Here is a 127112-nt window from a genome sequence, read left to right on the forward strand (position 1 = left end):
GCATGATATAGCTCTATAATAATTTTTCTTATACAGTTTTGCTGTAGATTCTGCATGTTCATAAGACAATTAGTTTTGTGGTCTTTCTATAAACATATAAAAGAAATAATTCAGTCTTTACAAGATTAACTTTTGTGTGAATAGTTTAAACATTTTTCTTTAAGTTGTAAAGTTTGACAACATGTTAATTTTTAAGACCACTGTCAAATTTGGGACAACCCCTAAGTTTTTTCCATATGTAAGATGTGAGTCTTCAGGGACCATGACGAGTTGTAAGTACTCTTTGAGTTGGCAGCACTTTGACCACTTTGTCAGTTCCTCCCAAAATGATTAAATCTTCATCCATGTTAGTATTTCATGTCAAATAAGTGAGAAATTTAAATATTTTCCCAATGTATTTATATAGTATACTCTTTTTAAGTAATTAGATGAGGAATTTTCAACTGTTGTGCTGCAGCAGACACACTGGTATACCACAAGAATTTTTAAAACCTGCAATATCTAACAATTCAGTCACCGACTGAAAAGAGGGCACCGACCTCTTTTCCTTCAGATTGTCAAATTAAAAAATGACAACAGCTGACACAACAATAGCCATCCAGTGTGAATAGATCCAAGCTATACTGATTTTTTGTAAGATCAGCAAAATACATATTTTCTGGTGTGCCGCAGAATTTTACTAATTAGTTTATGTGTGCCATATGATGAAAAAGGTAGAAAGTCATTGAATTAGATTATCCGACAATCCAAGTCCATTCATAACTTTGATTTGAAAGTTATGAGTATGATCTGGAGATCATTGCATCTGTGAGCACCAGACATCACTAGGGCAGAAATGACAAGAAACAATGACCCAACAGAATGAGATCACAAAACAGTAACTTCCCACTCGCTGTTTATAGTATGGTCACATATTTGCCACACGGCCTACAAACACAGGACTCTGATTTCTCTAGTTTGTGCAATTCCTACTACAAAGGAAGAAAAAAGCGTGCAGGGCACACTTAATTGTATATGCTGTTCTGCCAAATGTATTTCTGATAGGAGGGGACTTCTGCTTTAATAAGATTTACGGAGAAACACATTCTCTGCATATTGTTTAAGATGTTTGATGACTGGGAGAATTTTCCGTAGACTAGCTTCTGGCTCTGCATATTTTAAATCTTGTTTCCGACCCACTATGTACATACTCTTGATGTGAGGCACTAACACAGAGTATGGCCCTGCACCTTCATGTCACAGTGCAGGGTGAGATGGTGCTGTGGGCAGTAATTCCTACACTGAGAGGGACAGCAATGACATTACTACAGATGAAAGTGACTGTGAACCATATAAATGGATCCCTCTTGTCTTCGTCTTTCAGGCTGCTATAGCAAACTACCATAGACTGGGTGGTTTGAACAACTAACGTTTCTTTCTCACAGCTCTGAGGCAGGGAATCCAAGGTCAAGGTGCTGGCAAATTCAGTGTCTGGTGAGGACCTGCTTTCTGGTTCACAGATGGCTCCTTCCTGCTGTGTCCTTACAGGATAGGAGTGGCAAGGGAGCTCTCAAGGGTCTCTTTCATAAGGGCACTGATCCCAGTCACGAGGGCTCCACTCTGATGACCTAATCACTCGCAAAGGCCACCTTCTGATTCCATCACATGGGGGCGGGTAGGATTTCAACCTATGAGTTTTTAGGGGGGAACACATTCAGTCCAAAACACCTCTGAACCTAAATGAAATGTATACCTATATACCTAACTCAGCTCTGCCTTGCCTGTATCCTTAGGTCTTCTCTTGCCACCACCAGCATAGCCTGATAGAGGGAGAGTTGGAATGGGAAGGGATATTGATCTTAAAGGATTACAGTTAAATATCTTGCTTCTGCCACATTTACAAAAACATATGCCCAAGTGAACACAGACTATGTTTCCTCCAGGGCCTTGGAGGGGCTGATGCAAGCAAGGGCCCTGAAACTGAAGGTTCATTGTTGTCGAGGGAAATCCACCCATTTGAAATGAAGCTAGAAGAGTAAGTATGGGGTGGGCCATACGTAGTGTTAGAAGGGAGTTTGAGTTTATTCTCAGAGCAACAGGAAAACTACAAGGACTTTAAAGGGGGATGTCAGGGGGTAATGTGATTTGATTTATGCTTTCCAAACACCCCTCTGGCTTCAGTGTGGACAATGGGCTTAAGGGAGGCAAGTGACATGAAAGGAGACTGCTGAGGGAGCTGTTGGAGCTTTTTCGGGAGAGCAGTGGCTTAGGTCAGAGTTGAGTGAGTAGATAGCAAGAAGTGAATAAAGTCATATTTGAAGGTGGAGTGATGGGCTTGCTGATGGATTCATGTTAAGCTAGAGGCAAGGGTGGCATCAAGGCTGTCTCTCAAATACCTGCTTGAGTGGTTGCTGGGACACTGTTCCCTGAGGTGGGGAAGTGGGAAATGGGAGCCAACCCTGAGTCTGAGTCCTGTGTCTACCATTCCCAGCTAAGTAACCCTACTCAGGTTGCTTCTCCTCTCTGGGCCATGTCCTCATTGCAAAAGTGGCACTATCTTGTGAGGGTGTTTGAAGAATGAATGAGACAACCTATCAGCAAGGAGCCTGAGACCTTATCAATAACCTACACATTAGATGCCATTGCTGTTCCAAGATTTATTAGTATTTACCATGAAGCTCAAGGGAGGAAGCCAACCTAGATCCTTATGTTCTAGTATGATTTTTCTTACGTTTTAGCAATTGCCTTTGGCTTTTGAAAACGGTGATATTCCAAGCAGAAATATATTTTCTCTACCCAGAGGGTGTATCAACGTGAATAATCTTTTTAATAACAACAGTAATAACAGCTAATATTTATTAAGCATTTATTATTGCTAGGCTCTTTACATGCTTCATCTCATGCATCTTTTACAATACATAGGGCACAGATACTTTTATTATCATCATTTCTAGTTTTCAGATGACAAACACAGAGGCACTAACTGAGGCACTAAAAACAGGTTCAAGGGATTAACTAACTTATCCAGACCCCTTAGCTAGTAAGTGGAAGAGAGGCGACTCCATCCTAAGGATGTTCAGAGACCAGGAAGAGGGGTCAGACCTTCCCACCTTTCTCAACTGTTCTGTAGGGTCCGGGCCCCACCCCTGTCATACCCGTGCACCAGTGAGGTCTAAGGTCAGAGGGCCTAGTCCCCGCAGTCTCGTTTGCCCACTGCCCCGCCCTTAGCCTCACCTAACCCCTGAGGACCCGCCCCATCCCCTGAAGCCCCGCCTCTAGCTCTGCGCTGCTCTTGCCCCGCCCCCAACCCCGCCTTAGCCCCGCCCATCCCCGACCACTCCGCCCACTTGTCCCGCCCTGTTCCTTGCCCGCCCCGCCCCACACTAGCTGATGCCCCGCCCCTGTGGGAGCGGAGCGCTTCAGAGCCGACGCGCTGACAAGCCAGGGCTCCTCGCTTCCCTGGCACTGACTCACTTCTCCTCAGATCCTGCGCTAAATGTAGGGCTCAGCCGGAGAGGCCGGGCGGGAGCTGGAGGCTGAAAGCCGGCTGAGTGATAGAGCCCGCAGCACCCCGCACCCCGGCACGCGCCCTGCCTGTCTCCTCACTGGCTCGAGCCCGGAAGCCCCCGCCTGAGGGAGAAACTCCCCGGGCTGCAGGCGCGGCCGGGTTCTCCCCTCTACACGAAAGTGGGGTGGCGCGGGGTGGACAGGCGCTAGCGGTCGCCGCTTTGGGAGCACCGGGTCTTGAACTCCGGGAGGCGTCTGAGGGAGGGGCTCTTGGCGTCTCTGCGCGGGGCGCTCGCCGTCTTCTCCCAGCCCTGGACGCCCGCGCCCGGGACCTTCCTTTTCCTCGCCCCTCGCCCCAGCCCCCCGCGTGCCCCCGGCCCCCCGCGTGCCCCCGCCCCGCCCCGAGGGAGCTCCCCCTCCTTGGCTCTTCCGCGAGCGTCCCGGCTCCCCTCGCGCACCGCGCTCCCCCGCTTCCCTGGGGTTCGGCTGGAGCTAACCCATTCCCTGGCTCCTAGCTCCACGCGATGGCATCCAGCTTTACTTGGCACCGAGCAAATTCATCTCGACGTCCCCTTCGGGACGTTTGGGGGTTTGTGGGGGGGGTTTGTTGTGCAGAAGGGAGGTGCTCAAGAAAAATCGATGTCTCAGAAATATTAAATCACAAGGTTTTTTTTTTCCTTTTTCTTAAAATACATTAATAAGCGTACAACTGGGAGCAATTGTGAAAGGCGAACTAGAATTTATTCCAAGATACCAAGCACACAGGCTAGGAAGAAGGAAAGGGGAGCCAAGGCAGACACAGGCCATAAACATTAAAGTCCGTAGCTGCCCCGCTGGGGAATGTGGTTTGGTGGATTGCGTGACCTTTCTTTGGGGCCCAGTGATTTGATTTTTGGTGTGGAAATGGGCATTGATCAAAGCTCAGCTAAATTTTTAATTCTGTGACTGATACTGTTTTTGTGTTCATTTTGGCTCAATTTGCTCTCTTCCCAGAACTTAAGAAACAAAAAGAAGCTTTTATAGTGGCTGCTTGAAATCACATCTGTGAGAAATAAATTAGTTTGATTCTCCTCTAGAAGTCAGCCAAAGTATTATAACATCCCTTAATAATGGGACCTTATGTTATTGACAATAGTACAATTTGTAGAAATATGCATAAATTCTTTGTTTTAAGTGGTTTACTTTTACCACTCATGTCAAAACATTTTAATTTGACTCTTGTTTCCTTTCTTGCCTTCTTGTTCTTTTCTTATGGTTTCTTGTTTTAACTTCAAAAAGTAATATATTATTGAATAAAACAGAGCATCTTTAAGAGAACAAAGAAATTCAACTCCTGGATATAAACCAGTGATCCAACACTTCTCAAATTCTTAAGTTTTAGAAAAAAAGGAGACCTGGGTTCTCTTAGTTTGGTCTACCTTTTCCAATTCATTGGGGCTTTCCCCCCGTTTCCATCTCCTATTTTTTCCAGGCTTTCTCCTCTATTTAGTTGACCATATTAATAAGAGAACTCACACTCCTTATTGGATAAAATAAGTAAAATGTAAAAAGTGACCAGTGATCAGGATACATTCAAATCAGGTGTGAGTCACAATCTACTAGAGCTCTGTAACTGGTTAATTATTTTGTATTTTAACTAATGGTTCCTTCTTTACAAGAAATAATTTGAATTGAATCACACATCGAACTAGAAGATAATCTGAGTGTTATTTTATGGAATTAATGAACAGTAGTTTTGCTTGCTGAAAATTAGCACTAAAAGGTTTTTGTAATCAAATTTTAAATATCTTTTAATGTTCTCTCTAGTTCATGAAATACAACTGAGGAATACAGGCAATATGTTCTACACACATGTGCTTATGAGTAAGAGAGGGCCGTTGGCCAAAATCTGGCTTGCAGCTCACTGGGAGAAGAAACTCACGAAGGCCCATGTATCTGAATGTAATCTAGAGATAACTATTGAAAAAATTATTTCACCTAAGGTATGCTATTAATTAAGTTGTGGTATGTATTTACTGTGACCTATGGAAAGGAAAGGAATTAAAATACATTGTATCATGAAATACATTTCCAAGGATGTTTTACTTCTCAAATGGTCTTCACTCTTTTAGCTTCTATAGGATTTACTATCTGAATATATACATATATTGGTTTCTGTTAATAATTAACTGTTTTAGGTTCATCATAAATAGAGTGGACCCTAAAGGATAAAGACCCTATTTTATACATATTTTGTAATCCTTTGTTGTTCCCTATTAAATTACAATACATAGTAGTACCAAATAAGTATTTATTAGAAAAATACTGAGTGAATAAATAGGGAGAATAGGAAAAAAGGAGGATTGTGTATAACTGAAAATATATATGAAAACACTTCATAAACAACATTATTATGTTCATTATAAAAATATACGTTAGAAGGTCAATTCAAACTATTAGAATTGACCTTAACATGTTCTTTTAATATTTTATAGGTTAAGTATTTTTCTGCTTGGGAGAAGGATGAATTATAATTGAAAACCAACCATGTGTAAGGCACTGGACTAGACTTAATGTTCATTAGTCTTTTTAATCTGCACAGCAATCCTGTGTGATGGGCTTCTTTTGCCTCCGTGAAATGTGGTAGTTAAGAGTATGAACTTTTGACTTTGTCAAATTTAAATTGAATTCTGTTCCATCACCTAATAGTTGTATTAGTTCGGGCATACTACTTAACATATCTGAAGCTTGGTGTTTTCTTCTGTAAATAGATATTGTTGTCAAAATTAAATAAATTAACAAATCAAAAGCCCTTAGGACAATGCCTGTCACAGAATAAGTAAATAATACATTATAGCTATTATTAATAAGTCAAAGTTCAGGAACGTTAAATGACCCAGCCTCAGCAACTGAGCCAAGGCTTGAACCCAAATCTGCTTGACTTGGGACTTTTATTTTTCCCATAAAGCCAATAATAGCACACGTCATTTAAATGTCAAATCAATTATCTTCATTGAAGAAAATAACTATTGGGTTGGCCAAAAAGTCCATTTAGTTTTTTCTGTAAAATAAAAGACACATTTTTCATTTTCACCAATAACTTTATTGATTTGGATATTTTGAGTATGTTGGCTTATCTCCCACTATTTGCTTCTAGTGGGTAGAGGCCAGGGGTGCTGCTAAACATCTTCCAATTCATAAGACAGCCCCACAGCAAAGAATTATTTGGTCAAAATGTCAATAGTACCAAGAAACCTCACAAACCAGTTTTGACACTTTCGATCAGTCACAGCACCTTCTCCACACACTGCACAGATCTTTTTTTGTGTTTCAGTTGTGTTTTTACCATTCTTGAAATAATAAAGCATAATACACCAAAAATGTTGTATACTTTCTTCCATTTTCAATATTAAAATGGCTGCACAAAAATTCACTAATTTTGATACATTTTTAAAAAATGCATACTAATATGACAACTGTCACAATGCAATCTAACAAAATTGTTTTGAATAAAATTCAAGACAAGGAAACACTACTACAGCCATCATATGGAAAAAGTAAATGAACTTCTTGGCCAACCCAGTATTTTACAAAGTGAGGTAAAAGTTAAGTGATTGATTCATTTTAAATAAGAATACAAAATATCTGCTTTTTAAAGAGAAGAAATTCTTATGATTTTGTAATTTTCAAAGAACAGGGGTTATGAATCTAATTTGTAATATTCTAATACTTTAAAAATTATTGAAAGGTGAAAATTGCACTTCGAACTTCAGGACACCTTCTTTTGGGAGTTGTTCGAATCTATAATAGGAAGGCAAAATATCTTTTGGCAGATTGCAGTGAAGCATTGCTTAAAATGAAGATGACGTTCCGCCCAGGTATATGTGCATATTGATTTGTCTCACTTGTCTTGGTTCCCTTTTGCGTTTTTATTTTGGGTGGGCTTTTTAAATTGACCACCTTCTATAATTCCGGGGTGAGTAGAGTGAAAGTAATCTTTCTTTTGACTGAGTCCAAGTTAAATTCTTTCCTTCTCTTTTTCCTATGTTTACAGGGAAAGATTATGCCTTCAAAAACTTGAAATGTTTCTGCATGTTTACCTATAAAATATACTTAAAGCTACCACACTTGTGCAGCAAACTCTAATATTCAGTTTTAATATGTTGTTGTTTGCAATATCTGTTTTTGCATTTTGAGATAAACTGGAACTAATATGACCGACAAAACCTAGATGTCAGTAATTGTCATTGTTTTCAGAAATCTCAAGACTCCTTAAGTAGCATGCTAATAATAAAATATTAAAAAATTCTAGACATCCCAAAGTGCTAGAGATTTACTTATAATATAAGTATAATGTCTTTAAATTTAAATTTAAATTTAAGATATTCATCATTTTCCATCTTGTATTATGGTTATTTAGGAATAGGCTTGCCTCTCACACTAGTCTATAAGCTCCTTGGAGGCAATATGTTGGCATTTATTTTCTGAATTTCTTATAGTACTTTTCTCAGTGCATTGCACATACTATTCCCCCAATTAACATTTGTTGAATCAGGATTGACAGGGTTTTTTCTTTATTTAAAATATTTGTATAATCTCTATGTAAAGTTTTAATAATATCAAATATGGTTCATTTGTTCATTATTTCATTGATCTATTTCACAAATGTTTGTTGACCTCATACTTTATGTGAAACATTATGCTAGGCTCTGGGATACAAGGACAAACAAGATAAATAAGGTCCTTTGTGGTCAGGTGAGCAAATCGGATAAGGAAGAAGGTTTTTTTTTAAGCATTAAAGTAATTATAGATTGTGATTATGCTGTGAAGAAATATAAAAAGAATGCTACAACAGAAAATAACACCAAACTTTATTTTAGTTAGTCTAGCTGGGGGGGCGGAGCAGGGAGAAACCTTTTTGAGAGGATAGAATTTAGTTCAAACTTAAAGAATGAGAAATATCCTGAGGGAATAGCATTCTGGGCAGAGGGAACTGCAAGAGCAAAGGTCTTGAAGTAAAAAAGTGCTTAACTTGTTCAGGGAACAAAAAGACCAGTATGGTTGGAGTATAGTGCGTGAGGAAAAGAGTGTCCATAGATGATGCTGATAGGTTTGTAGGGCTGCGGAGGCCCTGATTAGAAGTTGGGATTCTATTTAAATGCACTGGGGAAGTCACTGAATCATTTTAAGCGTGGGAGTGATCTGATCTGATTTCATATTTAAAATATCACTCTGGCTGCTGTGTAGAGAATGGACTGAAGGGGCAGGAGTGGATACAGGGAAACCAGTCAGGAGACTAAGCAGTAGTCCAGTGAGAGAGAGTCTCACTTAAATAAAAGAGATTTATTTGGGAATTTCTTATTTTATATAGCATCGTTGCTTATTGAATGTGGTATTTTTTATACTTTTCAGGATTAGTTGACCTTCCAAAAGAGAATTTTGAAGCAACTTACACTGCTATCACACTGCCAGAAGAATTTCATGATTTTGAAATCCAGAATGTGAAGTAAATTTTTTTTCTTTTCCTTCAATTTCTTTCTTGATACTGTATCATTTTCATCTTCAGATTTCATGAATGCAAGTGCAGTGTAGTTAACAACTGAAGTAAACATGCCATTGACAGAGACTTCAATTTAGTGTGAAATTTCAAAGTACTCCAAAATTTATCATTATATTTGGTCAATGCAGTCAATATTTGTTGATGCCTTCCATATGCCAGGCACTGTTCTAGGTGTTGAAGAGACAGCAGTGAGTAAAACAAAGCTCCTGGCGGCATGACTCCAACATTTAGTTGGAGTAGACAGACAATAAACAAGTAATTAACCATACTTTATGACAGAAGATGATCATCATTATGAAGAGAAATAGAATATAAAATAAAATAAATAATAGAATGGTCAAGCAAGGCCTTTCTGATAAGGTCAGAACAGAAACCTGAAGGAGGTAGAGGAACAAACCTTTCATTAACATGAGGAAGAAGGATTCCTGTAGAGCAAGTGCAAGGAGCTCAGGCAGAGTACACTGGACATTTTCAAGGATCGGCAAGGAGGCAAGGACACTGCAGTGGAGTGAATGAGGGTCTGAGTGGTAAGAAATGAGGTCAGAGAGGCAGCCGGGAATGCAGATGTAGGGTGTTGTAGGCTACAGTGAGGACTTTATTTACTGGGGAGCACAGCAGGGTTTTGACTGGAGACTGACACGATGAATTTGACTCGCTGTCAGTGTGCTCCTTTGGCCACTTACTGTACTATACCGGGAAAGGAGGGGAAGCAGGGAGCCTGTGAGAAGATTACTCAGTGAGAAGTCCAGGTAAGACATGCCAGTATATGCCATCGGTTCTCAGTCTTCATTTTATTAAATTGGTAACAGTCAAATTATGAATCTGTTTTGAAGTCAGAGCCAACAGAATTTGCTGACTGGATATGGCTTTAAGAGGAAGAGAGCAGGGAAGGATGACTAGAGGATTTTGGCATAAGAATGGAGTCACCACTTAATGATATAAGGGTAACTACAGAATGGCACGTTTAAGAGGGGCAGGGTGAAGGAATTAAATTAGGTTTTGGACATAAGTTCTGTGGTGATGGTTATACATCTGAGAGGAGTGTGTAGGTAGTTGAATACCTGGGTATGAGGCCCAGGAAAGAGGTGTGGATGGGACATATACACATTTGGGAGTTGTGAGACACAGATGGAACTTCAACCGTGAATCATAGGAGATCCCCAAGGGAGTAAGTGTAGATCGAAAAGGGAGAGAGGGAGTGAGGGAGAGCATGAAATTGAGACCCAAGGACTGAGTGGTATTGGGTCATTCTGATAGTTAATAGTCTGGGAGATGAGAAAGGACTAATAACGGAGGTGGAAAAGGAGCAGCCAATGAGGGAGAAAGAAAACCAAGACAGAGTGGTACTCCAGAGGCCAAACGTAGGAAGTATTCCATAAGGAAGGAAGTTACCATCTGCTTCAGATGCTGCAGGTTAGGGTGAATGAGAGGGCCAAGAGCTGACTGTTGGATTTGGCAACCTGGGGATCATATGCATGGACAAGAAACTAGTATTTATAAATAATACTGTTGAGAAAATAAAAATCTCCTTCATTTCTATAATAAAACATGTTTTTTTTTGTTTTAGGAGTTTTTGTTGTTGTTTTGCAGTATACTACAAAATATGTTGTGTTCACATGTTTTCCTCAATCTTATATTTCTCCGTAGTGCTATTAATGTTTTAGAAAAATTTGCTCAGAACCAAAGCAGACCAGAAGAAATCACGCTTAAAGACTATTATCACAATGATCTACTTTTCCAAGCTGTGAGCTTTGGTGAGAATATTTGGGAAATCAAAATTATATCACAACCAGTTATATTTGCATTTTTATATTGAAATAATGCCAATAGAAATAGCTATTTCTATGCCAGTAGAAATATCTTTAGAATGAATCTTTTGATGTATAAAGGTAACCTTCCAACAATTTTAGCATTGCCTTTTTCTAGTATATGTGGGAAGAACATGTTCTTTGTAGACTGACAGACCTGGGTTTGAATCTGGGCTTTCTGTTTACTTGCTGTGTGATCCTGGGTTAATTACCTAACTTCTCTGAGCCTTACTGCCCTATACCTTACTGCTTTACTCCCCTATGTTGGGATACTACTAGCAACATCACAGCACTATTTTCATTATACCCTCCTTTAATCTTTTTTACCAGTAAGTGATTTTTCTCTTCAAAAACTAAATCAAACCTGATGTCCTTCAAGAACTGTTTAATATGAACCCATCCTATTGTGGATATCAATATAAAATTGAAGGCAATGATTATTTCATTAATTGTTTTGTATAATCTCAGGTTCTTGTGATGCTCGGTGCTAAGAATATAGTGTCTCTTCATAAATGTTATCTTATTGACAAGACTTTTTCTTTTGGTAGCTATCAAGCTGCACCTGGAATAAGTAGACACAATTTTAGTTTTTGGTTTGTTTTTTTTTTTTGAAAAGCCAGTCTTTTCTTTTGAGCAAATGTTTAGTCCAGGCCTGTGAAGGCTGCCTTTTTAAACTCTCACTTTCTAGAAGATGTGTGCCTATAGAAGAACTTTCAATACGAGTGATACTTCATTATTTTCTTTACTGAATTGCATTTATGTGGGCTGTTAGAGGGTGGGCAGGAAAGACCAAACTCTGACCCTCTGCGATTTCAGACTCCTGGGCCTAGAGAGTCAAACCCAAGGAAGGGAAAGAATATGTGCTCTTAGCTAATCTTGAAGCAGGCCAGTTTGAAGTAGGGAGTTTATTTTATCTGCTGCTGTAACTATCTTAGGAGTTCTCTGTCATAAATCTCCATTTGACAAACTATTTTACCAGTTAACCATTCTAACACTGATGTCTCTGCTGGGTTCGGATCCTGGCTTTGCCATTTATTAGAGTTTGACTGTGTGCACATTACAAAACTTTTCTGTGATTGTGTTTCTTTGTCTGTACAAGGAAGATTTAATAGTATTTCTATTGCATAATATAATGCACAGAGTAAGCACTCAATGTTAGTTGACTAGTATTTGTCTTTTTAATGGCTGTATCTCCAGTCCCTTGCATATTGCCTAATACCCAGTCATTCAATGAATATTTATTGAACTAATGTTGTAAGCCCATTCTTTAATATTTTACCCATGTTTCCTTTCCTAAGAAGGCAGATACGTTCCTTATTTTCCAAAGCCCCATTATGGATAAACAACACAAGCAGTTATCCTTGAAATAATATGAAATAATACTTGTTCAAGCAGAACATGACCTACCTAAAGTAGAAGAATTATTCCACTGCCAGTAATAACTTTGGAAATCATGAAACTGTACCATAACTAGAAACTCTATCCTGATGTCTTGGCTTTTTTTTCTTACCGTATTGGAAAAAGTGTTAGACTAGAAGTCTAGTATCCACTGATTAACTGAGTGACTTTAGTTTAATAATTCAAATCAGTTTTTTAGCTCTCATTTTGCTTATCTATAAAACAAGGGGGGGGTGCTATATAAGATGATATCTGAATTTCCTTCTAACCCTAAAATTCTGTGTTTTTCTGACTAACTCAGTATTAATGATATATATTTATTTAGGGGAGGAACCTGAAATTCTCAGAAGCCATAGCTTCTTTGATGACAACGTACTGCTGAATTCCAGTGGTGCTGTAATTGAATATAGTTCTGGAAGCCTCAACGGAGAAAAATCTCTGCTCTATGACAGTGGGGATGGATTTGGTGACGAAGGGGCTACAGGAGAAATGATTGGTATGCTGTCTGGTTCTATAGAAATTGGGTATTTATTCCTATGAAATTACTGTGGTGTATTAGTAGATATGTTAGATCAAACTAAAACAATCAGGTATGCGTCTACCATAAATCAACATATTGCTTACACAAGTTTTCAAAGTGTGTAGTATATTTAAACATTTAAGCTAGGTCTAAGTAAATAGCCATCTGTTTAAACGTATTTTTATAAAGATTGTGAAATACTGATTGTTTTTCTTTTAAAAAATTTCTAAAACTTAGAAGAGAGATAGGTTAGTATAGTCCTCACAAAATATACTAGATTATATATCAAAAAATTGTTTTCTTTAACAGAAATTATAGGAGAGCTATTATAAAGGATCTGTCAAACATTTTATATTTTTCATTTTATTTTTATATTCTATTAATCAGAGTAGTATAGGCAAAAGCTAGGAAATCCAAATGCACATGTTTTAAAGATATTGACTGCTACACATCACATCTTTTTAAAATTTTCTAGTTTACATTAAAAGGCTGGTTGCCCTGGTTAGGTAGTTCAGTTGGTTAGAGCATTGTCCTGATACACCAAGGTTGTGGGTTCTATCCCCGGTCAGGGCACATGCAAGAATCAACCAATGAATGAGTAAATAAGTGGAACAACAAAATCAATGTGTCTTTCTCCCCACTGCCTTCCTCTCTCTCTCAGACCAGTCAATTATTTTTAAAAAGCTGGTTACCGCAAACATCTGGAATTTTGGAAATATGAAAGCACAGTGGCTCTACCTTAGATCTCTACCAAAGGAGTGTGGACACTTTCACTTCTTGATGTGAAACTAAGCATGGCTTTGTAACAAGGCTGCTATCTTGGTATTAGTATAGAGTAAACGTTTTCTGAAATTAAACATCTAAAAATAGATTTTAATAAAGGAAAGGAAATTAAGTATATAAAATTATGTCATTCTGCATGAAATGTGATAGTCTATCCAACCAAATCTCATTAAGTAGGGCTCATTCATTTCTGTGTCCTTTCACAATTTCTTACATATGATAATATCAATCAGAGTTTAGGGAACAAATGATAAATTCAGTTCTGTATGACAAAAGTATTTGTTGTGTTTTTCAAGACAATCTGTTGCAAGATGATAAGAATGCCCTGTTAGAAGACATGCATTTGAACAGAGAAAGTCCTCTGCCTCCTGAGCCTCCCAATAATACAGTGGGTATGTTGAAATTTTCCTCTGTGTAGAAAGTGAACAGTTGGTAATGTTCAAATTGAGCCTCAGGTATTTTGAGTCTATGTAGCATATAATATATCAAAAGATAATAAAAAATGTCCCTCCAACTCTTAGCCTGACTTGAGACTATGTAGAATAAGAAACTGGGTTCTGAGAAAGGTACAATAATGGTTATTTAACCATTGAGTGTGGCATTATTTAACCAGTACTGGGTTTATTTCATATGAGAGCACATTTAAATACTCTGCCAAAATATTGTGCTTTTGAATAATTAAAATAACATGTTACGTGGTAAAAACATGATTAACATCTGATATAAAATAGTTATTAATTATATTAATGCTATATAAATGTGGTTTAATATCCACAATTTGGAGAGATACAATTAGAGAGAAATTATAAATGGGGGGCATATTTTCTACTTGAAATTTATGTAAGGTACCTCAAATGATTTGAGTTCTTTTAGTCTGATTGTTTTAAGAATTAAATGTATGATTAGCCTCATTTTGATGTTACATTCGCTCTCTCACATAATAGTGAAAATTTAAAATGTGAAAAGAGATAGGCAATTAAAATTTAGTTACAGTTTTTTATGGGTCAACTAATAATTAAGTGATTTAATGAAATATAAAATTTTTAGCAGACATACAATCAAATTTAAGCCAGTCATTTATCATGTTTGGTACCATGTTTTCACTTTGTGACTGTAGTCACAGTCATATCTGAGTCCAACCTTAGATGTCACATGTGCAAAAGAGGGTAATGATACCTGACTCACCTAGGCACTGTGGGCCTCAGACCATGTAATAGCTGATCCTCCCGAACTCTGTTAAATACATCATTCTAAGAATTCATATGTGGCTCTACTTAGCAATATAAATCTTCAGTTAGTTTATCCTTCACTTAAATGATCATAGAGTCCTCTGGTTATTATTTTTATAATTTTTATGGTGATGTTGATTAGTAGAACTAGATCATCCAGAATGTATACATCTACTGCAAAATGAAAAAATGTATGAAACCACATTATCAAATGAAGAGGAAGGATTTACCCTTGATCCAATTGATGCTTCAGGTAAGAATCATTCATGTTTTTATTTTTATTTTTGATACCTACTATCTTACTTACTGTTAGATATTTGAATAATCTATGAAATACTACAAAAGGTAGTCAACCTAGTAATAGCATTTGTAATACAATAGGGGAAGAGTGTTAAGGAAGTTTGAGGTGGTCTTTTCATTCTATTCAGTTCTGGTCAAAACATATTTCCAGTTTGGGAAACTGAAAAATTTTAAACTGAGTTCAGTAGTTATTGAGCCATTACTCTGTACTGAGCACAAATGAAGAAGACATAGTTCCTGCTTTTAAGAAACTTAATATATATAATATACAGGGTCTGGCAGAAGTAATGCCATTGAGTGTGGTTGGTAGGCTACATGAAGATCTCACATGAGATGGACAGCAATTTGAACATTTCACCTAAAATGTCATATGGTGTGCTCAAGTGTGATATTGTTAGGTTACAGAATTATACCTTTGTGATTTTGTAATAAAAGATTTTATGTAATAAAAGGGGCATTATTTGTGCTGGACCCTACATATTAATATATACTAATATATGTATGTATATACATATACAGACAAGAGCGGTGATAGCCAGAGGGAAAGGGGGCAGGAAGGTGGATGAGGGCAAAGTGGGGTTAAATGGGGACAGAAACAGACTTTACTTGGGCCAATGGGTGCATGATGCCGTGTGCAGATGATGTTTTGTTGAGTGGTACCCTTGAAACCTGTCTGGTTTGTTAACCAATGTTACCGCCATAAAGTCAATTAAAAAAACCCACAGTCTGATCAAGAAATAAATAGACATGTAAATGAATATAAAATAAGGCAGAATAAAAGAATCAGAAGAGAGACACTATCTCTTCTAACATTTAACTTCCAGCATGTTTTTAGGAAAAAACAATAAATATGAATCTAATATATAACTAGACTTTTAAAGAATGCAGTAGTTTTAAGTAATGTAATTGATAGGGATTTTAGTTTATAAACTCAGGCATGCAAGGAATAAAGCATTCATTTTTTTTTTCTTTACCAAATTCAAACTTGAGCCTCCATCCCACTGGGCTGGCAAGAATTTCAGCCTGCATAGCTCCATTATCCTGCCCTAAACCATGTAGTGTCAAACCTTGGGGGAAGTTTGTGGCAAGTGGAAGGGAACCTCTGCTCATCAGCCATACCAGTGTGTAGTGCCCACTGTCCCAGCCTGCAGAACCTCTGGAGTCATCACGCAGCCAGCCCCTCTGGGATCTTACATTCCCAGGATGTTACTGAGGCACATCAGCAAGCTGGTGCCTGTTCCTTCTGGCTCCATCTGATCTCAGATCTTCACCTATTCTTGGAAATTTAACCCTCCCTCCCCTTTTGCATCTTTACTAAGGAAAAAAAAAATGACTTCTGTTTTCTACCTAGTAAAATTACCTATAGGCGCAAAATCCCATGGGCTACCCTCTTGGACTTTGTGTATGAATTTCAGTGAGGGAGAGAGAAATACACTGGACAAATACAAATTATTGTTTCACAAAGTTATTCTGATATGTAGATATTTTAAGGAACCTCAGAACTGAGTGAGTTTCCTATCAATGTACCCTCTGTTCCCCATTTCCTTGGTTGTCCACTGTGTAGGTCAACAGAGTTCCTCCTCAGAAACTTCAAGCAACACCTTACAAAATGTGTGAAGTCTTGGCTTCTCAGACACTCTCGTTGTGCAAAAACTTTGTAAACTGTAGTTTTCAGTAGAGTCAAAGGGATTTTCTTCTCTGTGCAACTCTGTAGGTCGAATGGTAGTCAATGTCTCTTCGATATGCATTGCCTAGAATACCATTTTACAAAGTTGTACAACCAATCACATTTGTGCCTATTTCTTATATTTAGCTTGGAAGAGGAAAAGCAAAAAGAGGAAATTGCTCATAGATCCAGTCAAGGAGATCAGTAGCAAAGTCATGCATAAACAACTTACTTCCTTTGCTGACACTCTTATGGTTTTGGAACTTGCACCACCTACCCAGAGACTGATGATGTGGAAAAAGAAGGGAGGAGTGGATACACTTCTGTCAACTGCAACCCAGGATCTGATTCATAATGAACTGAAAATGGTAATAGTTTCCATGCTTTTACATGTGTGCAGTGTTTAGCTATAAATAAATACATGCATATGTATACTCACATATTCAAGAATTTAAACTGGTGAAAAAATACCCCCTTATTTTGAATTAATTTCCTGGATATGTGAGCATGAATTATAATTTTGACTTGTTAGCATATGAGCTTATATTTTATTGAATTATTTTATTTGTACAAAAACTAGAAACAAAAATGTGTACTTTTGCAGTTGTTTACAAAGTGCTTTCTATCCTCTGGCTTTAAACTTGGAAGAAAATTGATGCGGAAGGAATCAATAAGTGAAGAAATGAGAGGTGGAAACATAGTAGGTAAGACATCCTAATTTTGTTGATTTTGAGGAATGTAGAAACAAAAAATTTTCATTTTGCATTACAAAATGAGGATGGAATCCATTTTCATATTCCTAACTGTAAATGCCATCTCTAGAAGAGTACTTGAATTTAAAAGAAATGTTATAGCATCATTGTATTTTTCTGCTTTGCAGATTAATTTTTGTCCACAAAGCTACATAAAGAAGATAGTTTATATACAATGTGTACCATACTTACTCTCATGCTTTCCTACTTCCCACACCCCCAAAGGCAGTATTCGTAAACCTTCAACAAAGAAAATTTTTGTATCTAGTAAGATAATATTTCACTTTAAAACAACTAACATGAAAAGTCACCTAGCGAATAAGAATAGCATTTAAACAAGACAGTTAACCTGATACAGATATTTCCATATACCCAGACGATACATGGGGTATTAATAATTGCTGATTATTATTGTGACTATTATAAAGAAATGATAAAACCAGCCTATGTGGTGAGTGAGCCTCTGCTTCCTGATCACCCTTCCTGAAATCATTAAAATCTGCTGAATGATACGCCTAGGTGGGCTTGAACTGCCCATGCTGTCTTGTCAGTAAATGTATGGGTGTGAGTGCTGAGGAGAGAGGTGGTAGAGGATGGGAAGTGGAGGTGACAGAGGCACACGTGGGAAATGGGAAGATAAATACATGAGATTTGGGAGCTGTAGAGAGTGTATATGCCCTTTGCTTAAATGGATTCCAGTGTCAGAAGTTTTCTTTTGTAACAATCATATTCCAATTTAAGTTGAAAAGATATTTTGGTGAAATCTTCTTTACTTCCTTAATAATTCAGAGACCTCTATGATGAAAGATCCAAATTCCCAGCAAGAGTTAAACCAACCCAAAACTTGGAAGGATGTGACTAATGGTTCAAATTGTAGCTCTCATGAGGATACCAATAAAAATGCTAGTTCTGAGGTAAGTTAACTGAAAAGAATGATCAAAATATTAGTATTTTTTCTGACACAGATATAGTGAAGGAACATTGAGACTCTGATTAGTATTGTCTTACATAATATTTACATAATAAAAAGACATATTGTCATTTTATAATTTATCTCATCATCCTATACTTTCTTTAGTAGGTAGCAATACTACAGGATAAAACATTATTTTCATCTGCAGAGCAGTATTTTCTGGAACTTTAGGATAGTAACGCACAAGATAAGTAGTTTCATACTGAAATAGTATTTTGCATAGTGCATTAAATAAGTGACTGTACCTGAATCTGATTATACGTTGAGGATACTCCTAGGCCCCACATCAATATGTTGTGGAGTCTTAGGACTCTAGACAGTACACCTATGTTTTTATTTTGATCATAAATTCACCCTTCCCAGCTTTAAGAGTAATATGTTTTAGTGTTGGGAAGCACCCTGCCTGGTTTCAGAAGCTGTAACCCCCCATGGCTAAGGCTGAATAAAAAGATCTTGGGACCATAAGCCACTAAGGAGACGAAACTTATCTTCCTGGCTGCAGCACTGCCTCTGCCCCACTTTACTTCACCCTGCTTGGCCCTGGGCAGATGACTGGTTAGCCAATGATGGGTAAGATTCCTCAAGGGAGGGAGGACCTAACACAGGCATGGTCATGATGGGGCCACCAGGGAAGGACTTGGAGGGCTATAGAGAAAGGGGGTGATGGGGCCCTCGCTCCTCAGCTTTGACATAGCCTGAGTCCTCTTTCTGTCTGTGAGAAGTCTCCTAATGTCTTGGCTGCCTTACTTCCCCCACCTGACCTAAGCCTGAAACAGTGCTGGAGGGTGGTGCAGCCCTGGGCAGGAACGGACAGTTCCCCAGGGTGATCAGGCCTAAGAAAGAATGCATAAAATCCCATGAAACCTGCTTTGCTAAGAATGCCCTCAATTTTCTGATAAGGGTCCAAGCATAAAGTGAGTTTGTTTCCCAAAGTTTTGTGGCCCTTTAGCTAACTGACTCTGACTCAGAATAAGCCCTAGTAGTTCTTCGAATGCTATCTATTGTTTGATCATTGCTGCCTGACAATGATTGATGAGCTTTACCTGTATTCCTGTGCAAGTTGAACCCAATAAAAGCCCATTGAGGAACAGGCTCAAGGTCCTTCTCCTTTGAGAGATGGGCCACCTTTCCTCCCCAAGCAAATCATGTCTTGGTAGACTTATTCCCATCTGTGGAGGGTGGGGTCACTCTGTGGGTGGAGCCCCCTCCCCACATTTTAGACCTACCAGTTACCTCAGTGTTGAATCTAAAAGGCTATATCTAAAGATCCATGACCAGAATTAAATATTTTAAATAATTTTTATTTGAAGACATAACTTTTATTTGAAAAACATAGTTACTTGAAAACATACTTGAAAAAATTTACTTTATATTATTTTCTCAATTGTCACTTCATTGATTGTACAAGTGTAAATATTATAGCCATACCAGATAAAAATAAACCAGTGCTTTTCTAGTCTGTTCCATCATCACTGTACTTTGATAACCACTCAGGGAATTCAAAGTCAGTCCACGTTGAAACCAAATGCCCTTGGAAGGAAAGACAACTTCATAATGCATTAAAAGAGAATGTGTTTTACTAAATATTTCATAACATGCTAGATATTGAGATACTGGGTTGCCAGTACAACTCTCTTCTTTATTTGGGCCCAGGCATTTCTTAGAGTACAACCACGGAAAATTCTGATTAAGCAAGCTTGTTTAGTTTATGACTCTTTAACATATTAACAAAATTGGGTTTTCCCAGGTGCTTGAAGTAAAAGAAAGAGATTGATGCACTTGCTCTTTCAAACCTTTTGCTCCTTTATACTATGCTTATGCTTTAACCTTCAGTTCCATTCTTATTCTGCTTCCAAAAATGAACAGATGTGAAATATAGTCAGTAATGGGAGCACAGTTTAGAGGGGCAGGAAATACTGATTCTGATTTATCATTTTCATGTCTTCATGAAAGAGAATTTTTATGTAAAGTAACTATAAAATTGAGAGTGTCTAAAATTTAGAATATTCATAGAAATTAAAAGAGAAAAACATGATTTTTCACAAATATGTATATTAAAGAATAAAATGCAACTCCTTATATTCACTAAAATTTTAAAAAGCTGAAGTGAAAAATCAAGTAAACTATTGTAGGAAGCTTCTAACTTAATCAAGATCAGAGATGGCAGCTGGGGAAGGAAGCTGGGAGACAGGGTGAGGATGCAAAGGGGGCTGACAGCTTCCGCAGCAGTGAAAAAGGGAGAGGACGGGGAATGGAGAATTCCTGGCTTTCTTTTCTTCCTTCTCCCTTTATGTCTTTGCTCCACTTCCAGACACAGTTTTTCTTCCCTTTTACCAGTGACAGCTCCAGCACTGGCAGCAAGAAACCTGTCATGGCCGTAGGTAGGGATATTAATATCCCTTCCTTTGTACCACTCCCTCTGTTTGCAGGTCTCCTTCTGCGGCCACCTGGTACTGGCATGAGAATAGAGGCAGGGAACTGGGGCTAGATAAAACGCTTCAAAGGAAAGCGGCCTCGGCCACATAGCAGCAGAGACTTTTGATATGAGACCTGCAGAGGCAAGAGAAATAGGAGTGACAAGGATAGGAAGCAATGGGGGAAGGGGCATGCGAGTTCTTCATTTGTAGGAGGCTTATGGAAAAGAGGAATATTTAAGTCAGAGGCTGCCTGCCTGGGATATAGTACTTTAAATTAGTTTTATAAATGAGCATGCATGTGATTAAAGCATTTATCAGAATGAGATTATTCCTGTGATGACTACTACTACTGGGATAACTTACCTATTTTTTTCCTAATTTGCTTTAGCAGGATATTGTTTCTTTGGCTGCTGAGGAATCCTCTTTAGTGAATGCCATCTCGGCACAAGAAATTGAAAATTGTCCAGTTGAATTGACAAGTGTATGTATAGCCTTGGAAATGTTCTTAAAAACTTTGTTCCTAAATGTTTAATCTTTACCTAAACATTAGTTTTTAGAGCTGTTACTTTTTTAAGTTATAATTTATATTAGTGATCTCAACAAAGACGTGTATGGATGGTTTGATAATACATATTCAGAATTACTTTGACTTTTTATTTTGAAATTTCAAATAATTGTAAAGGAAGGGAAGTGATTTTTATGCTTATTAAAAGTAGCCACAAATTTAAAATGTTGAGAACCACTGTTTTAAGTTACACTTATAACATCTCTAGAGAAACAGCTGTATCAGGGGTATGGCCTAGGGCACTTGAAAGTTTACTTTAGAGGGCTGCCAGTCAAGATGGCAGCATAGTACTCCCACAACCACATCAAAATTACAACTACACTAGAGAAGAACCATTGTTAAGCACTGCCTGAAATCTGGCTAAATGGAAGTCCTACAACTAGGGAATTAAAAAAGATACATCAAGACTGGTAGGAGGGGTAGAGATACAAAATGGGCTGGTCCCACACTTGTGTGGTAGATAAAAATCAGGAAGGAAATCTTGGCTGTAGAGGTCCCCCATGAGGAGTGAGGGGTCCCAGCTCCACACCAGGCCCCCCACCCAGGGCTCCAGTGCTGGGAAGAGAAGTCCCCATAACTTCTGGCTGTAAAAACCAGTGGAGAGTGAGGCTGAGTGAAACAGAGGCTTCCAGAGTCCCAGACAGTTCTGGTTTGAGGACCTGTGCACAGATTTACTCATACTCACTCATCTGAGTTCTGGCACTGGGGCAGCAGCTTAAAAGGCACCAAAGACATGTGGGAAGGAACTGAATGTCCAGTATCAAGGTAAGAGCTGGAGGGGCAGCTTTCTCCCAGACAGAAGTGCTGGCAGAGACCATTGTTCCTTTGATGAGCCTTCCCATGACAGAGCTGGCAGGCAGGAATCATCTCTGAGACTCCATCAACCTGGTTCACACTGTTTGCCTCACCCTGTTGATTCCCTGAGGCACTGCCCCACCCACTTCAGGCCCACCCTACCTGTTTCCAGTGACTTTTTCATATGAATGACCTGTCTTGGCTTGTATTTCAGGTTTTGTTAAAATCTCTCAAATAAACAGCATCTTGCATGGTCAAAGTGAGCCTGTTCTAAGATAAATGAGCTCATGCCATTACTAATGTTGATTTTTGTTTTTGAATACACAAAATGCTATTTTTGAAATATAAAAAGCAATTGTCCAACTCTTTGTTAAAGATTCATGAGACTGAAGCTTCTCCCATATTGCACAACTGAACTAACCAGGAAAAGGCTCAGGAGAAATAGTGCATGTGCACTTCACTGAAGCCTGCCCAGTTGATCTATCTGGACACCCTACAGCTGAATCCATTGTGTGAAAGCCCAGTGGATTATTAAAACAGCTGAACTTGTGCTGTGTTGTGCTTTGCTTGACCCTGTATGAAAATAACCTGTGTCTATAGAGGCAAAGAGAAAGGCAACAATTAATCAGCCCACTTCTGGCTCAGCTGTTTAAAAGTTAAGGTATTTATTCTGTCCTAGCTTATCCAGAGAATTCAATCTTTTTTCAACATATGAAAAAACAATCTAATAGTTTTGGAGCTCATCATAATGATAATTTATTTAAAAGGAAAATTAATATCAGGCATTACATGTTTTGATATTATTTACTAAAAAAACTTCTAAAATTCATTACAATCTTAAAATGCCTTTATGCTCTTGAACAAAAACTACAGACATAAAACAATAATATATATGGAGTTAGGTGGGTCCAATGTTACTTCTAGCTTTGCTATTGACATGTGGCCCTTTGAGCAGAAGTCATATATATAGATATAGGCCTTGAGCCATACAATGTTTTAGAAAAAATACATTTTATTCAGACTCATCAGCACCTTTCTTATACCCAGTTCTGTTCTCAACTCATAATGTTTTAGTTGGTAAGGGCTTGGAGTGAATTCTTGTAAAGGGATTTCAACTTTACAATTTTTCAATACTGAAGTGATTTCTGAAGATTTAAAGACTGAAAAGAATGAATCTATTCAGACAATGTAACAGGCAATTGGTTGATCTTCACCCTCAAAATCTAAAAGTTTTCTACCCCAATTGTTTACAAACAACTAAATATCAGTTGTTGTTAGAGCTTCTGTATTGCTAAGTAAGTTCAGATAAAGACCTTTACAAGGCAGTTTTTTAATAGTTTTATGTTTACTCCTGTTAACTGAGTTTAGATTGAACAGAGCTGGGATAACTTCTAGCCACAAATGGTGGTTTTTGCTGCCTGCTTTTTAAAGTAAGGGCCTGATGCCCTGGGATGCATTACCAGTAAAGACTGAAGACCCTCCTACTCTGGAGACCCTTATCAGAAGATAGCCTGGCAGATGATGTGATATTGTATGTAGAGAACCCTAAAGATTTCAGCAAACAACTGTTAGAACTGACCAATGAATTCAGTAAAGTAGCAGTATACAAAATAAATATACAGAAATCAGTTGCATTTATATACACCAACAATGAATTATCAGAAAGGGAAACTAAGCAAACCATCCCACTTACAAGTGCATCAATAAAAGAAAAATAAAATAATAAAATAAAAAATACCTAGGAATAAATTTAACCAAGGATTTAAAAGACCTGTACTCAGAAAATTATAAGACACTGAAGAAAGAAATTAAAGAAGATAAGTGGAAGCATATACTGTGTTCATGGATAGGAATAATTACCATCATTAAAATGTATATACTACCCAAAGCAACCTATAAATTCAATGCAATTCCTATTAAGATACCAATGGTATATTTCACAGAACTAGAATATTCCAAAAATGTATAAAGAACCCAAAGACCCCAAATAGCCACAACAATTTTGAGAAAGAAGAATAAAGTTGGAGGAATCAAGCTATAACAAAGCCATAGTAATCAAAGGAGCATGGTACTGGCATAAAAACAGACATGCAGATCAATGGAACAGAATAGAGAGCCCAGAAATAAACTTACGCTTTTATGGCTAATTAACATTTGATAAAGGAGACAAGAACATACAATTGGGTAAAGATAGTCTATTCAATAAATGGTGTTAGGAAAATTGGGTTAAGTCCAAAAAAAATGAAACTAAGCCACCTTCTTACACTATACATAGGAATAAACTCAAAATGGACTAAAGTTTTAAAAGTTATACTCAGAACCATAAAAACCCTGGAAGAAAACATAGGCAGTAAAATCTCAGACATTGCTCATAGAAATATTTTTTTCTGATATATCTCCTAGGGCAAGGGAAACAAAAGAAAAAATAAATAGGACTACATCAGACTGAAAAGTTTTTGCACAGCAAAAGAAGCCATCAACAAAATGAAAAGACAATCTACTAAATGAGAGACCATAATTGACAATGATACATCTGATGAGTTAATATCCAAAATTTGTGAAGGACTTATAAAATTCAACACCAAAAAAGCAAACAGCCCAATTAAAAAATGGGCAAAGGACCTGAATAGACACTTCTCCAAGGAGGACATACAGATGGCCAATAGACACCTGAAAAGATGCTCAATGTCACCATCAGAGAAATGCAATTTAAAGCCACAATGAGTTATCACCTCACACCTCTCCGAATGGCTATTGTCAGTTAATCAACAAACAACAAGTGTTGATGAGAATGCAAAGAAAAGGGAACCCTTGTGCACTGTTGGTTGGGATGCAGATTTGTGCAGCTACTGTGGAAAGCAGTATGGAGCTATCTTAAAAAATTAAAAATGGAACTTCCTTATGACCCAGTGATTCCACTTCTGGGAATATATCTGAAGACACCTGAAACATTAATTTGAAAGAATATATGCACCCCTATATTCATTGCAGTGTTGTTTCTGATTAGTAATGTTCAGCATCTTTTCATATGCCATTGGCCATATGTAGCCCAAGTGACCATCAGTAAATGGGTGGATGAAAAAGCTGTGGTACATTTATACAATGGAATAATATTGATACTTGGCTGTAAAAAAGAAGGAAATATTAACCATTTGTGACAGCATGGATGGACCTGAAGAGTATCATGCTCAGTAAAATAAGCCAGTCAGAGAAAGATAAGTGCCATATGATTTCATTTATATGTGGAATCTAATGAATAAAATAAACTAACAAACAAAATAGAAATAGACTTATAGATACAGAGAACAGACTGACAACTGTCAGAGGAGAATGGGTTGGGGAGCTGGGTGAAAAGGGTTTTTTTTAAAGCAAGATGTTAATACAAATTAAACCCTTTTTATTATGTTTTTGTTGAGGCCAAATTCTATTAGACATGATTATGAGCAGTATGCATAAAACTAAATATGGCAGTTTGGTTTTGGTGTCTAATTAGAAATTAGTTTTAATTAGAAATTCTTGTTTTAGAATATTTTTTTCTTTTTTAAGCAAAAAAAAAACCCCTATAGACATGGATAACAGTATGGTCATCACCAGAGTAAAGGGGGTTAGGGTGAGGTAGAAGAGGGTGGAGGCGGGGTAAGTGGTGATGGAAGGAGACTTGGGGTAGTTAACATACAATACAATATACAGATGATGTATTATAGAATTGTACACCTGAAACCTATATAATTCATTAACTAACGTCACCCCAGTGAGTTCAATGAAATTTTTTCTTAAAAGAAGATTACCTAGGGAGTATACATGTAATCCCTCAAAGGTTGATGTACACCTGTATGCTAATTTTATTCTCTCTGTTATCAAATATAAGCTCTTTATTTGGCAGGACCCACTTTACAATTGTGTTTCTTGCAGCAGCGAACTATGCCTGACAAATAGTAAACATTCACTGAGTTTGCTTGAGTGAAATATTTTCTCAATCATTCAAACAGGAGTCACTGGGAAGTGAACAAAGTGTTGAGGGGGAGAGATGGAATCAAAGAATACGCCAGATATTAAACGCTTTGCAGGTAAGATGATAGGGTTTGTTAATCCTATTTTTATTTTTAAAAATAAGTAAACTGTTGACTTCAATTTTCTAGATATTAATAAAAATTAAAATATTTTTATTATGTTTTTGTTGAGGCCAAATTCTAGACATGATTATGAGCAGTATGTGTAAAACTAAATACTGGAGTTTGGTTTTGGTGTCTACATCAAAACAGTTTTAATTAGAAATTCTTTTTTTAATACATTTTATTGATTATGCTGTTACAGTTGTCCCATTTATTTTCTACCCTTTATTTCCCTCCACCCTGCATCCCCCCTCCCACCAGCATTCCCTCTACCCCTTAATTCATGTCCATGTGTCGTACATACATATAAGTTCTTTGGCTTCTCCATTTCCCATACTATTCTTAACCTCCCCCTGTCTATTTTGTACCTACCATTTACACTACTTATTCTCTGTACCTTTTCCCCCATTCTACCCCCTTCCCCTCCCCACTGATAACCCTCCATGTGATCTCCATTTCTGTGATTCTGTTCCTGTTCTAGTTATATACTTAGTTTTATTGTTTGTTTGTTTGTTTTGTTTTTTAGGTCAGTTGATAGTTGTGAGTTTGTTGTCATTTTACTGTTCATAGTTTTGATCATCTTCTTTTTCATAGATAAGTCCCTTTAACATTTCATATAATAAGGGTATGGTGATGATGAACTCCTTTAACTTGACGTTATCTGGGAAGTACTTTATCTGCCCTTCCATTCTAAATGAAAGCTTTGCTGGATAGAGTAATTTTGGATGTAGGTCCTTGCCTTTCATGACTTTGAACACTTCTTTCCAGCCCCTTCTTGCCTGCAAGGTTTTTTTAAAGAAATCAGCTGATAGGCTTATGGGACCTCCTCTGTAGGAAACTGACTCCTTTTATCTTGCTGCTTTTAAGACTTTCTCCTCATCTTTAATCTCAGGTAATGTAATTATGATGTGCCTTGGTGTGTGCTTCCTTGGGTCCAACTTCTTCGGGACTTTCTGAGCTTGCTGGGCTTCCTAGAAGTCTATTTCCTTTGCCAGGTTGGGGAAGTTCTCCTTCATTATTTTTTCACAGAAGTTTTCAATTTCTTGCTCTTCCTCCTCTCCTTCTGGCACCCCTATGATTAAGATGTTGGAACATTTAAAGTTGTCATGGAGGTTCCTTAGCCTTTCCTCACTGTTTTTGAATTCTTGTTTCTTCATTCTGTTCTGGTTAAATGTTTATTTCTTCCTTTTGGTCCAAACCATTGATTTTGAGTCCTGGTTTCCTTCCTGTCACTGTTATTTCCCTGTACATTTTCCTTTATTTCACTTTTCATAGCCTTCACTTCTTCCTCTATTTTGCAACCATACCCAACCATTTCTCTAAGCTTCCTGGTTATCAGTGTTTTGGACTGTGCATCTGAGAGGTTGGCTATCTCTTCATCACCTTGTTCTATTTTTGAAGCTTTGATTTGTTCTTTCATTTGGGCCATATTTTTTTTGTCTCCACACACTTGTTACATAGTAAGGGGAGGAGCCTTAGGTATTCACCAGAGTGGGGCAACCCACTTTGCTGCATTGTGGCACTTTATGTGGGGGAGGGGTCCAAGGGTGAACAATGTCACTTGCTTGGCTCTGGGCTGGCTTCCAGTTACTTCTGCCGATACCCACAAGCAAATTGGACCCTTCTAGTGCTGATTCCCAGATGGGTGGGTTGTGTAAGTTCTAGGATCCTGTGGGTCTTTCCAATGAACTCTTCTGTGAGGCTGGGAGTTTCTCCTGCTGCCACAACCCCCACAATTCTTTACAGGTTTTGAGTCTTTCTTTTCCCTCCCTGGAACCCTGGGTTGCATGGTCTGTCTCACTCCCCACTTGTTCCTCCCAGTTTATCTGTATGCAAATATGGGACTGCCCAGCCTGCCAGCCACCACCTTGCTGTGAGTCCTCTCCACCCTAGCTGCTGGTCTCTACCACTCTTACTGGTCTGGATGAATGTTTCTTCTTTAACTCCTTGGCTGTTGGGCTTCCATACAGTTCGATTTTGTTGCAGTTCTGGTTAGTTTTTGGTTTTAAATTTTTGTTGTCCTTTTGGTTACACAAGGAGGCTAAGTGTATCTACCTACACCCCCATCTTGGCCAGAAGTCCTTAATTAGAAACTCTAATCAATGTCTTATGCATACTCATGTCCCTAGACATCTGTTTTATGTTTCATCCTCATTTTTAGCAGACTATTAATAAATATTCAATGTGGAACTTGGTTTATAACAGTTTAAAAGTGAAATATAATTTTTAAATTTAACTGATATTTTCATCAAAATAATACATGTATATAATTTTAAAAGTTTAATAGTACTATGCTGAAAAGGAAGCACAGAAGTCCTTTGCCCTACCCCTTCTTATCGCTAAGTGCTGCTCACCAAAAGCAGTATATTAAGAAGTTTCTTTTAGTGTTTATACTTCTGATGACTTGTTTTACTGTTCTTGCTTGATAGTTTAGATTTAAAATTTATTTGTTACTTCTTTCAACATAAAAAAAAAATTTAGCTTAATTACATCTCTCTCCTCCTCAGTATATTTTAGCATACTATTCAGTGCCTACAATGTCATAATTGTAATAGTTATGGAGCAGGTTTAATTGTGACAGAAAGTGAAAATATCAGTGGCTTAAAAAGATAGTACATTTCTCCCTCCGGTAAAAGTACAATCTGGGGTGGCCGCTATGCTCACGAAGTCCTCAGAGACCCTCTCTCCCTTCATCCCATTCTCACTATTCTCAGGATCCAACGCGGCTGACTACCCACCACGCCTGCATTCCAAGCAGCAGCAAGGTTCTCTGGAGGGCACAATCTAGTTATTGTGTATACCATTTTTTCTCATTTCACCGGCCAGCACTTAGTCTCACCTGGCCGTGTCTCGCTGGGAAATGCAGTCCTTCTCTCACAGCCTGCGGCCCCAGTCACACTCCTGTTGCTGTGGAATAGGAGGAAAGTGAGCAACAAGCAGTTGCTGCCACAAAGGCTATGTCAAAATTGGTTCACATTGAAACTTCACAGTGAATTGCATTTCTCTTCTTGTCAACCTTATGGCATTGGGGGCAGGGGGAGAGTGAGTCATTACTTCAGTTTTTTCATTAGCCTAGTGTCTATATACCCATCTTAACTCTCTCCAGACTCTCGGGCACCACAATAAACCCCTTTTAGTACGGGCAAATATATCAATTAGTTTATCGGTTCTACTCTCTTTTTCTTGAAGGGATCCCTCCTGGAGCTCATCATCCTCTTGTTTTAATCTGAATTAGTTGCTCCCTAGTCTGCTCCACAGTTTTTGTCTTGGGTCATTTCTTTACCATAACATGGAATTTCTTTGTATTTTTCCTCTATTAGTGCCTCTGTTTCCTAATACTTTGATCTTCCTTGGTTAACATCCTCTCCTAATTTCCTTAGGTAAAGAGTGCACAGGAGCCCTGACTGGGTGGGGGGCTCAGTTGGTTGGAGCATCCTCCCACAAGAAAAAAAGGATGCTGATTCAATCCCCAGTCAGGGCAAGTAGGGTGGCAACCAATAAATGTTTGTCTTTCGCGTAGATGACTCTGTCTCCCTTCCTCTCTCTCTAAAATCAGTGAGTGTATCTTCAGGTGAGGATTTTTTAAAAAGGTGTGTATAAGACACCTTACATACAAGTCTGAAAATATTTTTATTTTACCTTGAACTTGTTCGGTATGTCTCTGAACATGGTTTGAAAATATTATGTGTCAAATGTTGAAGGTTTTGTAACATTTCTAGGCTTCTTGGTTGTTACTGAAAAGTCAGATGCTGCTTGGTTGGTGATCCTTTGTAAGTTACCTTTATTTTCACACTGGAAGCTTTTAGATATTTTCTTTATCTCTATTGTTCTGAAATTTCATGATGATGTGCTTTGGTATTTTGTTTTATTGTGCTGAGCATATAGCAGGTTCTTTATTCTGGAAATTCATATCCTTGACTTCTAGAGAATTTTTATATTTCTTGCATTTCTTCCTTGTTCTTAGTCTATTCTCTCTCTCTGGACTGCCAGATGGGACCAGTTGGGTCATCAGGTCTTGGATCTCCTAAATTGCACCTTTAATTTTTTTAAAAAGTCTTGTATTTCCTATATTAATTCCCTTTGATTTTTTTTCTACTGTTGAGAAGATTTCTTCAACTTTATCTTCCAGTCTATTGAGTTTTATTTCAGCTTTTCCTTTTTATGTTTTCCAAGAGTTTTTTCCTAGGTTTTAGTTATTCTTTTGTTTTATAGTATCCCAATCTTTTTATTTAAGTTAGTTTTAACAGCTTTATTGAGGTGTAATTAATATACAATAACCCATACCTATTTGAAGTATACAGTTAGATAAGTTTTGACATGTGTATATCCTGTGAAACCATCACCACAATCAAGATAGTGCACATGTGTCCGATCCCAATTAGTTTCCTTGTGCCTCTTGTAGCGCCTCGTCCCGCCTCTCCCACCCCCAGGCGAACCACTGCTCTGCTGCCTCTCAGTCTCATCCTAATCATTTTTCACAGATATAATGTCTCTTCTTAACCTTTAGATGTTATAGCTTTCTTGGGCTCCCTGCACTATCTGTATTTCCTTACCAATTCTTTTGATTCATTGTTTTTTGCTCTTGGATATTAGAAATTTTACTCAAGTGTCTGGCAGACTTTGGTTATGTTTTTAAGAGTGATTACCCAAAACTCTGATTGGAAGACATAAACACATGCGTGCAGCTTGTAGATCTGTGGTCTTCATTGCGAGGTAGCTAGGTAGCCCTCCCTCCCCAGCCCTGCAACAGATGCTTTTATCTGCAGGTGTTTTTTCCTCACAATGGACAGTTTTCCCAGCTTAATCTTCACATCTGCTGCCTAGGAGATATAAGCATGGTGTCCATGGTCTGGGAACCAGAAGTGGGTCAGGGAGAGGCTGGCTCTCTCATTGTTTAGGGTGTAGAATTTCGCTTAACCCCCTCATTTCTGGTGTGACACTTCTCTACCATCCGCAGTGCCTGGCGTCCCAAGGCTCGAGTCTCAGTGGTTCTTATCTCTAGAAAAACACCTTCCTGCCTCTTTCATTGTAGAGGGTTTTCTGAAGGAAACAGAATAAACACGTGTGTTCAGTCTTGCACATTTGTCCCTTTGGGGTATTTTTCAAAAGGAGTCTTGAAATTGGAAAGACTGACCCTGCTCTCTCCCAGGGAAATAGTCTGCCAGCGTATGGGAGTCGCCGTGTCTTGGTTCGGTAAAGTGGTGCAGGGCTCCTGAGGGCCTCACTGTTTGCAAGACGACTTTCAAGAAATTCTCCTGTTTTCTGCTTCACCCCGTATCTCCAGCTTATCATATACAGTTACCTCTCATTCCTGAGCTTTCCAAAGGTTCTGTAGCCCAAATTGGCTTGCTTTTCGTTGGCTGTCCTCCCTGTTGGCGCTAGTTCCAGCTTTGTCCACTCTGCTAAGTCAGTTCGTCTTGCCCTTTCTTTGTCTTTATCTCCTCTGTCACCTTTTATTTCTTTTCTTTCATTTTACAGGTGTTTTTGGAGGGAACGGGATAAGCACATGTGTTCAGTCTTGCATAGTTGTCCGTTTGGGGTATTTTTGAAGGGATTCTTGAAATTGAAGGGCTGTCCCTGCTCCCTTCCAGGAGAAAAAGCCACCCAGCCCACATCTGCTGGGCAGGCACCATATTTCTCAAGAGTGGGAGTACGTGACAGCTTGGCCATCGCTGAATGGCTGCCAAGATTGGGCCACTCCTTTGGTTGAGATAAAGTGTGATGAAGTATTTAACTTATTAATTTGTTAAATGTTAAAACTGGCAGGAAAGAAACTTGTATATCACATTTCTAAAAGTGCTTCGCAACTTTCCAAGGAGTACAGTACTCACAGGGATACTGACCAGTGTTCATCACAGTGTTGAAACTAAAAAACGGCCCTTCTGATTCAAAGTTACTCGCATGAAAGGAGTTATCTTCACCCATAATTGAACACTTCATTGGACCTCAACTTTTTGCAGTAGGTTCACAGGTTCCCTATGGTGAATCCAACATCTTTTACCCTGTGCAAAGAAACCAAGAGATGTTTATAAAGTCATGCTGCCCTGCCACTGAGATGTACAAATATAATTCTCCATTTAACACTAGAGTTTTACAGTCTCCCCGTCCCCCCGCTCAGTGCCTTGGAGGACAAGGAGCCCAATAGGCTCATAGTCTTCATTGCACGTGAGCCTCCCAAGTGCGGTGGGTTTTTTCTCCCTATAGGTCTAAACTAATTGGAGCCATTTATGTTAACCATTCTTAAAATTTTTTGTTTATTTGTTAAAATACATTGTTACTAGAATAGTTTTAGATTTACAGAAACATTGTGAAGACAGTGGAGCAAACTCACACACCCCCCATAGCCAACTTCCCGCGTTGGTCACGTCTTGCGTGCGTGCGGTGCACTCGTCACAGTTCATGAACCAATACTGAAACATGGTCGTTAACTGAAGTCCATACTTCGGTCAGATTTCTTCATTTTTTTTCTATCACAGGATCCCATCAAGGATACCACATCACATTTAGTTTAACATCAGTTTTTTTAACGAGCTGACATTTGTATAACACATTACAATTTTTCATAGCACTTTAGAGTTCCTTGGCATGCATTTTCTCAATGGACTACACTTGTGATCTGTGTGTGGCCTGGATGGCTTTTAAGCTTACTAATTAGTCATTTGGATTTCCCCATTTAAGGATTTCACAGTCACTTATCAAAAATGTCAATGTTCTGTTGTTCATTATCCATCCACCTGCTCTGCTTTTAATGCTCTTGTCTCCCTTTCCTTTCCTCTTTTCCAATTATTTTCCCAGGAATCCAGCAAGACAGGAATGAAGCGCTTTAGTCTGATGACTCTCTGCAGAAACAGTGACCGGAAACAAGCCGCTGCCAGGTTTTATAGCTTCCTCGTTCTGAAGAAACACCGGGCTATTGAGCTGAGCCAGAGTGCCCCCTATGCAGACATTATAGCTACAGTGGGGCCGATGTTCCATAAAATATAAAGGGAATCCCAAACTTGCAGGTTTGTGTCATCACTGAAATTTCTTACAGATTGTGTGGTTTAATGCAGCCGCTGTCTGGAAGCAGCCGAAGGTCTGATCCATTTCATAAGCAGGTTAACCTCCCATTTCTTCTTTGTAAGTTCTGAATAATCATAGCCAGAACTGGAAAGTTATATGCTACAGGAATACTAAATTATAGCTAAGTAATATTTTTTATCCTCACCCAAGGACATACTTCATGATTTTAGAGAGAGCAGGGAGAAGGGAGAGAGGGAGAGAAACAACAATTGATTGCCTTTCACACGTGCCCCGACTGGGACTGAACCCCAAACCTAGGCATGTGCCCTGACTGGGAATTGAACCCAAGACCTTTCAGTTTATGGGAGAACACTCCAACCAACTGAGCCACACTGGCCAGGGCTAGCTAAGTAGTATTTTAATTTAGCTGACTTGAATGTATAGCATTTATTACTTCCCTGACTTGAATGCTGCATTACAAATATATTTTTAAATACTATATGTCTTCAAGAAACATTCAAGGATGTTATTAAAAGGCTATTTTACATTGGATTATTTGCTTAAAAGTTATGGGATTAATTAATAATTAACACTTTCTTATTTCTCCACAGGCAATAATTTATTTAGTTCAAATTCATATCATCCTTAATTTGACATAGTGCCATGATTTTTAATCTAATATCTTAATTGAAGAGTTATAAAATTCATCTTTGTTTTAAGTTATCTGAGTGGCTTTCAGTCTATTTATAGATCATTTAACCTTTTAATTCACTATTTAATGATTATTATAACCACCATTCATGTGTCAGCAAAACTAAGTATGTTTCTTATGTTAACAAATTAGCCTAGTGTCTACGGCTGGGATTCAAGTCACTAAAATAAATGTTCTTTTACTTGGTGCTTACTGAACACTTTTTACATTAACACTATTGTTTTTCTTTTTTCTTACTTGAAGTTTGTTGGGCAATTCTCACAGAACACGCTGTGAGCTCCCTAGTGCACTGTCAAATGAAGCCTGTGGTCCTGTCTACAGTCCTGGCGTGCTACAGACGGAGTTTCTAAATAACCTCTTTGAATGCACCAACTATAAGATTTAGATGTCCAATTGGTCATTTAAAAAATTATTATTTTTTAAATTCATATACAGAAAAATTGACTTTTTCATTTTGGTGCACAGTGCTGTCAGTTTTAACACACACGTGGATTCCCGTGACCACCGGCACAAGCGGGATACCAAGAGAACTGTCGCCCAAACACTGCCTTGCGCCTGCCCTTCGGAGTCATGCACCTCCCCCATTCCAACTCCTGGCGGCCACTCTTCCACATGAATATAGTTTTATATTTTATTTTTCTCTTGTCACATAATTGGAATCATATAGTATGTAACCTTCTGGAGTCTGGCTTATTTCACTCAGTGTAATGTCTCTGAGATTAGTCCAAATTGTTACATGTATTTATTGCTGAGTATTATTCTTTTGTCTGGATATACCATAGTTTATGTATCTATTTATCCCCTGAAAGACATTTGTTTCTAGCTTTTGACAATTATAAACACAGTTGCTACATACACCTGTCTCCATTATTGCGTGAATCTAAGTTTTCATTTCTCTAGGGTTAAGTATCTATGAGTGAGATTGCTGGGTCATATGGTAGGTGCATTTTCAACTTTATAAGAAATTACAAACTTATTTTCCAGAGTGATTGTACCTTTTTGCGCTCACACTAGCAATGAATGTGAGTTTTCACTTGACTTTTAGTTTGCTCTTTATTATCAGAATATTGTAGGCCCACAGGAAGTTGTAAAAAATAACACAGCAAAATCCTGTGTGCCCTTCACCCTGTTTTCCCCAAAGGTAACATCCTGTGAAATTATAATACAGTGTCACTGGAAATTCACATTGATACAATCCATGCGCTTTATTCACATTTCACCAGTTTCAAATGCACTTATTTGTTTGTTATTGAGGCCGTGCAATTTTACCACATACGTAGCTTCATGTGAGCAGAATGAGAGTCCCATCGCCAGGATCGCTGGTGCCTCCCTTTCGTGTTCACCGCCACCTCCTTCCGTTCCCCTCCCTCGCCCGACAGCCACTAATCTGTTCCCCATTTCTGTAGTTTTGCCATTAATGCAATTGACCTTTGCAGATTAATTTTGTATCCTGAGACCTTGCTAAACTCACAAATTTAAACTAGGAGTTTGTTTTTCCCTGGATTCCTTGGGATTTTCTACCCAATGCTGTTGTCCACAAATAGAGATCGTTTCATCTTTCTTTACCACCCGTCCCCAATGCGAGGAGGGAAGTGTTCACTCTTCGACCACGAAGTGTAGCTGCTTGTGTGTGTGTGTTGGGGGGGGCCGGGGGGGTGTAGGTGATTTTTATCAGGTTGGGGATATTCCTTTCTATTTCTGGTTTGCTGAGAGGTTTGTGGATTTTTTAAAATCATGAAAGTATGTTGAATTTTAATTACTTTTCATGAATTGATTGATTGATTGGATCATGAGGTTTTTCTTCTTTAGACTGTTAATATGATGGATTTTTTAATTTTTAACCAGTTTTGCACTTCCAGGATAAGCTTTACTTTGTCATGGTATTATTATTTTTATATATCACTGGCTTCAGTTTGCTAATATACTTTAACAGCTTTATTGAGATATAATTCACAGAGCATAAAATTCACCCTTTTTAAAGAGTTCAGTTCATGGCTTTCGGTGTACTTACAGTATTATGCAATCATGACCATTATCTAATTTTAGAACATTTTCATTATCCAGAAAGAAACCTCATGCCCACTGGCAATCACTCCCCATTCCTTCGCTCCCTACACCTCCTGGTGACCACTAGTTTTCTTTCTGTCTCTGGCCTTTTGAACCTGCCTTCTCTCACTTAGCATAATGTTGCTAAGGGTTACCCATGTCCTAGGGTGTATTGTGCTTCATTTCTTTTAATGGCCAAATTAATATTACATTACGTGGATATACATTTTGTTTATCGATTCATCAGTTGGTAGACATGTGGATTGTTTTCCACTTTCTGACAATTACTAATAATACTGTTATGAATATCAGTGTATATGTTTTTGTATGTATATGTTTTCACCTTTCTGGGATATATATCTAGGAGTGCAACTGCTGATTTATCATATGATACCATATCTCTATCACAGAGCTATCATATGATAACTCTGTGTTTAATTTTTGAGGAAAAGTAGCTGCATCATTTTGCATTTCCACCAGTAACATAGGAGAGTTCCAATTTCTCTGTACCCTTGCCAACGCTTTTGTTATTGACGCTGTTTTTGATTATAGCAATCCTGGTGCTTGCAAAGTGGTATCTCATGGTTTTGATTTGCAATTTCCTAATAACTAATGATGTTAAGCATCTTTGCTAATATTTTGTTTAGGATTTTTGCATCTGTGTTCATGAGGAATACCGGTCTGTATTAGTCTTTTCTTGTACTGTCTTTTTCTGGTTTTGGGATCAGGGTAAAATATAAATAACTTGGAAAGTGTTCCTACCACTTTATTTTTTTGGAAGAGACTGTAGAATTGGTGTTATTTCTTCTTGAAAAGTTTGGTAGAATTCACACATGAAACCACCTGGATCCAGAGATTTATATTTTGGAAGATTTTAAACTATGAATTCAATTTTTAAATAGTTGTTGAGCTATTCAGTTACCTATTTCACTTACTGTGAGTTTTGGTGATTGTTGTTTGCAAGGAATTATTCTACTTCATCTAAATTAATGATTCTGTGTGTGGAGTTGTTTGGAGTATTCTCTTATTCTCTTTCCATTGCCTAAGTCCATAGTGATAATCCTTCTTTCATTCCAGATACTATTAATTTATGTCTTCTAGTTCTCTCTCTTTTCAGTAGTATTAGAGGCTTACTAATTTCATTGGCCTCTGCGAAGAACCAGCTTTCAGTTTCATTGATTTTTCTCTTTTTTTCCATTTTGCTGATTTCTGCTCTCATAGTTATTTCCTTCCTTTGGCTTGCTTTGGACTTATTTTTCTAGTTTTTAAAAAAGATTTTATTTATTTATTTATTTATTTTCAGAGAGAGGGGAAGGGAAGGGGAAAGAGAGTGAGAGAAACATCAATGTGTGGTTGCCTCTCACGCACCTCCTACTGAGAACCTAGCCTGCAACCCAGGCATGTGCCCTGACTGGGAATTGAACTGGTTCAATTGACTGGTTCACAGGCCAGTGCTGAATCCACTGAGGCACACCAGTTAGGGCTATTTTTCTAGTTTTATTAAGATGGAAGCTTAATTGATATGAGACCTTCCTTCTTTTCTAATATAAATGCTTAATGGTGTATAGTTTCCTCCAAAAACCGCTTTAGCTGCATTGCACAAATTTTGATATGTTGTATTTTCACTTCTGTTCACTCCAAAATATTTTCTAATTTTCCTTGAGACTTCCTTCTTGACCTTTGGAGGGATTATTTAGAAGTATGTTGTTTAATCTCCAGCAGAGATTTTCCTATTCTTTTTCGGTAATTCATTTCTAGTTTTTGTCATTAAAGAACATACTTTAAATGATTTTGATTCTTTTTGATTTACTTAAGGTTTGTTTTATGACCTGGTGTAGAATCTGACCTGGTAGGTGGAGTGTTCTCCAAATGTCAGTTGGACCTGTTGGCTGGTGGTGCTGCTCAGCTCTTCTGTATCTTTGGTTATTTTCTGTCCACTAGTTCTATTTGTTACTGAGAAAGGAGTGTCTGTGTCTGCAGCTATAATTGTGAATCGACTTCTCCTTTCAGATCTGACGGTTTTTGATCCATGAACAGGGTCCAGCAAAAGTAAGGCCTGCCTGAGCATGGTTGGTAGGTCAATAATATGGGTGTAGTAATTTATAGTTTTAATGCGAACATTTCACCTAAAACATCAGATGGTGTGTTGGAGTGTGATATCGTTATGTTACAGAATGACATGCTGATGATTTTGTAATAAAAACCGGCATTATTTGTGCCTGACCCTGTATTCTGAAGCGCTTTTACTAGGTCACATTTACAATTATTATGCCTTCCTGGTGAAGTGACCCTTTTATCACTATATAATGGTTCTCTTTATCCCTAGTAATTTTTTTTGCTCTGGAGTCTTCTTTTTCTTTTTCTTTTCCTTTTTTTAAATTGAAATATAATTGGCATACAATATCCTATTAGTTTCAGGTGTGTGTCATCACCATTTGATATTTATGTACATCACAAAATGACCACCACAGTAAGTTACCATCCATCACCAAAGTTATTACAATATTACAATATTCCCCATGCTGCACATTACATCCCTATAACACATCTATTTTATAACTGGGGTTCCTACCTCTTATATCTATTTCACTCACTGCCCAACCCCTCCCAACTCTGGTAACCACCAACTTGTTTCCCATGTCTACGAGTCTGTTTCTGTGTTGGTTTGCTTTGTTTTCTGGATTACACATATAAGTGAAATCACACAGTATTTGTCTTTCTCTGTGAAGTCTTTTTCTAATATTAAGCCATCAAGCTTTCCTTTGATTAGCATTTGTATGGTATATCTTTTCCATCTTTACTTTTAGCCTGCCTATATCATTAGATTTAAACTGAGTTTCTTGTAGTTATCCAATTCAGTCATTCTTTATCCGTCCTAATAATCTCTGTTGTAATTGATGTGTTTAAACCATTTACATTAAATGTAAATGTTGATATGCTTGGATTTAGATCTACCATTTTATTTTTTGTTTACTGTTTGTTTCCTCCATTTTTAATTCTTTTTTCTAATACTTTATTTACTTAGAGGGAAAGGGAAGGAGAGAGGAAGAGAAACATCAAAGTGTGGTTGCCTCTCATGCAACCTGCTACTGGGGACCCCATACTGGGGACCTCTATTTTTAATTCTTGTATTTTCCCCTTGTCTGCCTTATTTTGGAATAGTTGAATATTTTTTTCAATTCCATTTTAATTTATCTGTTGATTTTTATTACATCTTTTGTTATATTTTCACATGGGTGCTCTAAGAAATACAAAGCACATACTTAACTTTTCACATTCTACTTAGAATCAGCATTTTACCACTTCAGGTGGAGCGTAGACAGCTCGCACCACATACGTCCCTTTGCACCCCTCCTTTATACTGCAGTTGTCCTATGTTTTACGTTTACGTGCATTGAAAGCCCATCAGACAATGTTGCGATTTTTTCTTTCAACTGTCAAACATATCTTAAAGAATTCAAGAAAAGAAGAAAAGGCTATTAAGTGGACTCAGATATTTACCATTTTGATTGTTCTTTCTTTCCTTCTGGATGTTCCAAGTTTCCTTTTAATATAGTTTCCCTTCTGACTAAAAAATTCTCTTTAGCAGTTTGTTTAGGGCTCGCAATGAATTCTCTTAGTTTTTCCTTATCTGGGAATGTCTCTATATCATTTCTATTTCTCAGGGATATTTTTGCTGGGTGTACAGTTCTGCTTGAATATGCTCTTCTCTCATCAGTTTAGATTTCTTCCCACACTGTCCTGCTGCCCTGCATGGTTTCAGTGAGAAGTCCGGTTATTCAGATCACTGCTCCTGTATGGTTAACACATCATTTTTCTCTGATTGCTTTCAATATTCTTTCTTTGTTTTTAGTTTTCAATAGTAACCAGAAGTTATTATTTTTTCTGTTGCATCATTACTACTATTTGGTTTATACTCTTTGAGATTCACCAGAAAGCTGGAGCTTGGAGCTTTACCTCTCTGCCCTGTTCTGCCGCCTTCTTCCCGCACTTGACCCTGCACCTGGAGCCAAATGGTGGGGGCAGAAAGAGACAAGAACAGCAGAGGCTCACCCTCTCCCAGCGCCACAGCTACTCCAATGGAGAAGCTTCTCCTCCCTCAGAGCTCGAGGCCCCTGTGGGTCCCTGTCGTCACAGCCACCACCGCAGCATTGCCTGGAGGCTGGGTCATGAGACAATGGAGAAAAGACTGAAAAAGAAAAGGAAAACTATTTCCCCCTCTCCCCCTGAGCATTAGGAGTCAGCTTTCCTGATCCTCCTGTCCAAACTAGGGAGACTGTTTGAGAACTCTCTGTGTTGATTATTTAATTCCAGATTTTGGCTGCCTTGACCAGATCAGGGGATATCAGAGAAAACAAAAACGGTAAACTCACTAATGCAGTGGTAGGTCAAATTCTGGCCCTCCCCAATTTGCCTGATATTTTTTTCTCTTCCGAGTACTAACAAGTGCTACGTGCATTTGTTCAGGTTTTACTGCAGCATTCACTGGGAGGGGTGTGCTTAGCCCAAACCAGAATCAAAACTGCCTTGAAACTAAACAAATTTAAGTATTTTCCAATTAGTACAAAACAAAACTGATTTTTTTAGAATAATTTTGTTTTATGCTTAAAATGCTCATTTGTTGTGATTTACACTGTGACTAAACACTGGTTCTCTCAACCACATGCTTTATGATGCTGAGGAGAGAGCTCTTCACTAGCCAACACCATTCCGGATGGGAGAATTGTGGGCCCTGGTGCCTCTAACTTAGGGAAGTTCCTTGTGGAGGTTGCTGGGAAATGTAGTCTTCTGGGTATCTAGCAAAAACAAACAAACATGGGGGACAGACAAAAAAGTATATTTTTAATGAGAATCTCAGTAATTATCTCCTGATAAACAAACAGTAATTACACAGCTTCCTTTGGTTTTACTTGAAGTGTAAAAAATGTCACATATAATTTAGGCAGGCCTTAGGGCAGATAAAACATTTCATCAATTAACTTGGACAATACAACACTGGGTTTTTTTTGTTTTTGTTTTTAGACAGCGGGCCTTATTTCACACAGCTTTTTCTACTACAGTTTCCTATTCCTGCTGCAACTGCTCTCCATGTTTTCCGACGAAGCATAATGTACTGATGGTCATTGGTCCTCCGATTAGAACATTCGACTTAATTGAACAGAGGGAGAAATATAACCAATGATGTATAGGCCTTTGTTGCAAGAGCATAGGCATTATATTGTTATAGAGAAATTTACCACAAATCAGAGCTACAGAAAAAGGTTTAATTGAAAAGTCACAATTAATTGAATATTTATTTCATTTAATTATTAACTCTTTTTCACATACATTAGAAATAGTAACCAGGCCAGTGTTGCAGAGTCGCCTTACGAAACCAGTGAAGTCACTTTACAGCCCTTCTGGAAAAGTCTGCCTGGGGCGGAGACGAGCAGAGGCCAAGGAGACAGAGACTCCAGGACCCAGCGTTCTTATCCGAGACTAAGGCCCGGGCGCGGTGTGTGCTTGCTCGCTCCTTCACTTCGTCAATATTCATCAAACACCTAATATGTGTTGGGCACTATTCTAGGCTCTAAGGACACAGAAATAGGGGACAAAACAAAGTCCCTTTTCTCAGAGTGTACATTCTGGTGGGGGTGGCCGTGACAGACTAGCACATAGTTAGCACACAACACATGGGCTGGTGGAGAGATGCGGGGAAACAGGGCAGAGGGAGTGGGGAAGAAGGGTGGTCGAGAAGGCCTCCCGGAGGCAGCGACGCGGGACCGGGATCTGGGAGCGGTGAGGGGTGGTCTGAGCAGCGGGATGACTGATGCGACGGCCAGGGCTGGTTCGGAAGGGGCAGCCCCTTCCCACGGCTCCCCACTCCCCGCAGGGGCGCCACCTAAGCAACCAGGCCCGGAGAGCGACTGCCCCGCCAGGAGTGGGAGGGCGAGGCTGGGACTCCGGTTCCCTGGGCTCCCCCCCACCCCCGTTTCCTCCAGGTTTCTCCCGTGATAGTGACAGTGATGGGAGACAGAGGGAAAGGCGTTTCACCAACGTTTACTTTAGATTGTGATTGTGTACGTTTCCGTCTTTCCAATGATTCACCATCCCGACTTCAAAGAAAAGCATTTTGGTTTTCAGATATTTAAGATTCTTGCTGTCATTCTCCTTAGTGGTCCAAGTGCAGTTTTCTTTAAATCACCCTGGACCCGGAGGCACTCGGTCTGGGGGCGGAAAACGTTCCTAAAGAAAATCGGATCAAATCGCTACTTCACGTCAGCCGACTGCGTGCGGGGAAGCCAGGCCGGTCTCCCCGTCCCGCGCTACAGGCCGGAAAGCCGCGGCCCAGAGAGGTCGAGGGGCTCGCCCGGGGTCGCACAGCCCGTCCGCGATCGGCACGCGTCCGGCGGCGCCCGCGGCCCGGCTGTGAGCACAGGCCGGTGTGTCCTGCGAGAGGACGCCGCTCGGCGTGCTCGCGCCCCCGTTCCCACGCCCTCCGGAGCCAGGTGCCAACTATCTCTTTAAGAAGGAAAGTGAAGACCAGCCGCTTACGCAGCCGCCGGCGAGCCGCGGACTGGCTCGTCCTTTCCATCCGCCTCCCCCTCCGCTGCCCGCCCCTCCCGCCCGCAGCCCCAGCCCCGGCGCGCGCCCAGTTAGCGCTTCCAGCAGGGGCTCCGGAGAGCAGTCCGGCGGCCCTGGCGGGGCAGCCGAAGCCATGGGAGCCTCCGCAGGTGATGACGGGACCCCGGGGACCTCCGCGGCCACCCCCCAGCTACGCCCTACGCAGCCCAGGGTGCCAAGTGCGGGGTGGGGGAGGGGAGACGCGGACCGCACCGGGGAGCGGAGCGAGGCAGCCTGCCCTCCCAGCTCCGCGGCTGCGGCGGCCCAGCTGTCAGCGGCCCAGGGCTCAGCTACCCGGGAGTCCCCGCCCGCGTTCATCCGCACCTGTCTGCCCTTGTCCCCCACCGCCGCAGGTTGCTGATCAGGGCCAGGCAGCTGCAGCAGCGACTGCAGAGGCGCTGCGCCAAGCCGGGCCGAAGTGGTGCGAGCCGGCCGAGCTGCGGAGGGCGAGTGGACACAGGTGAGGAGGCCGCTGCGAGCGGAGCCGGGAGGGACCCCTGCTCTGCACCGCGGAGGGTGGTGGGGCGGGGCGGGGCGGGGGCCGCTCGCTGCGGTAGAATCCTCAGAGGGCACCGGCCGAGGAGGGGTTAACTGTGACTCATTCTCACTCTCCTTCGTTCCCCTACATCCTTCTAATCGCACCCCCCTACCACCACCACCACCCTGAAATTCACAACTAGAGGATGCTGACTGCAACAGGGAAGATGCCCAAGGTGGGCGATTAGGAGGGTTTCAGGGTCTACCCTATTGCTATTTGTTTTCCTCTCCCAGCATTTGGCAAACATTTACGCCTCTTTCCTCTTGGAAGAGGAGAGGGGTGCCTGGAGGTGGGAGGAGGATGGAACCCCCCACCCAACCCAAGGTCAAGGGCCAGTGACTGCTTCCTTCCCATAATCCCACCCCCCACCCCCCAAGCATCAGGGCCCTGCAGTAGATCTGGAAAAAATGCCCCTGACCTCTAGGATGGGAGATAGGGGCCTCAGTCTCCCCGGAGCCTCCATGGGATGTGGAGCCGGGCTGTTTGGAACAACCTACTGGCCTGGGAAGCCCCACGTGTAACCCCATCCTCAGCCCCGCAGATGAGGCGAGGCTACACACTGCCGGCTTCCCCTGCCTGCTCTGCGGGTCTGGAGGTGTGGGATGGGCCGGAGTTGCTCCCTGAGAAAAGGCGATCTCCGCAGGCAGGGTGGTGTGGGCAAAGTGCCGCAGCCCAGGGTTCGGGTCCCCTTGCTTGCTACTAGGCCACTAGTAGCCATTTTAAAATTCTTCAGGCGTGGGTGTCTTTCTGCTCCTCTGTTCAATGCAGGCGTTGGATTAGATGGTCCGTACAATCGTGATGTGCCACTCAAGCAGCTCCAACACGTCAGGGGGACCTCTGTCTTAAAGCAACCCAGGGTTTAAACTTGAGTGTATGAAATAAGTATGGTTTTGTCAGTTGATCTCTTTCAACTCTGGACTTCTCAGGTGAAACATTGACCTTGTGGGTCTCGTGGAACTGAAAGCGCAAGGCAGTCCTGGGCGGATGCTCCTGTGCCCTCACCAGGGTAACCTTGGTCACGTTGCTTCCCTTCCCACGCTTCGGTTTCCTCATCTGTAAATCTGGAAGGAGGGTACATGTCTCACGGGGTTGATGCTAGGGTTCAAGGAGACACTTAAAATTGCACCTGTGCCCAGCACGGAGTAGATTCTCACAGACACAGGACCTGGGAGACAGACTGGGTGAAGAGGAGTAGCTTCTTGTAGTCCTCTCCCCCCTCCACCCCTGCCCATCTCTTCTCCACCTGGCGGATGGTGTCCCTGACCGGGGACAGTGACTGCCGGGGTGTGCTGGCCTGCTGGGCTGAGGGCCTAGGAAGCAACCAGGAGGCACAAATGTTTCCACTGCAACGGCTGTGACATCATTTTAGCAAATGATGGTCCCAAGGAGGCACATAAAGCCCAGCACTGGCTTTGGAAAATCTTGGCATCCGAGAGCAGAGTCTCTAAGAGAACAGCAGCCTCAGACTCTCGTGTGCCTGTGGAGGGGCAGGGACCAAGGCTTCCTGATTTCAGAGAGACCCACCGTTGCTCCCTAACCCTCCCCAGAGTCTCGCACTAGAGTCTCCCTGGGATGAGGCAGCTAAGTTTTTGGTGTCCTTATTTTCTATTCTTTATCTTCACTCCTGCTGTCATTTTCAGCCTCGCATTCACCCTTTCTTGCCCTGGCTTATTCCACAGACAGGGGTCTGCCTCTTGACAGCACGGTAAAGAAGGCTCCCCGTGGGGAGGGGCAGGTCATGTTGCTGCTGTATCGTTTGGGCCAAAAGAAGTGGCGATGTCTCCACCTGCTCTATATCCTCCCAGCAGAGGGCCCCTTGCCTCTCTGTGTCTCCAGCCCCTAGTCCATGGCTAGGAGCAAAGTAGGTCTTCAGTAAGTTTGAGGAAATTCCATCCCTAAGCCAGCTAGGTTAGGGAGCAGTTGCCAAATGTGTTGCTGGAGGTGTGGGTGAGAGCACTTTGGAGCATAGGGCGTTGCACAGTTGTCGGTTGTCGTTTCTGTTACTAATACTGTTGTCATCGCTATTGGCAGCGGCCACCAGTGGTTTTACCCTCTCCTCAAGTCAGGTTCAGGGGGGCTAGATGTGCCTGGGAGAGTGGCGTTGTCGGTAAGCAGATGGTGCTAAGATGACCGTCAAGGGAAGGCGGTTGGGAAGAGTGATTCCGGCCACTTGCTGTGTTCGGGGCGGGGGGTGGCAGAGAAGAAGAATCAATTGGCCAAAATGGATGCACAGTAGAAAATCAGGAGACCCAGGTCCCAAGTCTCATTGTGCCATCTCATTGCGTGACCTCGGGCCAATCGCACCTCCACTCTAGGCCTCTGGGCCTCCGGCTTGGACCTGGGAGGACTGGACCACCTGGTCCCTTAGGTCCCTTCTGGTTCTGACATTTTTTTCAAGTGGATTTTGTTGAATAAAATTGAGACCAGTATTACTCTCAGTATCGTTGATGGAGCACCGGGCCATGAGTATCGCAGGGAATCCTCATAACGAAGTATACCTGATTGACAGGTGATGAGACTGAGGCTTGGAGAGACGGACTGGCCCAGGATCGCACAGCCGGAAGTGGCAGCACTCCTGTCTGACAGCAGGTCTGTCGGACTCGAAGGAGCGCACTCTCGCAGAAGTCTCGCTGCCTCCCCGTCAGACCTCGCTGCCACCCCTGTGAGCTGTGTGTGCGCTGCACGTGTGTGCGCAGGGGGTGTGAGAAGGGAAAGGCGTTTCCCCAAAGTGATTCCCGCAGAGGACTGGCTGGGCCGAAGTGTGTGTAAGTCAGAGCTGAAAAGCCCCCCTTCCACTGCGAGCCCTGCTGTGCAGGTCGGGGGTAGTCGCCCCTTTACCTCGGAAGAAGGCTAAAAGTGAATGACAGTCACGACAGACACACGTTCTGAGCGCGTCCTGTGTGTGGTGCTCTTCTACAGGGGTTCACTGTTTTACTGCTCGGATGATCCCATTATGTGGGCACTGGGATCTCACCCATTTTACAATGAGAAAGCCGGGGCAGAGAGGCCAAGGGTCTCACCCAGAGTCACACAGCTGATCTGTTGTGAAACCGGAGAAGGTTTTGCGAGAAGTGCGCTGTCTACTGGGAGTCAGGGAGAGCCTTTCAGCCTGGGCCGTCTCATTGACTGGGTAGCTTTGCGGACGCCAGTTCCCTCTGAATGTCGGTGCTGCCGTCCCCCAAATGGGCCGGATGCATCTACTGGCTCTAAAAGACCTAAATGCCACCTTGGCCCAGAATAGGAGTGGAGGGGATTCCTTGTCTAGCTAAACATTAATCAGCGTTTGTTTACTTGTTAGTCACGCCCTGGATAAGTGCACAGGATGATACAGGAACGAGTAACAGTTCACGTTCAGTTTAAGAAGCTCGCAGCTGACGAGAGGGGACAAATATTTAAACGGTCTAGGGACTGTGGTAACACGGATGTGGGGCAGAGTGGGGCGGGGAGAAGGGTCGTCTTTCCCACTCAGGGGTCAGGAAAGCTTTAGAGAGATGACACCATTGTCATCTCCTTATTTTTGGCATTGCGTTCGTGTGTGATGATAATGAGGATGATAAATGTTCTACCCACCTTTGGGTATTACCAAACAGTTTTAGAGACTTGTTGGCTTCTGACCCCAAAACGTGGCCGCAGAAGTCTGAGGGATTACTCAAGCCCACTCCGTGGCACAGTCCAGTGGAACGTCCGTTGGTCCCGGGTGGGCCCAGACCTTCCCTGCCCTTTCGTGCATACAGAGACGGGGCTCTGGCGTTCCTCTGGGAGAGCCTGGCAGGTGCCCGCAACCATGCAGTAGGCCTGGGGACTCCTTCCTCACATCCATTCTGAGCCTGCCTCCTGTCTGAAGCACCAGCACCCGGAGAGGTGAAGGCATTACCCAGGATTACTCAGCAAGGCTGGGAGCACAGCTCTGGCCTGATGGGAACGGCACTTCTCAGCTGCGTGCAGTCATTCTGCATCCAGGTCAGCAGAGGCCTGAGGGGCTGTTTCTGCACTGGATGGGCAGCTCACACTGGGTGAAGGTTTGACGCAGGTGCTGCGAAGCTCGAGCTGAGGGCCCTGGACAGGGAGAGGCCTGTGTTCCCTCGGCTGCTTTGCACCTCTTAATAAACAGATGTTTATAAAGTGTGCATCACATGCTCTGCACCATCCTCCAAATCGAGGTGCTGAGTCAATCAAGAGGGACTGTCTGGGGACCAGCCTGGTGCAGTGGGAAGAGCCAGCGCTGGGGAGTTGAGGGACTCACCTCAGCTCTGCAGGCTCTGCTGCAGGCTGCCTGGGTGGCCTGGGGCACAGCCCTTGCATTTCCACACCTGCAAAATGAGAGTCAAAGGTGATCTCTAAGGGCTTTTCAAGCTCTGACTGGCTCACAATTCAGCAGCTCTTCCTTCTGTTCTGTAGCCACTTTAGGGGGTGTGGGAGTGGAGAGGACACCGATAACTGGATAACTGTAACTCGAGGAAGAAGGAGATAACCACAACAAGAGGCGTGAACAAATGCTCTGTGGGTTTGCTGCAGGGAGAGGGCTTGGGAAAGGCCTAGTTCAAAAGCTGCCTCTTCAGCGTTAGGATGAGATGCAGATACAGGCGGTCTGAACCAGGAGGAACAGCAGAGGCATGCTGGCATTCTGGGACAGGAAGGCTTTGTAGCAGAGCGGTGACCCCCAGACTTCGATTTCAAATATCTGTACATTGGAGGGTCTCTCCTAGGTTAGCCAACGTTTTATTTTGCCATTTAAGGACATTCAAATGGCATTTGTGAGCACCACACTCTAACCAACTGAGCTAATGATGGCTAGTGGCCATCCTCGAATGATGTTTCGAGTCCTGTTTATTATCACTATCATATAGTGAAAGAGCATTTTAACATCTCTGTCCCCAGAGAAAGAAGGCGATATAATACCAGGGAAGGAAGAGGTACTCCTTCAAATTGAATGCATTTTGCTTTATGAAACACTCACTGCACTGCCCGTATTTTGCTCATTTTACCGCAGACGAGTGTCCTTGTGTTTGACTTTGGATTCAGGCTGCTTGGGTTTGGATCCTGGCCGAGCTACTTTTTCTCTCAGAACCTCTGTTTCCTCATCTGAAAAGTGGGGAAATGATGCTGTCTACCTCATAAGGCCATCAGGAAGTCAGTATGCCATAATTCTGCATGTAAAGCGAGGGATCTCAAACCCGGCTGTCGACACAGGCAAAACGGGTTGGGCTGTTTGGGGGTTACAGCAAACTGAAAAGTGCTTGCCTGAAGGAGGCCGCTGCTAGCCGGCTCCTGGGCCCAATACCGTCAGATGTTCTGATTTATACAGAAATCTGGCTGTTTGTCTGTGACATCTCTTAATGTTTAACATGTGGCCAACTGGGCAGCATTTTAAATGCACCTATTAAACTGTGTCTGCGGCAGGTCATCCGTCTGTGTCCTGTGGTGTAAAGTTCCAGATGCTGGACACGTCGTGCCTGGCGGACGTCAGCTGAGCGTGTGGGCGGAGAAGGGAGACGAGGCTGCGGAGGGGGCCTAGGCAGGGCCTGCCTTGTCTGTGAGGCTGGGCACCACGTCGTCGTTCCTTTGGCGGCTGGTGATCGTCTGCTTCTCGGCCCGCTGCTTCAAAGGCCCTGTTTGTGTCCCTTTTGGCGACCCTGTCGGGATTGAGTCTCTAGGGACCGAGGCCTCCAGACACCTCTATGCCCCCTTGAAGTTGGCACTGGCCGGGCTTCCCTAGCCCAGGGTCTTTGGAAACTCGGTCGGCAGCCTCAGAAGTGGGAACTTGGCTGGTGGCCCGTGCAGCCTGGCACAGAAGCCACCTTGAGAGACGGGCGTGGAGAGAGGCTCTGGCAGCTCCTCGGTGGGAGGGAGGGGTGGCTCCTGGCCTTTGGAAGCCACGCTGGCCTTGCTGCCCAGGTCCTGCCACCCTCTGCTTGGGTTGTGTGAGGTCCGGGCCGTGAACAGTTTCCGTATGCACAGCTCTGCCACACGGACACCCCCGAGAAGTGGGGACCTGGTTGTGGAGGAAGCCTAGAGCGTCCTCAGAGAAAGCCCTTGCGGAGTTCCAGATTAGTGGGAGGAGCCGCACTGACTCAGTCTCCGGGCATCCTGGGATTCAGATTGGAGCCTCTAATGACAGTTTATACTGTGCGGCTCCAGTTAATCAAATATTCATCAGGCGCCTACCGTGGCAAGGCTTTATCCCGGCCACTGTGGGGAAACGCAGAGAAGTATTTACATCCATCCGTTCTACCAATATGCGCGGAGTGTCCAGGCACCACAACGCGGTGCCTACCCTCAGGGGGCTTTTTGGCCTGGTAAAGATACACAGAGGGTGCACGGGGCCTGACTCATCCGAATATTAATAGCAGCTGCCATTGGGTGTGTCGCTGAATATTGGGCTCCAGCCGTGCAGTACCCGTTTCAGAGGGTGGATGTGGGGATTGAATGCAGGGCACACAACACGCCGCCCTCCACACACGCATGCTCGGGGAGAGGGCAGCTGCATTCGCGTTAACCTGGGCACTGCGCAGCCCCAGAAGAAAGGTCAGGACGCACACGGGTCAGAGAGAACAGGGAGCAGCTGACAGTTCAGGCCCACCGAGCACGTGGTGCCGTCACTTTACAGGCAAGGACGCTGAGGCGCAGAGAGGGCGTGGTTTGTCCGGTTGCACAGCCGCGGTGCCTCCACCTCAGTGCCGGGCTGCTTGGCCTCGACGCTCTCTTCTCTCTTCTAAGCCATGCTGCCTCTAAACTAGTGATTAGTGATCAAAATTATGAAACTACCGCACACAGACGGTGAAGCACAGCTCCACTGGAGAGGCAGGGGGGTTTTGTGGTTGAGAAAACTGGGACTCTCGGAAAGAGGAAACTAGCCAGAGTTACAGACCCATGAAGTGTCCTGGACCTGGCTTCCCACACTGTCGGGTCGGAATAGTCTTCAGGGGATAAAGAGAATTGTCTGCAGATACTCAAGTACAGTCAGCGGAGGGCGCCTGGGCTGAGCACATAGGTCTGGACATTCTGAAAGGAGTTCATGCAAGGGGGATGGAGTTTGGAATGGCCGTGCTTGACAGTCTTGCAGTCCAGAGAATCTGGGATTCTAATAGGACCAGTCACGGGTGTTACAAGTAGTGGGTGTCACTGGTGTTCCCAGGAGAAAGAATAACTGTAGGCTGGGACTATCTAGGAAGACTTCCTGGAGGTGGAGGAAGAACTAGTGCAGGATCTAAAGGTCCAGTAGAGTAAAGGGCTTGGGAAAGGGAGAGGAGTGGGAAAGGGAGAGGAGTGGGAAAGCGAGAGGAGTGGGAACAAACCCCAGGGAAGTGAGCACACCAGTCTGGCTGGGCCACAGGGCTGGTGCCCCTCAGCAAAGGGCATCGCCCTGTTCTCTTGAGTTTTTTTTAAATTGTTGTTGCAGTACAATTTTCTATCTTTTACTCCCATCCCAACCCACCCACCCAGCCCTCCCCTTCTCCCTCTCTTGAGTTTTTTCAATGGCGGGGATGGAGGCATGGTGAATCCTGGGTCTTTCCCAACGTCTCATTAGGAGGCCAGTTTGGCTCCACTTCCACCTCTTACCTCTCCTCACTGTACCACTCACCTCCCTCCCAGCCCCCTTTTCAGAAGGGACAGGCTTTGGACCCTGAGTTCAACTGGGAGAAAGTCGTGCCAAACTTCACCTCTGCGGTGAAGGCCATGGGAGAGCCTAAGACGGACAGCCTGGGCCATCTTCTTCACCTTTGGGGCACACAGCCTGAGTCAGGGAGCCCCGGCTCCTTCCACTGAGGCAGCCCTGGGCCTCCCAGGAGCTCCTTGCTGCTCAGGGTGCGCACTGGCTTCCGGGTCATCTCCAGTTCTGCTACCTGTTCGCCTGGGATCTCAGACAAATTCCTTACCCACGGGGCCATGTTCCCGCCCACCAAAGCGGGATCTGCTGGATCCTCCATGGGGAAGGGCCTGGAATACAGCAGATGCCCCCTCTCTGCACACCTCAGTCGCTTCCCTGCCCCTCTGCAACCCAGCTCTTGTCTAGGCTAATGAAGACAGCCACACTACCCAGCAGGTGCGGGCTGGGTACCTTAGAGCATCGTCCCACAGCTGTGCAGAGGGAAGTACAACTATGGAGGAAATGGGGTCACAGGAAACTTGACAACCCACCCACGGCCATTACGTATGGCTGAGCTACCAAGTCCCTGGCACCAGGGCCAGCGTCCTCCACCACCACCACCACCACCACCACCACCACCACCCTTTTCCTTCCTTTGCTTTCTCGTTCTTTCTCTCCCTCTTTGCTCTCTCAGGCCTGTGGATACCCATTCCTCCCTCCTCAGCCCTTAGCTGGATGCATAAGAGCGATTTTACCGGCCCGGGGCCTCACTGCAGGGAGTCCGCATGAGCTGGGCGTTGGGAAGCTGTGTCACTCAGACGTGTGCCTGAGGGGCCCTCGGACGCACTCTGCCCCAGGTCGGCAGCACTCGCTCCATGGGCCGCTCCTTTCCACCTCGGTTACTTTTGCTCACCCCGGTCCCCTCCACCCACAATTTTCTTCTTGTCCCCACTGCTGTCTCCCGTGCTCCTGTCTGCTTCAAGGCCCAGCTCAAATGCCATCTTTCAGGGCCCCTCTCGGGACCCCCACAGCCCCTTCTTAGAGCCCAGGCTCTGAGGCACCATGCCACGCTTCATGCCGTCAGGGGGTGGACAGCACCTGCCCCTCCCCTTGCACCCCTTCGCTGCCCTGCAGGGACCGGCCGTGCTGGGGGGTGGCTGGGCCCAGACTGGAGCTGCAGGACAGCCAGAGCCGGCTCCCTGTTTTGTGGCTTCCTGCTGGCAAGCCGCTCTCAACCCACCCCCGGAGGGGGGCTCTCACTCTGAGGGTCCTGTGCCTGGAAGGTGAGGAGCCCCAGAGTTTGGTGGGTCTGGCAGGAGATCGTCACGTGAGGAATCCCAGAGGTCAGCATCCAGGTGAAGGAAACCAGGATCCACACCTAGACGGCGGCAGACCCTTTGCCCGGAGAGGTCGAGAACGGAAACTGTAGACTTGGGAGCTGGACACACCTGGCTGCCATCTTGGTCTCTGCCACGGACTTACCTGGTGACTGTGGGCAAGTCGCTGGCTTCTCTGACCCTTTGTTTCCTCGGTAGTGAAAACAGGTCCTAATCACAACCCCGGCCTCTTCAGAGCAAAGCTGGCATGAGAATTAAACTAGACTAGAAATCCCACCCATGTAAGCACCTGCACAGGATTTAGTGCACAGTAGGTGCTTCATAAATGGCGTACCCTTCCATCCACAGTCAGAAAGAAAGAACTTTATAACTTCTCTAGTTTTCCAAAGATCCATTGCATCCTCAGTTGGTAGTGAGCTCCCCCTCACTGGAGGTATTCAAACCAGGCCTGAGGAATGTCATTCAGAGAAATGGGGCTTCAAACAGATGTCTGTTGGGCTGTGCAACCTTCATTCTTCCTGCCCTGAATGCCTGTGATTCCATGAAGACTTGACTCAGATCTCATTAGTCAATTATTAGAAATCAGTTGGGGTTTGGCGTGGATGCCCATTTAGCACAGATAAAGGGTGCTGCTGGAGTTGGGTGTCTCCTGACAGGTGGTGAGGCTGGAAACACAGTCAGGCCCAGGAAGAGCTCTGACAGGTCCTGTGAAGGGAGCCCGGCTGGGGCGCTCAGGGCACGTGGCCACGTGTGCGAGCTGAATTTCGGGAAGGCTCTGCCATGACCAATAGGATGAACCACCTAAGGCAAGGACTGTGTTTGACTTACCTCTGATTCTCGGTGCCCAGCTCCAGCCAGGCACACAGGAAGTAGTCTAGACAAAATAAAACGAGCAAACGCAACGTAGCCTTGGTGTCATAGCAGATCGAATCCTGGCTCGAGAGGCTCTCAGAGTAACCCTGGAGGCTAGGCGCAGCGTCATACTCCACGCACGTGTCTGTGTGCACGCACCTGGCTTCCTAAGTGAGACTCGTCCTGCTTGCTGCTGCTCCTCCCCCTCTTTCCCCTTCCCCTGCTTCTCCTGCGCCTGCTTTATTGGACTAGTGTCAGCACACAACAAGCTGCAGGTATTTAGAGTGTGCGATTCGGTTTTCACATGGCATACAACTCACAAAAGCATCGCCACAGTTGGTGATGAACGCATCCGTCATCCCCACACGACTCCTCTTGCCCCTTTGTAGTTCCCCCTTCTGTGCCTCCCCCCGTCGGCCCTGGCAGCCCCTGGTCTGCTCTTACTGTGGACTACTTTATGTTCTCTAGAATTTCACGTAAATGGAATCATGCAGTATACACGTATTTTTGGGGTCTGGCATCATTCCCTCAGCATAATTACTTGAGATTCCTGTCATTGTGTGTATCAATAGTTGATCCCTTTTTATTGCTGGTAGTACTCCATTGCATGGAGGGATAAGCCATGGTTCATTTATTTCTTCATTTGTTGAACATTCGGAGGTTTTTTTAGAAATAAAGCTGCCAGAAACATTCGTGTATAACTCTTTGTGTAGGAATATACTTCCCTGTTCTCTTGGGTAAATACCTAGGAGTGGAATGGCTGAATTATTCAGTAAATCCGTAGGTAAGTGTTTAAGAAACTGCCCAAGTGTCTCTGAAGTGGCTGCACCACCAGTGCACGAGAGCTCTGGCCCCTCCACATCCTCACCAGCGCTTTTCAGTGTTAACCATTCTAACAGGTGTGTGCCATGGCTCCTCGTGGCTTTCATTTGCATTTTTCAATGAGTAACAATGTTGAGCCCCTTTTATGGGCTTATTTGCCATCTGTAAGCCTTCTTTGGTGAAGTGTCTGTTTAAATATTTTTCCCACTCTTAAACCTTTAAGCATTTGATTGTTGGTCGTCTTATTGTTGCATTGTAGCAATTCTTTACATATTACGGGTGCAAGTTCTTTGTCAAGTATACCCTTTGCACATATTTCCTCCCAGTCTGAGTCTTGCCACAGAGGGCCCCGTGGGAGATTTGGGGTTCTGTGCGTATGTGAGTGCGCGTGTGAACGTGTGTGTGTGAGAGAGAGAGAGAGAGAGACTCCTGCTTCGGGATTCCGTTCTGCCCCACCGACGTCTAGAGTCACGGAAAGGCAGTGCCCACAGGTACTAGAGTTCACGCATCTCACCAGCTTCACTTTGCAAACAGGGCACCCGCATGCTTGAGATCCCGCGGGGTGCAGGCTGGAGCTCACACAGACCTCTGACCTCCTGCAGGAGGAGGCCCGGGGCTGGATGCCTTGGCTTCTTTTACCCTGTGACTCTGGGTGAGTCGGGTAACTTTTCTGAGCTTCTCTCACCCCGGCTGTGAGGTGGGCATGGCAGTGCCTGCCTGTGGGTGAGTGGCCAGGGCAGCCTTCTAGCTGACCATCCCGACTTCAGGCACCATCTGTTGCTATCCAAAGGCCTTTGGGAGGCAGAGGAGGCAGCCACGCTGGGCCGGGTTTGGGGATGTGCTGGCTGGAGCAGAGCTGGGAGCCTTTCCTGCTCTGTCCTGGGCTGTGTGGCGCCTGGCTGAGGGCATCTTCAGCTCTTCTGCTGCCGCCCCGCACAGTGCACCAGCAGCACACACGCTTCAACCAAATGCCTCTGTGTGGGTGAGTGTGCACATGAGTGTGTGAATGTGTTTGTGCATGAGTGTGAGTGTCTGTAGGCTTAGGAACTCTGCAAAGACAGTCCCCAGGTGGAGACATGTGTGAATAGCCTGGGTCCTGTTGGTGTGAGAAGTGCTACAAAAGAAGTGAGTACAGTGCCCTCCTGGGGTGGGGGGTGGACACCAACTCTGTGTCCCATGAAGCTATGCCCAGACGTCCATGCCTGAATTGGCCTTTGGAAGAGAAATGGGTAGAGGAACCTTGGAAGGGTTTTCTCGGCCGAGGGCACCACATAGGCAGAAGCATGCGAGCCCACAGAGTGAGCCCGGGGGAGGATGTGCTGGGAGACAGAGCCAACAGGACAGCAGAGGGCAGGTGTCACAACAGCTCTGTGAGGTGGGGGGCGCTATCTCCATTTTACAAATGGGAACCCTGAGGCACCACGAGATCAAGAGAGTGCGTCTTCAGGCCTGGGGGTCAGTGGCAGAGCTGAGTGTCGTGGCCCCCACTGCTGTGGTCTGTCTGCTGTGTCCCCGGGGAGATGGCTCTTCCCACGGCCCCTTGTCTGGTCCCTGGCTGGTGTGTGGGACTCTCGGGACTCCAGGGCACCTGGCTGGCTGCCTGGCTCCCTTCAGCAGGTGTTGGCTGGGCCTTGATTCTCAGCGCAGCCCTTCCCAGCAGCTGGGAAGACTCCCAGCCACTGAACGCAGGGCGCCCACTTCGCTGGCGGCGGTCACAGGCTGCGGGACAACTAGCCAGATTCTCAAGTGCAGGCGTAGCGCTGATGGTGCACAGGCCGCTGTCGCTCTGGGGACTTGTGTGTGTTAAGCTGGCTGTATTGCCACCCTTGAACAAAAATGGGGTTTTGTTATTAAGGGAAGGGGGCCCTGAACCTTTGGTAGGCAACGATTATCCTCCATCAGCCCCACCTACCCAGAGGCCCAGGCACCGCCATGATTCTGCCCTGTCCCACGTTCCCCACAGCCCAACGCCCCGGGGCCCTGGAGAGTCCACCTCCAACGTTTCCCTTGAATCCATCTTTGCTTCTCTCCCTCCCCAACCCCCACCATCCTCCATATCCGTCTCACTGTCCTGGTGCCTCTCATCAGAGCTGGTGCAGGGTCGTCCCCTGCAACGTAAACCTGACCTCATCATTCCTCTGCCCAGAACTTCTTCCTGCAGGCTCAGCTGGCACTCCCAGCCTTGCGCCCTGTTCCCCTCCTGCCCCCACACTATCTGGTCTGCAACACCCTGCCCCTTGGGTCCCACCCCTTCAGGCCTCTGCAGGGTTCCTCCCCCGCCCCCTCCGTCCCCTGCTTTGAATGGAGTGCTCCTGCACAGGCAGCTGTGCATCCACCCCTCAGAGCCCTGCACAAGGGTCCCCCCTCCTGAGCTCTGTGCAAGAGACTCTCGCCCTCCTCCACCCAGCCCCTCCCTGACCCGGTTACTGGGACCGTCAGAGGAGGACCCAGCACAGCGGGCACTCGGTAAATGTGGATCGAGATGGCCCTCCCAGAGCTGCCCCACGGAGAAGCCCTGGCGTCACGAGAGGGAAGACGCTTTGGGGGGACTTGCTTTCAGTCTGGGAGCTGGGCCACTTCGAGCTGGGTCTCTCCTGGGGGCCTCGGTTTTCCCCTTCGCCACAGGGCCGAGGAGACAGAAGGATCATCTGGGGTAATTCTTGAGTGCGAACTTGAACTCCTTGCCTTTTAGGAGGCAAGGCCACGTGCCAGTGGGACTGTCTCGTGGAATGCACAGCCAATGTGCCTGTGTTCTGGGGCAGGAGAGTCAGCTGGCCACTCAGCCTCCAGGAAAGCAGTCTGGCAGCCTCTTTACACTTTTTGACCTTACAAAGCCCCCAGGGACCCATCCTGAGGAAATGAATCTAAATATGGAAACATAGTTATGCACAGAGATATCTGTTATAGCATTCTTTGTGATAGGGAGAAAGTCTACATGTTCCACAGAGAGGGAGTGTTAACTACAGTGGAGCCATGAAATGAAATATTATGCAGCCCATAACATAATTCTAATAAAGCACGTACCATAGTATGGGCAATTCTTAAACTGTGTTAAGTTTTTTAAAGATACAAAGGTTCATATATACCATGAACTGTGTGACTTTAAAGGTTATAACTGTATGACACTAACTACCCCCCCCAAAAAAAAATTTCCTTCTGTGCCTAGAAAAAAAACTAGAAGAGACAACAAGAAAATTAACCAGTGGTTTTTATCTTTAAGTGGCAAAACTGGAAGTTTTTTTTTAAAGGTATATGCTACTCTTAGCCTGTAATAACTACAGTCATAAATATATTTAACATTTGAAACACACCCAGGCAGAGGTAAGGGAGCACGTTTTAATTCGTGACCTTCTCGGGATGAATTATTCACTTGTCTCCGGGCCTTGGTGTATAAAATAAGGGAGGGAAGCTAGTGCTCGCCGGGCAGTGTGCGCCAGGCCCTGCGCCGCATTATCTGATGCAATCATCACCCTTGAAACCCCGTTTTGCAGATGAGGGAGCTACAGTTCATGGTCAGCCTGCTCAGAACCAGGTTCCCAGCTGCAGCCTGCCAGAGGACAGCGCCCTGGCACTGCAGGCCACCCCGGGGCCCCTGTGATCGTGATGGTCCCTGCCTGCTCAGAGGCAGAGGCCGGTGGGAGGGACACCTGAGAGCGCTGTGTCAACAGAGCCGTGCAGGAGTGTCTCTTGCAGGGCGGGGAGGCCGGTGTGTGCCCGCAGGTGGGAAGAGGAGCGGTTTGCTGCCTGCAGCCAGAGCCGGTGCTCTCTGCTGTGCCTCTCTAACCCAGCAGCCTCTTCCTGCACAGATGTCCCCCTCGGCCTAAGTCCCCTGTCCTGTCTCCCGGGCCTCCTTGTGCATCCCAGCACCCTGAGTTCAGAGCTGCAAGCCTCGGGCTCCAGCGCTGGGCAGCTACCACAACAGCCCAGGGGCGAGAGCAAGAGCTCCGATAAAATGCTGGTCCCCCTTTGCCATGCTAGAATGAGGCGCACAGTCTGCAGGATCTTTGGGGTTCTTCAAGACAAGCTAGAAATCTGGACCTATTACAATATGAAAGCTCTCAATCTATAAACGTTGACTAGAATGAAAATGCATGCACATACAAGGAAAGTCATCTACGGGCACGACAGGAACTGTGGGCTGCATGTCAGGGACCTCTGCGGCCATCTGCCTCTGAGCCCCTCTGGCTTTGACCCCTGCGGTTCCAGATTCGTGCTGCACACACCCTGCTGGAGATCAGCGCTGGGCAGAAGGAGGCCAGGCCTGCCAAAGCAGGAAGGTCAGTGTGCCAAGGAGGAACAGGCCCTAAGATCGGCTCTCCTGGGCCCACGCGCACGCCCTAGGCAAATACGCAGCCCTTAAAAGGCTGTCCTGCTGCCTGCCAGAAACTGTGTCCCAGCTGCGGCTTGTGGGTTGCTGTGTGCCAGACGCTGTGCTGGCAGCTTGACCTCACTTCCTGGTCCTGGCAATGATTAACCTCACGTGCAGATGAGGAAAGGGGCCCTCAGTGTGACTGGGCTGAAGGCGTCTAACGCCCCGCGAACGCAGGCACATCTGAGTACCCACTGTGCGCATGCGTGATAGTCGTTCGCCCCTGCGGGGACCACCGGTGCTCCCGACAGCGTTTGGAACAGGGAGCGGAGAGCACGCAGGTGAGTGTGATTACGTGTGCACACGTGCGCGTGAACACAACTAGACCTAATGTGTGCACGTCTGTGGACTGGACAGGTGTGCCCAGTACAGTCGATTCTCATTGTTGGTAATGGCTGTGTTCTGCAGAACCACTGCAGACCCTGACCTAGTGAGTACGAACGTTGTCCCCGAGAACATAGGGCCAGGTCCCCGTGAGCCTCCGGGCACAGCAGTTTCATCAGCTGATCAATACATAACCTCGTTTTGTGTGTATTTCTGTTTAAGGACGCCTTCCTCAATATAGATTGTTGATTCATTCATATTGAGCTCATGCCAACAGCCCTGTAATTTATACCCAAACGGAGCTTCTCTGACACATTTTCTCCGTCAGGCACATCGCAGGGACACTAGACAGCACATCAGCCCTGCACCTGTGGGCCGCATTAAACAGCAGTGTCAACAAAAGCACGTGACACTGATAGACCACAGAAAGGAAGCTTGTTGAGGGACTGAGAAATGAAACAAGCAGGTTGCCATGTTCCACCTCAGCGGAAAACGGGGGCATCAGGCAACTCACATGGGCATCAGGCGTGCTCAGCGCATGTCCGAGACTGACATGCAAGAACCATGGGTGCAGACTCGAGGGTTGCCAATAAATGGGAGGGAGCGGGTGAATTCTCAGAGTCAGAATCCGCAAATCAGGAGGATCAGCTGTGTGTCTTTCACCTTTTTCTGGGGCTGCCGTAGGGGGTTGGGCTTGCTGACTAATTGGATTTGCTGAGTGCAGGTGTCATTTGGAGGCCCGCTGGCATCGGTTCTGGGTCCCACTCTCGGCATTGCCACCTACTTGCCATGCGCCCTCATGCAGGTTCACTGGTCTCCGCAGCCCAAGCTTCCTCTCGGGTAAAATGGAAAGAACACCCTATAGCCTGGGGGGCTACATAAGAGGGAACTGAGAGAATAAATGTGGAGCACACTCAAGACGGTGCCCAGCCAGCTGCTGATGCAAGGGCAGCTGGAAACCATGCCGCTTGGATTCATGCTTTCCCAGAAGGTGTTGTTATTGGGAGTTGAGCACTCGGGACCCTGCCAGATGCTGAAGATTCAGAGGTGACTGACACCCTTGGGCTCATGATCTAGTAGGAGAGACAAGCCACCGAAATGGATGCTATGTGTTAAGAAAAAAAAAACATAATACTATGAACAAAGAGCCACAGAACTTTTTTTTGCCCCTTTTTTGACTTACTGAGGAGCTCGCCCTCACTCGGGTGGCACCATCAATGAGTGTAGACCTCCACATTTACTCAGCAAATATTTACTGAAGGCCTGTGGTGCACGGGGCACTGGGAATTAAATAAAGAACAAAATGGGCAATATTCTTGCCTTTCTGGAGCTTACAGTCCAGAGACAGTAAGCAACATAAATACATAAACATATTAGCTGTTGATAAGGACTCTGGAGAAAATAAAGCATGGGAAGAGAGAGAGTACTGGGGCAGTGAGGGTTGTAATTTAAACGAATTGGGCAAGGTCGGTTTGCTGAGAGGGTGACGTGGGAGCGAAGACCTGAAGGGAGAGAGAGAATACGCTGGGCAGAGGGAACAGCCCATGCAAAGGCCCTGAGTGGGTGCTGGCAGCGTGGCTAGAGCAGCATGAATGAGGGGCAGCGGTAGGCGGGTCAGAGGGAGAGGGGGCGGGGCCTTACCTTAGCCACAGTAAGGACCTGGGCTTCTATTCCAATACAAGAGCTTTCAGTCTCCGTAACCGTGAGAACAAGATGGGAGGATTGGAAGAAGTTTCAAGTGGAGGAGTGACATCATCTGATTCATATTCTTGAAGGATCCCTCTGGCCACTGTGTTGAGGTGGCAGGGGTGAGACTGCCACCTTGCCCAGGACAGAGGTGGTGGCTTGGCCCAGGAGGGAGCAGAAGGTGCTGAGGGCATCACATTCAGAGCAGGAGTTCCTGTGCTGGACCAAGTCACTTTAAGATGCTCCGTTAGATCAAAGTGGCAATGTGCTGGAATGTGCCAAAGTGACTTTTTCTACTGCACAGCGCATGTGTGAGAATGACTGTGCAAGAACTGTGAGTGCTGACTTGAGGGTTGCCAATAAATTGGAGGGAGCGAGTGAATTCAGTCTCAGAATTCGCAAATCAGAAGGATCAGCTCTGTGTCTTCCATCTTTTTCTGGGGCTGCCGTCGGGGTTCGGAGTTGCTGACTAATTGGATTTGCTGAGTGCAGGTGTCATTTGCAGGGGCCGCTGGCACGGGTTCTGGGTCCCACTCTCGGCATTACCACCTACTTGCCATGCGCCCTCATGCATGTTCACTGGCCTCTACAGCCAGTACACCTAAGTAGATATAAACGATTCTGTAGTCAAGGACCCCTGAGATACAAAATATCACAATATTTCAGATTAAGATTTTGGAGTGGGATAAGGATGTAATTACATATAAAGAACATTAAGAATAAGACTGTATTTAGGTGGCTCCAGCCAAGGGCTCAGTTGGTTGGAGCATCGTCCTGTACACCAAAATGCCCTGTGGGTTTGGTCCCTGGTCAGGGCACACACCTAGGTTGTGGATTCCACCCCATCAGGGCTCATACAGGAGGCAACCGATCAATGTTTCTCTCTCACATTGATGTCTGCCTCTCCCTCTCTCTCTTTCTCCCCCCTCCCCTGCCTCTCTCTAAAATCAATAAGCGTATCCTTGGATAAGAATTTTTTAAAAGACTGTATTTGAGAGAATAAATAATCACTACAGGTCATGGAGTGTTTCCCCTGTACCAGGTCCATGCGAGGCATCGGGCATGCGCTCTCGCTGACCTTGACAGTGCTCACACACAGTGGTAATCCGCCCCGCCTTACAGAAGGCGCTGTGGCTCAGCGAAGTGAAGTGGCATTCCCACTGCCATGAAGGTGGTGCGTGGTGGAGCTTGGAATTCAAAACCAGGTGTATCTGAGCCCAAAGCCACAGTTTCTTTGGTTAGTCAGCCTCTCAGCAACAAAGGGCTTTTTAAATAGGACATAGGTATTTACAGGATCTCCCTTTTAAAAGATGTTTAAATGTTCACTATAGCTAAATTAACACATGTGACAGCTTCTCCAGAGAGGGAGGACTTCTTAGAAGAGGAGTTTGTAATTTCCAGACCTCTTCCAGCAAGCCCGAGCCGTGTGGGGTCCTGTCGAAGGCCCTGGGCCTTAGCCAAGGCAAGCAAGTTCAGCCTGACGTGGGAAATGCCATTGGAAATCTGTGGGACAGGAGTCAGCCGCGCGGATGGCCGAGAAGCTGGCAGCTGGGGAGCAGAGGGTCTGGGAGCAGAGACGAAGGCCTCTGACTCCGTGGGTAGCAACTCCACGCAGAGCTTCCGGGAACTGCAAGGAGGTAGATGAGACTTGGCTTCCAACGGGAGCAGCATGTCCAGAGGGCTCGGTGGGACCGGGATCAGCTGGCTCTCAGCCTCGTGCGCCTGCTCCTGTAGCTCACACCGTGGCCTTTGGCAAGTCCTCTGCTTTCTGCTTAGAAAATGTGGCAGTTGGACCAGATTGTCATGAAATGCCAGGAGAGGGAAAGAGAAAGGAAATGAGTGTGAGTGAGAGAGACAAAAAAATGAATGAGAGTGAGTTTACGGGGTTCCCAGTTTTGGATCCCCAGGAAGGCGGAAGCTCTCTGATTTCAGGTTGAGTCGGAAACTACCTGTCTGGAAAGGGCAGTGGTCCCGGGCAGATGGGATCCATCGCCACGTCCCCATAGCTCTCCGGTCCTTGGGTTCCACAGGTCCTTCTCCCTCGAGCCAGTGACGCACAGCACACCCAGGGCGACTTGGGTGAGCTCCGAGGGCCTCAGCTTTCCTCTGTCTTAGGACCCCGTTCCCCCCTGCACCCGCCCCCCCACCCGCAGCCTTCTTCCCTGCAGCAAACCCCATGCAAAAATATTTCTTTTAGCATTCGTTTTAGGGAGGGCTTTATTTCTCCTTAAGAATTGGTCTGCTTCCCAGTCCCCCTTAACCGTGAGAACAAGAAGACTGGGCATCATTTCTCATGTTGTGTCAGTCCAGGAAGTGTGGAGTCAGAGCTGAACCTTGTTGCTGCTGCTCCTGGGCCGGTGTTTGTGGTCAGCTGTGGCGTTCCTGTCTTCCCGGGCCTTGGAGTCAGTGTCTGTTTTACAATGTCTGTGTCCTTTGCGAGCTGCCTGAGAGTGGTGAGACTGCTCCTGTCTTGCCTCTAGGCTTTCCTTCCATCACTCCTTTACTCATAAAGCTGTGTTTTGCTCTTATTTTATCACACTTTTGCCTGGATTCAAATGCGAGGGAGGGGCGGAGGTTGTGGTGCAGAAGCTGTGTCACTAGAGTCGGGAGTGAAGCTCCCAGCCCAGGCTCCGACCCCGCTTGCTAGGCAACCTCAGACAAATCACAGACTCTCTCTGGGGGTCAGTTTCTCTCATAAAACGATGGGCTGTGACAAAGTCTAGCCAGTATCCTTTCCATTCTAGAATTCTGAGAGTGTGTTAGCCCTTGTTGGTACTTGGGATAAAAGCCGGGAGGGCACCCACGCAAGAACCCCGAAAACCAGGACAGAGATCTGGGGGAAAGGGAGAATCCATGGAGATGGAGGCCCCATCTTCTTCCCCCTCCCGTGATGCCTTGGAGCTGGAACCTCAGGAGCAGGGGCAGGTCCAAGAGCCAGGCTGAGGCTTGGCAGCTCTATCAGCCGGGAAGCCCAGGGAAGCATATGCTGCAGCCAAGGTCGCTGAAGGGCCTCCATCTGCCAGGAGCCACTTGCCAGGCAGCCACCGAGCTGGGACTGGCCCCACGGTCCCTCTGTTTCCGACTCCTCCCCATGGCTGGCTGCAGAGGGGTGGCCCTAGCATGCAGCCGGCTGGCGGAGGGATGGAAACCAGCGCTCCACCTGCTGCTTCTCCCAGTGCTGGAGGACTGCCAGACATCACCCTGGAGAGCCATCCACGGCAGGTGGCCTGGCAGAGGTGCATGGAATTGCAGACTCACCCCCTGGGCCTGCTCTGACCTCAGGGGGAAAAGCAAAGGCTATCTCTGAAGAAGAAAAAAAGAGAGAGAGATCCCCTTCAAGAAGCGGTGGTTGTAATAACAAGAAGTGTTCAGTCTTCCTTTTGCCCAAGAACGTCCCCCATCCCTGCATTCCTTGCCTTGGCTGGATCCCAAAGAGACAGGCAGGGTCAGGAGGGAGATTCCCACCGAATACATGAAGCAGCTGGGACTGCAAGAGGTTAAGGCCCAAGGTCACCAAGAGGGACCACGTGATGTGGCTCGAGGAGAGCTGAGGGCCTCTCAGTGGTGGACTGGCACAGGACCCAGTGGGCTAAAGACTGGGTCGCAGCAGCTGTTGCAAGAACTGAGAATGGTGGTCCTCATGGTGAGGGCTTCTCCTTGGCCCCCGTGGCTGATCCTTGGAGGTACAGGGAAAGACTCACATGGTCTTCCTCGCCCTGCCTTCCTTCTGTTCCTGTGAGGTCTGCTTTTCTGGAAGCTCGAGGAGGTCAGGGTGTAGGGCCACAACCCCCTCATTTCACCGTGGTCTGAGAGTCTCCTGGGAAGGTGGAGTTTTCCTCTTTTACGCAGCCTTTGAATGACACGCACCCCAGATATCTTGTATCATGAGACCTTCATGATGCAGTAGCAGGATGGGTGCGTGTGACCTGGAAGTCCAAGGCACGACCTTGAGTGATCTTACAGCCGGTGCAGCTTTGGGTTTCCCGGTATCACACGGAATAGGCTCTACCTGCCCTCCCTCCCCAGGGGATCAGATGGGGTGTGCATTTGCAGAGCCTTCCAACGGGGTGGCCTCAGTGGCTGTCTCCTCCAGGCTGACCCGGAGCCGGGGCGCCAGGGCAGAGCCCGATGTCAGGTACACGGGGGAGGGCTGGTTCCAGGCCCTGTCCTGTCACCTCCCCGGGCAATTCCCTCCCCTCCCTGGACCCTGCTGTCCGTTCCCCGCTGTTCAGTTAAAATAGACATTTCCTAGATGTTTTCATTTGTTTTTATTGAGATACCATTCACATGCCATAAAATTCACCCTCTTAAAATGTACAAGGCAAGGGTTTTTAGTGTATTCCCAAAGTTGTGTATCCATCACCACTATCTAATTTCAAAACATCTTTATCAGTCCAAAAAGAAACTTCATACCAATTGAGTCATTTCCTGTTTCTCCTTCCCCAGCCCTGGGCAGCCACTAGTCTGCTGGCTCTCTCGCTCTCCCTCTCTCTCTCCCTCTCTCTGGACTCACCGGTGCTGGGTGTTTCCTGTACCTGGAATCGTACAACATGTGGTCTTTGGTTCGGCTTCTTTCATTTAGCCTGAGGTTGAGCCTGTGTTCGTGCGTGTGACAGAATGCATCAGGGCCTCACTAGTTTTCGTGGCTGGACAATGTTCCGTCCTGTGCACGCACGGCATCTGCTCCCCCGTCGTCCGTCGGTGGGTGCCCTTCTTCCGACTGCCGTGAGTCGTGCTGCGATGAGCGTTCCTGGGCAGGTTTCTGTGGGAACACCTCGTCCCTGTTCTCTGGAGCGCGCACCCCCTGGTGGGGCTGCTGGGTCGCGTGGCAACTCTGTGTTCACCTCCGGAGGAACCGCAGACCATTTCCCAGAGCAGCCGCACCACTTTACCTCCCACCAGCAGCGACTGCGTGAGGGCTCCCATTTCTCCGCATTCTCACCGAGACTTGCCCGTCTTTTTTATTACGGCCATCCTAGTGGATGTGAAGTAGTATCTCATTGTGGGAAATAACGTATTATGTAGAGTTTTAACCCACAAAACCTTTGTAAAAAGTGGTCTTCCTTCAGATAGTCCATCGTGGACCACGTGCAAGAGGGGCCCCCTCGGGTGCGCTGGGGAGGAGGCCGGGGCTCGCCCCTCAGCAGCCCCAGACGCTCGTTCTCTGGGGGTGTCTAGACCACGGGGCTCCGTGCCCTCCAAGCCCTGGAATCCCAGTCTGACTGCCAGTCTCAGCCTGGTTGCCGGGGAAGCCAGACAGCCTTGGCCCCGCGGCGGGCCTGCCCTGCCATTGTGCGGGGTTGCCACGGTGAGGAGGAGGGGTCCAGTGGCTCCCATCTGTGGTTCCAGCTCCAGGGGAAGCTCAGGTAGGAGACAGGAGGCAAGCTGGAGAAATGCAGCCCCTGCCTCCCTTCCCAAGGCCAGGAAGAACGGTCCCGGGTCTCGCTGACAGCGAGGAGGAACGTGGGGGCTGATGGGGCCGCGAAGCCAGTGGAAGGTTTACTGAGCTCAGCCCTGAGTAACCGCCCCAGCACTAGTCCTGTGAGGGCCAGAGTGAGGCAGCCAGGACACTCCTGGGCCGTCCTTCATCTCTCGCTTCTCTCTGCATTAGCATTCTAGGAGCACCCGCCAGTGCCAGTCCAGGCACTCCGCTGTTCGATGGGTGGGATGTTCTGCATTCCCGTTGCCTTGACAGCGAGAGGACCTCCCCCTATCCCTGACCCCCAGGTTCTGTTCTGTTGGTTGTCATGCTCTGCTTTCCACAGCCACCAGAGGCTTGAGTCCTCAGACGCGGATCATTCATTCCCTGGGCCAGATTTTAGGGTAGCTTTCTTCTATTGACGGCTGATGCTTTGGAAAAAAGATAATTTATGGTATATGCAGGGACTTTCACTTAGCTACAATACTAGATTAACTCAAGGACCCGGTTTCTCCCTCGTGACTTGCTGATTCCATAAAATGCCATCGTGTCTCTTTGAAGAATGCAGCTTCCCACGTCTGCGGCTGTGGAACCAGAAACCCAGGGGTCCTTGTCGTCAAAGGGGAAGAAAGCGTCCCCTGGAGGTCCACCCCTTCATTCGTTGCCCTAGAATCCTGTCACTCTGGGATCAGCGTGTTAGATCCAGAAACATCTTCAAGACCACCTGATCCCACCCGTTGGCTTTCAGACGTGCCCGTTTGAACCACTGTGTTGATTGCAGCTGTGTGTCCGCTGTGCTTATTATTAGGAAATCCCCCAGAGGGAGGTGTTCCGACCGAGCGTGGCGTGCTGAGGGGCCCAGACCAGGAGCCCAGGAGAGGTCCCAGCATGTGGTGCATGCCCAGGACAGGGCAGGGACAGTGCCGCAGGCTGCAGGGTGGGCAGATGTCCATGCAGAGATGTGGGCGCGAATCTAGAATAACAGGGCTCCCTGGGAGTCAGCGGGCAGCGAGAGCAGGATGAAAAGGGCACAGAGGAGAGGGCCCTGGCGCCAGGCTCAAGAGTTTACCCTGATCTCACTCAGTCGGGGGCCTCTGGTGAACTTGGGGGACGTTCCAGGCCCCCTTCTCCACTGCTCCCACCGCCGCCCTGGTCTGGGCCCTTCTGCTTCCTCACCGGGGAGTTTCTGATGACCCCCTGACTCCGCTCCCTGCTTCCGCTCTCATCCCTTCCCAGCCCTGCTCCACAAAGGCCCCCGACCCAGGGGCTTTGTAAAATGCAGATCCGATTGTGTTCCTCCACCTTTTAAGGTCCCTCCATGCCCCTCTGTGGCCTCCAGGACGAGGTCCTGGCTAGGTAGCTCTGTGGGCTTGGGCCTCGCCGTCAGCAGCCTCACCCCGCACTGTGACTGCCCTCAGCAGGCGTCCCGGTGGCCTGAGCCACTAGCTCTGCTGCAGGGTCGCGGTCTTCACCCAGGCTTCCTCCTTCCCACTCACTCTCTCTGCCTGGTGAGCTCCTATTCACCCTTCAGGACCCAGCATACATTTCTGTTAGAAGAAGCTTTCCCTGACCTTCCTGAGGCTACCCTCGTTCCTTGAATGCGTTTCTGTTTTGAAGTTCACACTGCGTGGCAGTGAGCACTTCCAGAACACCGGCCGTCGCCGTTTCTGAGGGGTGGCGGCGATGGTGCGACGGGCACTGGGCTGAGCCCCACGTGTGTGTTATCCCGTGTTGTCCTCACGGTGACGCATGAGGCGCACTCTGGTGTGGCTCCGAGCACGCATGAGGAAGCTCACGCTCAGACAGGCGGTGTGACCTGCCCAAGCCGTGCAGCTGGAGGGCGGCGGAGCCGGATTGGAGCCCACATCTGTCGGCTCTATTTCCGTGTCTTCCCTCCTCGGTTTCCCGGATCCTGCGGTGTCCCCTGCGCCCCTGTTGTAGGTCCTCAGGAGGTGCTGGGTGTGTGGGGGACTGATCGGAGGGGCGACGTAGCAGTGGCCGTGGGGAGATGGGGGGAGCCGGAGTGCGAAGGGCTGGCCTGGCCTGGCTTTGCGGTTGAGGTGACAGGGGACTCTGCGCCCAGCTCCTCACGGCTCAGGGTTTGCTTTCCACCCTCCGTTCCAAGTGGCAGCCTCTGGCCACCTGGGGACTGGCCTGTGGGACTCCAGGCCGAGCAGGCAGCACAGTGACAAATGCCATAGCAACCTGCCTCCTCTCTGGGGCCTACAGGGGGGGAGGAACTGAGAGCTCACAGGCCCCACACTGAGACTTCTGAGCTGGATCCTACAGGGGTGGCTCCCTGTGGGCCTGGGTGACTTCTGCCCTCCCACGAGGGACCCCTGCCTACGAGGTCTGATCCCTGCAGGGGAAATGCCACTTCCACCTCCGTTCTGGATGAATGGCTGGCTCTGGCCTCCCAGGAGACTATTGGCTCTATCCAGATACGAACGCAGTCCCTTTCCCACCCCCGGCCAGAGAGGAAGGAAGACGGAGCTCAAGAGGAGGAGGCGTAGGGTTGCCAAGCAAGGTAGGAGCAGAGACAGGCGGCCGGACAAAGCCCTCATTGTGCCACGGCCACACGCAGCTCCAAGGCACTCCAGGCATCTTGCCTGCCCAGGCCTAGATCCCCACCTGGCCCTTCCAGGCTGAGCCACTCAGCAGCCCTCATCCGAGCTGGCCTGGAAGCGCAAGGCTCATCCTCAGATCCGAGCCCTGCCTCTGCTGGGAAGTCCTCCTGAAGGCACAGTCTCCGCTTTGCATCCTCCTGAAAGCCAGAGGAAGGGCGTGAAGCTGGGAAGGTGCCAGCGAAGCCAGGCTGGGTTGGGCTAGAAACTGGGGTCTGTCGGTCCCGCAGCTGTGTGACGTTGGCCGAAATGTGATAACAAATCCTGACCGCCTTGAAGGAGTGTTCTTTGAAGAAGTAGGCAGGGGGTCACCTGGCCACAAAGGGTTTTAGTCCGTGTGCTCAGGGGCAGGCAGCAGTCAGTCCCGGGCAGCCTTCCTGAGAAGTGTGGGGGCACCGTTGTCACCCCAGCCCCTGTCCTGTGGCTCCTCCTCTAAGAGCCGGCCCTACGGTTCCCAGAGGCCCTGCCTGGGGGATTGGGGCATGATGGGTGGGATGTGTCGCCAAGCAGGGGCAGGCGGCTCAGGTGACGGGCACGGTGTCAGAGGCTCCTGCGCCAGCATCCGACACCTCTGCGTAGACAATACTGGCTGTGTCCAGGCCCTCCGGGGGAACAGGCTGCCTCTGTGTCACGCCCAGGAAACGGGCCACCTGAGTAGTGCCTTTGTCTGCTCAGGAGGCTGCCCGCCGCTGGCCAGGATGACCAGAACCCCCACCCCAGGAGGCCCTGACGTGGGAAGGGGCGGTGTCCTGGGCCAGGGACTCCAGGGTTTGAGATCCGGCCCCCCACCACCAAGAGGGTGTGACTTGGGCAAGTCCCTTGGGTCTTGGACTCATCTGTAAGGGACTAACCACAGCACTTCCTCATAGGGTTGTTGAGAGGAGTCCATGGCGTGATGTACGTAACGTGCTTGGCCTGGGGCCTGACGGCCAGCGGGGCGTGGTGGACGCTTGTTTCCCAGCATGGGGGAAGGTGTGAAGTGCTGTGTCCTCAGCCGAGTCTCCTGTAACCCGGGCTACCGTTCGTAGTCCCTGCTCTGACATGGAAGAAGAGGACGGGGGGTCTCTGGAGCTGGCCCAGGACTAGCATGTGGGCTGCAGAGAGCCCAGGCCCCCCCACCTCGGACTCCAGGAGGCTGTGCAGCCTCCTCCCCGCAGGCGCTGCCGCCTGCCCAGCAGGGGGCGTCCCCCTCCTTAAACTCCTGTAGGGCTGCCCTTGGAGCCCAAGCCCCTGCCCAAGAAAGGAGCCTAGTGACTCCTTGGCAGGAGCCAGAGAGTCTGAGTCTCCCTACCCACTTGTCAAGAGGGCCAAGGATGGGTCTGTGCAGACACAGTCCTTTCCCACTGGGCCCAGCCCACCGAGATGCCCCGTGGGAGGGGTCCTGCCCCCACCCACCTAGCCCTCATCTGCTCTGAGCCTGTTCCCAGTGCCTGGTGCATGCCACAGTCAGCATGCGCTTTCGCACAGATGGGTGCGGGCCTGCGTGTGTGCAGCGCGTGCGCAGGAGGGCCTGGCTGCATGTCCTGCCTTGTGCATAGGTCCCCTGAGCATGTCCCCTGAGACTTGTGCAGCACGTCTGGGAATGGCAGGGCCATGGCACCTTTTTGTGACTGTGTGTATCCATGTGTCTTTCTACACGTGTGCTGGTATGTCGGTCTGTCTTGTCTCCCCTGTAGACGGGAAGCCCGAGCCACGTGCCAACGGGCACTCTGGGAAGGTGACGTCAAGACTAGCCCAGCATATTTGGGGTTCCTGGTCCTGCTCCGGGAGTCCTCCAGCCTGCTGCCCCCACCGAGGAGGGAGGATTGACCAGCGCAGGGGTGGGGTCCGAGTGTCAGGGGCCCGGGGGCCCGGCCCGTAGCATAGAGGACGCAGCGCTGTGCCGCAGTCGGAGGCCCTGCCCCAACACCCGTGTGACCTTGGGCAAGGCTTCCGCTCTCTGTGGGGCACAGCCACTCGTCTGGAGGACACGGGGTTGGACTGGTGATTTCTGGCTACCCAGGGCTCCGCCGACAATTCTAAGTCGGGCGGCAGGAGCCAGCTGCGGCCGGAGCCCGGGTGTCCTGCCCAAGGGCGAGAGGAGACGCCATGCCGGGCAGCGGCCCCAGCGAGAGGATGACGTGGCCTGGCCCAGCCCTCCCCGCGGCACCCCCAACGCGCCCTCTCTCCTCAGCCCCCGGGACACCGCCCATCCCGCCCCTCACCCGGACCCGCAGCCTCATGGCCATGTCCCTGTCGGGCAGTAGACGGGCCTCTGCCGGATCCCGCAGGTGAGTCCCCCCCCACCGGCCCAGAACCCTGGCCTCAGAGGACGGGGGGAGGGGCAGTGCCCACTCCGCCACCGACTTGCAGTGCGTCTTCGGACAAGTCACTTCCCTAGTCTTCCTGCCTTTAAAATGGGCTTGCTCACGCTCGCCTCCTCCTGGAGCAGTGTGAGGGCTCAAATGACAGAGTGGATATAAAGTTCTCTGAGGACGTGAACCGTTGGGTTCCTGCCGACATCAGTGTTGTGTGACCGTCACCATTTGGGGGGAGGGGAGAAAGGGGAGGGGGTGTCATGCAGTCCTCCACTCGACTCGCCAGGCTGCCCTTCATTTCTGCCCCCGTGTGCTGCTCCTCCTGTCGCTCCTCCTGCCCGCCCCATTCTTCTCCCCCTGGGACTCAGCCCCTGCAGGGGCCTCCTCCCGGCTCTGAGGACCCTGGAAGTTGAGGCCCCTTTAAGGGCAGATGGGGCCCCAGCCTTGGCCTCCGCCCCGCCCAACCTCCATTCTCGTCTTGGGGAGCCAGGAGGACTGGCCTCCTTCTGATTTTCCCTCTTGATGTGCACTGTCTGTTCTGTGGCCCCTGTCTGTGCATCCCCGTTTCCCTCTGCTTCTCTCTCGGCGGCGACCCCGCAGTCAGGGCCCTTTGGGCCGCAGCGGCCTGGCAGTGTTCGCCCACTGTCCGCAGCTGCCCGCCAGCCAGAACGAGCACCTGCCTCTTCTTCCCGCCTCCAGGCGCACCTCTCCCCCCGTGAGCGTGCGGGATGCCTACGGCACCTCTTCTCTCAGCAGCAGCAGCAACTCCGGCTCCTGCAAGGGCAGTGACAGCAGCCCCACCCCCAGGTAACTGCCCGCCTGGGACCTGGCCTAGCCCAGCCCGCCCCCAGGGGTCCTGTTTTCCTTTCTGACAAGGGACACCTTCCCCAGCGAGTTCTGTGTGCACCTCGCTGGCTGGAACTGGGTGATGTGGCCGACAGGCGGCGGGACCAGGTAGGAGGGAGAGCTAGTGTTCTCCCTGCTGTGAGGTCGGGGGGCAGCCTCTGTCCTCTTCCTTTCCCCGGGGGCCACTCTGTGGACGAGAGAGGTGGAGTGGGTCTGGAAAGCAAAGCGTGTGACCAAGGCCACGCTGTGCTGCCGGGAAAGGCGCACAGAGACTCGCAAAGCAGGACCGGGTTGGGGAGTCAGGGGGAGGGCAGCGGGGCCTCGAAGGCCAGGCAGTTAGAGCCATAACCATGGAAGAGTCCTGTTCCCCCAGCTCTGAAACGCGGGCGGAGGCACAAGAACGCGGGTTTGGGATTTGGTCACCTCCCACCTCCATTCCGTGGTGTGTGAAATGGAGCTGACCGCCCGGAGGCTCCAGTGGGTTGCCGTCTCTCGGCGGCCCGTAGCTGGTGCCTGCCATCGTGAGGACTCGGGTCCTACTTGGGAGTCAGGGGCCAGAGGACGTGGTCTGCAGCCCCCGGGGCCAGAGCACCCCCAGGAAGCCGCGTCGTGCCCATTCTGGTGAAGAGGGAGTCGTTCGTGTGAAGCAATGCCCAGCTCCTGCTGAGGCAACAGTTCTCAGGGTTTTCCATCGTGGCACGACTGGTGGGTGACACACGTGGGATGGGTGACACATGCAGGATGGGTGACACACGCATGCAGGCCCGACCCTCAGCACTACCTGCCACCGCGCTCCAACACCCAGGGCGTGGGGAAGATGGGTGCGTGCACTCACGTTTTAAAAAGTACACAATTGGCAACTTCAACACTTTGGTTTCAGGGGCAGGTTTTTGTGCTGCAGGTTGTAACTGCAGCCCCTGGGGACAGTCCCTGCCCCGGGGCTGGAGCTGCCTCAGCAGGAGGGTCTTCTTGCCCCCTACGAGAGCCACCGCTGCTGGGGGAGCAGGGGGCCAGGCGTTCCAAGTCATGAGTTGCTGAGAGACAGGAATTGTAGTTCATTGTTCTCCTTATCTATATATAAATTTTTCCCACAAAGATAGAGCTAGTGACTAAAAATGTATGAGTGTTAAATGTTATATTGGGGGAAAATACTCATGAGAGCAAGTGAAAAAGCTAAAACAGTTACTTCCTCTCTGAGCCTCTCCGCTTACTCGCTGAACTAATCCTGGCCCCTGAACCTCGGCGTGGGGAGAAGACCCCTCTCTCTCACAGCAGGGCTGTGCCCCTCCAGCCGAAGCCCTTGCAGGGCCTGAGGGCACACACAGGACCGGCACATGGGACTTCGGGCCCTCCGGGGTCCACGACGCTTGCTGGTGGGCTTCTCTTTTGGAGAGAGGGTTCTTAGAGCCCCCGGAGGGGTACCCCCTGAGCTCCCAGCCCACGCCATCCCTCTGCCCTCGGCCACCCAGAAAACGGGTGCGTGTGATTTGGCCAGAGGTAAATGTGGGGACCACTCGTTGAGTGCGAAGGAGAAGATCGTTTCTCTCTCCCCACCTCTCTTGCCACTCTCTCTTCAACAGTTCACAGTGAACGAGTGTGTTTTCCTCAGTGAACGTCAGGCAGCCTCTACCAGACTTTTAAAACTGCCTCCAGCTGCAGCCGATGGCCTTCCCCAGGGCTTGCCTTTTCCAGGCCCAAATGCTATGCCATTGCCCCTCCCTGCACCCGGGAGTGCCTGTCCCCTGAAGGAGCAGAGCTGGGTGGCAGCGAGTCTCCTGCCAAGCTGTGTGAGAACATGTCCGAGCTCTGAGGCCAAGATGCAAGGGGGTTCCTCTGTGGACAGAATAGCCGGCAGGTGGGGAGTCAAGGAGGCCGGGCCGTGGTCCGCTGGCAGAGTCGGGGTGCCCTCCTTCCGTGGGTGCAAGCCTCGGCCTCCCTCCTCCGCCGCACCGGTGGTAACAGTGTGCTTACCCGTGCGTGCACGCGTCTGTGCCGCCTCGAGCTGCAGAGCACCAGGCCTCCAGAGCAGTGCTGCCCCCTCAGGCTCAGGGTCCAGCGTGTCGGTGCCCAGAGCCAGCAGTGTCCACACGTGTGTTCACATGTGTGTTCACAGAGGGGCACATGCATTTGTATAGGTGCACACATGGGCTGGTTCCCGGAGGTGGCAGAGAGACAGTGGGATGCGCAGGCACGCACGTGTGTATGGTCACGTACGTGGGTGTGCAGGGGCAAACAGACTGGGAATCCATGTGCCCAGAGTGAATGTGTGTGTGCAGATGAGGAGGGAGAGTCCGTCCCAGCCCGGCTTCCAGCCCCAAACCCGTTCTCCAGGTTGGGGGGCTGGATGGACAGAGGTGGTACCAGGCTTGAGCCTGTGCTCTCCAGCACGCCTCCCCACCCCAGCGAGAGGAGCCGAGACTCCCTGCTCTGACGCTGCGGTCTGCACTCGGAAGAACTTTGATAAAGCCCACCTTCCAGAATGGGCTGGGTGTTCTCCAGCGCCCACGGGCCTGGTCGGGGAGGCTGACCTGGAACCCTCTGGTGGGGTGGGGGGGAGGGCCAGGGTGGCGAGGCTGGCCTCCTGCCGCTGCCCTTCCCTCCGTCCCTCCTGGTGACAAGTGTCCCCTTGCAGGCGCTCCTTGAAGTACACGCTGTGCAGCGACAACCATGGCATCAAGCCGCCCACCCCCGAGCAGTACCTGACCCCCCTGCAGCAGAAGGAGGTGTGCATCCGGCACCTGAAGGCCAGGCTGAAGGACACGCAGGACCGGCTCCAGGACCGGTGAGCAGCGGCCAGGGCCAGCCCTCGGCAACCCTGGGGGCACACTCCGCACTCCGAGGGGCCGGGGCCCTGGGGTGCCTCTGGGGGGAAGGGGCGGCGTGGCTGGGGGCTCCTTTCCCAGCAGAGCCCGGCTGGAGCCCACGTCCACAGCACCTGCCTGTCCCCGTCCTCCCTGCAGCTGCTCTCCTTGACTAGGTAGCCCCTTGGGGCCAGGGCGGGAGCGGTGCCCCCTGTGTGGGCTTGTCAGACTTCCCCCAGGCCTGTGCCGGCTTTGGCCTGGCAGCCCCTTTTGGCCCCTTCTTCTCCCTGGCTCCTCCCCACGTGGGGGGGGTGGAGCACAGGGCTGTCTTCCTGGCTTCTCTTCTCTCTGGGGGAGATACAACCCATTGGCCCTGCCGGTCACCAGGGGACTCTGGACCCATCCGATCGGGCCCCAGAAGCCTTCCTCCTCATCTGCGTATAGATGGTGCACAGTCAGGAGAAACTCTGTGCTGAGCTCCCACCTGGCCCAGGGGTCTCCCAGGACCCCCCTCAGGCCCACCTGAGCTCGTTCTCCAGACCTGAGGGCCAAGGCTTCCCTCCCAGACTCTCCCTTCTGGGCTGGTGGCTCCGTCTTCACGATGGAAGCTTCCGAGCTGCCCCCTGATCTCCTCATCACCTTGACCCTCTTTTCCAGACTGTGCTGATTCTAACGTGCGGCTGAGCGTGAGCTGGCCAGGGCGCCACGTGAGGCACTGCAGGGCAGGGCAGGGCAGGCCACCCCAACCCCATCCTCCAAGATCTTTCCTTCTTTCTGTACTACTCTATGGGAATGGAATTCGCATCCCACACCATGCGATTATTTTTACTGTGTTCGCAGAATTCTGCCACCATTACCCGTATCTGATTCCAGAACACTTTATCACCCCAAAAAGAAACCCCCCTCCCAGTGGCAACCATGCCCCTCCTCTCTGCAGTCGCCCCAGTCCCTGGCGGCCGCGACTCTCGCTGTCCCCACAGATCTGTCTGTTCTGGACACTGTGGATGGCCAGAGGCATCCGGCCAGATGCATGGCCGCATCTTCTGTGACTGGAGCACAGCCCGTCCAGTTTGGGTTTGCTGTGGTTTGACCCCTGGGAGTTACAGGTGGCCTTCTGTGGGCCTCCCTGTCTGCAGAGCCGGGACTGCTGTTTTTATTTCCCCAGCCTTGTCGGTGGTGCCCCGGGTCTGCTCGGCTGTCCGCACTACTGTCCTCAGGAAGGACACGGCCCATCTCACAGCTTCCCGTCCAGGCCACCTGCTGTGTGGCTAGGCAGGATGCCTCGTGACGACGGGCCTGCCCCTCAATCCCCGGCCGCCTCCTGCCCGCCACCCTGGCGGGAACCTGCGGCAGGTCCTCTCCTGCTTTACGGTCACGCTCCACGCACTCTCCACGTACTCACTTTGGAGCCGGCCATCCCAACGGCACCTACCTTCTCACTCTCTCCACTCTGTGCTTTCGGGGGCTGTGTCCCCACTTCCTGCGGTGGCCTTTCTTGCTCCCTTGGCCAACTTATCCTTCAGGACGCAGTTCAGAAGTAATGCTCTAGGCAAGGCTGGGAGGCCCTAGCTCCCAGCGGGTCCTGCCGGCTCCAGGGAGAGGGGACAGGGCCTGCAGAGCTGAGCGTGTGCAGACCCTTTGTCCAGACTCACTCGTCCTCCCCGGGCTCAGGGTCAAGGAGGAGGGTCAGCCTGGAGAGAGCCCCACCCTGAGACGGAAGGAGGGAAGGGCAAGCACCCGCACACCTGTTGGCAGGCTGCTGTTGCTTCCCAGAGCAGCCCTCGCAGCCGTCACCAAGTTGTGTCCCGCGAGCGGTCTGTCCCTGTCCAGGTGGTGTGGTTGATGACCTTGGTGGCCGCTGCAGCTCTGCCGCCCAGGCCCTTCTGCAGGCTGCGGCATGAGGTTCCTGGGCCCGTCCCCTGAGCTGAATTCGGGATCTCACGCTGGAAATACACGGTGCTTGATCCCGACCACCGCTCCGACAGGCTCCCCCGACCGCACAGGGGCATTGGGCCCTTGGAGGGTTCCCTGGGCACGGGGGCAGGAGCGGCTGCATGCGCCACCTCACCGAGAGGTGTGCCGAGGGGGCCGCCCAGGGCGGGGATTCCAGTCCCACTCCCTTCTCACTGCCTTCAGCCACCTGGCTTTACCTCTGGACTTGATGGCGTCCTTACCTAACTCGTCCCCCTGCCCTGAGCCCCCCCCCCCCCAAATCATCCATGACTCAGGGATTTGAAAGGCCTGCGAGGTTCCGGACAGGAGGAGTCTGCTGACTGTCCGCTTTGCCGGGCACGGCCTCTCCTCTCAGGAGCAGCTGTGTGCCTGTCTCACGCTGTTTTGTTTTCTTGGGTTTTTGTTTGTTTGTTTTGCTTTCCTCTTTACAGTGGATATAAAAAAGAAGTAAATGCCTACCTGGATCAAAGAGCACCACCCTGTCTTCACCGTTCTCCCCTGGTCCACCCACTCCTCCTCTGTCCACGTGAGGGACGGTGGTGACTCCTCTCGTGAAAACCAGAGTTGTCACCGCCCCTCCCTGGGCCTCTGGCCCCATGTCCCTCCGTGTAACATCTCCACAGCCCCGCCGGCTCCAGTCAGAGGCCACGTCCCTTTCTACAGAGCAGAGCTTTCAGGGCTCATTTTGTTGTTTGAAGTTAAGATTTTTAAGGGTGTATGAGGTTTTTATAGCAGCAGCATTTTAAAATTAAGAGTCTTTATTGTCTAGTCTCTTCTGTAGGTGATCGATTTGAATGTGGACCATCGGCAGCCTTTCGACCTCTGGGGTGGGAGTGCCTGGGGTCTCTTACCGCCATTTCTTCTCCCTGACACCCAGGAGGAGGCCTCTCCGTCTCCACCACCTGACCCCTCTCCCCGCCCCTCACTCCCCCTGGGGAGTAAAGACAAGAAGGGGGGAGGCGTGGAGTGGTGCCTCCTGTGTTTAGCTCTCTGTGGCAACAGCTCGGGCCCCCCCGAGCTCAGTGCCAGTCCCTGCGTGCCGGTCCTCGGTGGTGGTGGTGGTGCAGGCGAGGCAGTGAGCCCGTGTGTCTCGTCTGCCCGCAGGGACTCGGAGATCGACGACCTGAAGACGCAGCTGTCGCGCATGCAGGAGGACTGGATCGAGGAGGAGTGCCACCGCGTGGAAGCCCAGCTGGCCCTGAAGGAAGCCCGCAAGGAGATCAAACAGCTCAAGCAGGTCATCGACACCGTCAAGAACAACCTGATCGACAAGGACAAGGGGCTGCAGAAGTACTTCGTGGACATCAACATCCAGAACAAGAAGCTGGAGACGCTGCTGCACAGCATGGAGGTGGCCCAGAACGGCACGGCCAAGGAGGACGGCACCGGGGAGTCGGCCGGCGGCTCTCCTGCCCGCTCCCTCACCCGCAGCTCCACCTACACCAAGCTCAGTGACCCAGCCGTCTGTGGGGACCGGCCCCCCGGGGACCACCCTGGCTCCTACACCGAGGACGGGCCCGATAGTGGCTTCGTGGCAAACGATGACACGATGAGCCGGACGGATGTGCTGGAGGCTAGCAGCCTGCTGTCTTCGGGGGTGGACTGCGGCCCCGAGGAGGCCTCCCCGAACAGCTCCTTCAGCCTGGCTCCCCGCTTCCCGGCCAGCAGCGCCTACGCGAAGCTGCTCTGCGGCACGGAGGCCGGCGTGCAGGCCAGCTGCATGCAGGAGCGCGCCATCCAGACAGACCTCGTGCAGTACCAGCCTGACCCAGACGCCATCCTGGAGAAGGTGGCCGTGGCCCAGGTCTGCGGGGCAGGTCCCCTGTCAGGGGACAGGTGCCTGGAGCCGGATCCCCACCCCCCAGGGCCCAGAGACCCCAGCTCAGCAGTGGTGGTGACGGTGGGCGATGAGCTTGAGGTCCCAGAGCCCATCACTCGTGGGCCAACCCCGCACCGGCCTGGCACCAACCCCAACTCCCGCCTTTCGGTGAGCGTGGCGTGCCCCGTGGAAGAGGAGGAGGAGGCGGCTTCCGCTGAGAAGGAGCCTAAGAGCTACTGGAGCCGCCACTACATTGTGGATCTGCTGGCCGTGGTGGTGCCGGCTGTGCCCACAGTGGCCTGGCTCTGCCGCTCCCAGCGGCGCCAGGGCCAGCCCATTTACAACATCAGCTCCCTCCTGCGGGGCTGCTGCACCGTGGCCTTGCACTCCATCCGCAGGATCAGCTGCCGCTCCCTTGGCCCCAGCACGGCAGGCGGTGGCGGCTCCCAGCTCTGAGGAGGCCGGTCCAGCCAGTGGCTCGGTGGCCTGACCGCTGATTGTAGGGGTGCCGTCCTCCCTCTCACACATTCCCGTGGGACATCATCTTATTTATTTAGTTTTTGATTTGGAAGTGGTTCTTTCAGGATGTTAGCAGTGCTGGGGGCTGGGAGTCAGGGGGTTGGTGGAGACCATCCCACAGCTTGGACAGGAGAGGAGGGCAGGGAGGCACACGGTGGGACAGAGTGCGGGGGCGGGGGGGAGAGCTGGCGAGGTCCTCACCCCAGCCCCTTCCACTTGGCCCCTCACAAGGGCAGCCGCTGCTCAGGAAGCCTCTGGTATATTGATCTGGGGAGGCTGGCCTCGGCTGCCCTGCCCCCGCCCCCCCATCCTGCTCAGTCCCCTGATTGCTCCACACCTCCCCTCGCCCTCAGCCCAGCTTCAGGGCGGCGTTACCCCCTCAGAAGAAGCAGCTGTGACCCAAAAAGTACAGGCACCTGACCCAGGACTCCGAGCCGGGTCTGGAACTGCCGGGCCTGGGCTGGAGCCCCGGCCTCCTCGGTCTGCCCCTGCTCGGCTGGAAAGCCCATGATGGGCAAGAGGTGGCAGAGGGAAGTGTGGGCTCTGTGTCTGTCTGTCTGTCTGTCCCAGACCTACCCCACGATCCATTCCTCCCCCCCCCCCCGGCGCTCCTGGGTGTTTCTGGTGATTCTTTCTCTGAACACTAAGCCAAGCAGGCTCGGTGCTGGGGTAGGAAGGCTCCCCTCCAGAGAGTTTGCCGCCAGCGGCCGGCGCAGGGAGAGGGGGCGGGCTTGGCAGCTCAGGGCTCCGTCCTCCCGCCCCGGCCTGTGGAGGTGGGGCCCTGCGGCCTGGGAGGCCGGGCTGGGCTCAGCAGTCCTCGGCTGCTGCGGAAGGTCAGAGGCCACGACGGCCCCCGGAGCTCACCCTGACTTTCTCAGGGGCCTCAGGACCAACTTCTGCTTTGCACTATGTTCACTTTGGGGCTTGGTTCCCATGCATCCCCGGATCTCCTGCAAGTTGGCTGCTTACTTTCTAGGGGGAGGGTTCCTGACTCTTAGACTTTTCTGCCTTAGGGGGGATTTCTGGCAGGACGAATGGCGAGATGGGTCCAGGCCAAAGCAGGTGCCCTGGGACCTGTCCCGGGTTGGGGTGGGGCGGGGCCGGCGGGAGCCCTGCAGCCCCCCACTCCCAGCCGGAGCCCAGGAGGCCCGGGACGCTTCACTGTCTGTCCTCCCTCCTTCCCCGGGACCCCATCTGGGCCCCCAGCAAAGCTGCTGACAGTCTACTACCATTGTTACAAAGCAGATCCCATCGTTTCTCCCGGCAGGTTTCCACCCGTCCAGTTGTCCCATCCGCTCTTCAGAGTCAGGCCCCACATTTAGGGGGGTCGGTGGGACCCTGTGTCCTACCCACCCCTCGGGCCTAGGGGCCACTCTGGTTCTCTGCCAAGGTTGCTTGCCCACCCCCGCTGCTCCAGCAGCCATCTCCTGACTTGTGGGCTCTGTGCCCTTCCTTCCCGTGCCCCCCCCTCGAGGGGGGGGCGCCTGCATGCACCGGGAGTGGGCAGCCGCCCAGCCATGGGGGCAGCAGCCCCTCTGCCACGCGCTTGTGCCTCCGAAGCCCCCCTCCTCGGCCGGGGCCTCAGACCAGCCATCCTCTGTGGAGCGCCCCCGCCCCAGCCGAACAAAACCGAACTCCTGGGGCCGGGCCAGGGCTGCCCCGAGGGTGCTGGGGTCATGGCACAGAGGGGCAGCGGGCAAACCCAATCCAAAGCCAAGCCGGGACCGGCCGCGGCACCAGCATCCTGTGCCGTGAGCTCACGGAGCTGCGCAGTGTCTCCTTAGAAGTAGTCAAAGCTTTGCTGAGAAAATAAACGTATGACTCTACTTGACAACATAAACTCTGTTCTCCACCGCCGGCATTTGCTGGAGCTGCACAGCCCCTCCGCTCCCGTCCGCGTCTTGCTGTCTGTGGCCTTCCTGTTGTGTCCTGTGTTTTGGTGGATGTGGTCGGGGCTGGGGCCACAGTCCACGCTGTCCCGGCTGCTGGAGAAGCCACTGGCGAAGGTCTGGCCAGGGCTTGGACCCCAGGCCTCCCGGTGAGGTGAGTGGGGCCAGCTGCCACCCCGCAAGCCTGCTCCAGCCGGAGACCTGCCTGTCTGGGCCCTGGGGCCTCGCCCACAGCATTGAGGGTCCTCTCTTTGGGGGCTGGGGGCTGGTGGGGCCTTTGACAGGCTTTTCTTCTTCGTGTTTGTGGAGGACGTAGCTTACCAGCCAGCCCTGGGGCAGACCCTGGGACCCTGGCGGTCAGGGGCCCTGAGGGCTCCCATGTGTGTGCGTGTGTGTGCTCAGTGTCTGCATCTATGCAAAATGTGCAGCTCCAGGCGGCGGAGGGGCGGCAGCCTGTCCCCGACTGTGCAGGGCACGGAATGTGGGACTGGAGGGCAAGGCCGGGGCGGGCTGTGGAGCGCTCATCCTCCAGATACCTGCTTAATACCTCCTCCTGTCGGCCTGTGACCCTCCCCCCTTGCCCTCGGCTCCAGGAGCAGAAATCTCTGGGGCCTCCACTTCCCTAGCCTCGGCCAGAGCTGATTGGATCCTAAGGGACAGTGTTTCCAGGAGCTGCTTTCTGGGACTGCTGGTCCCTTGGAGCCCAAAGGCCAGAAGTGGCTTCTTAACTGTAGCCTCCAGGCCAGAGCGGCCCTGCCGCTGCTTCTCCGGTCCGGGCTCAGGCAGGCGCCAGCATCGAGGCTGGGACTCTGCACACAGAGCTGGCCTCGAGCGGAGTTCACTGACACCTTAGCTTTTCACTGTACACCCTTCCCAATCCCCACGTGCGCAGGGTGTCTGACGGCGCCGCAGGGACGGGTGGGCAAGTGACCAGGTTCTGGGGCAAAGGTCTACTGCGGGGCCTCTGCCCAGTGACCTCATGAGCCCCTCGGTGACCTAGGGGCACAGTGCAGACACGTCCCAGGGCACTCTTACGTTCCGCCATCCCCTCGACAGAATCGGGGGATCGGGAAGGGGGGAGGGACGGAGGGGTAGTCACTTTTGTCTCCTTTGTCCTTCTGTTCAGACAGAGCTGTCCCTGCAGCAGACAGCTCCGAATTAAAGCATGAAAACACACAGAACCCTCAGCCTGATTTCTTTATATGGCCATTCTCCTGAGGCGGCAGGGCGGCGAACCAGGCTCAAGCTGCTCCCACCTGTGCAGGAGGCAGAACGTGCACCTGGGAGACGCCGAGAAGCAGAGATCTCTTCCCAGGTCAAGGGAACGGGAGAGCCGCGTGCTGGTTCAGCTCTGCCGCGCAGCTGCTCTGGGCAGCCGGGGCGCCCTCCTCTCAGGCACGCCTGAAGTTCTCGCGCCCCTGCGGCACCTGCAGAAGCAGTCTTCGGCGGTGGCGAGTGGGGGGGGGTGCGGGGGGCAGGCTCTGGAGCACTGCTGCCCCCCCTCCAGAGCCCCACATGGGTCCCTCGCTCTAGGCCCCGCCCCCCTCAAACTTGCGGGGGCGGGGGGCGCGAGTGCGTACACAGAGCCAAGCACTGCACTCAGAGGCAGTTCGGAGAAAAGGCCTTGGGCTCACACTTGCCTAAAAGAAAACCAGCCCTGGCATGTCACGGGACCAAAATTCTGGGATTTTCAATTACTTCTCAGGAAGGAATTTTATTTAAAACCAAAGCTTTATTCAAAAGACAGGAGTTATAACTATGTACAGTGTGTGACCAAGATCGAGTGGAGGAAAAAGAAAAACCTCGTACAAAGAACGTGTTTCTGTTCTCAGCACGTGGGACTGTCTTTCTTGCAGAGGCAGCATCTTGGGAGGGACCACGCTGCAACTGCCAGAGGCCTGGCCGGCCTGCCAGTGTGCCATGCATTTCAACCGCTTGGAGAGCAGGCTGCCCGCGGGCGCTGCCCTGCCTTAGTGCTGTCGGGAGTCTGAGGCTCTGAGGAGGCCTGTGTCATGAATGACAGGCGACGCAATCCGATGTCACCCCAGCTGGAACACACCCCTGTGTGCACCCCCAGGCAGCAGGCCTCTCCCTTCCCTGCCGGAGGGTGGGAGGGCCGTGCTGCCCTCCCGTGACTTCAGACATCTGGAACGGAGTGGTCCATGCCGTGGTGGAGCAGGGTCGGGGACAACCTGCAAATGGCAATGGTGACAGTGGCAAGAACTGCCAGTGCCTTCCCCTCCTCCCCACAGCCTGTGCACCCCACGTGGGCCTCCACTCTGATTCTAAGATTTGCAAATCACCAGGAGCCACCAGCCACCGAGGAGGGAGGGTGGGGTAGGGGAGGGCAGGCGGGGCGGCACACTGCGTGAGCCTGGAGGAAGCTGGGCAGCGGAGGGGTGGGGAGGTGAGGGGGGGAGGGGGAGGGGCCGCCTTACTTTTTGACCATGTGCTCGTAGACCACAGTCGGGATGATGGTCAGGGTGACAACGTTCCCAGCCATGGCCAGGATCTCTGTGACCTTTTTGTCCTACAGAGGAGGCAAGTGAGTGGTCACCCTGGGACCCAGAGGCAACTCTGTGGAGGGGCCAGTGTGGCGCCTGCTAGGGGACGCCATTGCCACCTGCATTGCAGGGGTCGGCCGCCCCTCCAGTGAGAGTCCCGGGCAGACACGCAAGGGTGGCTCTGCTGGAGCAAGAATGCGGCCCCTCCCCGAGGACCCCCGTGGTAGAGGGAGCATGCCGCTCCCCACCCTCACCTTGGGGGCCAGTCCCAGCGGCCTGGCCTGTAACGGGGCCTTACAAGCGTTACTGCCCTCCTCCCCTCCCCCACTCAGGCCCCAGAATCTCACCAGGCCCCATCTGCGGCCCCGTCTTCAATCCCATCTCCCTGGCCCCATCACAATGGGATTCTGGCTCCAAAGCGGGAAGAGAACAACCAGGCAGCGGGGGACATCGGGGACACCCTCCACCCGCCTGGCCCCTGCCGGCCGGCCAGCCTGAGCTGACCCCACGGGGAATGTCTCCCTCTTCCATTTGTTCACCAGGGCTAAGACAAAGGCCTGAGATCCCGGGAAGCACAGGAAACAAGGGTTTCCACACAAAGTACGCCAAGCAGGCCAAACGCTGACATGACGGCAGCAGCAGGGCCTCTGGCCCTCGCTCAGAGCCTCACGCCCTTGACTTTACTCGGTTCTCTAACTTGGTTTGTGTTTTCTTAGCTGTCCTAGGATACGTGGGAGGAAACGGGCCAGGCAGAACTAGTGATGGCCAGAGTGAAAGCAGATAAACTTCAAAAAGATAACCTCAGGAAGCATAACTGTTGGGGGCCATTCAGAAAAGGGACCAGCCCGTCGTGAGCGCCTCACCACAACTGTGGTTTGGCGGGATAGCCGGTAAATCCATAGTGAAGCCTGGAGCCGCCGGAAAGGAGAGGGTCGGCGACACGCGTAGAATGGCTGCCCCTCAGCCGTTAGGGTCAGTGAGCTGTAATGCTTTGAAAGGGTGCATTCACCACTCTCTGAAAGAGCCGGCTGCTCAGCATTGGTATTAGTGTACTCAGCATTTTAGTCTTATATTGGGTTCCCTCTGGATTGTCCTGTCTGATCCCTGAGGGGGGAGATGCAGGAGGTGGGACCTTGGACAGACCTGAGGAAGAACTTCCTGAACCACCAGAACCGGCCTCCAGGGGAGGTGGGGGTGACTGTCAAGCTCATGGAAGCAGCCATGTGACTGGAATGGCGTGGGGAGGGCCCCTGTGAGGGGTGGGGGGCTGGCCTGAGAGGCTGTGGTAGCTGGGGAATGAATGGCACCACCCAGCCCACTTTCGCCAGGGGAACCCTGCTATGTGAGCTCAAAGCCCTGGCTGCGGGAGGCAGAGGGACCCTTATCTGAATTACACCTGGGATGGGGACACTCTTGGTCCAGGGGAGAACCAATCAGGATAAAATCACTTTCACTCGCCCAGAGTCCAAAAGGCACGTGACTCGTCGTCATCCACGGTCCCTTCCCTGAAGGCACCCACCCTGCAGTCCACACCCACAGCACTGACTCCAGACCACCGGCTCCTTATTTTTCAAAGATAAAAGTCGACTCGCTCACCGCCCTCGAGAAATGAACAGAAGCCGGTGATGGGTTTCCGAATAGCAATTTCTGAAATATTCCCGTCACGTGAACCAGGATGCAAACAGAAGCACCACACAAAGGAGGGAGGTGTTCATGCAGCCAGTAGCCACCTGGGCACCTGTGTCCTTTCACGGGTCATCACACCTCCTGTTTCTGCCACGTCATTGGCCTCCATGTGTTAATGTCAACACTAATATTTATTGAGCACTTACTATGTGCCCGAAGCTTTGTGTACTTATTACCTTACTAAATCCTTGCAGCAACCTCCGATGAAGAAGCTGAGGCTCAGATGGGAGCAGGAGCCTGCCCACAGACACGGGCCCTCCCACCACCCAGCCGTCTCCCTGCCCCTGCAGTCCTGGGGCGGAGCCCGGCCGCCGGCCTACCTTCAGCCCGATCACATTCTGCCCATTCACTTCACACACGTAGTGGTTGGTGAGGAGCCCGTTGCGGGCCGCAGAACTGCCTTTGACTATAGAGACCACCTTCCCCTTCTTGATGACGAAGCCCACGTGGCCGGTGCCATCCTTGTGCATGGTGACCGTCCGCTGGAACGGCCTGCCGGGAAGGGACAGTGGGTTGGACCTGGGACATGGCTGGAGGCGAACAGAGAGGCTTCTGCAACTGGCTGCTCACCTGTCCCGAACGACCATGACGATCTTCTCGGCTGATGCCTTCTTCACCACGCGGTGGGCCTTGTCTGCGCTCCACCCGGCACAGTCTCGCCCATCAATCTGCAGGATCTGGTCTCCAAAGCGCAGCCCCACAAGGGATGCCGGGGTGTTGGCCTGTACCAGCTGCACAAAGAGCCCCTAGGAGAGGCAGGGTCCCAGTCAGCTCCCCTCACCCGGAGCCCAGGTCTCTCCTCCCAGCTGTTGTTTCCCTCCTGGTTCTCCCGGCCTACAGGGTACTGGGACTACCGCCCGCCAGCAGGTGCGCTCGTCACCCCATCATCCCGGGGAGGAAACACTCCAGGCCACACAGCTAGAGAGCAGCTGAGTCCGAAGTTCAACCCTGGCTGGAGGATGCACCCACAACCACTAGACTGCACAGCCTCTCACAATGGCAGGAAGACCCTACAGCCCGCTGGCAGCAGACCCCTGTGAACTGGGGGACAGCGGAAGGGAGGCTGGGAGCAACTAGCAAGGAGGAGCCCCCGAGAGGCTGGTGGCAGGTCTCTGCTACAATCCAGTACCAGCCGTGAGCCTTCGGGGAGGGGTTGAGAGGAAGAGCCTGGGCTTGGGAGTTAGGAGGGCCTTGCTCCCAGCACACTGCATCTTCCTCACTGTGGACGACCACTCCGCCCCCATCCCGCGCTGCCCTCTCCGGGCTCGGGCGGCTCAGGCTGCTAAGTGCGCTGTCCTGCTCGCGCATCGCCCTCCGCTCCTGCCCCGCCCCCAGCCCCACCTTGTCGATGGCCCGCAGCCGCAGCCCGGTCTTGCCACGCTCATCCTTGCATAGATGGATCTCCCGCACCCCGGGCTTGATCTCCGCACGCCGCACACCCAGGTTGTTCCCGGACACCGGTGCCACCACCTGACCGGGCAAGGGGCCAGAGACCACCGTCTGCAGACATCAGGGAAGGAAAGGGTCAGTCAGCCCCCTGGGCCCAGGAAGGATGAGGAAAGGAGGATTCCATAGTCCCTGGGGCCCATCCCACCCGCAGTTCACGCGCTTCTCTGCTGAGGCCGAGAAACATGACTCCATGAAGCCACTAGGGGGCACCAAAGCCTATGCTCTTGAAAACAGCCAGGCACAATACAGAAAAGAGGCCCCCGTTTTCCAAGGCTGATTGACAGGAAAAGGCTTCTTTGAAATTCACATAAAAATAAAAGAAATATTTTATAGCAGTAGTGATCAATGACAAAACTGAGCTGGATTTGGTTTTCCTCTGAAAAAAATGTAAGCTAAAAGTGTAAAAATGAATAAATGCTTTCCCCTGGAGATTCAGAACAAGGCAAGATGCCCAAGCGCACCGCTACTATTAAGTATAGCACCAGAAGAACTAGCCAGGGCAATAAGGCAAGAAAATAAAGAAGAGAAGAGAAAGAAGAGAAGAGAAGAGAAGAGAAGAGAAGAGAAGAGGGAGGGGGAGGGGAGGGAGGGGGAGGGAGGGGAGGGGAGGGGAGGGGAGGGGAGGGGAGGGGAGGGAGGGGAGGGGGAGGGGGCCTACAGGTTGGAAAAGAAAAAAGAAGATGGTCCCTATTTGCAGGTGACATTATGACCTACTAGAAAATGTCAAGGAATCTATGAACAAACTCCCAGAGCTAGTAAGTGAATTCAGCGAGGTCACAGGGAACAAGATCAACACACAAAATTCAAGTGTCCTCCAACATACTGACAATGAGTTTGTAGAGCGTGTGCCGGAACTGACAAACACTGGTGAAAGATCCCAAAAATGATACAAATAAATGCAGAGACAGTCTGCATTCGTGGATTGAAAGAACAAAGTAAAGCTGTCAGATGTCCCCAAATTGATAATACAGATTTAATGCAATTCCTATCAAAATACCTACCAGATGTTTTCCAGGGTCAGGCAAGGTTATTCTGGACTATATGAAAAGACAAAGGAGCTAGAACAGCTAAAACTATCCCGACAAAAAGGATACTGTGGGGAGACACAACCAAATGTTAAAGCGTACCCTATACCAGTGCGTGGGCACTGGTGAAGGAAGGGGCCCGAATGGGACAGAACGGAGAATCCAGAAACAGCCTCACACCAGCCAGGCCAGCTGTGTGTGCACAGAGGGGCCGGAGCAGTTCGGCGGAGAAAGAGGAGCCTTTTCCACAAGGGGCACAGCAGCAATAGGACATCCACAGGGAAAAATATGAATCGTGACCTACACCTCACCCCTTATATAAAAATTAACCCAAATTCAACCATAAATTTAAATGCAAAGCATGACGCTGTAACAGTTTTAGGAGAAAATAAAGGAAAAAATCTTCAGGACGTAGGGCTTAGTGAAAATTTCTTAGGACAGCAAATCATGACTCACAAAAGAAAAAAGTCAATACACTGGACCCCACCAAAATGAAAAACTTCTGCCTTGCGAGAGACTCTTTTAATAGGACGAAAGAGAAGCTACACTCTGGGAGAAAATATTTACAAACCACATATCGTGAGATAATGTAGCCATGAAGGTCTCCAGAATAAAGAATTCTCAAAACTTGACTTTCAAAAGCATACAATCCATTTAGAAAATAAAAGAAATGAGGAAACATTTTACTGAAAGGAATATATGCATGGCCAAGAAAATCAGGAGAAGATGTTCAGCATCACCAGCCACGAGGCAAAAGCAAATTAAGACCACGACGAGACATCGTTTCGCCCATGATAACGGCTAAAGCTAAAAACAGGGATCACACCAAATCCTGTCCAGCGTGGGAAGGCACTGGCGCTCTCGTGTGCTACCGACAGGAAAATAAAACGGTCAAGCCACTCTAGAAATAGTTTAGCTGTCTCTTTAAGAACTGAAACATACATTTATCATTCAACCCAGCAATTGCACGCCTGGGCATTTACCCCAGAAAAATGAAAACTTATGTTCATACAAAACCCTGCATTTGTAGTAACCCCACCCGGGACACAACTGCAGTGTCCCTCCGCAGGTTAGACGAAGGGCAGTCCGTCCGCACCATGGGGCACCGCGCAGCGGGAAAAGGGGCACACTACTGATGCGCACGGCCGCCCGGAAAGGTGTCCGGGGAGTTGTGCTGAGTGAAAAAGCCCGTCCGAAAAGGCCGCGCACTACAGGATTCCACTTCCGTGGCACCCTGAGACCCCAAAGCATAGGGACAGAAAGCAGAGGAGTGGCTGCCCGGGGCTGGGGATGGTGGGGGGAGGGCGGGCCTGAGTATGACGGGCAGCTTGTGGGCGACCTTCGGGTGAGGGGCTACGCTGATTGTGCGTGGGTCGCGTGACTGTGCGGGAGGTAAAACGACAGAGAACTCTGACACGCGCACATGCCGAACCGGTGGCGGCGGCTGCCCAGATAGCGGACTCTCGCTGTGGAGACTGCCGCCCTCCCGGAGACTGGGCACAGGGTACCATCTGCGGTGCCCTTCCCTGTGCTCTGCGACTGCCTGAGAATCTATGAGCATTTAAAAACGAAAAGCTGAAGATAAAAACAAAACTTTTAAATATTATAAAATGCATTCAGCTGTCATATTTTTATCATAACTTAGGTCATGTACATTTATATCCTAACATTGGAATAGAGATACTTAAATCGGTGAGTTAAGGTTGAACTGCAGACACATGACCTTCTTTGCTTCCTGTTTGCATTTCACAGCATGACTATCTAGGGGTCATTCAGAGGAACACCCCAGGGGGTCCCCAGTTTTTCTTGGGGCCCCACACGTGCTCATCCTTGTCGATGTTCTCCTGTGAGATTCTCGTTTGTCGGGGGCTTTGTGTGTGGCTGTGGCACTTCTCACTATCCCTCCTGCCACCTCCATGAAATCCTCCAGACTCCTCGAGACTCCCCCTTGCACTTTGCCATTGGTTTTCAGGGGCTCGGGATGACAAGTGGCCTCGGGGACCCGGAGCTAGCTGGCAGGGGCGTTCGTGGGGACTGAGTTCGAAAGCAAACACAGTTCCAAAGTGTTTCTGTGTCAGGGTGTCTTTTGCTCCCCGAGCCACGGAGAGCAGGCACCAGGCGGTATTGTTTAATGCGGGGACCAGGGCTAGGTGCCAGCTCCTCCCCTCCCCTCTGCCTGTCCGTGCAGCCGCTCCCCAGTCACAGGCAGCCCTGCAGGAGAAGCCCCCAGACTCAGGCTGGGTTGAACGTCCTCCCTTCTCGTTCAGCGGCCAGAAGCCAACAGTCAAAGGGCAGACAGTGGCCCTCCAACCCCAGGGCCCACTGGACGCCATGAAATTCCACAGCACTTAAAACAAAGGCTAAGAATGAAAAGTGGCACCAAGAAACAGAGCCGCAAGACCAAGAGAGGAGGGAGGGTTGGAAGGCCTGTGCCCACGTCCGGCAAGAGACAGGTACCTACACTGACAGCGTCTGGAATCTGAGGCAGGTTCTGTTGGACTTCTTGGCTGGAGAGGGAAAGACCCATATAATTTTCCAGTTCCGCCAGGTTGGGGTACAAAACTGATGGGAAGGAAAGAAGGAAGGAGAAAGGTGTTACTCAAGCACAGAGCTTAGCCACACCTGCCTGGCTCCAACGCAGTCACTCGATTTCGAGAGACAGAGCATGGGAACGCCCTCAGTTCCCGGGAGTGCGGTGTACCCTAGGGAACACTGTGTGTGCCCGGAGCGCGGCCGCTGTGGCAAAGGAAGCAGGGACACCCGCTGGTGATGTGGTCCTCTCCTCAGAAGGTCTGAAGGGCGGCTGTCTGCCTTGCCCAGGAGCAGCCTGGGACACCGAGTTCCTCATGTACCGCTTTGGTATTTAGCTCAACTGGCTTTACTTGGCACCGGTCAGACAACACAAAGTACAGGGCTGGCGTTGTGGCCACGAGGCCCTGCTCTTAAGAAATCCACAGCGGAAGGGAGGCAGGCGTCTGTCCCAAGGGCGGCTCCGCGGCCTGTGTGCCCAGGGAGGAGGGGGAGAGTTGGGTCTGAGTTCAAGTTTGCTGCAACGAAACCTGAATTAAGACTGCCACCAACAAATCTAGGGGCCGCCACAAACATCCTGGCCCCCTCATGCAGCACCAGAGGAGAGGGCCCCAAATCAGGAAAGTGTGTGCCCTCACTAAGCCACAGTTGTCTCTGTGTCCTGTTCTGGGGAAGGCGAGGCCTGCCCAGAGGGTGCAGCACAGTGGCAGGCAAGAGACCAGTGCCTGGAAACAGCCTGAAGAGGTCACTTTCAGTCAGGAGCACCCCCACCCCGCTCACTCACCTGACGGCTGCGGGGCAGCTGTCTCCTGCGTGGGCAAGGTGGGCATCTTGGGTGTGTCTCTAGCCTGGGCCTGGGGAGAGGTGGGGGCCGGGCAGGCTGGTCAGCTGTGTCTGGGACCGGCCCCCGGGGAACCTTTGGGACCCGGGAATCAGGGCATCGGGTGTTCTGGTGGGCCTCAGCGAGTGTCTCTGGAGCTCAGGTCATGTGTAAATGTGGTCTCTGGACATGTCCACACTTCCAGGGGAGGTCCATGGTCATTCTCCATAAGCCACCAAATGTCACGACCCATTTTTTCCCTGAGGCAGCCGGAACATTAAGGCCCAAGTCCCAACCAAGTTCTTAGTTGAAAAGTTCCGAAGTCCCAAAATCCACAGGGCCCGCAGGTGGATGGAAAGAAGAAGGGGTAAGGGACCGAACAGGCCAAACGCCCTCCCGGCAGCGTGGGGCCCGACCCCGGAGGAAGCGCTGGGACAGAGCGGCCACAAGAGAGGCCTGTCTGAAGCTGTTTGGTCTTTGCCATTTTTGCTGTAACTCTGCTGCCCTGACCTCCGGGCACCCGTCCCACCCAGCAGACCCCTCAGTGGTGGCCGGCATGCCTGGGGCCCCCACCACCCACCAACTTCCAAGACAAGTCTCCCTTAGTTACCCTGGGGCATCCTGAAGGCCGCACCAGGGGGCCCAGGCTAACACGGCCTAGGGGCTTACCTGAATGGCTTGGTCCACCTTCAGGTCCTCCAGAGATGGGTACAAGGTGGACATGACTGCTCCTTGAAACACCCTGCAGGGCACAGGAGGTAAGGAGGGATGAGAGGAGGCATGGATGCCCACCTCCTATCTGCCTGCCACTCAGGACTCTCAGGACGAGAAAGATATCAGAAAGGCATAATTGTCCCCCCATTCTGGAAATGGGGTTTGCACCCAAGTCTCTCTGGTTCCCAGGCTCATGGTCCCCACCCTTGCAGAATTCCACCCCACCACATTGAATTGATTCTGGGCTTTCGAATCCGGGCCCAGGGAACCACCCAGGACATGCTTGGTCAGGAACAGCAGCACTAGGGGCCACGTCCCTGCCTGCCCTGTTTCAAAGATCAGACATGCTTACGAGACCTAGAGTCACCCCAGCAGGTGCATGGTGAGTACCTGCTGCATACTGGCCTATGTTACAGGTTTGCAAAGCATCGTCCCACAACCACACAGAATCAGTTCAGTGTCGAGTGGGTGGGGACTTGGCGTTACGACAGAAAGGCAGCAGGCCCTTTAGAATTCCTCCCCACTCCCCACACCCCTTGGCACCTCTGGGCATTTGAGTTCCTGCTATGTAACGCCCATTTCCAGCCTCGATCTTGGCCACAGCGAAGTAAGACCAATAGAAATCCTTGAAAACAGGCATACGAGCTGTTGCAACATTTTCAAACTCAACAGAGCTTTGTTCCTAAGGGTGGAGGGGATGCGGATTTGGGGGAGCACCATGAACATTTACTAAATACCTCCTAACTGTCCCAGAGGAGAATCAGTAGGACCTGGCAGCATGGTGCCCAAAGAAATTCAAAGGAATTACATGTGCTGCTCTATTTCGTTCCTAGATGGAATGTGAGGAAAGAGATACTTTCATATCCTTGAATACATCAAGTTTTTTCATGTCTTGGGTCTTCGCATGTGCTACTGCCTCTCTCTGGAATCTTCCTCCACCTCTCCCACTTCCTGCTGCCTGGCTGACTCCCCATCATTTTCATGGCCCGCATCAGAGCACTCTTCTTGCAGGAAACTTGCCTCGGTTTGTGCGCTCTCCCCCCACCCCCGCCCCCGCCCCCGCCCCCACCCCATGTCCTTACTCTCGCTAATTATTCACTATTCTTGTAGTTGCCTCTTCACTTGTCCATCTACCTTGTTTGACTGGGAGTTCCAAAAGGGCAGGAACTGGGGCCTTCTCATTTGCCGCAGAAACCCCAACCCCAGCATGGACATTAACTCAGTAGTATTGCCAGAAGCAATAATTCTGCCTGGGCTCTCACTTTTTTCCTTTGAGGCAAAACTCTGATGTCCTCAGGACACATACCTTCCTAGGATGGAAACAAGGCCTGGAGGTCTCAAATGTGTTCTGTGAGCCTCTCACGGTCTTTTTTTTTTCTTTTTAATTCTCACCCAAGGATAAGTTTACTGGTTTTAGAGAGAGAAAAAGGAGAGGGAGAGAGAGAGAGAGAAACATGGTTCGGTTGCCTTCCTTACATGCCCCAACCAGGGATCAAAACCTCAACCTAGGCACGTGCCCTGACCGGGGATGAAACCCACAATCTTTGGTGTCTGGGACACCAAAGGACTCCTACCAACCGAGCCACCCGGCCGAGGCTCACAGTCTTGCTATTTGTTTTTTATTTAATTAGTGCCAACAGTTTAAAATATGGAAACATAAAATTCTTCACTTCTAACTGTATTGAAAAACAAAAATATCTGGCAATGCAAGAGCAACTGTTATGCAAACAACACTGCGCCAGGGCTGCACTGCTGCCCGCCTCCTAGATGGGGCTACACGGCCGTCTGAGCTCCCTGAGCACCCACCCGGCAGATCTGCACGGCCTGCTCGGCTCCTGGAGGCAGGTAGTTCCAGATCCTTTCCCCACGCTGGCCTTCGGGGCAGAAATGATTATCTTATGAAGTCAGAGATTGACTTAGGGGGAAACGGACACTGACTCTGATCTCCTTTAGACCCGCAGGGGCCTTCCCCACTTTCCCACTGTGCACATACTCTGGGCACATGCTTGAGACAGTTCTCAGGAGGTACCATCTGCCAAAGCATGCCATGCCACCCGGATCATGCATGTCGGGCAGATGTGAAAGTAAGAGGCCACCCCTGACCTGTTTTTTTCCAAGGCTGATGCCGCAGAGCGGTGGTATTTTTAGCAGCTGCCCTCTGGGAGAGCAGAATCAAAGATGCACTTCCTGGAAATCACTCCCAGGCCAGGACCATGCAGCCCTTCCTCCACTTCTGTGTGACTTTCACCATGGCCACCAACTCAGTTTGGGGCTCTGGGCAAAATAAAGAAGTCGGCATTCCCCTGCCTGTCAGCAGGTGGTGATACAGTGGGGAACAACTCCCTGCCTGCAAACATGCTCTGCGTCTCACCCGATCATCCATCCATTCACACGCAGCATTTGCGTGGCCGCTGTGCGCCAGGGACCCCGGACCTATTCCAATCACGCCGGTCCCTCTGCCTGGCACCCTGCCCTGCTCCACCTGGAGCTCTTTCACAGCTCAGCTCCAGTGCTACTTCTCTGCTGTTTGCTGGGTCGTGGGACCCTCTGCTAGTGGGCTGGGTCTTCTTTTATTCCCAACCCTGACTTGAACTGCCTGTATTGGCAAGCTATTTATCACAGTATACGATTAATATCTGGGTATTTTCGCCTAACGGAGCCAACCTCAGAAGGGGAAGGGCTCTGTCCTCTTCACCACACTAGGCCTCCCCACCGAAAGTGCCCAGCATGTACAGGAAATACTGGCAAAAGTTATTTGACCGGATACATCAGTGGTTTTCCAAAGAGCAGAGTGGAGATTTGTGTGGGTGTTATTGAGGGTCACAGGACTGGGGGGACACTACGAGCCTGTAGGGAGCAGGGAGCAGAGATCTGGGCTGCTTGCCATGCACAGAATAATTCACTGCAAATCGTCCTCAGGTCTGCACAGCTTTCCAACATCCTGCAAACCTTTTGCGGGGGGGGGGGGGTGGCAAACACCTGTTGTAACCTGTTTGACGTACAAAGACAAGGACTTTTCCTTCATTTTAACATAGAATGTATATCATCCAGAAATGCATATTCCAGGTTAACAAGGGAAGTTATGTTTTCTTTTGTTCACTATTTCGGAAAGTCACAGTCGACCCTTCTCACTGAGGGTTAGTCACCAGAACACACCCATCCATAGGTGTCTACATTTATAGCTGTCACAGTGACTACATGCTTTTATACAAATACATTTAGCCTTCGACTTAAGATGTCAAACACAAGCCATTGGCAAAATCTATTTGAATATTGTGTTTTATTAAATCCAAATGTAATCAGTTTAAGTTAGGTGTAAGCATGATCGGGTGTAATCCAGTCTGAGCTTTTACATAGTGAAATGTAAAATCTCTTATTGTAAGTTATTTTCATTGCCCTCATTTCTCCTTTGTAATAAGATAAGGACTGATTTTTTTACCCAGAGGAAAAGGCCACTGTGGAGGGACCCGCCCCCTCCCTCCCTCAATTCCCGCTCTGTCAAATGCGAGCCGCCGAGCACAAACTCCACGCACTGGGGCACCAGAGAAAGCCCCAACGGTCCCCAGGGCCTAATCTTCTCCCCAAGCCTCAGTTTCCCGATGCGTCAAACCGATCAACGACCTCCAAACGACTCGGACTCACACCCCCGAGTTCTATCCCACCCGGGCCGGAAGCGACCTCTTCCGGTTGCTATGGACTACGGCAGCTGTGCAGAGGCCCCGCCAGGCCGCTAGGGCGCGCTGCGGCATCTAAGGCGCATGCGTCTCGCTCCTGACCTGCGGGTGGCTAGAGGCGACTCCCAAAATGCCCTGCGGTTGCGGGGTGGAAACCGGTTTTTTCTCGCCGGTTAGGTTTTTGGCTTGGTGGGTTGCTAGAGACCTAATTGAGCTCTCGCTTTCTTCAGGCGCCCATAGCTGGCGTTGCATCGACAAAAGAGACCAGGTAAAGCAGCAGATTAAGGGATGGGAAGGCTCGGTCAGGTTCCGCGTCCCCTTTGACGGACTGGAGGCTGGGCGAGTCAGATCGCGCTTTAACGGAGCTAGTGCCCCTAGGAGGGCCGTTTACGGCCTCGGCTATAGGAGGTTGCGGTTGAGCCGCTCACTGTTGACAAGAATCCGTACTCAGGCAGCCATGGCAAAGGAGGAGGGCAAAGTCAGCACGCCTGCGTTTCTCGGACTGAGCAGGAATCTTCCCCCTTGTTCCCTAGAATTTTGAAGCGCCTTCGATCGACTATTTCCTAGGCGTTGTGACGCCACAATCCCTCCCTCCCATTCTCATGGGTTTCCTGTCTGGCCCCGACTCCTGCTTCAGCAGGTGCCGAGCGACAAGTGCCCCGCCCCACACTGATTCACCCTGCAATCTCAGCCTGGTGACCGAGTGATTTGGGCCCCCGCTGCCAGGGTAGGGGACTTGTGCGTGGCCGAACAGGTCACTTCCCATAGCAAAATCGGACCCATTGCTAAGGGACTCAGGCAGTTGAGTCTATGAGCTGCAGGACAAAAGAGCAGGAAAACGAGGAAGGCCTCTTGGAGGAAGGAGGCAGGCTGTGAATTCTGGAGGGCTCAGGAGAATGGCAAGGAAGAATCCTCTTCCAGGGATAGGTGCCAGGCCTGAGAGCCCAGCTGCCTTCCAGACCTTTGCAGTCTCCTGAACTCATTTCCCCCAGCTGTGCTGCCCCTCTACGATAGCCCTTAAACCCAGCCCATGGTCTGAGCCAGAAATCTGGGTTACCGTCAGCTCCTGCTCTTGAAGCTGTCCATACCCAGCGTTTGCCCTTAAGATAAATCTCCCAGTTGAACTTTGTATTCAGATACCCATGACCTGACTCCTCACCTCATTTTTCCACACTCATCCTGCATTTCATTCATTCCAAACTGCTGATCTTAAAACTCACCCTGCTTGTTCATGACTTTGTACTTTTGTGGATGCTGTTCACTTTGTCTTGAATGCCATTCATACCTTCTCTCTCCCCCTTGTTCATCTGGTGAACTCCAGTTCTAAGTTTTCCCCCAAATGTCCACACCCACAGCCTCCTTCTCTAGACCACAGAAGCTCATATTCAGCTAGTCATCATTCATTTGACTAGTATTGATCAAGCACCCGCTGTGATCAGTGCCTTTGGCATTTCTGGGTGGAACGCACACTGTTCTGTGTTTGTTTGCCTGTCTCAATCTCTGGGTCAAGAACGTTGTTCAAATCTGAATCCTTTTAGCAGGCGTCCAGTTAACCATTTCTCAAAGAAGTGGAAAAACAGACACAGAAGGAAAAGAAAACCCAAAAAGGTCCGTTGAAGAAAAACCCTGGGCCTGGGAGAGCAAAGTCTGCCTACTGGGACAGATGGGAAGTCTCGCTCCTCCACTCTGACAGTGGAGGAATCTGCTCAGTTTGGTACTGATAGATTCCTGCAATTAATTAGCCCCTCCAAAAGAAAAAGAGCCCACTTCTCCCATAGGAATCTTCTCCCAGGGCACTTTCCAGAGTTTCCATCCCTGAGCTTCAGCACTTTTTGATACAAAAATTATCAAAACAATAACAACGCCCACAACAAGTCAGCAGTCAGGCCCTCCGAGTTCAGCAGGGCTGAAAGGGGTCATCAGCCCCCATCTTTGGACTTGCAGTGGGAACATTCCTCTGAACACTTTGTTCCAAAGAGCTGAAACTAGGGGCCTCCCACTTGTTCTGTGGACAACTCATCCATCCTTCAGAAGACTGTGCAGGAGGGAAGCGTGGGTTAGAGTGTCAGAGGAAGAGCTCTTGGAAGGCCAAATTAGCCCAGGGATATTGTGAGTCGGAAAGGAAGAGGCTGTTGCTAGGCCACCAGCTCTACCCTAGCCCCTCCTCCACAGGGTGCACTGCCGCCTGGAGAGAAGCTGGGGGCTTCTTCAGAGAAGGCATATGCTCCCCAAACCTTGCCCAGGAGAGGCAGGTCAGGTGCAAGAACTCAGTTCAGATTGCTGCTTCTGCCTAATGGGAACAAGCTCCGACAAGTCCTTTTGAATGTCTTTTGTAATACAAGTGACAATATTTGCATCACAAAGTTATCGTGCAGATTAAAAGATTCTTAAAAAGAGATGAGCTACATATGGAAAGCAGTTAGCACAGAGTCTAGCACATAAAGGGCTCACAGTAATCATTAGCTGTTTTCATTCAGTACCTTTACTGAGCACTAAGTCCCAGTACTAGTCTAGGTACCAGTAATAAGGCAGTGAATAAAAGACATCCGACCTTGAGGAGTGTTAACTTTCTAGCTGGGGATAAATAAGTGCATACGCTGTGTTAGATGGTGGGAAGTGATGTGGAGAAAGAGCATGGTGGAGCGTAGAGCACCAGGAAACCAAAGAGCCGCATTGCTTGGGAGCTGGGGGTGATGGGGGACTTGGGTAAGAGCCTAAAGTGTAGAGAAAAAACGCTCTGGCTGAGGACACAGCCACTTCCGTGGCCCCGAGGCAGGGGTGCCTGTTGCGTGTAGGAACATCTGACCAGTGAAGCTGCAGTTAGTGGTTCAGGGGGGAGTAGCCGGAGAGGAGGTTGGGAACTAGTAGAGGGGCCAGATCCTGGCCTGGTGGGTCCGGCAGGGATTTGGCATGTCCCCTAGTGAGATGGGGCCCTGCAGAATTTTGAGCAGCAGAGTGACATGGTCCAACTTTTATTTTAATAGGACCCTCTCTGGCTGATGTTTAGAGAATAGAGAAACGGGGTGGACACAGGGAGCCCCGATGAAAAGTGACAGTGATACAAGAGTTATTAGTTGGGGCTGCTGTGTATAAAGCAGCTAGTGCAGTGCCTGCCCAGCACACCAGCCTCGTAAACCCCATTTTCATCTTCTGTGTGGAGGGTACCTACTGGCCTCTCATGTCCATTATCTCATTTGGTTCCCTTGACTTTGTGGGGCCACTTTAAGTCTCCAAGTGAGGAAACCAGTTGTTAGAGGTTAAGCCACTGGCCCAAGGTGTTCCTTGCCAGGGGGGGAGGCTGTTGATAGAACAGCTTCAGGCAGAGAAGTTAGTACAGAAACTGATGCCTGTGCTCCCAGCTCCTTGTGGAAATCGGCTTCCTTTGGTCTGAACTTCCAAGGGCCCACTTCAGGAAGCAAAGTATGGGTCCCATCTCCTTGAACACCCTTGTAGGCAGTCAGAAGGAGCCCGGGGCTCCCATCTAGATAAAGAAGATCTCTCAGCCCCCAAACCTGGCCCAGGGCTGGGGTCAGAAGAGGAAGCCCCAATTTACATTTGAGGGGAGCCACCTTGAAAGGAAATTGCCTGGGAAGTCCCAGAAGGAGGAGGACAGGGTGAGAACAAAGCCCACTTATCTCAGCCCCAGTCTACAGGGGCGGTGGGGTGGGGGTGCGGCTCTTACCTGCAGGCCAGGACCCAGTCTACAGGGGCAGTGGGGTGGGGGTGTGGCTCTTACCTGCAGGCCAGGAGCTGCGACGTCCTTCTCCAGCTGCTGCTGAGAGTCTGTGCTTCCCCTGGAGAGTGGCGGCCCTTGTCCCAGCGGGGTTCCTGCTCCCAAAAGGGTGGAGCCCGTCCCCTGGTCAGCTGACTCACCCAGGGCTGGGACTGGCCCAGGTGACTCTTCCTGGCTGGGTAAACAAAGAAGTCACCAGGCCCAGAAGAGGGCTCTGGCCTTGTCTGGGTGCTGAGATGGGGTCAGGGGCACATGCAGCTGCCACTGTCAAAACGGGTTTGAACTGAGATTTCTTGGCCTTGAGAAATCAGATTTTGATTGGACACCAGTCCTGCTGGACATGAGGACAGTTGGATGGGTATCCAGGGTCTCGAAACATTGTAACCCAACATTTCCTCTTCCAGGAATTGGTTTAAAAATAAAAACAAAAAACAAGTAGGACCCATCGCCATGTTGCTTATTATAGGGAAACCTAGGAATCCCAAGTGCCCGTCACTGGGGTCTGGTTCAGTAAGTCAGTGTCTCTGAAGGATCACACAGCCGTTCAAAGCCATTTACATAAGAAGCCAGGAGGAAATGTCCCTGAGACAGAGGGAAGACACTGCAAAGCCAGCACTGTCATACTCCTCTTGTAGTTCGTTCTCACATGTTGAAAAGTGGATACACACCGAAAACAGTCTGGCAGGACCCAGACTAAAGTGCAGGAGATCTGGGTGGTGGGTGGGGTTTGGTCTGTGCTTTTGTGTCTTTTCCAAGGTGGTCAGGTTTGGTTTTGTTTCAAAGTTAGTTTTTGCTTTGAATGTTTATGATTTTTGCAAGAAGGAAACAAATTAAATTTACTTTAAGAAGGAATTTAGATTGGTTGTGTCCAGGAAGGGGAACTAAGGGGCTGTGTGCTGGGGTAGGAGGGGATTTTTTTTTTAAGATTTTATTTATTTATTTTTAGAGAGAGAAAAAGGAAAAGAGGTAGAGAGGGAGAGAAACGTCAATGTGTGGTTGCCTCTTATGCACCGTGCCCCCTACTGGAGACCTGGCCTGCAACCCAGACATGTGCCCTGACTGGGAATCGAACTGGCAACCCTTTAGTTCTCAGGCCAGCGCTCAATCCACTGAGCTTCACCAGCCAGGGCCAGATTTTTTTTTATAGCACATTTTTTGGTGCCTTTTAAATTTTGAAACATTTGAATGTGTTACATAACCCAAGAATAATCATATAAAATTAAACAGAAAAGGGGGTGGATTTTGTTCCTGGTAGGGTTAGTTGCACAGAGGAGCCTGTTACACTTGCTGCCTGGGAAGGTACTGGGACCTGTGGGCGGGGCAGTTCCCTGTGAGTGACACAGGGCACCCACACAGGGTGGGGCAAGTATCTGGCTGCTTACCAGGCCGGGCAGCCCCATGTCACGGTCCCCAGGACAAGCCTGGGCGGAGCTGCACTAGCTGTGGGTATCAGGTCTTGACTGGGGCCCCGGATGGGACTCAGCCCCGTGGAGGAGATAACTGTTCCTCTGAGGAGCTTACGGCCGGCCGAGAGTCCCCGCAGGAAACCTGACAGGGACAATAGCAAGAGAAGCATTTGTTATTGAGTGCTGTGCACAAAAAAGGGGCCACACACTAAACCTGACAAGCTCAGGGGAGGCCGGCATGGCGGCCCCACAGACTCAGAGACTGAAGGGAACTGGGTAGGATGGTCGGAACGTAAAAATTCCCAATAGTGGGTCTGGGGGGCAGTCACATCCTCAGCCCGTAGCTGCCTTGCCAAAGTCAATCTTTACCTTAAGTGAGCCCGTCTGTTGTCCTTTGCATTTAAGATAACAATATTTCTGAAATGTCAGAGTACCTTTTCCAGACCCTGACACCCCCACACCACAGCAGAGACCACGGAACCCTCCATGTCCGCTACTCCCCAAGGACCATCGCTGTGCACTGAGTGTTAGTCATGAACTCGCCTGCACCCACTAGTGTGACAGAACCGTATGCTCTTTGTTCTACTTTTTATCCAGCCCCAGAGATTTCTTCCACTTGCTTTCTCCCACCCCCTTACCCACCGCCAGTGAGTGTCACGGAACCATCCTTATGTCTTCTCCTTTGATTCTGATGTACACAGTAAGCTGCAAACTGCCTCCTCCGGAGCACTTTCTTATTTCGTTGAGATTTTGCTTCCCAGCAATTGTCAGTTCGACTCAAGTACACTCATAAAAACTCTCGACCGGTCCAGACGTTCCCTCAGTCCCGCCTGCGGAGCAGAAGGTGCCGCCCCAGGGGCTTTGAAGGCCTCCCCTCAGGGGCCGTTCATCCCTGGGAAGCAGGCACGAGAGGCACAGGCCCTCTCCAAGTCACACAGCTGGAAAGTGGCTCTGAGGTCCTGTGTTCTCTTCCGTGGGGAAATGCTGTGTGCAGCTGGCGTGCAGACACGCCCAGGGCTGTGCCACACAGTCGTGAAGCATGATGTAAGGAAGCCATGCGTGAGGGGCCCACCCCAGGCCAGGTCTTCAAGGCCAACGAAAAGTAAGAACTAGATTCTGACTGAACTAAGTGACGGCCCTCCCCCTCCCACACACACACCCCTCATGAGGTAAAAGGGCCTTTAAGAGAAGATGGAGAAAAACCAGCCCAGAAGGGCAAAGGACTTGCCCGTGGTCACACAGCACCTCTTAGGACTTAGGACCTGGTCCCCAGACCCCCACTTACACACAGGACCTGTCTTTCCGTTCCACGGTGTTCTAGCCACCCCCATTTCTGACTTACCCTGCTCCAGCCACTGAGAAGTCCCTTTCACTGGGCATGACCTCGCTCAAGGCCTCCAGTAGCCCCCCACTGGAGGGTCAAAGGGGGTGGGTTACAGTCAGGCCCAAGCTCCCAGACCTGACATTGAGGCCTCCATGGTCCACCCTGAGCCCCATTTATCACCTTTTCTACCCTGTTCCCCCAACACCTCTGCCCCAGCCAGGCTGGGATCCCTCCCATCCCCACTTCAGCCCAGCCCCCTCTGCCTGTGCTACTGCTTCTGAACAGCCCGCCCCACCCCCACTCCACGCAGCCAGGTACTCTGGGCTCCCCTTCCAGGGCGCTCCCCTGGCCATGGCCATCAGGGGTCCCGCCCCACCTGGGAGGGCTGGGTCATATGTTCCAGTTTGTTCTGTGACAGTAGTAACCACCTTGGGCTGCTCATGCATCCTGTGCACTGCCAGCCAGACCCCAGGTTCCTTGAAGGCAGGGCCTACTTATCCTTCCCTGCAGTGGCTGTTTTCAAAATAAAAACTGGAACATGTGCTCTGACTTGGATACATTTCTGCTTCCTTACGCATTTGTCTGAACAACCTTCAAAAGTAAAACAAGTGTCCACCACACAGCGGACGCCCAGACACTTCCTTGCAGCGCCCTTGGCAGGCCTGAGTAATCAGCCTCTGCACTCCCCGCTGAGCCCACAAGTGGCTCAGAATCCTCAGACAACGAGGTCACAGGCAGCTGCTGCCACCTGGACTTGGCCCAAGAGTCACAACATGTCTGTGCCCCCTGCTGGGTGCCCCCTGCTGGGTGCTCCCTGAGGGCGGGGCTTGCCCGTGAGGCTCCAACCCCGGGGAGCACCCTGCCAGGCACACAGTGAACCGTCGGTGCCTATTTATTGAATGAGTAAGTGCCCCTCCTGGGAAAGTCCATCGCAGTGACGAACAATGGCTCACGCAGGCCGACCTCATCAAATCTGCGTCCCAGATCTGTGACGCACGAGTTGCCACACCGCTCTGAGTGGCAGTTTCCACATCCACGAGGGGGAACACTGGGACCCGCTTTACAGGCTTGTCCTGAGGATCGAATGAATCAGTCACAGGCAGTGCCTGGGACACCGCTGGCACTCAGTAAGTGCCAGCGCGCAGCTTCCCCGTGGAATCAGTCCAGCTGTGCGCTATAGAAATACGAGTTACCTGGTTCAGGTGGCAGTGCTCTTACATGAAGAAGGGGCAACGGTTGGTGGCTGGGCAGAGAGAAAGACCAGCTGCGCGCCTGCCCTCTGTGTGGGGCCTGGGTGGGGCGGCAAAACCCCGGTCACGTCGCCATGGCCGCATCCCTGCTGTTGAACAGTGACAACAGGGAGAGGCTGTCTGTTGGGCTCCTCCATGTCGGGCGCTGTGCTGGGCCCGGGGTGGAACCCGGTCTCTCTACTGCTCACAGCAGCCCCAGATCCCAACAGTGAGGCACCTTGTCCGAGGCCACATGCCCGAGCGGAAAGGTCAGGCCTTGACTGTGAACTGAGTGGAGCTGCCCCGGCAGCCATGTCACAGATGTCCCGGGCAGTAGCTGAGGACCCTAGAGGGTCGGAGGCGCGGTGAGCTGAAGGGCTACAGTCCCTCACACTTGCACCCCACTTAGTCCCACCCAGCTCCTCGGTCCCTTGCCTGGAAGCACAGGCACGGGCCAGAGACCCCGGCCTGTAGCGCCCTCACAGGACGTGACATCCTGAAGGGGGCACAGCTTAGGCTCAAACCCCTGCTGTTAGGCCGTGTGACCTTGGGCACGTGACCTCTCTGGGCCTCAGTCTCCTCACCCGTGAGATGGGGAAAATGATTTCACTCTCTTTCTATTAGCACACATAACGTGCTCACTTAATGCCTGACTCAGGGGAGGTGCTAACTAACTACATGTGAACTATTATATATCCATCCATGTTATTGGATATTGCATTATCTGGGAGAGAAAAATGTATCCATCACGGTTCTCAGTGTGTTAGAAGATCAGATACACCGAAATTACCTGCATCCTTCCTGGCCCGTAAGCTCAGGCTGGATTGCCCCTGAGACGGTCACTCTAAAAGCTTCCAGTGAGAGAGGAGCTGACATCCCCCGCCGAGGCAGCCCAGCCGTCTGCACCTCCGCTCCTGCCTCCTCCCCCTCAGATCCTGCATTTCTCCAGGCGCAGTGGCCCCCCCCGGCCACCTACAGAGAGACATCTGGGCAGGGGACACATTATAAAGACAGATCCCGGGGGGCCCCCAGCCTACTGGATCTGACTCACCTCTCCAAGTTGATTCTGAAGCAAACAACAAAGTAAGTATGATTTCATTCCTCCTTCCTGACCTGGTTTCTCATCACATCCAGTGCCCACAATGTGCTAGGCCTGGGGCAAGACACTTTCCATCCCTCACGTCCTTTAAACCTATGGGGTGTATGACAGATAGGGAAACTGAGGCTCAGAGGTATGCTGTGGGCCCAAGATCACACATGTAAGTTGTGGGACTGGGGTTCGAACCCAGAACTGGCCTGCTTTCCCCCTGCAAAAGTATACTTTCCCTGTTTATGTGGCTTCTGCCACTCTGGCTCTGGGCCTGGGTCTTATTTTGTAATTGCCCGGGGAAAGCTGGCCAGAGACGCAGATGCTGCATCTACGCATACGGGAAGGGGAAGGTCAGCCGTTTAGAGAACAGCCTTAAAGGGACTGTCCAGAGCATTCAGGCCTGGGGAGACGGCGTGGGTTTGTGGTCACCGTCAGCCAAAACTGGCCATGGGTGACTTAAGCAGCAAAGGAACGTATCCAAGGACACTGGGAGCCCATGGGCCCAGGGAGTCAGAGAGCCCAGCTTGGAGGACCTATGGCCTTGGCCCCCTGCCGCGGCGGGGCATCGACATGGCGGGCTGTCCCACCGACACCCAGACGTGGTGAGTCCCTGAGGAACCTCTGTCCCCGATGACTCCAGACCCTGCATGCAGGCACTGCCAGGATGGGACCCCTGCCTCGTGGGTTGTGGATTCCCCCAAAGGTCTGCGCCAGGGGCTTGTGGCTGGTAGAATCTGAATCATGTGCCCAGGTCCTCACCGCAAGGCGTGCTGGTAAACGGACTCCCCTCTGTTGGAAGCATCGTTAAGTGGGGGATTCACCCCGAATGGGGAGGGGGTTTGAAATGGGGAGGGGAGCAGTAAGAATGCAAACATCGCTGAGACCAGGAATGGGTAGGGGATGACCCACCCATTAATGAGGGGCTGCTCTGCGCCAGGCCCCAAATTAGGGGCTCGCCTCCATCGGCGTCCACCTCTGTCTACAGGAATCACACCCAGTTTGCAGATAAGAAAGCTCCGGCTCAGGATCACAAGGTCGTGAGTGGTGGGTCATGCCGTTGGACCCAGACCCGCCAGATACCAGACCGGGGCTCCTGAACACCAAGATATATGTCACTGCTCTTTGCTTCCTGTGACTGGAAGTGACCTGCTCAGCCAGACTGCACACTGGCCCTGTCCTTCCTCCTGCCTGCCTCACCGCTCAGAGCAGGGCCCCCAGCACCCCTGGGAGGGAGGCAGGGTTGGTATTGCTGCCTCATTTCACAGACGAGGAGCCTGGGTATGGGTTGGGGGGTGGTTTCTGTCTCACAGAGCAGTCAGCACAGGCTGGAGTCCCTCACACTGGACTTCCCTCACTTATTCTCTGCCCCACATCTTGGGGGGTCCTGGCTGCCCTTCCAAAGGCCTCTGGGAGAGCCCGGTCGGGAAACTTATGCTCTTCCTGCCTTTGCCGTGCTCATGCTGCAGAAGGCTGCGGGGTGGGGGAGCATGGGATCTGGGGGCACTTGGGCAGGAGAAGGAAGGTGAAGAGAACTCTAGAATGTATGTTCAAAACCCCACTTCTCCAGTTATCTGAGCTGCTTTGCCCGAGTGGCCCTGCTCTATGGCCTGAGAGTGTCCCCGGTGCCCTGGGCTCACCGGGAGGCATCTCTTCGAGGCCGCTCCCATGACTGGCTTGATACTGCGGGGCTTCTCTAGCTGGGCATCCTCCTGGAGAGCCAATTGCAGAGGAGACTTTATGAAGCCCTCCTTATGCACTAAAACATCTTCCCAGTCTTTTCCATTTTCACACCGCTGTGGACTCTGTACCACCCAATATGGCTGCTGGGCTTCAGAGATAACAACTAAGAACTACATTCCAGGCAGCAGGAGGATGAAGCAGAACAAAAAGTTTGCCTCCCGTGAGCGGAGCCGGCCTCCTCCAGGATGCCCACCAGGGGGTCCAGGGAGACTTCAGCTGACATAGTCAGGTGGCAAGAATTTAATCACAGGGTCACACAGCTGCACGGGAGGCTGGGAAATGGAGTCTTCGCTAGGCACAATGTCAGGTAATATGGGGGTTCTGTCAGAAAGGAAAGGGGGAGAACAGCTGGTAGGCAACCGTCAGTCTCAGCTGCTCACACCAAGACGTGCTGAGATCCGACAAGGGGCCAGCTCGCCGGCACTCCAGTCCCTGCTGAGCCCGGACTCCACAGACACACAACCTGGACACTGGCATTGTGCACCCAGAGCCAGGCTGCCTCCACCAGCTCCCGCACCCAGGAGGCCACAGTCCTCCCCTTCCTCATCTCAGAGCCAGGTACCCGGTGACGGGAGACCACCCGTATAGCCCAGGGCCGACCTGAACTGTTCCCCCTGCCCTGCGTTGCCCGCAGAAACCTCAGTGAAGGCCGTGGTCCTGGCAGCCTCCGCCCCAGCTCCTGCCCTCTGACGGCGCTGCTGTTTTCCTGTGTGGCCCCGTGAGGCATGCGCGCCCCCTGTCTCCAGGACCTGTGAGTGTAAGAAACTTGGTTTTCCTGAGGCTCTCCTCTGTGGCTGCACCGGACTGGCCATCGAGTGAAAGTACAAAACAGGTCTCCAGACACAGAAGGTCCTCCATGCCATCTCTCAGTTCCCATCTTGGTTCTGCTTTCTGGATCTCTGGGCTAGTCAAGGTAGGCTGGGTCATGCTGCGGGAAAAACCACCCCGAACCTCAGTGGCTCCCGACATGAAGGCATTTGTCGCACACTCCGGGCAGCTGTGGCGGGCTGGCAGAGCCCTTCACGGCTTCTCACTCCAGGGCCCGGGGCGCGGTGGCAGCCACCGTCTGTCTCAAAGGCCGTCAGCAGCCTCCGCAGTGGGAGAGGGTCTCCGCCTGGCAATAAAAGGCTCCAGGCTGAGGGGCAAATGCCACTTCTCATACTTCCTTGGTCAGGGCTAGTCACATGACCCTACTCAGTCACCAGGGCTCAGGGAAACGCCGTCCCACCACATATGCGTGAGGGCAAAGCATGGGAAATAATATGGAGAATGACACCGATGACGACCTCAGGCCCCTGCTCAGGGTGTCTGCCAGGCGGCTGTGATGACCTGTGCCGGGCAACGGGAACAGCTGTGTCCTGGGGTGGGGGTGGGGACCCACCTTGGGCATGAGGGCCCCGCAGGGAAGAAAAGGCAGGCAACATTCCAGAGAGCGGGGCTGTGGCGCCCAACAGCCCCACCCTCCGATCTGGCAGGAGCCTCAGGTGCCACCGCTGTGAAATCGGGACAGTGCTTCCTGACCTGCGGAACCTTAGTGACAATCAAATGAAATAGATGAGTAACGTGAGGAATCGCGCCTTTATACTCCAACGGCCTTCCACAGAAGGCGACTGTTTTCAGTGGAAGAGCCCACCCCCCACTGAGACCACTAATGAATTTGGGCGGGCAAACTCGAAAGCAGGAGCCAGGCTTGGAAAATGCCGGCTGGAGGGGCTCATTCCCAGGCTGTGTGTTTCCAGAGGCACGATACATTCCTAAAATGTCTCTGGGGGTGACTTTATTCGGGATGGCTTTGAGGAAGTGGATGGGCATTATGGGAGCATTCAAGCCCCCCACACTTGCCCCCATCAAAACTGGGAACTGATGGAGACTGGGAGGCCGCACAGAGGGAAGCGGGAGGGCAGGCAGCGCGAGGGAGAAGCCCCGCAGGCGCGGTCGCCTCCCAGGGAAAGCCTCCTCCTGCGAGGTGCTCTGAGAACAGGGGTAGGCTTGGAAGCTGCAATGGAGGTTTGGGCCCCTGTTCCTCCTCCTGAATCTTGCGTGAACTCCCTCTGTGAAGGAAGGCTCACCCAGCACCCCGGGCACTCTGCATGCCGTCCTGTGTTGTCCACGTCTCATCAAAGCCAGCCTGTGGACACAGAGGCGCCCTCCATGCCCTGAGGCCAGGGCGCGGGGACAGCACACCAGACGCCTGGGCCTGGGCCTGCGCCTGCCCAACGGGAAGTCAGGCTGCAAAGGCTCTGATCTACCCTCCTGGAGCCTCGAAGTGTCTGACCCAGGGTGTGGCACAGGTCCTCTCCTGAGCAGAGAAGTGGGGAGAGGGCGACAGAAAGATAAGCGAAATACCTGGAGACCAGGAGGAATCTCGCTAATCTGTGTGCGCATACCATTTTGCAGATAAAACAAACTGAGCCCTGGTCCCCAGGCCTCAGACTGACTGGTCTGGACCTGTCAGGAACTCGGCTTCGGCTGCACAGTAGGGGGTAAGCTTGAGTGTAATGCTCTTGAATCATCCCCAAACCATCCCCCAACCCCCGTCCATGGAAAAATTGTCTTCCACAGAGCCGATCCCTGGTGCCAAAAAGATTGGGGACCGCTGTAGTAGAGGAAGGAAACTGGGGCACAGAGGAGGAAGGCCTTACCCAAGGTCACACAGCACTTCAGTAGCAGAGCCAGGATGCAAGGGCTCCAGATCCTGCCTCTTCTGGCAGCCAGCCTGGAAAAGCTGCTCAACCCTTCACCCGCTTTCTGTCCCGTGCTGGGGGAAGGGGCTGTAGGGAGAGGCGGCGTGATCTTCCCAGGAATCTATCTGGGCCCAGACACTAAGGGCTGGCCTGGGCCCGCACCTTTGAGGACAGAGGTGCTCACGGCTTCCCAGGAATCTATCTGGGCCAAGACACTAAGGGCTGGCCTGGGCCCGCACCTTTGAGGACAGAGGTGCTCACGGCGGGAAGCCAGGCAGAGCGCTCGGCCTCCTGCACGGGTGGGAGGCCCCAGGACTCACAGCCCAGGGCTCACACTCCCCAGGTGGGTGCTGAAGGTGGGAGGGCGCTGGCTGACCGCCCTGTAAAGGAGGGAGAGGGGCGCCCGGATGCCTTCCCTGCCTGGGCTGGAGCCGCTCCCGCCGGATTCTCGGAGCAGCCAGTGCAGGAAGGCAGGAACAATGGGTAGCCGGCAGCTGCGGGGCGCTCGGTTCCGGTTCCGGAGCAGGGCTGTAGGCGACTGTGGGAACGAGGACCCCACACAGGAGGCTGACAAGATTAACCACTAACATCGTCTGAGCACTTACTGTATGCCAGGACCTGAGTTAAACACCTTAGGTGGACTATCTCAGGGAATCCTCCTCCCCTCACCCCTACTTTTAGCCCTATTCTACAGATGAAGAAATTGAGACATAGAAAGTTTAAGTAAAATGCCCAAGGTAAGTAAGAGGTGAAAGCCAGATTTTATTCTAAGCGATCTGGCTGCAGATCCTCGGCTCTTAACCACTGTGGGTTTTACAAACACACACACACACACACACTCTCAAGCTACATATACCTTCCCACAATTTCCCTTCTTCACTTATATCATTGACAGCTTTTTAAGTCATAAATATTGTCCTCAATTGTGTCCTCGTTTCAAGTCCCACCAGGCTGGGAAGATTTTGTTCATGTGTCCCCGGAACAGGACTGGGCCCAGAGCAGGTCTGCCTCAGGTCGGCCTGCAGTGCGTGGGTTCCTGACTCGGTGTGGGAAAGATTCCACAGTGCGGTCCAGGTGGTTTTGAGAGTAAGTGTATTACAGCTGCGGACAGTGAGACAGAGGTGGACTTAGGGTGGAAGAAGCAACAGGAGAGAGCCCAGGTGGTGCTCGGCTTCGGCTCCCTAGAAACGTGATAGGAGAGGAGTGAGCCGAGACGGGGCTGCTGTGAGCTCACTGGGAAGTCAGAGAAAAGGGGGCTCTGGAGACAGGATCAGGGGGTCAGCCCAGGACGAGCTGCTGCTGCCCGCTGCTCCACTGGCTGCAACTCTAGTGGGGACGCTTAGAGTCCAGGGGAAGGAAAGTTAACACACCTGAGAAAGGGGGAAGAAAGGTGTGGGCATGTTCCAGAGGGAGCTTGCACTGCAGGCTCGTTGTCTCAGAGCTGCCTACCTTTTCCAAACCACCAGCGTGTCCCAAGCTTGAAGTTTCAGAAAACACGGCCCACGGAAAAGTCAACATTAGTACAGGGAAAACGGCAGTTTAGACTCACAGCTAAGCTCCCATGTCCACTTTTAGGAGACTTGTGTGAATTCTTTGAAAGCAAAAAAGAAGAAGAAAAGGAAGGTTTTGATGAGGAAGTTAAACCACGCATTTTGGTAGGTTCTCTGCCTGCTCACAGAACAGGGTGAGCAGGGAGTCGGGGCAGCCGCTGCCACCCGGGTGCTGTGTGGTGACACGATGGGTCCCTGCTGAGCCGCGAGGGGCATTGCCGTGGAGGCCTCACCTCTGAGGCTCCTTGCTTACGGCACTGAGCAGCTCGATGGTTGCACTTTTCTGCTCTGGGATGACCATGCAGAAGGGTCCATCTAGCTCAGTGTTCACTCTTTAACTGCCGTTGACTAACTTTGCTGCAGAGCTGCTTTCTGTTAAATCCTAAATGATCCCTATGAGCCTTTGTTTGAGTTAATACTGGAACCTGGGAGGAAAGACAGAAGGAGCAGCTCTGAAGAGGTGAAAGGCCACCCTTTTCCTACGGATGGTTCCATGGCAGATGGCGAGGACGCAAGGACAAGACTCAGTTCCATTTTACAGGACAAGGCCCCCTGTCATTCTGTTACAGGGTGCAGCCAAGAGGGGGGACCCCAAATAGGCATTTGAAATGGGGTCCAGAACTCAAGGTGTCCAGGAGATTTTAAGATGTCTTCACCCCTTCCCCCACAGGTGTGAGTTGGGGGGAAGGGGGCACACAGAGCAAGAACATGCAGGGCAGCTTTGCAGCTAATCCATGGCATGGTCATTTAGCATACCTATAGCCTTTGGCTGGTCACTTAGATATGCTAAATAAGTATGGCCATGCTCAAGGCCAGGGGGATGGAAAGGGATCTCCCCCCAAGATGTGACTGGGGGGCAGGTCCCCTGAGTTACAGCGCCTGCGTGGGAGCTGGGAGAAGATTGGCTCCATGACATGAGGTGACACCTGCCCAGACCCACGATGGCGACCAGAAAAGCTGGAGAAAACAGCAGATTGAGGGCAAGTGTGCCCAAGTGTAGAAGGAGTCAGAAATGGGGCTGCAGAAGAAGATTGGCGCGGGGGATTTAAACCCAGACACGGCAGCCACTGGGGGAGAACCATGCGGCCTGGACAGAGTGGGGACTCTCCCTTCCCGCAGCCCTGAGAGAGAGCCACTCGGCCTGGACAGAGTGGAGACTCCCGCAGCCCTGAGAGGAAGAACCAGAGGACTGCCTGAGCCATGGACTTCTATTTCCTTTCCTGAGATACGGTACTCTGGACTGGGCAAAGGGGAAGGAAGGAAGGACTGTGTGTGGGTGTTTTTAGGGACTTTAGGATTTTTGATAAAGACATTAGGTCACTACTTGAAGTTTGTATAGCATTAAATAAACATTTCCTTTCCTTTTCACAAATCTCTGACATTGAGAGACGTCTTTCCTAGGGCGGCGGACATAACGGACCCGGGGCCTTCTTTCAATAATAGTATATTGTCCCAGGCCCCCCCTTGTTTGTTCTGTAACAATTCTACGGCTTTTTGATTCAGTCCGGGCAACACACTTGTTCCTGGTGAAGACAAAGCACCTGGTGGCCAGGTTCACGGAGCACTTTTTGCAGTGGAAGCAGCGGTGGTGCCAAGATTGTCCTTCACAGGCCACCATACTGGTGCACTTCACATGATGCCTGGCAAAGGTGGCCTCCTGGCAAGTCACACAGTTCAAGTTTGCCCCCTTTGGAAGGAGCTTCCAGTCCCGATGGCTGACCTGTGGCCTTTGTGTCAGACAGTCTCCTTGTACCCCACGTTCTGATCTTCTGCCACCATCGGTTTGAAGCGGCCCCTGAACTTGGGGAAGTCCTGCATGGTGCATTTGTTGCACAAGGATCTTGTGGTCCTTGGCCGAGAAGGTCTCATTGACCACAGGGCACAGGCCCCTGGCACGGTGGGAGCAAGTGTTGTGCCAGTCGCTTTTCTCACAGTGCCCCGCCTTGGTGTCCTCGCTGACGGGCTTGCGGCACTCCACACGTGTGTGCACCCAGGACCTGTCAAAGCACTTCAGGTCAAGGCAGAGAGTCCTCCCCACATTTCTCCCCCTGCAGGGCCCCTGCAGTAGAGGCAGTCAAACCTCTCATGGTGCCCACCTTGTACCTGCAGAGACCTCACACTGTATGTGAAGAATGGGATGCACTGGGCAAGAGCTGGCTGTAGCTGTCAACACTGCTGCCTGGGGACCTGGGCAAGTACATCAGGCAGCGCACTGAGCCCTGGGGCCCAGCGCCCCACTTCCTCTAATTTAAATTGGTGAATGACAATGAGGGAACCAAGGGGTGGGCTGATAGGTGCTTGACCCCTCTGAATCTCCACCACAAACCCTTCTATCACCCAGAAAAGAAGCACCATCTAGAGAAAATAAGGTACTTATGATGCAAACGAAGCTCTAAGACTCCCTCCCACCACCAATCAGATTGCAGCACCCAAGCCCCCTCCCGCAGAAGATTTCCAGCAAGATCCAGCCCAGCCTGTGGGATCTTGCTTCGCCTGGTTGCAGCTTTGAATGCAAGACGTGGAAACACTGTGGGGAAGTCTGGAGGCATCAAACCCAGGAGGGTGGGGGCTGGAGTGGCTGGTAGCTTGGGGAGGGGAAACAGTGAGATGCCCTTTTCACTCAACCCAGTTTGAAGTGGGTTTTGGGTTGGTATTTTTTTAAGATTTTAAAAAATTAATTGTATAGAGGAGGGGGAGAAACATCAACTTGTTGTTCCACTTACTTACACATTTGTTGGTTGATTCTTGTATGTGCTCTGATGGGGGATTGAGCCCACAACCTTGGCGTATGGGGACAGTGCTCTAACCAACTGAGCTGCCTGGCCAGGGCTTGAGTGGGTTTTCTGTTGCTCACGACCAGAAGAATACTGAATGTTTTGCTGGATTTACTTGACTCTGTGGCATTACCAATTATAAGATGTTTTTTGAAAGAAGAATATTATGTGTATTTAATAGCAACTTTCAGGTAGAAAAAAGCAACATATCAGGGCTGCCCCTTTAAAAACCCGACACTGGACACTGGTATGTTTTTATTTATGAAGTTATACATCACGGTCTCCTTCAGTGACTTGATCCAAATTCTCCACAGTTAGAGTCAAAACTTTCTTTGGCCAAAGTTGGCAATTTTCACTTCTAACTGCATTGTCTGGAGAGCGACAGCCTTCTGTGTACTCGGTGACCCTGCATGGGCAGGCGGCATCCTTTTAGAGGTGATTTTAAGTGAAACTTGGGACCTGGTAAAATTCCATCAGCCTTTATTACAGCCATCCGGGCAACTGGACAGCAGACAATGGCTAAGTTACCCTTAGCCTGCCGACTAGCATGTTCCTTCCGTGTCGGCTGCGGGACACATTCTCATTTCAGAAACGTTAAGGCGTGTGTGTAGGGCGGGGGGGCTGGTGTGTCAGAGCTAGTTACAATCATAGTTGCCTTTTCCCGTGAGTCGAGCACTGAGCTGAGCAGAAGACAGGTATGGCATGGGGCAAGTGACACCACCACTCTGGGGCTCCACTGTCCCGTTCATAAATGACAATGGGGTTTTGGGGAAGACTTATGAGAACCCTTAGCAGAGTGTTGGCATGTAAGAACTGTCCAATAAATACCAGGCATCATTATTCTGTTTAGCTCTCACAACCACCCTTTGAGGTCAATCTGATGACCTTCCTTTATGGTTTAGGGTGCTGGGGCTAGGGACAAGCCGTGTCCATGGTCACGCATCTGGGAAGGAGGTGGTGGATCTGGGACTCCGAACCAGGTTTATGTTTTCAACCATAATACCATCTGGACTTCCAGGGGCAGGGTGGGGTGTGCCAGGGGGACTCGGGGTCCAGTTCTTAGACATGGGGCAGGGCAAATTCATAATCACCAGATAAGGTCACTGCCCAGACTGCTGTCTGAGCCTGATCTGTGGAATCGTGGGTCTTTGAAAACTCCAGAGAGGGAACGCCACAGCCATGTCTCCAGGAAGTGCCAGGGCTCCAGCTGGAAGCCCCGTTGCCCGATTCCTCACGTGGTCCTCACACTTCACTGCCTTCCCCTGCAGACATCTCTCCCAGCACCCCACCCTCCAGGAAGCCCTCCTTGACCGCCCCGGTCCACGTCCCCCTGACTTGCTCGGGCAGGGTCTCCACACTCGCTGGCACTTCAGACATACCCTTTAGAGTCAGGCTGACCTTGGGTTTGAATCCCCCTCCTGCCACTTACTGTGTAGTCCTAGGTTCACACTGCGCCCCTCACTGGGCCTCAGTTTCCTCAGCTGTAACATAGGTTACAGAAGCCCATCCCCTGAGGTCGAGGTGAAGTTTCGGGCGAGAGCTGCCAGACACGGAGTTAGCCTTCAGGCACCAGCTGCGTTCTGTCCCTCCCCACGCCACATAATTATTGTCCTCAGTAATCACAAAATAAAATGAGTAATAAGAATAATGGTCAGAGAAAATGCCAAGAGTGAACATTTTCTTTTATTGGACTTCACAGATATATACTTGCAGCAGTGAAGAATAATGAACTAAACAAATATACTATTATAGACCAAAAAAGAAAACTGTAATGAATATTTTGTCATATTCTTGTTTGCAAAAAGGAAAAACGACACATGAAGAAACACTGGTGGAGCCTGAGTCCAGGAGGTTCAGGGTGTGGTGGTCATGCGGACCAGCAGCCGGGCCACAGGGGCTGAGCTCTGCTGTTCACCGCCGCCTGCGGCGCTGCTCGGCTCCTTCACACCGGCTGTTCACGTGCACGGCCGCGTGGGCCACAGTGGAGCGCCGCCTGTGTCTGAGGTCGAGCCAAACTGCTCCACGTTGTTACCAAACTTGAAACAAATGCCTGCAGTAGGGCCTGGGTGTGCCGGGGGGCCAATGGTGTAGAGAAGTTCTCTGGATCAATTGTCAGGTGGAACAGTGTCTATTACAGGAAAAGTGGTTTGAAAACGTTCTGATATCATGTTCTTAACAGCAACCCCAGTGGTCATTTGTTTATTGAAATATATTTACTGAATTTAGAGAGAGGGAGAGGAAGGGAGAGAGAGGAGCATCAATTGGTTGCCTCCTACATGTGCCCTTACTGGGAATCGAACCCCCAACCTTCTGGTGTGTGGGATGATGCTCTAACCAACTGAGCTACACCGGCCAGGGCCCCCGTGATTGTTTAGTCCTTACTCACAAAAGATTTCTAACTGGAGGAGTAATTTAATCACCGGCTGTGGTCAGAATTGCAAGTGTAGGGTGATCATTAAAAACACAGGCCACTTTTTGTGGTTTTATTGTTGCCTTTAAACGACTCCCCCTTACTGCCTATACCAGGCGGACCTCCCCCGGCCCACCCTCAGTACTCTATTGAGCTCAAGTCACGGGCAGCGTCTTTTTCATAATCATAACTCAGTGTCGCTGCAGGAAGCCCAACGGGGAGCCGTTGCTTCTGAGCTCTAGGCCTACCTCAGTTATCACATGCTGTGTGTCTTTAGGGAAGTCCCATCCTCTCTGAGCTGCTGATAGGAAGGGACATCCTTTCCCTGCTTTACTCAGCCTGCAGGGTGGAGCCACCAGGCGTAGGAAAGTGGCCAGTGCAGGCCTGCTCCAACCTGAGTGCTGTCTAGGAGTTCACCCATGCTGGCGCTGGCGGGCCGGGCCCTGCTCGCCTGCTGTTACTCCTGCTGCTCCAGCTGCCTCGTGACGCACAGGCCTTTAATCTCTGTAGGGGCCGCTTACATGCAGGGGCTGGCCTCCGAAGTTCTGGACATCCTCAACTCCCAACGACCCGGCCATTGGAGTTGTCCCATGCCTGCCACTGTGGCCACCTCTTTCCCCAGCATTCCCAGTGTTCAGTTGTTACAGAGACCCCAGATCCCTGGGCTGCGGCATGAGGTGACATCTTTCAGTCCTGTTGCCTGGCCGTCTCCTTTCTGGGGACTGTGCTGCAGCTGAGGCTGGTTAACAGGTGGCATCACTGCCTGCCTGGAACCTCTGCTCTCTTCCCACTTTTATTTTTTAAAAGATTTTATTTATTTGTTTTTTGAGAGAGAGAAACGGAGGGAAGAAAGTGGGGGAGAGAAACATCAATCAGCTGCCTCTTGCATGCCCCCAACCAGGGACCTGGCCTGAAACTCAGGCATGTTCTCTGACCAGGAATCGAAAGGGCGACCTTTTGGTTTGCAAGGTGATGCCCAACAGCCTGAGCCACAGCAGTCTGCGATCCCCTCTCACTTTTTTTTTAAGACTTTATTTATTTATTTTTAGAGAGGGAAGAGAGGGAGAGAGAGAGAGAGAGAGAAACATCAATGTGCGGTTCCTGGGGGTCATGGCCTGCAACCCAGGCATGTACCCTGACTGGGAATCGAACCTGCGACACTTTGGTTCACAGCCCACGCTCAATCCACTGAGCTACACCAGCCAGGGCTTCCCCTCTCACTTTTAATCATGTGGCTGCTGGACTCACTGCAGAGCTGAGGGGACACTGAATTGCCAAATGGAAACAGAGTTCACATTGATTTAGCCCAAGGTGCAGAGATAGTGGAAGCCAGGCGGCCCCAGGGCAGAGCAGACGCGGCAGGCGGGGCTGGCTCCTCCTTTCCCCCAGGCTCCCTCTGGGGCCTGCGGTGCTGCATTCCTCTGAGCAGGTGGAGCCCTTCTGGAGCAGAGAAAGAGGCTGAGTTATCGCTGTGCCACAAAGTCTTTTATTTATTTACTTTAAAGTTGGCATATAATATAATGGATATAATTGGCATACGTTATATTTATAAAGTTGTCTTTATAGTTAAAGTGGGTTTCTGGAAGACAACATACTTGTGTTGTCTTGTGTTTTTAAATTACTTTTATCCAGTCTGACAATGGATTTTAATTAGTCTTTATTATTTTTAAGAATATTTTATTGATTATGGTATTACAGTTGTCCCAGTTTTTTCTCCCTTTTATCCCCCTCCGCCCTACACCCCACGACCCTCCAACACTGTCCCCCACCCCTTAGTTCATCTCCACAGGTCATACGTATAAGTTCTTTGGCTTCTTTATCTCCTATACTGTTTTAACCTCCCCCTGTCTATTCTGTGCCCACCATTTATGTTTCTTATTCTCTGTACCTTTTCCCCCATTCTGCCCCATCCCCCACCCCACTGGTAACCCTCCATGTGTTCTCCATTTCTGTGATTCTGTTCCTGTTCTAGTTGTTTGCTTAGTTTGTTTTTATGTAGGTTCAGTTATTGATAGTTGTAAGTTTATTGTCATTTTACTGTTCATAGTTTTGATCTTCTACTTTTTCTTAGATAAGTCCCTTTAACATTTCATATAATAAGGGCTTGGTAATGATGAACTCCTGTAGCTTTACCTTACCTGGGAAACACTTTATCTGCCCTCCCACTCTACATGATAGTTTTGCTGAAGAGACTAATCTTGGATGTAGGTCCTTGCCTTTCATGACTGTGAATACTTCTTTTCAGTCCCTTTTTGCCTGTAAGGTTTCTTTTGAGAAATCAGCGGACAGTCTTATGGGCACTCCTTTATAGGTAATTCTCTGCTTTTCTCTTGCTGTTTTTAAGATTCTCTCCATATTTAATCTTGGGAAATTTAATTATAATGTGTCTTTGTGTGTTTCTTCTTGGATCCAACTTCTTTGGGACTCTCTCAGCTTCCTGGAAGTCTATTTCCTTTGCCAGATTGGGGATGTTCTCCTGCACTGTATTTTCAAGTGTTTTCAATTTCTTGCTCTTCCTCTTCCCCTTCTGGCACCCCTATGATTCAGATGTTGGAATGTTTAAAGTTGTCATACAGGTTCCTAGGCCTCTCCTCATTTTTTAAATTCTTGTTTCTTTTTTCTGTTCTGGTTGAATGTTTATTTCTTCCTCCTGTTTGAGTCCTGGTTTCTTTCTCTTCACTGTTGATTCCCTGTATATTTTCCTTTATTTCACTTTGCATAGCCTTCACTTCTTCCTCTATTTTGTGACCATACTCAATCATATCTGTGAGCATCCTTATTGGGTAATAAGGATGTTTTGAACTCTGCATCAGATAGGTTATCTCCTTGTTCCTTAGTTCTATTTTTGGAGTTTTGATCTGTTCTTTCATTTGGGTCATATTTCTTTGTCTAGGTGAACCTGCTATGTTGTAAGGGGCGGAGCCTTAGCTATTCGCCAGGGCAGGGCAACCCACTTTGCTGCGTTGTGGCATGCCTGTGGGGTAGGGTTCACAGAGGGAACAGTGCCACTTGCTCGGCTCTCGCCCTGCTTTCAATCACTTCCCCAGCTACCCACAAGCAAATTGTGCCCTTTCAGGTGCTGCCCTGGTGCTGATTCCCAGGTGGTGGGCTTGTGTACATTCTAGGACCTGATGGGCTCTTTCAATGGACTCCTTTGTTCCACTGGGAATTTCTCCTGCCACAATAACCCCCACAAGTTTTTATAACTATAAGTTTTGAGGCTTTATTTTCCCCCACTGGAGCTGGAACCCTGGGTTGTGTGGTCTGTCTCACTCCCCAGTTGTTCCTCCTGGTTTATCCACACATTAATGTGGGACCACCTGGTCTGTCAGCCACGACCTTGCTGCGAGTCTTCTCTGTGCTGGCTGCCTGTCTCCATCCCTCCTACTGGTCTGGGTGAATGTTTCTTCTTTAACTCCTTCCTTGGTTGTCAGATTTTCATGCAGTTTGATTTTCTGGCAGTTCTGGTTGTTTGTTTGTTTTTTTAATTGGTTATCCTTTCTTTGGTTGTGTGAGGAAGCGAAACATATCTACCTACACCCCCATCTTGGCCAGAAGCTATTTTAATTAGTATTTAATTGGTGTATTTAGGTCATTTGTATTTAAAGGTAATTATTAAGATAGTTGGATTAATATCTATCATGTTTATAACTTTTTGTCTTCATCCCACTTTTTCTTTGTTTTTATTTTAAATTTTATTTTACCTTTCCCTCTTTCTGACTTATCTGGTTTTAATTTTAAATGATTCCATCTTCCATCCTCTCAGCATATTAATTGATTTTTTTAAATTGTTATTGGTTTCCGTAGTGCGCAATATATATTTACAACTAATCTAAGTCCACTTTCAAATAGCACTGTTCCACTGAGTGGGTAGTGCAGGTGCATCATACCAGTATCACCAAGTCCTCCCTTCCATTCTTCACAGTACTGCTGCCACTCATCTCACTCACCTCTGTGCTACCATCACTCAGTTCACTTCTGCTGCTGTTAGACACAGAGTTCTCTATATGATTAGGTAGGTGTCCAAACAACGTTTTTATTTTACTTTCATTTCTTCCTTCTCTGATACTCTTCTTTATGTACAATAGATCTGTTTCTAACCTTTTTCATCTTCCTTCTCTCCGAAGAATTTTTAACATTTCTTGCAAGGTAGGTCCACTGGCCACAAATTCCAAGTTTTTGTCTGACTGAGGAAGACTTTATTACTCCTTCACTTTTGAATAATTTTACCAGATACAAAATTCTAGGCTAGTTGATTTTTTCTTTTAGCATTTAAACTATTTCACTCCACCTTTTTTTTCTAAAGACAATTCACTTAAAAAAAGATTTTATTTATTTATTTTTATATAGAGGGGAAAGGAGGGAGAAAGAGATGGACAGAAACATCAGTGTGTGGTTGCCTGTTATGCATCCCCTACTGGAGATCTGGCTGGCAACCCAGGCATGTGCCCTGACTGGGAATTGAACCAGCGACCCTTGGTTCACAGGCCGGCACTCAATCCACTGAGCCACACCAGCCAGGGCTCTCTACTCTCTTCTTGTTTGCATGTTTTCTGATGCAAAGTCCAGTTGAGTTTTCATCCTTGCTCTTCTGCAGGTCTTCCTCACCACCGCTCCCTTTGGCTTCTCTCAAGATTTTCTTCTGTCTCTGGTTTCCTGAGGTTTGAATGTGATATGTGTAAGTGTAGTTTTTTGGTATTTATTCTGCTTGCTATTTTCAGAGCTTCCTGGATTTGTGGTGTCTATCATAAATTTTGGAAAATTGTCAGCTATTAGTATCTCAAATATTTTTCTGCTTGTTTTTCTCCCTCCTTTTTTATCCTTCTGCTTTTCTCAATCTGTGTATGCTATACCTTCTGTGAATGTCTCACAGTTCATAGGTATTCTGTTCTAGTTTCTTTTTCTTCCCAGCTTTATTGATATAATTGACATAATGCTTAAGATTTACTTTCTGAGTGACCTTCAAGCACAGAATACAGAACCGTTACTGACAGTCACACACTGTGACTAGATCCCCAGTGCTAATTCACCTCATAACTGGACACTTGTGCCCTTTGACCAGTATTCCTCAACTTCCTCCACTCAGGCCCCAGAAACTACCATCCTACTCTCTGTTTTCATGTTTGTCTTTTAATGCATACTGTTTTAGGATTTAATGTCTTCTTGGTTCGGGACTCACACAGCTTCTTAAATCTGTAGGTTTGTCTCTGGCTAAATTTGGGAAGCATTCCGCTGTTATTTCTCCAGTATGTTTTCTGCAGTCCACACTTTCTTGTTTCCTTCCCGCACTCCCACAGCCCCGCCCCAACGTTCTGCTCGTCCGCGTAGACCGCTTCTCTGTTCAGGTCGTGAGAATGTCGCTGGACTGTCTTCACGTTCACCGCGTCTCTTCTCTGTCATCTCCATGTGGCCACCGTGCCCACCCAGCAAGCTTTTTATTTGTTATTATATTTTTTAATTCTAAAGCTTTCGCTTTTCCTTTATATCTTCTATTTCTTGGCCAAAACTTTCTATTTTTCTGTTTCAAGAGCACTCATAGTGGCTTGTTGAAGCATTTTAAAATTTCTTTTAATGGTTATTCTAACTGCTTTAACTTCCTGGTCAGATAACCCCAACGTCTGCGTCACGTCGATGCTGGCGTCTGCTGGTCGCCCTCTCATTCCAGTGGCGACTTTGTGGTCTTTGGTGTGACAAGTAATACTTGATTTTATTCTCAACTTTTTGAGTATTATGAGACTCTGTTTCATTTTTAAGTCTCCAGTTTTAGCACACACTCAACTTGTTGAAGTTCCGAACACACACATTCTGGCTCACTTTCATGCTCTGCGAGTTTGAGTGTCGATTCGGTTCCAAGTTCAGTGCTATTTTGGTGTGCCCTTCTTCTGTGCTGCCCCGAGGCCCATCTGACACCATGCAGTATTCTGCACGGTCTAATTCCAGTGCGTTTCTCACATCGGCCACTTGGGGTTGGGCCTTGGTCTTCACACGCAAGTGAAAGAACCTCTTTCTGCAGCTGCCTCTTCTCTGTGACCCTTCCCACATGCTAGCCGTGAGCGGATGGGTGCTGCCTCTTCGTTACCCTTGTTTAGTGCAGGGCGAGGGCCATGACAGGGCTCCACCCTTCAGTCTCCACGGCCCTCTGAGGGGCTGGGAAGGAGAGGGGCATCTGTTCTGATCACATTAATGCAAGGTGGAGCAGGTGGAATTCCACATCCCAGTCATCACTGGTAGGGAGGGGCAGCCGCCCCCTTCGGTGCCTGGCAGGGATGACTGACAGTCTCCACACATGGTCTCTGCAGAGCCTGTGGGGAATGGGGGGAGCCCGCAGCTCTTTTCACGGTGTCTGCCTGGGGAAGAGCAAGTGTCATTACGGGGTCTGTCCTTAACTGCTGTGCTCTTCTCAGTCCTCTGACCCGAGAAAGCGGGCTTCCCTTGGCACTGCGTGCCTGGTTGCGGTTTGGGGTCACGGCTTTCTGGGGGGCCCAGGCTGGGATATGGGAAAAAGTGAGGCCCCTGAAGACTCCTGGCCAGGTCATCCCTCGAGACCCAAGTCACCTCGCCAGAACATGTAAAAGGAACATGATGAAATCCATTTACTCCATCTTGTCCAAAAATGGGAGCCATGTGTATGTATGTACATGTGTATATGGATATATATATTTAAATCCACTTTTTAAGGTACAATTTATGCAATAAAATGTATCCATTTAAAAGGTCCATTTTCATGAGTTGTGACACATATGCATAGCCATGTAACCACAGTCGAGGTAAACAACACTTCCGCCACCCCAAAAGGCTCCCCTGTGCCCCTTCCCAGCCAGCCCCCATCACAGCCTTCAGACAAGCATGGATCTGACTTCTGTCACTATGGATTAGACTTGTCTTTTCTAGAGTTTCAGATAAAGCATATCACACAGAATGTGCGATTCTCGTAGAAGTCTGCCTTCTTTTACTCGGTTAGTCTGTGGGATTCATTGATATCATTGGGTACCCTGACAGTTCCACCCATCACACTGCCGAACAGTATTCCACTACATTTTCGTCTGCGCTCTCATCCTGACTGTCACTACCCTCTGCTCGTGCCCCACAGACTCCAAGAGCCAGCAGATCACAGCCACTCCTGCCATGACCCTTGCCACGGTTCTGCTCTCAAAGTTCCTGTTCTTTGATCCAGGGAGGAAACAATGTTTTAAAGAGTGCTCAACCCCCTGAGCCACAGCAGTCAGGGCCAAGGGAGGAAAATGTTGATAACATCACTTAGTACTTATTTCAAGGCATGGGTAGGATAAGGTTTCAGAATAAAAGGATGGTTTCTTTTCTGGATTCCTGGATTGATAGTGCTACATCATATATTTACTAATCACCTGCTCAGAACAAAGTACATAAAAAAAGTCCTTTTCTTGGCAGAGAATGTCAGGGGGTTGTAACCTTGGTCTTATATTGCTGCCTGTGTTCAATGAGTTCACGACAGGAATATCAACACCTTCATCACATGCGAGGATAACTACCAGACAGCAGTCCTACACAACCAGCACCGCCCTTTCAGGCTGAATCCCTGGTGGCTTATGGTGAGCGGATTACCTCAGCAAACAGTCTCGTCCACATCCTCAAGTTCCCTAAGGGTTGTCTTCTGTCCAGCCACGCACCGAGTCCCTGCTGGAAGAAGTGTGTTACTCTGGGTGGCCGACTAACTTTTGGACAGCGACGGTCAGATCGGCTAGGGCCCACCTGACCTCGCGGTCTCTGCTGGCAAGCTCCATTTACCTGGTGGAGGCGCAGTTTGTCTGACTGCTCTCTTCCCCAAATTACACATTCAGACTTCCAAATGCAGTGCTGTGTAGTGTTTATGCTGGGAGACAAAGTCAGGTTTAGTTTCTACCAATACGAGGTTGGATACAGTCTTTTTAAAGCGATGACTGAATATTTCCCATCTAGCCAAGTCCTAAGAGAAAGAGTTGGTTGCCAGGTTTCTAGTTATATTGGTTTCTGTACTGTCTGTTCAGACACAAGCTCCTTTTAAAATGTGTCTGGTTGGAATTTCTTCATATATTTCAACCAAAACAACACATTGCAGCAGATGGAATGCAGAAGTAGAAGCGAGGATTGTCTCCTATTAGGCCAAGATGAAAGAGATATGCAAAAATGTAAAATAACACCCCTCCTCTAATATGTTTTTGGAGAAAAGATATTTGCGGAGAACACAGCTATCAACTAAATAAGTAAAACGTCCAAACTGAAAACCACATTTCCAGATTACAATGATTTTCCAAATGCTCAGTAAATGAGAATCAGGAGGACACGAGAAAAGAAGAAGACCCACACAAGGCCACATTATGAAATTTCCTAAAACCACAGATAAGCGAAGATCCTGACAGACCTCGGAGAGGGACACGAGAGACCGCGTGCCAAGGAACGGAAAACGGCATCGCCGTTCTCAGTACGGGAAACCACAAAACCACACAGCAATGCCTTTGCTCTTAGGGAAATAATAACCAATCGAGAGCAATAGCCCCAGCCAAACTATCGGTCACTTGTAAGGTAGAAGACACTTTGAGAGAGTACGTGCTCGAGTGTTATAATGGTCCCCAAAGAGTCACACCGCCCGTAGCCACGCCCCCTTGCGATGGACCGTCCTTGGCCGTCCAGAGAGAGTAGGTTATTTTTTCGCTCCTTTGAACCCCGGGATGGCCTTGTGATTTGTCTGGACCAACAGAATGGGGCAGAAGTGCCTCTGTGGGGGTTCTGCAGCCAGGGCTTTGGAGAGGCCGCGAGGGGTCTCCTCTCACCTTCTTGGAGGCGAGACCACCTACTGTGAAGAAGCCCAGGCCGGTCTACGGGGACGAGAGGCCCCACGGGAAAATGTCGAACAGCGGCACATCAAGATGCAGAAAGGTAATGTAAAATTCTTAGAGCAGCTTAATGCTATTTTCCATTAGATTGTCTTTTTATTTAGAATTGCATATATATTTAGGATATAAAAATTTTGTTATACTTTGCAAATGTTTTCTCTCCATTATGGCTCATCTTTTAACTTTGTTATCTTTTATATGTATATATATACACACATATATACATATATTCATTTTTCAGTGGCTACACCTATAAGTAATTTTCTTTAGGTCATGAGGTTTTGTTTCTTAAGTCCCTCCACACAAAAGTTTATATTAATCTTATTTTCCTTCTTAAAAAAGAAAACAGTATAAGCACTTGGTGCTGTGTGGTGGCGACTGTAAGAAGAGAGAGCTGAGAGTTTGAAACAGTTCTCTTTACAGAGTGGTCTGGAGTGAGGAGAGCCAGGCAAGGGAATGCTGCTTTTCTGTTCTGACTTTCCCACGGTTTGGCCTGAAGTTACACCAACAAACGTATCCTGGATCCGAGGACTCGCCAGCCTTGGCTCATCTGGTCAAGGCCTCCGTCATCTCCTGCCTAAAGGACCCCAGTGGCCAGCTCCCTGCTGTCCCACCCCTCCCCTGCCCGTTTCACTTATCCATTGCTATGAAATGAACCACTTTAAAACCAGTTTATTAAATCTTGTAATTCTGTGGCTTTCTTGAGCTGAGGGGTGTTCCTCTATTCACGTGATATTGCCGGGCAGAATATCTGGGTGGTGCACTCCACCTGGCTGGTGCAGGCCGTTGACTGGGTCCTCAGATGGGGCGTGGGCCTCAGCTCTCTTCCGTGCAGCTTGGGCTCAAGAGCTAGTGGTGTTCCAAGAGGAAGGAAGCGGCAGCTGGCAGTCCTCTGAGACTGTGGCTTGGAAGTCCCGGAACCTCTCTTCCACGGCCTGCTCGGTGGTCAGCGCAGCCTGGCAGCCCACCAAGCCCCCAGGGCGTGGAGGAGCACCAAGGGCCCTCTTTGGAGACTAGCCATCGTGATCCCTGCGGGCAGTTTTCCAGTTTCCAGAGACATCTTTTAAAAACAAATAGGTATCATCCTCTGCTGAGATCCACCAACAGCATCATTATGCTCACACACCTGTCACGTAATGAAATGCCCTGCCTTACCTGGCCCCTGCCCAAATCTGTCCTTCACACCTCTGCTTTCCCCGTACTAGTCTTAGCGTTTTCCCAGCACCTCTGACTCACCACCCCTCCAGAGGCTGGAAAGCTTTTGCACCTGCTGTTCCGGAGCTCCGAACAGTTTTCCTCCAAGCCTTGGCTGGGCCACTCCACCCCCCTCACTGTTTTCACACTCTGGGCAGCTGCTATTATCTCTTCACATGCTGGGTCTCCGCTAGAACATAAGGTCCTTGCAGGCCGTGAGTGCCTTTCTCTGCCCTATCCTGGACGCACTCCAGCACCCAGAACAGCACTGGTCGCTGGGATGGCATACCATGAATGCATTCTATGGTTAACTGGATGTATTTCCCTAAATCCTGGGCATGTACTGCATCGAGAAATACACAAACTAATTCCAAAATGGGAAGAACTACAGTGGTAATTAGCAGAGAAATATACCAGTCTGACACACCTACTGGCAAATACGTGTACCTTCCTAATAAAAGCTGACAGCTGCTTTCCTGCGTGGCCTGTACGGGCAGCTGCTGCAGCAAGCCCAGCCTCTGATGGCCGTAACCAATCTGCCCTGTGCATGCCTGGAACTCAGGAAACTTGGAGAAACTCATCAGACACACTCTGGGCAGAAGCCAGGGGAATGCTGCCCTTGACATTTCAATTTTAATCTGTTTGCGGTGTCAGCTGTCCCTCATTAACTCACGGAATTTAATTAGAGGGCTGAACGAGAATCCCTCCACTATAGTTTCTCCATGGGTCCTAAGAAGCCAGTGCAGTCCCAGGCTGTCGGCCAGAGTGAACCCGAACCCACATTTGCCCAGGAAGCAGGTGTGTGTTAAGGGAAGAATTCTTAGATGCGCATCCTACGTGTCAAAGATAAATCTACGTCCCAGACACAGTTAATAAGGCCTGTTCATAATAAACTTGCAGCAAACCCCCCTTCTGCTCATACCGTTGTTTCAGCAGGGGTTCAGAGGTGTCAGGGAGCACGTTTTATTACGGAAAAAGGAAACGATAACACACTGTCTCTGTGGGAAGGGTCCTGTTAGGGTAGGATTTGTGGAGTGTGGGACAGACCAGCTGTATTCAAGTACACTTGGCCATGGCGGTTGGCTGCAAGGGGCAGGCAAGAAGTTTGGGGACATTTCAGAAGTGGAAGGGGTGGCGGGTTTTCTGTGGCCAGCCATTTCCTGGGACAAGAGGGGTTGAGGGGTGCCTTTCTGTAGTCAAACTGTCAATGTGGTTATGGGAGCGGGGGGGTTGCGGGGAACAGTGGGGGTGGCGTGTCCGCCTCAGCAGTGAGTTTCTCATGCGATCACCAACTTCAAATACTTAGTTTTAGTGGTGCAAGTTATCCTATGTTCACCTGGCCACTCTGAGCCACCACCCGTGCCTCAGCCCCCACCCCAAGTCTATTCAACGAGTGGGAAAACTCAGGAACGGGAATGTGGTATCTAAGCCTCAGCAGTCAGAAGCAGAATTAGCAAATTCTGCTGAATCCTAGGACTGACTATAACCATCACGCTTCTCAGAAAGACTTAAAACAAAAAGGTAAAAAAAAAGTTAGTGACAACATAAGCCAGTTCTAGCCGGGCCCACTGATGCCCCCACTATGTCGTTAACGGAGAATCCTGTTCGGGGGCTCAGGGCGTCGGGGTGCCCAAGCCCTTCCCCATCGCTGGTGTATGCATGCAGGGGTCCTCAGCTGGTCCAGACCCGCCAGCTCTTCAGATCTAACGGTGGCCAATGAACACGGGCAAAAAGTGGGGGTGAGGAAACACTGAGACTTCGAGGCAGGTCCTGCCCCTACCTGATCACTGGGTGTCCCACCTAGCCCACCCATCCAAGTGTCTCTGCCTTCCTCTCTTTAAGTGACTTTAAAATAATGCAAATGGAGGGAAACTGACAAGGCAGGTAATTCTCATCTGCACAAATGTGTCCAGTGAACGCTACCGATTATGGCCCTGTGTGCACTGGCCGAAACCCCAGGCTCTGTATCTATTACGCAGATTAATTTCGGCGTTCCTGCTGGGCTTATCATATGGCAGGTCCACAAATGATGTTATTTCGTTTCAACACTGACAAAAGGTCGACCCCAGGCTGCCGCCTGTGCGGGGTGTGCACGTCCTCCCACGTCTGCGTGCACTTTCTCCGGGGACCCCAGCTTCCTTGCCCACCCATGGGAGGGGTTCTGGCCCTGTGTCCTGAGCTGCCAGGAGAGGCTCTGGCCACCCTTGACCCTGAACTGGAATAAGCAGGTTTCGAAATAATCATTTTACTTGTTTTCTATCTTTATTAGATGTAAGTACAGCTCACCTTTATTTCAACGTTTAATGTTGGAAGTGCTTTGGTTCTTTATTTACCAGTTT

The 127112-nt window shown here is 49.6% G+C and overlaps 3 protein-coding genes and 1 pseudogene across 12 annotated transcripts; 2 read left to right on the forward strand and 2 right to left on the reverse strand.

The window, feature by feature from the left end:
- Positions 1-5324: 5324 nt before the first annotated feature.
- On the forward strand, positions 5325-33327 carry RAD21L1 (RAD21 cohesin complex component like 1). Of its 2 annotated transcripts, none has more exons than XM_045833467.1 (13): positions 5325-5468; positions 7214-7343; positions 8878-8971; positions 10673-10779; positions 12557-12727; positions 13831-13926; positions 14906-15016; positions 16871-17097; positions 17334-17433; positions 18271-18395; positions 21260-21352; positions 26221-26298; positions 33139-33327. In XM_045833467.1, the coding sequence occupies exons 1-13, from the start codon at positions 5325-5327 to the stop codon at positions 33325-33327; spliced, it is 1665 nt and encodes a 554-aa protein (XP_045689423.1). The 2 variants fall into 2 exon arrangements, with proteins under 2 accessions (XP_045689423.1, XP_045689424.1); XM_045833468.1 differs by having other exon boundaries at positions 21263-21352.
- A 9367-nt stretch (positions 33328-42694) lies between these two features.
- On the forward strand, positions 42695-81558 carry SNPH (syntaphilin). 8 transcript variants are annotated; one of them, XM_045833449.1, is made up of 8 exons: positions 42695-42816; positions 43060-43166; positions 68007-68168; positions 69135-69162; positions 69942-70535; positions 71163-71369; positions 74041-74190; positions 77267-81558. In XM_045833449.1, exons 5-8 carry the CDS (start codon positions 70354-70356, stop codon positions 78435-78437), a joined length of 1710 nt encoding a protein of 569 aa, XP_045689405.1. In that variant the 5' UTR covers positions 42695-42816; positions 43060-43166; positions 68007-68168; positions 69135-69162; positions 69942-70353; the 3' UTR covers positions 78438-81558. The 8 variants fall into 8 exon arrangements, with proteins under 8 accessions (XP_045689405.1, XP_045689407.1, XP_045689402.1 ...); XM_045833451.1 differs by lacking the exons at positions 68007-68168; positions 69135-69162 and adding an exon at positions 44171-44250 and having other exon boundaries at positions 70439-70535; XM_045833446.1 differs by lacking the exon at positions 68007-68168.
- Positions 81559-82101: 543 nt separating this feature from the next.
- Positions 82102-98661, reverse strand: SDCBP2 (syndecan binding protein 2). Of its 2 annotated transcripts, XM_045833045.1 has the most exons (9): positions 98527-98661; positions 91072-91144; positions 90367-90436; positions 89515-89615; positions 85921-86079; positions 85150-85325; positions 84900-85071; positions 82828-82919; positions 82102-82581 (listed from the first exon to the last, which is right to left on the reverse strand). In XM_045833045.1, exons 2-9 carry the CDS (start codon positions 91123-91125, stop codon positions 82527-82529), a joined length of 879 nt encoding a protein of 292 aa, XP_045689001.1. In that variant the 5' UTR covers positions 91126-91144; positions 98527-98661; the 3' UTR covers positions 82102-82526. The 2 variants fall into 2 exon arrangements, with proteins under 2 accessions (XP_045689001.1, XP_045689002.1); XM_045833046.1 differs by lacking the exons at positions 89515-89615; positions 90367-90436.
- Positions 98662-111100: 12439 nt separating this feature from the next.
- On the reverse strand, positions 111101-115308 carry LOC123815047 (annotated as a pseudogene).
- Between the last annotated feature and the right edge of the window lie 11804 nt (positions 115309-127112).

This window comes from Phyllostomus hastatus, unplaced genomic scaffold (assembly GCF_019186645.2).
Source record: "Phyllostomus hastatus isolate PE091 unplaced genomic scaffold, TTU_PhHast_1.1 phas_contig_17, whole genome shotgun sequence".
NCBI lineage: Eukaryota > Metazoa > Chordata > Mammalia > Chiroptera > Phyllostomidae > Phyllostomus > Phyllostomus hastatus.

Coding starts and splice junctions, on each gene's coding strand:
- SDCBP2 (XM_045833045.1), bottom strand. CDS start 91,125: ATGTCCACCTTGTACCCATCTCTGGAGGACCTGAAGGTGGACCAAGCC. Junction 85,326..85,920: donor GGCTGCGGGCCATCGACAAG/GTGGGGCTGGGG, acceptor TGCCTCTCCTAG/GGGCTCTTTGTGCAGCTGGT. Junction 82,582..82,827: donor TACGAGCACATGGTCAAAAA/GTAAGGCGGCCC, acceptor TGCCATTTGCAG/GTTGTCCCCGACCCTGCTCC.
- RAD21L1 (XM_045833467.1), top strand. CDS start 5,325: ATGTTCTACACACATGTGCTTATGAGTAAGAGAGGGCCGTTGGCCAAA. Junction 7,344..8,877: donor GAAGATGACGTTCCGCCCAG/GTATATGTGCAT, acceptor TATACTTTTCAG/GATTAGTTGACCTTCCAAAA. Junction 18,396..21,259: donor ATAAAAATGCTAGTTCTGAG/GTAAGTTAACTG, acceptor AATTTGCTTTAG/CAGGATATTGTTTCTTTGGC.
- SNPH (XM_045833449.1), top strand. CDS start 70,354: ATGCCGGGCAGCGGCCCCAGCGAGAGGATGACGTGGCCTGGCCCAGCC. Junction 70,536..71,162: donor GCCTCTGCCGGATCCCGCAG/GTGAGTCCCCCC, acceptor GCGACCCCGCAG/TCAGGGCCCTTTGGGCCGCA. Junction 74,191..77,266: donor CAGGACCGGCTCCAGGACCG/GTGAGCAGCGGC, acceptor GTCTGCCCGCAG/GGACTCGGAGATCGACGACC.